At 41.6% G+C, this 144179-nt stretch overlaps 1 protein-coding gene across 9 annotated transcripts; it reads right to left on the bottom strand.

Annotated features, from left to right (window-relative positions):
• Positions 1-11185: 11185 nt before the first annotated feature.
• FN1 (fibronectin 1) lies at positions 11186-97428 on the bottom strand. 9 transcript variants are annotated; one of them, XM_004601433.2, is made up of 46 exons: positions 96987-97428; positions 95993-96121; positions 93971-94108; positions 92644-92775; positions 91337-91474; positions 87324-87482; positions 84381-84572; positions 83459-83638; positions 82535-82711; positions 81428-81580; positions 80230-80358; positions 78088-78231; positions 71555-71676; positions 67386-67572; positions 67060-67236; positions 65901-66029; positions 65722-65811; positions 62676-62870; positions 61537-61809; positions 60401-60667; positions 55290-55384; positions 51853-52021; positions 50826-50912; positions 47531-47722; positions 45721-45993; positions 44443-44625; positions 41102-41191; positions 38847-39116; positions 36666-36782; positions 35671-35835; positions 34973-35128; positions 34237-34350; positions 33131-33400; positions 31492-31679; positions 30745-30832; positions 29713-29889; positions 28222-28311; positions 27850-28029; positions 26037-26126; positions 22036-22493; positions 20925-21063; positions 18133-18297; positions 15785-15910; positions 15190-15296; positions 12238-12351; positions 11186-11933 (listed from the first exon to the last, which is right to left on the bottom strand). In XM_004601433.2, exons 1-46 carry the CDS (start codon positions 97150-97152, stop codon positions 11865-11867), a joined length of 7449 nt encoding a protein of 2482 aa, XP_004601490.2. In that variant the 5' UTR covers positions 97153-97428; the 3' UTR covers positions 11186-11864. The 9 variants fall into 9 exon arrangements, with proteins under 9 accessions (XP_004601490.2, XP_054976926.1, XP_054976927.1 ...); XM_055120951.1 differs by having other exon boundaries at positions 22036-22418; positions 96987-97267; XM_055120952.1 differs by lacking the exon at positions 18133-18297 and having other exon boundaries at positions 96987-97270.
• Between the last annotated feature and the right edge of the window lie 46751 nt (positions 97429-144179).

The raw sequence follows: 144179 nt of genomic DNA on the forward strand, positions 1-144179 counted from the left end.
GCCCCGGTGGCCTCCCAACTATTGCATGGCTCAGTGAAGCTCCCTGACACCCCACATGGGGACCTAGAGACGCCCTATGTGTGCTTGTGTGCATGGTCCTGATTCTCTTATGCCTGAGGCCTTTTACCTTTACTGGCTGGGAGGAGGTGGGTTTATCACACGGGAAGTGAGTAGGAAATGAGTAGGAGCCCACCTCCTCCATAAATTAATAATGATTCTTTTTAGTATTCATATATTGACATCTAGTCTTCTGTAGAGTAGCCTCCCACACTGAATTTAGGCTGATTTGTGGATACAGTAAGAGAGAGTAGAAAAAGATCAACTTCCCATTTCTGGGTTATCACATAGTTTTTTTGAGTCGCTTACTCGAGTTAGCCCAGGACACATTGGAAGAATACATCCCTGCAGGCCAAGGCTGTCTTGCCAGTAAGACCTGCCACCTTGCCATTTCTCCTGTACTTTGGGTACCTGGTATTAGACCTGAGCCAAAAATCCCCCCAGACGGCTTTTGTGGGAATTCTTGATTCACAGAAACATACAATTTTGTTATCTAGCAATAAGTAGTCAATACGGGTTTTGTTAAGAGCAAATTTTATTTGCTTTATTTAATTTGACTGTAGTTAGCAATAATGATAAAATTATTGAAACTAGCATTGCTGTTATTAACACAGTACTGCCTAACTGCTTACGGGGAGTTTGAAACCAGGTGCTGCAAAATAATTAGGCATAAATATAGTTACTCATTTTTTTTAACTTATTTTATTGATCACCATGTGGAAAGGTAAAAAGTTCTCAGGCTTATGTCTCAGTTACACAATGCTCAAACACCCGTCCTTTCACCAGTGCCCATATTCCACCACCAAAAAAAAAATCCAGTATACCTCCCAACCCCCCAACCCCCCCACCCCTACCTGCATAACTGATAAGTTTCACTCATTTTTCTTTACCTTCATTACATTCCATATTTCAACACAAAACTCACTATTGTTGGAGTTTCAACACAGAACTCACTATTCTTCTTGGAGTTTATCCCCCCAAATTATGCCCCTATTGACAAGGAAACATTTGATAATTAGTTTTCCACTGATGAGAATGAAGAGATATAAAGTTGCGGCTTTATACTGCGGCCGCGCGGTTTAGGATTTCTGTATTTTAGTAATTAAGTCCAGGGAGATTTAAGTTGGAAATGGCATCACTTCCCTTCCTGGGGCAGCATGGGGCAAAAGCTTAGTTCACGGACTGGAGACATGGCTGCAAGCACTTGCTGGGACCAGAAGTAATGTAGCTGACTCTGGATCTTGGTCGTTCAGCAGCAAAGCGGCCGTGCAAAAACATGGCCACCTGGGTCGAATCTCGGAGGAGCGCGAGCTGGTATCGGCCCCGGCCGGAGACTGCCCAAGGGTCCCGCTGTTTCAAGTTCAAAACACATTTTTTTTCCCCCATGCCACCAAGTTCATACCTTTTTAAAAGTCCCATAATATGGCGGACGCCACGCCGCTTCTTCCCAGAGGGAAGAAAAACCAAGGAAGAAGGATATTTCCCCCATCAGCTGGCGTTGGGGCAGAAGCTTAGTTCACAGTCTGGAGACATGGCTGCAAGCACTTGCTAGGACCAGAAGTAATGTAGCTGGCTCTGGATCTTGGTCGTTCAGCAGCAAAGCGGCCGTGCAAAAGCATAGCCATCCGGGTCAAATCTCGGTGGAGCACCAGTTACTCATTCTTTTTAAATCCAAATTTATCTTTTAATCATTGTTAAAATGACAGCAGTGCCCTACCTGTGATAGCACAGCAGGTAGGGCATTTGCCTTGCATGTCAGCTGACCCGGGTTCGATTCCTCTGCCCCTCTCGGAGAGCCCAGCAAGCTACCGAGTGTATCTTGCCTGCATGGCAGAGCCTGGCAAGCTACCTGTGGCACATTTGATATGCCAAAAATAGTAACAAGTCTCACAATGGAGACGTTACTGGTGCCCGCTCCAGCAAATTGATGAGCAACGGGATGACAGTGACAGTGACAATGTTCTACAAAATTTGCACAAAGTAAGAGGTAAGAGGTGACATTCTATTTACTGTTTATACCCAGGCTCTAGATTCAGGGATCACACCTGTCCTGGTGGCCGCAGGGAACTCTGGGATGCTGTGGTTTAAACCCAGGTCAGCCGTGCGTGAGGCAAGCACCTCACCCTTCGTGCTGTGGCTCAGGCCCTTGTTTTCCAGATGACTGTTTACTCTGGACTTCTGTGGGAGAGAACTGAAGCTGTCATTCTGGGTCCACAACAGATTGATGCATCTGTGTCGTTTTTCATCATGTAATGAGAATGGGACATCATCATCTCAGACAAAGCCAGAATCTACACAGTGACTTGACTTCACGTGCCTCAACTTCCCCAGCGCATCACGTCTCCAGCTCTCCTGGGCTTGGGGAATGCCTGGGCCCCGAAAGAAGAGAGTCACTTCTCATTGATGTGAACACGACTCAGTCCACCAAGGGGCTCCCCCAGTGTTCACCACCACCTGTTACCTCCAGATTCCCCCTGCATCTCTCCCCACTCTTGGGGCACCGGAGCCGTATCTAGGGTTGCAGAGACATGTGGCTTTGAAGTACAGCTTGTCCACTTCTTTGAATTTTTTGGTGGTGGTGGTCGCAGGGGTGTGGTGGGCGGGGGAGATGGTTGGGGGTGCATACCCAGCTGTGCTTGGGGTCACTCCCAGCAGGGCTCAGGTTCATTGAGGGTCCCAGATTGCAACTCTGGGTTGGCTGCCTGCCAGGCCAACACCCTCCCTGCTGTACTAACTCTCCAGCCCCCTGGAATACTCACAAATTTTGTTTCTGCCCAAACACTGCTAGGCACACTTGCACTTAAAATTTGTGGTGCTTAAAGAGATAGTATAGACGTTAAGACACATGCCTTTGAATCAGCAGAGCCTGGCTCACCAAGGTGGTCCCCGAAACCCGCCAGCACTGTTTAATATGGCCCCTAGGTACCCCCTGGAATGAGGGACCCTCTCTGGCACTGCAGGGTCCGGAGCACACCATCTCCTCAGAAGGCACGGCAGACCTGAACTCCACGTGGGAGATTCTGGGAAATCGTAAATGCTGTCCGTGGGCATGTGTCTATACATTTTTCCAGAGATGTATTTTCACTTCTCCAGTATATGCCCCAGAGTAGAAAAGCTGGTTATGTGTGGTTATCGCAGTTGACTTGAAGAACCCTCCGGCTTCACCAGGGCAGCTGTCTTTTCAGCAGCGTTTGTGTGAGGGATCTAGTGTCCCCTTCACACCAGCACAGTTTTGAGCCCATTACTTGACCGAGCATCTCCAGATGAGTTCTGAATAATCCACGTCTGCAGAGCTGAACAGCTAGTCCAGGTCATGATGGAGGCAGCGTCCCTGGGATGCTAAGGCAAATGCTAGCAGGCTCCTGACCAAACCTTTTCTGCGGAGTTTGACCTTGGGGCCCGCTGCTGTACTGGTCCGTCTGTAGAGTCGTGGGAAGCAAGTCGCACTCACTCCTGCAGGATGGGGTGCCCCTGCCAGTACCCTGTACTCCTTATCCTGTGCCCCAAAGACAACGTGAATCTCAAGGTTTGAGGCTGAGAAGGGCCAAGAACCATCTTAGAAACTGTTCGGTTCCTCGGCTGGTTAAAACCTAATACCATCCCTAAAAATGCTTCTAGTACTTTACATCCTTCCAAAGGATATTTTGTTTCTGTTTTGGGGCTTTGGGGCTATACCCACTGGCAGTGCTAGGCTCCGTGCTCAGGGGACTATGTGATGCTAGAGATCAAAATTGGGTCGAGGTCTGCAGTTTGCAAGACAAGAGTCTGGACATATTGTCTCGCCATGGCATATACTTTATTTTTATTATTATCATTATTATTATTATTATTATTATTATTATTATTCACGATCACAAAATCCTGTTAATTGTCAATTTCTCGAGCGGGCTCAGTAAGCTCTCCATTCGTCCTTTCCCTGAGATCTTAGAAGTCTCTCTCAACTCAGCCCTCCCAAAGATGTTGCACTGGAGGCTCTTTCAGGGTCAGGGGAATGAGATCCAGCTTGTTACTGGATTTAGCATATGGATACACCATGGGAAGCTTGCAAGGCTGTCCCATGTGGGCAGGAAACTCTCAGAAGCTTGCCAGTTTTTCCCAGAGGGAGAAATAGGCTATAAGATATCGCTCTGGGAGCTCGTTTTTAAGTCTCTGGATGTTGGCCGTTGATGGGATTACACACACCTGGGTTCCTTTGCCGGTACCTTCATGCATGAGGCATGTCCGAACGTGTGGAGAGGGGCCTCGAGCATGGCTGTAACTAGGTTCTGGTGGTCTTCAGCTGCTGGGAGCTCTGCTTGGGGTGGGGAGGGAAGCTGGAGCCCATCCCCTCTGAGGGGCCCCGGGGAAGACAGCCAGGCGTGTGCGGCTGTGTTAATTATTATTGTTATTATTATTGTTATTTATTGAATCACCATGAGAAAAGTTGTGAAGCTTGCAGGTTTAAGTCTCAGCCATACAATGATCAAACACCCATGCCTTCACCAGTGCACATGTTCCACCACCAAGAACCCCAGTATACCCCCCATCCCATCCGTCCTCTCCCCACCTCCCCCGCCTGTGTGGCTGATGATTTTCACTTTACTCTCTCTTTACTTTGATTACATTCAATATTTCAACAGAAAACTCACTATTATTGTTTGGAATTTTCCCCCAACAATGAGACCTGCCACAAAGGCATCATTTGATAATTTGTTTTCCATTGCTGAGAATGAAGAGCATATGAGGTTTTGGATTTCTGGTATTTTAGTAATTAAGTCCAGAGAAATTTCTGCCAGAAGTCGCGTCACTGTAAGCTTGCACCTCTGTTTAGTGGGCTCCAAAAGATGTCGGTTGTAAAAAACTAATGCTCGCCGAGGGGCGAGTGCACTCTCGGGCTCTCCGGGCGGCTCTGTCTCACCGCCCGCGTTCGGTGCCCTGGAACCACAGTGTGTGGACTGGATCGGGACGGCCGGTGGTTAAGGAAAGGCGAAGGAAGAACGAGGACCAAGCTAGTTGCTGATTAGTTACCGTTTATTCAATCTTCCATCTTTCTCATCTCCCGCACTCCCAGCTCCCCTCTGGCCTCTCTCTGGATCAACTGCTGCTTCTTTCTGGCTTCTCTCATCTCTCCTCCTACTTGTCTCTCCCACCTTGCCCTCTAGGCTACACCCAGCCAGGTAGCAAAATCAACATAAGAAAGCCCTTCCTGAGGGCAGGGCATTCCAAAGCCCTTCCGGACTCTTAAGGTTTTTTTCTTTTCCTTAGTCCAGACACTTATTAACATCTTAATACTAGTTATTTTTGGATGGACATAGCAAGAGATACATTGAGGTTTGCAAGGCAGCTCTCCTGGCAACATCTTGCCACAGGCTCAGACCACAGCACTCAGGCCAGATTAATCATTCCTCACCCTACCAGGGTCTGAATCTAGTTATCACGGTTTGAATCGTGACAACATTTGTCCATAATCAAGCTCTTAGCTTATAGTTAAGCATTAGGCACTTTGGCCAGGCCCATCTTGATGCCAGGGTAGCACACAACTCACCGCTTGCCCTGGGTCCTTCTCGTCCCACGTCGGGGATCCTGCTTTGGGGATGCTAGGAAGTAAGGGCAGCTGAGGCTTAGGTCAAGAGAACAGATGCCCTGGAGGAAAATATCATGTAGAGTCAAATGACTCCCAGGTTACAAAAGCATAACATTTGTTAAGTCTTCCTGTGTCCATACAAAAAGGACTTGCTCTGAATAAACTATGCAAAGGACTCAAGGAGAAGAGAAAAACATTATTTACAAGTCAACAGAACACTAAGAAAGAAGCTACAAATAAACAAAGAGGAATGGGAGCACTGTGACGGGAGTAACCCAATAAATCTAAACTACCTGAAGCTATGTTATCCTACAGTAGGTCACTATGCCGCTGCCACAGAAAGGAAAGGCTAAGAGAGAAAAACCTTCCCCCTCCCAGAGCGTCATGGGGCCGTAGCTTAGTTCACAGTCTAGAGGCATTTCTCCAAGAAGCCACTGGGTTCCAAAAGTAGTGGGCCTGGGGCCGGAGCGATAGCACAGCGGGTAGGGCGTTTGCCTTGCACGCGGCCGACACGGGTTCGATCCCCAGCATCCCATATGGTCCCCCAAGCACCGCCAGGAGTGATTCCTGAGTGAAAAGCCAGGAGTAACCCCTGTGCATCGCTGGGTGTGACCCAAAAAGCAAAAAAAAAAAAAAAAAAGTAGTGGGCCTCCGGGATCATGGGCATTCACGAACGGAGGAGCCGTTCGTGTGGGGCCACTTGGGGTCTCGTCTGGGCCTATTACTATTTTTTTATAATTTTTATTTTAATGAATTATTGTGAGATACAGTTACAGACTTACGAATTTGTGATTACGTTTTAATGAATGTTCGAGTACCCATCCCTTCACCAGTGTCCATTCTCCACCACTAATGTTCCCAGTGTCCCTCCAGCCACCCTCACCCCCTCTCACCCCCTGCCTCTGTGGTAGACACATTCCCTCTTTCTCTCTTGGGTGTTATGGTTTGCAAGATAGACACCAAGCAGCCATCATATTTGGTCCATAGTCTGCTTTCAGCATCTACCATCCTGAGCGATCCCTCCATCCACCATTTACTTAGTGGTCTCTTCTCCATCCCACCTGCCATTTATTTCCCTAGCACATGAGATTGGCTTCCATCTACTTTAAAAGAAATCCAGGGACATGCGAAACATGCTTTAATCTCTCACACCTGACTCTCATAAGGAGTACTTAAAGCAGTAGCAGGCTTTTGGGATTCAGCTGAAACATCCTTTCTTTTGCTCTTTTGTTCCAGTATTTCTTCTGTTCCCATGTGGCATTTCCAGGTTTGGGTTTGCTAATTTGCTTATGAAGATAGTGAGACCATGTGGCCGTGGTAGTAACTGTCATTTCAAATGTGGGTGGTGCGCTCTCTTTAAAAACTAATTTCTTGGGGCCAGAGCGATAGCACAGTGGGTAGGGCATTTGCCTTGCACACGTCCGGCCCGGGTTCGATTCCCAGCATCCCATATGGTCCCCTGAGCACCGCCAGGAGTAATTCCTGAATGCATGAGCCAGGAGTAACCCCTGTGCATCGCCGGGTGTGACCCAAAAAGCAAAATAATAATAATAATAATAATAATAATAATAATTTATTAAGAGGCTGAAGCAGAGATAGGGCATTAATACCTTGCACACATCTGACCCAGGTTCTATTCCCAGAACCCCATATGGTCCTCTTCTTACCAGGCCTTCCAAGGAGGGATTTTTGAATGCAGAGCCAGGAGCAAGCTCTGGGCACTGCCTGGTGTGCCCCCCCCCAATCAGAAAAATTTCCCCTGACAGTACAAGGTCATCTTTGCTCTTTAACTGATAATCTTTATGTTTAACTTACAGTGTTCTTAGACATGAGAAGTCCCAAGTCCCATGATCTTTATTTTTTTCTTCTTAATGGTTGAAATTAATCTCCTGAAAATTGGATTTTTTTAATTGTTGCCTGCCATTTTCCCTACCACAGTAATGGGGACTTACTGAATGGGGAGCAATTTCAGCACTTAAGTGTGCTGATGTGATGTTTTTTAATCACTTTAATGAGTTTCATACAACTAGAAATGAAATAGAATTTTCCATGGAAATATAATTAAATAGAAAAGCCATTTTCTATACTTGTAATTTTCACCTGGCCATTTCTTTATTCACCCCCATTGAAAGTGTTGTGCCTTTATATGGGCTTAGAGTGAAATTATTATGCTGACTCATTTGCATAATTCATTTAGATCATTAGAGTTGTGAACAAAAATATAGAGCAGCAAATTCTAAATCAAGTGCAACAATGCAAAGCAAGTCTTTACATCTATAATTTTGAAGAGGACGGTCTGGGATCTAGTTAAAAGGACTATTGTACTTGCCTCGCATTCTAGAGACCCAGGTTTGATCCATAACACTGTGTGAACCCCTGAGTATTACTGGGTGTGACCTCCCCTCCCTCAAAAAAAGAAAAAGCAAAACCATAAAGAAAACACCATTTTTTTCTTTTAAAATTAGATGTATTTACTAGCTTTGTTTCTTCTTTCTTTCTTTTTTTTTTTGCTTTTTGGGTCACACCCAGCGATGCTCAGGGGTTACTCCTGGCTCTGCACTCAGGAATTACTCCTGGTGGTGCTCAGGGGACCATATGGGATGCCGGGGATCGAACCCTGGTCGGCCACGTGCAAGGCAAACACCCTACCCACTGTGCTATCGCCCCGGGCCCCTAGCTTTGTTTTTTTCTTGAAATGGCTATTTATTTGCTAACTCTAGATTGGCCTTTTAATTATGCCCTTTAATCTTATTGTTTAAGGCCATTCTCAGGAGGTGGCCTAACAGGCATCATTGAAAACTACAAAGGCTCTCTGGAAATCCTCAGTTCCCCTGTTTGAGAAAGTTGAAAAGAAGTTTTGCCATTCTTGCATTGTGATGCTCAAACATAAAAGGCCATTAAACTTTGTTTAATTTTTTTCTCATCATTTTAGCATAATTTACTGACTCATGGTTGAAATAGTTTAATTTGTAAATTTAACATTGCTGTTGAGAGTTGCAGACATTCTGGAGAAGGTCTTTCTTTTTCTTACATGTGGAGCTTGTGGTTTTTATTTTTCAGTGTTTATGTTGTCAAAAGAGTTGAATATCCCTTTAATTAATACAGTCTAGCTTGGTTTACTTCAACTCACTTTGGGGTGAAAACAGTCTTCGGCATATAATTAGTAGTTTGAAGTGGCTTAAAGCACATTTTCTACTCAAGCTGCTCTTTCTTTATGTTTCTAAATATAACTGTTGTTGCGCTGGGGGAGGGAGGGGACCTGGGGAAGATGCTTAGATGCTTGTCAGTTTGTTCAGTTAGGGCTGGAGCAATAGCACAGCGGGTAGGGCATTTGCCTTGCAAATCGACCGGAGTTCGATTCCTCTGTCCCTCTTGGAGAGCCCCGGCAAGCTACCGAGAGTATCCCACCCACATGGCAGAGCCTGGCAAGCTACCTGTGGCGTATTCGATATGCCAACAATAGTAACAATAAGTCTCACAATGGAGACATTAGTGGTGCCCACTGGAGCAAATCGATGAACAGGGTGACAGTGCTACAGTGCTACAGTGAAGGATAGAATTGGACAATTCATGGTAAATTCATGACAGTAATGTTCACATATTGAGATACAATGCATGCCTGGAACTTGTACAGCGTTACAATGCACTGCTACTTGAGTGAAAAATAATAGCAACAACAACAAAAAGATCTTTTAGATTGAGCTAAGATGCACATCTTCCTCAGCAAATTCCCTGGGCCTCCTTTTTTCCCCCTTGTTTTTATGTAGGGTTCACCTCTGGTTCAGGGGCTACTCCTGTGTTGGTTGCTCAGGGGAATTGTTCAGGGGGTTGGGTGGTAATGGGTATTGAACCCAGGGTTCCAGCATGCAAAAATATGTGTGCCAGTGCTGTGAGCCATCTCCCCACCCTATTTGGACCTCCACATCCAAAGATGGAGGAGCTGACAGCATTTTGGGCCTGTGCCTCCTGTGACTTCCTGTGCAGAGTGTATGCATCAGTACCGGGTCACTTTCTCTCTCCAGGGAGCACTGATGGCCTGTGTCTCCCAGATGGACATTCACTATCACCAAGACGTACTTGGCATGATTTTTTTTTCTTTTCCACACAAATCTTTTCTCTCAGTATCCACTGGCTGGATAAAGCTGGTGAAGGGATGGGTTATCGAACTTTGTATGGGGGAAATATGAGCACAAAAATGTATAAATCTGTAACTGTACCCTCACGTTGACTCACTAATTAAAAATAGACTATCAAAAAATTTTAAAAAAATAAAAAAATTAAATCTCGGAAAAAAGCAACATGATGCAAAGATGCCACCAGAACCCAAACACCATCCAGTTAAAAATTTAATTCTAGCTCTAATACTCTATTTAAAATTTTAGAATTCCTGGAGCCACGAGACATCTCATACTTTATGCCACTGATACACCAAGAGCAGAGCAGCACACCACATTTGATGGCATGTAAAGTAGATGCAACAAATCTTAATAATAAATAAATAAATATACACATATATGTTACAGGTTGAGCACACAAAGCTCAACTTATAACAACATGTTAGTGATCTGTTATATAGGGACTTAATGGTTCTAAGGTGAGATACGATTTTAACACACACTTTCCTCTAAGGAAAATTTTTTTGTATCATTTTTAGTGGATTATTCATAACAAGTGATACAAAATAAATTATTTAGCATATGCTTTGGGGGCAGACTTGGATGGTATTTGGAAAATTCAAAATAATTGTGGTGGAAAGGTGTAATGGTGGTTGGACTAAGGTTGAAATATTGAGTGTATTCAATTATTGTGAACAAACATTAAAATTAAATTTAAAATTAAAAAAAATTTTAAAAAAAGCTGAAAGATCTGTGGTATGAAACCATAGACCAGGGTCCATGTTTGAGTTCTCCAGGGGAACTGCATCGGAGCCAGAAGACCCGCACAATTAAGACTGCAAAACCTCCCCACATGATGCTAAGTTTCCGGCATTCAGTTTTATAAACTGTGGCTCAGTTCCCGTGTGACTTTTGTTTTGTCGTTAACCAGTGAACCAGGAGGAAAGCTTGAGGATGTTAAAGGCATCTGGTTTCTCTGTAACAAAGCTCTGTTATATTGCCCTAGTAGTTTTAACATCTTTGTCATTTTTCTTTTCTTTTTCGTTCGGGTACTCTCCTTGAATAAATGTTTATTAAATGAAGGAAGGAAAGGAGATGGGAGGGTGAGAGGTATCATAATGGTTACAGGAGCATAAGTAAAGATGGTTTCCGCCTTCTGAAGGTAACAGGTTAAATATGTATTTGAGTCGCCTTAAATCTGTTTTCTGAGAAATGATAAAGCTTCCTCTATTACAGGAGAGATGAAATTGCAAGAATAAATCTGTGTTTTTGTAGGGACAGACTTAGAAATTCTTCTATTTAAATCACCACAAATCAGAGCTGTGCTCATCAGCAGTTTACAAATGTTTGCCGCGTGGAAAAGAAAAGAACTTTCATGAGGATTATTACTTTTCCCCAGGTGTCTTTATATATATATATATATATAAAAGAAGTCATGATATCCAAGAAGTAGAATGTAAATCTTTTATTAAACAGTTGTTTTTCCACAGTAGTAAAGCTTTGGCACGTACAGTATAAAAAATAATCACCAACCATAATTATACCAAATTCCTCTACCCACTGCACACCGAGTGTCTTCCATACATTTTTTTCCATATAAAAATACTGGGAAAATTGATAAATAACAGGTCTGAGAAAGATATTTCTAGGCAATTAATAGAATCATTTGGAAAAAGTGAGTACTGTGGATTTTTTTTTTTTTTTTTTAAATATCACAGTGACAAAGACAAGCTGTTCCTACAAGAGTGCGGGCCAGAAAGTCAAGAGGAAGCAGAAGTGTCTGAAGAACTTTCCCACTTAGCTTGGTAATACCCTTCCCATTCATTTCGAATCACCATGGCGTTTAAGCTTTCCTGTCGCTCCTGATTTCCTAAGTTTGAATCCTTTCACTGCAAGTACTGAACAGTACGGGACCCTTCAGAGCCAACCAGAACGTGGACTGCCTGCCCCCTCAAACACTCCTGGGGTGATACTTGGAGAAGCTGTGATTTGAGTTGAAGCTGGAGAAGTTCCTCCAGAGCATAGGGCCTAAGAAAGAAACAAACATCTAAGCTGGGGTCCGCTAATGTCACTCCAGTTTGGACGGGTCTTGCCCAGAGAGCCTTGCTTGCTTCTCTGGGTTAGAAATCCTACTCTAGAGGGTCGTAGTCAGCCTGCACATCTAAAGGCATGAAGCACTCGATCGGGCAGTTGACATTCTGTGAAAAAAACAAGAGAAATAAATTAGTGGGAATGCTTGTGGAGTCAAGTACAGTGCAGGGTGGGGGAGGGGAGGGGCGGGAGGGGAATCTGTGATAATAACTTGTGGACAGGAGAACATCTGGAAACAACCTAGCTATACAGTAGAAAGCTAAGAGGTGCCCAAGTGCTGAGTCTATGAACACCTACATTCTGCTGCAGGATATATATATATGATTCCTAAGACTTAAAATTGGGGCTCATGCAGAAGAAAGAGACACCATGCTACGTGCCTATTTGTGTCGGGACCACGAATGCACTTACAACGTTGGTGCTCTGCTCGTATCTCTGCAAGTACCGATTTGAGGAGTAGCCGGGGGAGCCTTCGGTGCCAGAGTCAATTGCCCCGGGTCTGCGGCAGTTGTCACAGCGCCAGCCCTGAGAGCAGAAGCAAGAAGTCAAGTGGGGTTGACCCTCCTTGCTGTTACAGAGGAATCACAGCCCTGCGTGACTGGCAGGATTTAAGCAATCATCCGGGGAACCCGAGGATGGTCTAGTGCCCTCAGAACCCGGAGAATACGTTTCGGTTTCTTACGCATATCTTAAAGCTGCTTGTCTCCACTTTTCCTGAAATACGGTCTTTTCCCTTCCTTTAGTTTTTTTTTTTTTTTTTTTTGCTTTTTGGGTCACACCCAGCGATGCTCAGGGGTTACTCCTGGCTTTGCATTCAGGAATTACTCCTGGCAGTGCTTGGGGGACCATATGGGATGCCGGGGATCGAACCCGGGTCGGCCGCGTGCAAGGCAAACGCCCTACCCGCTGTGCTATCGCTCCAGCCCCCCTTTAGTTTTTAAATCTTGCTTAGACCATTTTATTCTCTGTTTTACCAAGAATCCAGTAATAATTACATTATGAAGGATAAAAAGTCCATTCTTAACCAGAGATCACAGCTTTTTTTTTTTTTCTTTTTTGGCATTTTGGGTCATACCTGGCGATGCTCAGGGGTTACTCCTGGCTCTGCACTCAGGAATTATTCCTGGCCCTGCTCTGGGGACCATCTGGGATGCTAGGGATTGAACCCAGGTCAGCCATGTGCAAGGCAAATGCCCTACCTGCTGTACTATGGCTCCGGTTCCGATTATGGCTTTCTTAACCTTCCTTTCCTAATGAACATCTCCTTCACCTACTCAGATTTCTCCATTCTGGTTGCAACTTCCCTGAAAAGCTTTCGACTCCAAATAATACAGCATTTGCCTCTAATGCTAGAGCTTGTAAAAGAGGCTTGAACCCCCTTGGACAACCACCCTCATTTTCACTGTATCACTGTCATCCCGTTGTTGCATCTATTTGCTTGAGCGGGCACCAGTAACATCTTCATTCATCCCAGCCCTGAGATTTTAGCAGCCTCTCCTTACTCATCTTTCCCAACAATTGGAGGCTCTTCTAGGGTCAGGGGAATGAGACCTGTTATTGTTACTGTACTTGGCATACCGAATACGCCACAGGGCCACAGGGAGCTTGCCAGGCTCTTCTATGACTTCAAATAAATACATAAATGAAATTGCAGAATACTATATAACTGACTTACGAAGTTCACATGGGGGTCTGGTGCTGCCAGCAGATCCACCAGTATCCGTGGGGCAAGCACATCAGCAGCCTGATGGTGCCTCCAGGCTTCCTGATACCCCCAAACTGCTACTGTACCTCTGGCCAGACCCCAACAACTCGGGACCAAGTTTCGCAAGAAATTAAATGGCCAAAAGCTAGGTATATGGGAGCCACACCCACAAACTACCTCCAGCTCAGCTATGTAAGCTTATTTATTGACCTCATTTTACACAGGACGAAATAAGATGGGGAATGACTTGCTCAAGAGCAGGAGATTCATGTAAGGAACTGTGGTGGCCAAACTTCCTACCCACTGCTGGGTGACCTTAGGCCACTGCACCTCGACACTCCCTGCCTAAGTCCCATAGTCTGGCCTGTAGAACAGAAATGGGAACAGAAATGGGAACAAGCTGATGGACCATGCATCCTTTGTGTCAGACAGGGGACAGGGCCCTTGCCATGCAGAAGGACACCACACTAATTTCCACACACTATGGGGTGGACACAGCCCTACCCTGGAGACCTTACATATATGAGTTATAAGAGCTTTAGGGAATCAGGCATAAAAGATTTGTTCCATTGAGCTGGGAGCACAGATTGGAAAGAGTTGAGGTGTACTGACATATAACAGACCTCTAAGGGTCTCCCCCATTTGTTTTCCCTCTCTTTTCTTCCCATCTCATTGCTTGTCTTGACATACCAGACTAGGGTTGTCTCCCTGGAGCCTGTCTGGGCCACCTGGGCCTCCTCTTTCTAGAGAATAACTCTAGTGCTCCTTCTGTTGCTTCTTTCTCCTCTTCTCCTCTAACCAAATTTGAACCATTACGACACCCCTAGCAGCTTCTCTCTTGCATAAACCTTTCTTGCTGAATCCAGCTACCCAGGAACTGTGATTTATCAGACCCAGTCAGAAATGGCCAGAATTCGCCCGAGTTTCAGTGCCTGCTACTGTCATGTTTCTAATGAGATCATCAAGTGGCAAGACCATTTCTCAGTTCCTCTCTCTGATATCTTTGAGCACGGGGTAGACCTAGAGCAGGAGACTGTGGTTTGAGAAAGGGTTCCTAAGAGACAGCATCCTCTGAGAGCTCGGTTACTGTGAGACTTCTTTAGCAAGCATGCAACAGGGGCACCTGCCCATAGCTTCCCTCAGGATGCAGCTCAAGGCCAGTGCTACCCAGCCTTCGACACGTTAGTTGTCAAGGGATAAAAGGCCTGAGAGGGGCTGGAGCAATAGCGCAGCGGGTAGGGTGTTTGTCTTGCACGCAGCTGACCCAGGTTCGATTCCCAGCATTCCATGTGGTTCCCTGAGCACCGCCAGGAGTAATTCCTGAGTGCAGAGCCAGGAGTAACCCCTGTGCATCACCAGGTATAACCCAAAAAGCAAAACACAAAACAAAGAAAAGGCCTGAGAATAGTAGGGGAGAGAGGGGCAGGTGTGGACAAGAAGGTGAATTGAGAATGAGAATTCAGGAGCCTTATGTCAGCAGCAGGAAAAAAGGTATTTTCAGTTTCACCTTTTCACAGTTTCATCTACGTGCTGCCACATAACACACACACACACACACACACACACACACACACACACACGATGCTTAATTTGGATTATCAGCAAGAGTCTCTCCTTTATGGCATCTAAGCTGCAAGGAGCCTGACATCAGGTCTTACCCTTTTGCCTCCGAAGCACGTGCAGGAGCAAATGGCACCGAGATATTCCTTCTGCCACTGTTCTTTTACATGGTATATCTTCCCATCGTCATAACAGGTTGTCTCATCTGCAGAGAGGAACAAGCCAGAAGCACATATGAGACTGGAAACAAGAATACCCCTAGAAAGCATGTGGGCCTGCTTTTTCTCCTCTCGTTGGATCATCACAGCCCCAGACCCACATATTGCTGAAAGGGGATCCTCCGTTAAGTGAGCTATTGCTAGGTAGGGCAGTACTCCCCAAACTGAAATCCAGTGAACTGGACGTGATTCAATGGGAGGATGGAGACTCTAGTCTAAAAGTTCCGTCGAGGACCAGTAAACCTAAATTCTTGCAATCGTCACGACCGATCACGGTGAAAATACTCTGATCCATGCAGAGATACTCTGCAATAACATTAAATCACGGTGTGTATTTGAAGCTGGCTTTCTGCTCTCCCTAGTCGAAAGATGAACAAACCCAGTTGTTTCCTCCTTAAGGGGAACGTCGGTTTCTGGCCATTTCTGCCTGTGTGATGAGTGGCTAACCAATCCCTAAAAATCCATGGCTACGTACCAGGATCACACTTGATTTCGCCTTTTCCATTTCCAAGACAGGTGCAGCTCATCTTCTGGCCATTTTCTCCAGTGCGATCCCATTTTTCTCCGATTCTGTAGTTTACACCATTGTCATAGCACCATTCTGGAAGTGGGGGCAGCGTCACAGGCAAAATGTTATCGGTGTGATCAAACTCCGGACAGGGAGTGCCCGAGGTAAGAACTAAGACAAGCCACGGGATTTTAGAAACCACATAACTGGAAGGACTGGCAAGGAAGGTGAACACTCACGATCCCTTCGACAACGCCTATCTTCAGTTGGGTTTGGAAGTCATCTTGACCGAACACTTGCTAGGCTATTTTAAGATTTGATGTATACCATGAACATACTGATGCAAGAATAGCTAATAACCTTTGTTTGAATTCTCACTAGTAAGGCTTGAACTTGTCAGAAATTGCAACAGGATTTGAATAGTCTTTCAGGAATAGATAATAGATAAATGAAACATCACTTCAGGCAGTGCAAGGGACCTAGACATGAGCTAGTGCAATCAACAGCACAATAGAAACAAATATATATATGTATGTGTGTGTGTATATATATATATATATATTTCAGATGGTTCAGCATGGTAAAACAAAATGAGTAAAACCATCATCCTGTACATCCAAAGAAAAATATATAAATTACTGGCTCTCAAAAGACTGGTTTAGAAAGATATATCATCAACAATTCTCTGATTGTAGGCATAAGAATGACTTCTAATGGCTGAGTTGCATTCAAACTGAATACACACACCAGCTTATCTATCCTACTTCTCCCACTCTACCAAGAACTCTGCCATTCCTTATATTTTAAGAAAAATTAGCACTGCACTGTAGCACTGTCATCGATTTGCTCGAGTGGGCACCAGTAACAGCTCATTGTGAGACTTGTTGTTACTGTTTTTGGCATATTGAATATGCCACGGGTAGCTTGCCAGGCTCTGCTGTGCGGGTGGGATATTCTTGGTAGCTTGCTGGGTTCTCTGAGAGTGACAGAGGAATCAAAACCGGGTCGGCCTTGGGCAAGGCGAATGCCCCATCCACTGTGCTATCACTCCAGTCCTAAGAAAAATGATTAGGCATTAAAATTATGATGTCTAAGCAAAGGCTATGTAAACTGAGCCAAAGAGTCATATAAATCAATTTTATATGATTTATATAAAAATGTATAGCTATGTTCCCACAGTTGTATAAGTACTTACATAGGTAATACTTATACAGTTTTAGAAGGGGTTCAGTTTAAGAAATCAAGAATCACTTAGTTGGTGTCAAATGTTAAGATTCCAACTCTTGAAAAGCATCTAATGCTTTGTTGTCTGTCTTTCCATTTTTCAATGGTCAAGCAAGTTACATACACTGAGATATGTAAAATTGTTTTTACGTTCTGTTGAATCAAACCACTTAGTGTGATATAAGTACAATACCTTGTACTTTAAAACAAAAAAATCAACTACATTTTTGGTTCCCCAAAAAAGGTTTTTGCAAGTCTAGAGAAGGTGTGTTTATAAGGCATAATGGTTAACACCTATGAAGATGAGCCACTTGTCAATAATAGCTACTTTTCCTAAAAACAAAGCCCAAACCAAAGTTTTGTGAGTATTAATACTAAATCACAAATCATAATAAGTAAATTTGAAGAGTATATTAGAAAATAATCCAAAAAATTAAAATCTGTTTAGAATTTAAAGATCAATCTTTTTCAGAGTTGATTTTTAATGATCTACAATTGGATTCTCCATACCCTCTATAATATAAGGTTCTAGCCATCACATGAGAATTTGGAATTTAAAGATCAATCTTTTTCAACTGGAACTGATTTTTAATGATCTACAAATGGATTCTTCATACTCTCTGTATTATAAGGTTCTAGCCATTGAGACTATTGTGATGTGTGTGGATTATGAGATTTGCTTATGTGGGGTCTGTTTAGAATGACACTGAGCATGCATGTATATTTTCTGAGGCTACTCAATACTAAATGACGTGTTTTCTCACTTCTGATCTTCACTGTGCCTGACTCTCAAGAATTAATTTATTTACCAGGAAAAATTAATTAATTCATTTATCAGGAAAAAAAATGAAGGTCTATCACCCTCAAGGACTTAATCTTAATAAACAGTTATATAGACACACAACCTTTGAAATGAAGCCATGTTGAATAAGTAAAATTTCCCATCATTTTTCTATATGATGCAAAATATTACTTTGAATTAAGGGGTCTCCTTCATTTGCTCCATGTTTGGAAGGAACTCTGCTCGCCAAACATGCTTTGCTGAAGTGAATGCATGGAACTGGAAGAGATGGAGGAAGCAAGCTACTCACTAGATGAGTCACATCTGAAATGACCACTGCCAAAACCTAAGCATTGGCACGAGAGTTTAAAGCCAGATTCAGACATTCGTTCCCACTCCTCTCCAACGGCATAGTGGGAAACGCTGTAGGGGTCAAAGCATGAATCATCCGTCGGTTGATAGACGCTTTGCTCTACTATATGAGAAAAAACAAAAGGGAGGAAAGCAAGAAGAAGACATCTTATTGGACTGTAAGAAAAATGCAAAATTCTCATATATAATGACAGCTGAAAACTAAATTAAAATCCCAGTTGCATCAGGAATCGTTCATATGCTTTATCAAATGCACTAGCTACTCCAACAGTGCTCAGAGGGACCAGGGGACATTTCCTACAGTCTTCTTAAAAGGAGAACATATTTCAGGTTTACCCTAAGTACGGAAAGGAAAAGACCATAGCCATCACTTCTAGTAAATCTAGCTTATAAAACATGGAATGGATCTTGAGATAATTGAAACTAGGAAATCAGTAAGAAAATTCAGTGACATGCCAAGGCCAGAAGTGCTGGGGTGACTTTAAGCTATCTAACAGTTCTCTGCCTTATTCTCCTCATCTGTGAAATGGGGATATAAAACATCCCCATTTAGGGAACTTTTGAAGATTTTAGCATATCAGGCATTTAAAACATTGGTTTACTGTCCATACATAATTAAGAAATAGATATTAAACATCGTCCTTTCCCTTTATTGTTTTTTGCTCCATACCCACAGGATATTGAGGGACTTTAAGAGTTGGTCCTGGTGGTGGTCCAGGAACCATATGGGGAGGGGTTTGAACCTGGGCCTCCAACACGCAAAGTATGCCCTCAATCCATTGAACCATCTCTCTGGCCACCCCCATCTTTTTTTTTTCTTTTTGGGTCACACCCAGCAATGCTCAGGGGTTACTCCTGGCTTTGCACTCAGGAATTACTCCTGGCGGTGCTTGGGGGACCATATGGGATGCCGGGGATGGAACCCGGGTCGGCCGAGTGCAAGGCAAACGCCCTACCCGCTGTGCTATCGCTCCAGCCCACCCCCATCTTTTAATACAAGATTCATAGAATTTTCTATGTAACACTGTACTGTCACCTTTACTTTCATTATTGGATTTATACAATGCAAAGTTCCTAGATTTTGGTGTGATCATAATAATAACAGAACTTCCTTATTTTATCAATAAAATCAACTGTTTCAAGGAAAAGGGAATGATGGGAGATGTTAAATTAAGAATGATTAATAGACTTTCTTTGTGTTCCCTAAGATTTAGGTCTTTCTATTTTTGGAAAGCATATTTTAAAATTATTTAAGTGAACAAAGCATATTTCAAGTTATTCTATAAAAATTAAAGAAAGTAACTATTATGACTTTAAATCCCATTGTATGGGTTTCTTTTTAGAGTCCAACCATCAAAAGCTTCTTTAAAGCAATACATATGGGGAGGATCTCTATTTTAAAGGTATCACTTTGAAAAGAAATAACATTTGAGAAAAACTAGGAAATCTGAAATGTGTCAAGTCAGGAGAACGAGGCGAGAATGCAAAATACAGCTCCTGGGAATAAGGAGTTGGAAAGAAAAATGAAAGGACTAGACACTGCAACTAAGGGTTTCGATGCTCTAAAAATAGGCAAAAGTTAAAAATTCTACCTGACTGAGTTATAAAGATGGAATCTTTGGGAGGGGCATGGAATTATGTGAGAAAGCACAAAAATACCTTAGTGCTCATGACAATTTCTTTCATACACTGATCCACTAGTAAAACCACAAAAGGCAAAAGATGTGCATTATAGCACAGCTGTAATACGACAAGCACATAATGATCTCAACTCCTTAATGCACAGATGCTTATGCATGGAAAACAGCACAGCCATCTACTGAGTGGGGAAGGAGGCCGAGATTAAGTAAGTGACCTCAGGAAAAGAGGCAATCACGTGCTGGAGACACAGTTTAGCACTCTGTGCTGATCTGGACTATGGAACCCTTTGGTTGGATGATTCAAGACGCAGAGTCCTGATTATTTCCTCACTCGTGTTCTTTGGTGACTCTTTAGCAGTCTACAGGTTGAAAAGCCAGGTAATTCCTGGTTTCAAAAGGACTTTTTAGTTGTTACAAAGAAGGTTAATGGCTACTTAAGGCTTCTACTGAGATTTTTGAATCTATGTAATCAGAAAAAAAGAAGACATTGAAATGACATTGAAATAAGAGCTCTTTGGACAGAAATGGACTATTCTGGTAGCATTTTATACCATGAACCAAACCCAGCTGTCTTAATTTCTGCTGGCCCAGGAGTTCCGCTGTAGGTAATGCATCTCGGTCCTGCAGACTCACCCCACAGCAGTGTGGTGAGAGGCAGAGGGCTGAGAATGGAGTGGACGGAAGAAAGAGTCGTGCTTTCCACCCACGCGCGCTCATCAGCAGGGACTCGGTTTTAAAGCTGCTCCCAGTCTATTATGGTATCTCTGAGACTTGGATTGGTAAGGTTCTTTGTTTGTTAGATATTTTTGTTTGCTTATTTGTTTTTGTTTTTTAAATGCTGCAGATCAAATTTAGGACCTCACCTATGCAAGCCAAGTATTCTACTACCGAGTTCTCTCCTCAGCCCCTAATGAATGCACTTCACAAAGATACCGGGGTAGTAGGAGAGAAAGATCACTGCATTTTGAGCAGGTAATTTACTTTCGGGCATTGTTTCCCAAAGATAACAGACAATAGCAACCAATCACTGGAGAAGGTTCTCATGCGATCCCCCCAGGAGCCTGTGCAGAATGACCCCGAATTCACATACCATTGTTGCCCACGGTAATAACCTCTTCATGAACCCTGAACCTCCTCCTGCCTTGCAGGGCCTCCACGAGGATGTTGTAGGTGGCCCCTCTGGTAAGGCCCGTCAGGGTGGCACTAGTAGAAGTTCCAGGAATTCGGAACTGCAATTATCGGTGCATTCAAAATGGGGGAGAAAGCATTATAATGAGGCATCAACATATCATTTCTATCTTTTTGTGAATAACCCACTCTATGTAAAGAAAGCAAAGGGAGAGAAATACAGAGGGAGGATTTATGGGTCCCCATCAACCAAGAAGAGAAATAGAACAAGGGTGGAGAGCCATCATTTAATCCACCAGATTTCCCTACCAAAACCTACTTAGGTATTCCCTGGTGTCCAGACACCCACCCTTCTACCTATATTCACAGTACCCCCCGGGACACACTGGCCATGCCTGCTTATCATAAAACAAGGACATTATGTTCTATCGGGCACACACTTATCCTGCACAAGGTGGCATCTTACCCCAACACGGGGTTCTGAAAACACTGCAGCAAAATCTCAAGTTCATTTAACTGCAAAACACTCAAACTCATCTCCACTCATAAATCTTCTGCAGTGTAATCCATTTAAAAAATTCTGCCACTTTCTAAAAATAAGTGCGACAATAAAAATTGATACCAGCAGGACAAATTAGAGAAAAGGAGTTTCAGTTAGAGAATCAATCACATACAAGAGCTGCTATGCACAGCTTCCTCGAAGTTCTTTCTCCAAAGACATATCATAGATAATGGTATTCTTCAAGGACAGACTCTAAAGTATCCACAAGTATTTCAGCCTTTCTCAGACAAATGTGATGTGGGCAGAATATTTCATTCTCTTTTTCAGGACAGACTCTTTGTGTTTCTAAGACATCTCAAGTGTCTGAATAGAAATGGTCTCATTCTCTCTTCTAAATCAAAGCTAGTGTCTCACTCTGGTACCTCCCCCATACTGAGATGAACCTGCCACCTGCCACCTTTCTTCGAGGTTCTAATGGCAAAACTGCTTCACGCCTATGCTCTGGTCATTTCAGTTACCTAACTTGTTCCTTTTTCAAGCTGTCCTATGAGAAGTGAAGAAAATAATTTACCTGGAGGGTATCTTCCTCAATACCAACAGGACGGCATGAAATAAGATATTCGGAGGTACCCGGGAATGGGGTCCAGGTGAGGGTTGTCTGAGAGAGAGCTTCCTGTTCCAGAGAGGCATTCTGATCGTTTCCAACAAGATCAGGATGGATGCGCTGCTGGGTGTAGTAGCCTCCATCTCTCCCAGGTACACGTTCTACATTGGGTGTATGGGCTCTTGGGCCAGGCTTCTCAGGGGTGGCCATTGTGGGTGTCGGTCTTCGCCTAGACCCATGCTCCTCTAACAGAGTTTGCTGTTCAATGTAGTTGGGTTGGTCGGAAGTGCCAGGAAGCTGAAAACCATCTTCATTGTAACCAGGCCTATTGTTCACAGGAGCTTTTTGAACTGTGGAAGGAACATCCAAAATCTCTGGTCCGTGATGATTGGGGTGTGGAAGGGTTACCAGTTGGGGAAGCTCATCTAGCCGAGAGAGGTCAGAGCCAAAAAAGCAAAGCGCGCGTTAAGCTCCCAGAAAGAACAGCAATGATCAACATCAATTCAAGCAATATGGACTGTTGTATCAATGGGATCAACATCTTCAGTGCTGAGCTCAAAAAACACTTTTTTCCCCCCAGGAAGAAATCTTCATGATTTCTCTGAAAGATTTCTTCATAAATTAGAACGAAAAAAAGTGTTGGTATGAATCCATCATACACACAAAGCTTGAAACCGCTGAGCCCCACAGAAGCCACCTCTGCACCAAATAATGAAAGCGAGATTTGCAAATATTCAGCTTTTTTTCTTTTTAATTTGAGAATCACGGTTTTGTTTTTTTTTTTTTTTTTTGGTTTTTGGGTCACACCTGGCGATGCACAGGGGTTACTCCTGGCTCTTCACTCAGGAATTACCCCTGGCGGTGCTCAGGGGACCATATGGGATGCTGGGATTCGAACCCGGGTCGGCCGCGTGCAAGGCAAATGCCCTACCCGCTGTGCTATCGCTCCAGCCCCGAGAATCACGTTTTAGGTCTAGAAAGCAGACTACCGAAGACGGCATCTGCAGTAAAATTCCGGAAGTTCCACTCCATACTGGTTCAAAAATTGAAATGGTAAGCATGCACTTAAAAGTACATCAGTTGCAGAGAAAGCATTTGACAAGATCCAACATCCTTTCATGATGAAAACCCTCGCCAAAATGGGGTTTGGAGGAACTTTCCTCAAGATAGTCGAAGCCATCTATCACAAGCCTACGGCAAGCATTATCCTCAACGGGGAAAAACTAAGGGCCTTTCCTCTGAGATCAGGCACAAGACAAGGATGCCCACTCTCACCACTCCTCTTCAATATAGTACTGGAAGTACTTGCGATAGCTATTAGACAAGAAAAAGAGATTAAGGGCATCCAGATAGGAAGGGAAGAAATCAAACTCTCACTATTTGCAGACGACATGATACTATATCTAGAGAAGCCTAAAACCTCTACTAAGAAACTCTTAGAAACAATAGACTTATACAGTAAAGTTGCAGGCTACAAAATCAATACCCAAAAATCCATGGCCTTCATATATGCAAACAATGAGGCAGAGGAAAGGGACATGAAAAAAGCAATCCCATTCACAATCGTGCCCCAGAAAATCAGGTACCTCGGAATCAGCTTAACCAAGGAAGTAAAAGACGTTTACAAAGAAAACTACATAACGCTACTCCATGAAATCAAAGAGGACATGAGGAAATGGAAACATATACCCTGCTCGTGGATAGGGAGAATCAATGTTGTCAAAATGGCAATACTCCCTAAAGCATTATACAGATTCAATGCGATCCCTATAAATATACCCATGACATTCTTCAAAGAAATGGATCAAGCAATCCTAAAATTCATATGGAATAACAAACGTCCAAGGATAGCTAAAACAATTCTTGGGAAAAAGATGATGGGAGGCATCACCATCCCCAACCTCAAACTTTACTACAAAGCAGTAACAATTAAAACAGCATGGTACTGGAACAAAGGCAGAGCCGTAGACCAATGGAACAGGGTGGAATATCCCTACACACAACCCCAAATGTATGACCATCTAATCTTTGATAAGGGAGCAAGAGAAGTGAAGTGGAGCAAGGAAAGCCTCTTTAACAAATGGTGCTGGCACAACTGGACAACCACATGCAAAAAAATGGGTTTAGACCTTGACCTGACACCATGCACAAAAGTCAGATCAAAATGGATTAAAGACCTCAACATTAGACCACAAACCATAAGGTACATTGAAGACAAGGTCGGCGAAACCCTCCACGATATTGAAGATAAAGGTATCTTCAAAGGTGACACGGAACTAAGCAATCTAGTAAAAACAGAGATCAACAAATGGGACTACATTAAACTAAAAAGCTTCTGCACCGCAAGAGATACAGTGACCAGAATACAAAGACTATCCACAGAATGGGAAAGGATATTTACACAATACCCATCAGATAAGGGGTTGATATCAATGGTATATAAAGCACTGGTTGAGCTCTACAAGAAGAAAACATCCAACCCCATCAAAAAATGGGGCAAAGAAATGAACAGAAACTTTACCAAGGAAGAAATACGAATGGCCAAAAGGCACATGAAAAAGTGCTCTACATCACTAATCATCAGAGAGATGCAGATCAAAACAACCATGAGATACCACCTCACACCACAGAGACTAGCACACATCCAAAAGAACAAAAGCAACCGCTGTTGGAGAGGATGTGGGGAGAAAGGGACCCTTCTTCACTGCTGGTGGGAATGCCGACTGGTTCAGCCCTTCTGGAAAACAATTTGGACGACTCTCAAAAAATTAGATATTGAATTCCCATTTGACCCAGCAATACCACTGCTGGGAATATATCCCAGAGAGGCAAAAAAGTACAATCGAAACAACATCTGCACATGTATGTTCATCGCAGCACTGTTTACAATAGCCAGAATCTGGAAAAAACCCGAATGCCCCAGAACGGATGACTGGTTGAGGAAACTTTGGTACATCTATACAATGGAATACTATGCAGCTGTTAGAAAAAAGGAGGTCAAGAATTTTGTAGTTAAGTGGATGGGCATGAAAAGTTTCATGCTGAGTGAAATGAGTCAGAAAGAGAGAGACAGACATAGAAAGATTGCACTCATCTATGGTATATAGAATAACAGAGTGGGAGACTAACACCCAAGAACTGTAGAAATAAGTACCAGGAGGTTGACTCCATGGCTTCGAGGCTGGCCTCACGTTCCGGGGAAAGGTCAACTCAGAGAAGCGATCACCAACTACATTGTAGTCGAAGGCCATGTGGGGGAAGGGAGTTGCGGGCTGAATGAGGGCTAGAGACTGAGCACAGCGGCCACTCAACACCTTTATTGCAAACCACAACAGCTAATTAGAGAGAGAAAACAGAAAGGAATGCCTTGCCACAGTGGCAGGGTGGGGTGGGGGAGGGTGGGAGGGACACTGGGTTTACGGGTGGTGGAGAATGGGCACTGGTGAAGGGATGGGTTCCCAAACTTTGTATGAGGGAAGTATAAGCACAAAAGTGTATAAATCTGTAACTGTACCCTCACGGTGATTCTCTAATTAAAAATAAATAAATTAATAAATAAATAAATAAATAAATAAATAAAAATAAAAAAAAAAATAAAAAATAAAAAAATAAAAGTACATCAGTGTTGGCATAAACACAGTACTTTCATCAGTGAAACTGATGTTGAACAAAAAAGGCAGATATGACTTAGTTCCAGAAACCAAGGTTTCTTAAAACATTCTTTAACGTTAATGATGGTAAGTTGGTTCTTATGTTTAAAGATCTGTCCCTCTGTTTTGTAAAGGTGCTTTAGGGACTAGATATTGATTGGCTAAGAAAAAAGTAGAGCTGAAGACTACACATGTTAGGTTATCCTGTGATCAAAGAGTCCAAAATTTATGCTCTGCTGTTAGAAATAAAAGGTTTCATGAAAAATGGATCAAAACATGGAGAAACTCTGTGTCTCTGGGACCCAAAGACATTCTTACCTGTCCTCTTCCTCCCAATCAGAGGCTCACTCTTCTGGTTGTTCCTGAGGGCTATCACCTGAATTATGTACTCTGTTCCTGGTTCCAGACCTGGAGAGAGCACAGAGCATCACCACGTTAGAGCTGAGGGCTCAGCTAGTCAAATGGAGCTGATCTCAGCAGATACTAACAGGAAGCAAGCATCGTCTCTCTGCTGGCCACTGAAAAGGAAGGTCTTGAGAGGTGAAAGTGACTTCACTATTCTTCCACAAATACCCACATAGGAAACAGATGATGGCCATTTAGCAAAAGAAGAATCACACTACCAAATTTTACATTTTTGGAAGCACCAATAGGCTAACATCCTAAGTATTCTTTGGGTTTTATTTGGAGGGGTGTGGCTCCCTAGTGGACACAAGGGGCAACTCTTGGTCAAGCTGATTGAATGTTTGAATGGCAGGGTGTGAAGACGCATGCAGTGTTGTGAGGGTCACCCCAAAAGGCAGGCACCCTAACCCCTGTACTATCTCGCTAGCCTCCATGAGCATTCAGCATTGTACACAGCCAGATATACATCCAGAGATTTAAAACCATGCTCCTGGAATAGAGCGATGCAGAGAGTCTCTTGTCCCAAGCACCTGGCTATCTTCCCTGAGGCCCCTCAGGAGGGGGTGAGCTACAGCTTCCCTCCCCACCCTGAGCAGAGCTCTCATGGCTGAAGACCTCTGGAGCCTAGCCACAGCCATGCTCAAGGCCCCTCTCCACACATTTGGATGAGCCTCACGCATGAAGGTACTGGCAGAGGAACCCAGGTGTGTGGGACCTGGGGCTGAGACCTCCAAGCCTGCTCGGATCGGGACTGGGCCTCTTCCACCCAGATTTCCCATTTTCCAGTAGCTAGGTGGCCACAGCCAGGGACTGCCCCCGGTGCCCTGTAATCCCACCAACGGCCAATATCCAGAGACTTAAAACCAAGCTCCTGGAAGCACGCAGCCGCTTTGCAGCCACGTGACATCTTATAGCCTAGTTCTCCCTCTGAGAGAACCTGGCAAGCTACCGAGAGTTTCCTGCCCACATGGGAGAGCCTCGTAAATTCCCCATGGTGCATTAATATGCCAAAAACAGTGACAATGTTGGGTCTCATTCCCCTGACCCTGAAAGAGCTTCCAATGTGGTGTCCTTTGGAAGGAGAAGTAAAGAGAGGCTTCTGAAATCTCAGAGCTAGGACGAATGGAGACGTTACTGAGACTGCTTGAGAAATTCGACGATCAAAGGGATGATGATGATGATGATGATGATATATAGGTATATATATACATGCCCGCATGGCAGAGCCTGGCAAGCTACCCATGACATACTAAATATGCCAACAACAGTAGCACAAATGGGTCTCATTACCCTAACCCTTCAGGAATCTCCAGTTGAGTTAGGAACGAGAGGGCTTGTACTAAGCAGATGGTGCACAAGTCAACAGGTGGGAAGGTGCCCCACAAGCAGCTGGCCACCAAGGCAGCCCGCAAGAGCACACCAGCTAAATATACATATACATATACCATTTTCAAGGACAGTATCTCTGACCAACGGCAAATGAAAAAAAGATTCTAGTTTGGCCATTGTAACAGCAATAAAACTATTATACTATCACCCACCATGCTTTTGAGAATATAGAGTGCTATAGCTCAACCTAGCTCCTATCCTAAGAATGCTTTCAGAGAAAGCTTTTTTTTATTCTCATGGTGTGAGATCAAAGATAGAAAGATAGTAAAGGGTCTACTAAGCACTTTGCGTCTCCTCAGGAGTTCTGGGGAGGAGGGCAGCTTAGAAGCAGTGATACCAGTAATAGTCGCCTCTGTAACTCCAGGCCGGGGCCGAGGGAACACTTCTCTGGGGGTCGAGCCAGGCTTCTCGTACTTGATGATGTAGCCAGTGATCCTGGCCTCCGGTGGCTGCCAAGACAGCAGCAGGGAGTTGGGTGTGGTGGTCAGGAAACGCAAATTGGATGGGGCATCAATGGCTAAAAAGGAAACAGAGTTAAGTCTAAGAAAATGATGCCCACTGGCTGTGCCTAAACCTTAGATTGTAGAGGATCTGCAAAAGATGCAGTATGATGCAGAACAGCAAAGCACTGGGGTCCTCAATGTTCTCAGATGCCCACATGACGATGACATACAAGTCGGTGGCATCTCTCAGAACAGAGTGTAGTTACCAGTGGAGGCGTCAAAGACCACAGGGGAGCTCCGGGAGTTCTCATTCACGGTGTACAGGTAGATCTTGTAGTCGGTGCCAGGCTGCAAACCTAGCAAGGAAGAAGAGATGATTGTCATTTGCTTTTGAGTAAATTGGCACAATGTCCATGCTCATCTGCAGTGATGGGGCTTCTTCTACAACTCCGCGTTTATGTAGGCCAAGAAGTAGTTCAGAGCTGAACAATAAGTCAGAGCATTCTACTGGCTGCTAATGCAAAAGAAAAATCACTGACACATACCAGTCAGTGGCAAAAATAAAATTGAAAATATGAAATGGTCTGTGAGATGCTACCCAAGTAAGAGGCTGATGCCATGTCCAGAATATGTTTTCCTTAGCTTTCCATATACTTAGCATGAGTATAGGTTCACTGGCTGGGAAGTGGAATAAGAATGTTACATCTCAAAAGGACCTGAGTTGGTCTAGGCATTGAGGATTCTCTGACTCTACCTTTGATATTTATGCAGGAATGGCTTTGACTTTTGCAAACTTAATTGTGCTTTACTATGTCAGAATCCTCAACATCAGCTAATTTCTATTGCTTTTAAACAGAGAGAGAGAGAGAGAGAGAGAGAGAGGGAGGGAGAGAGAGAGAGAGGGGAACGACTCTATGTCTGCCATAGAGGTGGAGAGGTGGGGTGGGGTGGGGTGGGGAACTGGGGACATTGGTAGTGGGAAATGTACACTGGTGAAGGGACAGGTGTTGGAACACTATATGACTGAAACCCAATCATGAAAAATCTTGTAACTGTGTATTTCACGGTTTCAATTTAAAAATTGAAATTTCAAAGAATAAACAAAACAGAACCAGAAAAAAAATGTATAGTGTTATTCCCCCCCCCACACACACACACAAGAAAGGGCCCATCGCAAGATCAAACTTGATGAATGGAACAAGTTTTGGGTCATTTCCTTTGCAGACATAAGAAATCAGACATTCACAGACACAAATTTTGGAGCGTGGTGTGAAGTTCTTGCTTTGTTTTATTCTGGGGACAAACCTGGCTCAGAGCTTGGGGATCATCCCCGGAGGTACTCATGGGTCTATTCAGTGTCCAGTATCAGGGACTGACCCCAGGCATCCTGCATGCAAAGCATGTGCTCCAGCCCATTAAGCTATCTCTTCAGCCTGAAAATAAACTTCTATGAACTATAGCTAGCTGAGAGATAGTCCAATGGTGTGCCACACATGCTTTGGACTCTTGGGTTGGATCCTTAGCATGTCACAACCCTCTGAGCACCATTAGGAGTGTACTGTGCACTCTGCTGGGAGTAGCCAATAAGCACTGCTGACTCTGACTTTAAAGCCGCAAGATAAAAAAAAATCAGAGAGTGAAGCGATCACAAGACAGTGAAAGTAAATGGAACTATACAATGTGGTAAAAGAACTAAAGAGTGAATTTCCACTGCAAGTAACGTTTGTCAAATGTGATTAGGGTAAAAGTTTCCTGACCTGTGATGGTGTAACTTCTGACATCCGGATTGATGGTTCTCTGAATTGGAGCCTGGCCGTTTGTTGGGACAACTTCCACATGGAAGCCAGTGATGGTCTCAGTCTTGGTTCTCCAGCTAATGGTGATGGTGGTCTCGGTGGCGTCGGTCACACGGGCCCTTCTGGGAGGGCTGACATCTGCACGGGATCACAGCAGGAGGTTAGTGACAGCCGGCTCACTCGTAAGTTTGGATACTCTAACAATATGACTTTATGTTACGCCAACTGCATTTATTTCTGCACATGACTAGTAATGTTTGCTACGGTGGCCAGAGAGAAAGGTTTATAGTAGCAGGAAGTAGAAAAAAATGCTCACCTCTAGACTTTTCCTTTTGGAGATCTGAAAAGCTTTACAGCTACTACCAGTGGTTCTCAAATCTGACTTATTAGTGTCTACAAATGCCTCAATAATAAATTAATTAATTTAAAATACAAGGACAGAGGTTAAAACACAGCCAATCAGCAATAATACAAATATAATGCTAGCACTGTGTTACTTTTGAGTGGATCAGAACTCCTCTCAAAAAACGCAATGTTGTTTTATAGAAGGTGCTATTTTAAGTGATGGAAGTTATGTAAGTTCTGAAAAAAAAACCAAAACTATTAGTTGTTAACAGGAAAGAAGGCTAGAGTCAGGCCCAATTGTGTCCAGTACTTATTGCACTGTTAACATACACTGTTAGCATAGAACCACGTCCTTCCCAAACTTAACTCTAGAAAACAGATACTAGTAAGCAGAGCACAAACTACTTGCTGATGTTAGTACATAACATTATCACATTATGATGTGATTCTATTTTAAGTGCTTGTACACCATTTTCTGGAGGAAGATAAAAGGTGGTCGTGGTCCAATTTCAACAATTGAGCAAGTCAATCCATTTCTAAATGGGGAACTATTCTCTTGTTAACTTGGTGATCTAGAAAATCACTAACTGTCCCTTTAGCATGGTTTCTCTGTAGTTTGTGTTAATACTCAAACATTAGAATACTTACTCTCTAGAGTAGTGACAACTCCCTGAACTGGCCTGCTTGTCAAAGTGTCCTTAAGAGCATAAACACTCACTTCATATTTGGTCCCCACCTAGAAAACAAGGATGCTTTAGCATGTAATCTTCTGGAGCCCGGGAATTGAGCTTTAGAAACACATAGTGGTTATGAAAGAGAGAGGGGTGGGAGAGGGGGAGAGGGAGACAGACAGACAGACTTGTAAAACCCTGGACTAATCTCATCCTTACACAGCAGTTGGTTAACATTTAAATCAAGCGGATTTTTAAAAAATGATCTTGGGATTAAGTCCAGGTAAGCCTACGACGTCACATCAGCTGGTACCCAGCTGTTTTCTGCATTCACCTCTCATATTTAAATGAAGGCTGGGGCATGGTGGGCTATTACAAACAAGAATAGATCCTGGCAAGAGCTTACGTAACTCAAGTGGATTCAAGCATTCAGCCCTGGAGCACAGAAATTGTTGTACCCAACACACATCACAACTTATTTAAATAAACAGAATACATTCAAAGAGCTATGCAGAATCCAAAGCGTTTTATAAAATTCTGTCCCAGAGAGTCTAGCAAAGCTTAGGTCAACATAAAGGAATTCTGCTAGATCTTAAATCCCAGTAGAAGTCATTGATGGCAGAGCAAAGAACCCAGTTGGGCTTATCATGCATTCCATTCCCACCACATTGGGAAACTGCTTGGGATACAACCTTTAATCCAGTGAAAGAAGATCACTTCTTACCATGAGTCCGGGTATGATCACTGAGGAGCTCTGAGGAGCAAGGTTGATTTCTTTCATTGGTCCAGTCTTCTCCTTGGGGGTCACTAGCACGCGATATCCAGTAAGTTTAATGTCAGGCGGGCTCCACTGGGCAGTCAGGCTGGTGGGTGTAACCTGAGAGAACCTCAGGTTGGTTGGTGCAGGAATAGCTGTTGGGATGGTCATTGATTAGAAGTTATCTTGTCAGAGTGGGGGAATGGGCGACACGGTGAATTCCAAGGACTAGAATAGATTGGTTTTGTTTGGTTAGGTGGGTTCCTGGCTGTGCAAAGATACAGTACAAGAAAGCACAGCCAGGGATGCAACATGAAGGAATTTTTTTCTGGCAGTGGGGAGGGGGAAGGGGTTGTGATGGGGTGGGCGATCTGGCTTCACCAAAGGCTTAGAATCATTGGAAATACTTGGGCCAATGGCCAGAACTCTGAGACTTCAGGTTCTGGAAAGCAGGGTTTTGTTGGTGGTGGTGGTGGTTTATTTTTCCTTTAAAAACCCTCGCTTTGGCTTATTGGCCATTCGGATTGATTTTCCATTTGTGTAAAGAGATGAGTCACAGCCCTCCACCTGTATAAATTAACTCGGTACGGAAAACCGTTTCACAGAGGCTGCCATCCCCTCAAAGTCGAGTTATGTTTCACATTCTCTTTATTCGGACCCCATGGCAGATATCACTGCTAAATTTGAAGAATTCTCTGTGGTGCAGCAGAAGAAGAAAATTGGCTCACAACAGAAGCAGGACAGAGAAGCAAAGAGCAATAATACAGATTGTCACCTCCGGGGGTTACGCGGTCACGAGGACACATCTTTAGCATTCCACTCCACTTCACACACGAAGCACAAGAGGCTAGAGCCTTGTGGAAAGCATTTGTCCTGTCAACTGTTTCCTGTGTGTCTGATTTGCAGCCCTTTAAGCAAATTACACACCCAGCACTTGATACACATCTAGAGAAAAGAGCTCTAACCCACATGTTTTCAGAATCATGCTGTTAAAAAAGGACCCAGTTTGGGCTCTCTTTTCTTTTCTTTTTTTTTTTTTTTTTGAGAGTAAGCTCCAGGATGCTAAACTCCTTTCTTTTCTACACAGGAAGCAGGACCACACAAAATTATAGCTTAAAAAATAATTCCTGATTTGGGGGCTGGAGTGATAGCACAGCGGGTAGGGCGTTTGCCTTGCACGCAGCCGACCCAGGTTCGATTCCCAGCATCCCATATGGTCCCCCGAGCACCGCCAGGAGTAATTCCTGAGTGCAGAGCCAGGGGTAACCCCTGAGCATTGCTGGGTGTGACCCAAAAAGCCAAAAAAAAAAAAAAAGGAAAGAATCCCTGATTTCAGTATTATCTCCCAATATCTCCCTTCCTGGTCTGTTGATAAGCCAAGCTATTTCAAAATCTTTGATTAGACTTTATCCGAACATCGCCTAAGCCCTAGAGGTCCTTAACTTTTTCTTCTTAAAGAGGGAGCTTGTTCAGAGAAATTCTGTTTTCCTTTTCCTGTTTTGAACCCCTGGCAACAGGAATCGACAGTCAGATAAAGGAGATCTCATTCAGTAGGGTACAATGCTGCTGCTCGCTGGGGTGCCTGGTGGTTCAATCAACGATATACCTGTGGACTGGGTTCCAATCAGGGGCTGGCTCTCCATATCATCGTGCAAGGCAACCACACTGATTGTGTACTCAGAACCCGGTCTGAGGCCTCGCAGCTCTGCAGTGTCTTCTTCACCATCAGGTGCAGGGCTTAGCTCATGGATTCCATCCTCAGGGCTCGAGTAGGTCACCCTGTACCTGGAAACTTGCCCCTGTGGGCTTTCCCAAGCAATTTTGATGGAATCGACATCCACATCAGTGAATGTCAGTCCTTTGGGGCGATCAATTTCTGTTAGGCAAATTAATGGTAAGAGGTTACGCGAAAAGCAAGTTGTGAAATAAGCAATTTTTATAAGATGCAAAGCAGTCTGCAGATACCATTTTCTTTGGGAAATTAAATCCCAATGAACTCACTATTACATGGAGAATCACTGAGACCCTTGTTTCCATTTCTCGGAGGGTTTTGCAAGTATTTATTGTCGCTTTATTTATTGGAACATAGGTGTGCGGAAGAGGTGGAGAACCCCCGCAAAATGTCCTCACAAGGAGGATTTATTTATGTTCATTTTTTTTTTATGTTCATTTATGTTCATTCTACCAAGATTTGCTTTTGCAATGTGAAGTTAGTCTCATAGACCTGCATTTTCTATACCTTGGAAGTGGTAAAGTTGATCTTCAATGTTAGTTCACAAACTACTATAATCTTTAACTCCTATTTTTTTGCCTTTCTCTTAGATATATAGCCCAGACATAGTCTTCCAAATGCTCCAAACACAGTAGCTTCATAAGACACACTTGATCAACTTTACCATCCTGTCATAGAAAAGAAGGTCCGAGCCAAATATTTTGTAGATTTGCTATAGGCAAATAAGATTTTGCTGAGGTCATTTGAGCAAGAGATATTCTAAGCACAGCAATTAACTACATTACTCTGCAACTTCTTACCCTAAGTATTCACTGTTGGGGACCAAGAAGGAAAATAAATGTACACAGGGCTCAGCTCAAGATGCATATAAACAAAGTTGATTTTCATTATGTATAATGGTAAAAGGCATACAGAGGGCAACCAGATACTTAAGAATATAACTTCACTTTGAAATTAGAAAAGAGGCATTTGTTACTTACTAGTTATTGCGGTCTCAACCAGGGGCTGGCTCTCTCCATTTTCACTGTGTGCGTACACATTAATCACATATTCGACGGCAGGCTGCAAGCCATCAATAGTAATTTCTGTTTCATCTGTAAAAGGCATGAAAAGCAAATGTAGCATTTATGTCAGCCAAGCAACCGTGAGAGCTTTGTAACAAATGGTGACGGGAGTTCTTATTTGAAAAATTTTCACAAAAATATGGAGGAGTCGGACAAGGGCTTTTCCTTGGACAAATAAGTTCATTACTCAAACAAACTACTATGCTGAAGTAAAGTCACAAAAAAGAATAGTCTAAAATTGAATATGATGCTTCTTACAATGGATGAGACTGCTCTGAAAAAAATATGAAAAGTTACGTCACAACACTATCTTAGGATCTTAAGCTACAACTATTCAATATAAAAACAAATGCAAAAGAATTTTAAGTGTTTGTGTGGGGCTACATGATAAACAAAAGCACTAAAATGGATCCCATAATTTATTATGTCTACACCACCAAAGAGAACCATGCATATAAAAATCAGAAAGACCTTTATCCTAAACATTCTACTGTGCAGGGGAAGCTAATACTAACCTTGACCCTAAACTCACAAATTAACCTAACATCTGACATAAAATGTATGGTCTTCACAGCAAGGTGGGCACTTCTGTGAAAAAGCATATCGCTTAGTCCTACCGTATTTATCCCAATGTATGTGCAGGATATCTTACCTGGACCTGTGTTTACAGTTTTTGTAGGTCCTGAGCCATTTTTGGGCACAACGGTCACTCTGTATTTTGTCCCAGGGGAACTTGAAGGTAACCATTTGATAGTAATTCTGGAGTCCTGAACATCAACCACTTGCATCTTAGATGGTTTGTCAATTTCTACAAATAAAAAAATAAGGAGAACCCAATAAAGCCCTAGTCCAGGAGGTCCACATTGGATACCTCCTTGTCTTCAATTCTGATTCCTATTAAATGATCTCTCAGGGCTAGTCACCTCTCTAAAAGTTTCTTTTGCAGAACTTCAGGACAGTTTTGAGGAGGGAGGCCCACACCTAGAGAGAATGAGCTATTTTTTAAGAAGGCTGCTCTATGAACAAGTGAGATTCCAAGTGTATTCTGTCGTCTTCCGTTATCAGCTCATTCAGTCATTCAGATAACAAAAACTTACTGAGTATCCTTTAAGTCGATTTCTATCATAGTCAAATGAAATGCAATTAACCAAACAGGGGGGAAAAAAATCCCTGTCCTCAGAGTTGTATCCTTGTGTATTTGGTTAAATACCCAGTTAGCGGCAGTGCCAGTAAAATCACTTCACTCTATTTGAAAAAGAACATCAATTCCACAATGAGCAAAATACCTTGGGAAGGCATTGTGAATTCTGAGGAAATACACCTATGTCACCCCACAGTGGAACTTGGTACCTGTTCTGTAATGTATATTAACTGGCTTGCTGCTGGCGGGGCTGTCACCGCGGCCAGTGACAGCGTAAACAGTGATGGTATAGTCCACTCCAGGTTTAAGGTCGCTGATGGTCGCTGTATTCTTGGTCCCAGGCACAGTGAACTCCTGAACAGGGTTACTTCCATCTGTTTGAAAACAGATTAATCCAGTGTGAAGGACTGAGAGAAATCTAAACGAATGAATGCATTGCGAGTAGCATCAAAGTGACATTCAACAGAACAATTAAAGGGGCCTGAGCAGACACGTGTAGTGTATTTATTTACACATGGAGTAAACCTTGATTAGTGTGTAAAAACCCAAGAGAAATTTACCACTGATACTATTTTAACACTTCAGTTTTAAAACATCAGCGTCAGACAAAATTAGAAAGGAGAAGAAGGTAAATCCTAAACCAAGGTTTACATACTCTCCCTTTCACACAATTTTTTCTTTTTTTTTTTTTTTTTGCTTTTTGGGTCACACCCGTCGATGCACAGCGGTCACTCCTGGCTCATACACTCAGGAATTACTCCTGGCGGTGCTCAGGGGACCATATGGGATGCTGGGATTCAAACCCCGGTCGGCCGCATGCAAGGCAAATGCCCTACCTGTGGTGCTATTGCTCCAGCCCCCCTTTCACACAAATTTTAATGGCATATACTCACGGTAAAAATGATGATGAAAATACCAAAAAGTAAAAAGAAGAAAATAAGAACATATCACTTCTCTTTCACCACTGATAATATATTTGTGAATTAAAGACCTTTTCTCCCTTACAGCTCTAGAATTCCTTATCTATTATACAAATAACTAATCCTTGTTTTGCCATTAATTATAGCATCCATATTTTCTGGATGTCCTTGGAAAAGTTCCACTAAGTGGCCTTCTCACTGTCTATAATTCTGGGTTTACACTAAGGCTACCCTCGAAGGAATCTACCCGAACCAGAGCGGAAATGAGTGTTTTGGGGGCACACCTTTTTCTCCATAAGTGATCCTGTAGTATCTCACAGTGACAGGCGGTGCATCCCAACTGATCAGCAGGCTGGTGGGGGTGGCGGCAATAACTTCCAGGTCACTTGGAACATCAGAAACTAAATATGACAAGGGGAAAAGTGGTCACATTTGTAACTTTCAACTGACCCTCAGGTTCACACATGACTCATTTTTCATCACATAACAATGGAAATAACTACAAGTGATCAGCAGTAATTGCAATTAGAAACAATTTAAAGAAAGGGGTGAAGGAGACAATGTTTAGGTACTTATTAATTTAGGTTTTTGGACTATTGTCTCTCTGGCAGGAAATAATTTAATGGGGATAAACTGATTCAACGATATTGAAGGACTTTTTCTCTTTAACATTTAATTAAAAAAAATTGAGAGCTACAGAAAACTCATATAATAACACACTTGAACACTCATGTTCTCTTCTCTGAAGTACTTGCTAACTAACTGCCTTGGTCACCCTGACCCCTGTCTGTTGTTTTTCTGTGTCTTTGAATTTGTTCATCTGAGATCCAAGTATTGATAGTAAGACATAGCTTGCCTCTAAATATTTTAGCATCTGTTTCCTCAGAAGAATGTCATTACATTCAAATCATGGTGTCTTGCTTTGTTCTGTTAGTTTTTGATTGTTGTTGGTTTTTTAGTTTTGGTTCCACACCCGGAAGTGCTCAGGGCTTACTCCTGGATTTGCACTCAGGGATCCCTCCTGGCAGATTGTATGGGATGCCGGAGATTGAACCCAGGTTGGCAAGAGGCAAAGCAACTCCCTGCCCACTACACTATCTTTTCATCTCCCAAATAACTGTATTATAATTAAACTTTAAAATAGTACTTTTAAAAAAATATTTTGAACCTCAAAAGAGATCAACATATTGCAGAGATGATTCTGGACCCTGCGCTAGGCTCTGTCATCCAGGGCACCCACCCAAAGTCACTGTTCAGTTAAAACTGTAACTCCAGCTATATCACCCCATCCAAAACTTTTGAATTCCTGGAGTGTGCAGCTACAAATGAGGCCGTGCAACATCCCTGCATCACTGATAAATCAGGAGTAGTACACCACATTGGATGGGATTAAAGTAGAAGGTGCAAGGCTTAAGAAAATATAAACACACAGAGCTTAACCTGTAAGAACATGTTAGTAATCTCTCCCAAGAGGGCTTAATGGCTCCATGGTGAGATACAATATTCACACACTTTCTTCTAAGGAAATAGAAAATCGGGAAGAATGGTGGTGGGAAGGTACAATGGTGGTGAGATAGGTGTTGGAATTTCAGTGTCATAAACCAAGAACCATTTTATAAAAATAAATTTAAAAAATTCAACAGCATTTAGCGATTAAAAATACATAAATACCTAGATCAGATGAAAACCTTCTTGGAGTACAGAGATCATCTTTTTTTAATATGCTCCCATTTTGGTTTTGTTTCTGGACTATACCTATTGTGCTTAAGGCCTATCCCTGGCTCTTTCCCCAGGGATCACACCTAGCAGTACTTGGGGGGGTGTATGTCGCACCAGGGATCAAATCAGAGTCTGCTGCATACAAGACAAACCTTTATCTCTGTCCTATTTCTCTGACCCCCATATACTCTTAAAAAATCTCATCCTTCAACCATTATTTCTTCAGTGTAATTTGAGAATTTTTTAAATTCCAATAGCTCCTCCCTCCCTCCTAAGCACTGCAAACATTTTTTACTGAGGTCTAATTTACTTGTGGTATTATAACTCTGTATTAGTTTCCAGCACATGACATCATAATTTGCTATTTGCATATAATGCAAAATGACTGCTACACTCAGTATAGTGCAATTAATCTGGACACATACACAGCTATGAAAATATTTTTTCCTTGTCACAAGGTTATTAAAGTTTATTCTTTTAGCAACTTACAAATATGTAACACAGTCTTATTAACTATATAATCACCATTTTATAGCTTATACTCCCTTGACTTATGAATTTTTGGATTTGGAAGATTGAAATTATCTGATTTTTAATATTCTAACAGGGAGTATTTTTCTCTATTCCTTCCCTGTATCTCCATAATATGAGCTACTTCTTAGGCGACAAAAGCACAACAACTTCATAGAGTATCACCCACATAGGAACTTCCCCTGAGTTTTTTGCAGACCAGAAAAACAAGTTACCTGTTGATTGTTGACCAACCAAGGGGGAGCTTTGCTCACTGCCATAAAGAGCAATGATGCTGACTATGTATTCTGTGCCTGGATTGAGGTTGGTGAGGGTGATGGAATTGCGAGAGGGGGGCACTCGGTCTTCTCGGGGTTTTCCAGTGCCGTGCTCAGGATGATGACGAATTATGAAGCCAGTGATGGGGGCTCGAGGAGCAATCCAGTGGACAGTGAAGGAGTTGGCAGTGATATCAGAAAAGTCAATGCCGCTTGCAGAATCGAGACCTGGTTTTTCCACCCAGGGGAGGAAGAGATGGGGGGCGGGGGGAAGACAACACAGGTTTAGGCAGTGAGGAAGCATGTAAGGGAACTCCACATCTATTTAGCAGTTCCGTTCTTCTGAACACAATGCCTTGCTGTAAGCCTTAGGCTGGGAGGCACTATTCTGCATCACATAAACTTCAAAATTGTAAACTGAAACGAGTTGGAAATGGCCAACTCAAATGTACTTTTTCTTTCCTTTCTTTTGTTTTGATAAGTAATTCAAATGACCTGCGTATAAGTAGAGTGGGTGTTAAGATATTCTAGGAACTGATGTCTTCAAATGCTTTGGTGTTGAAGTATTAAATGTTTCTCTCCTGACAAGTACATCTCTCAAAGTAAGAGGAGATCTGCTCACTCCTGACTTAAGTATTTGGTTCCCAGAGCCACTTTCTACATTCCAGAGGAAATGGGTATAGCAACAGGAAGACAATGATACCAAACAAAAATCTTTCTCAAGCTAAAATAAGAGCTATTCTGGGCAAATTACAATGCTGGCAATCCCCTGAGAATTGAGACTTTACTGTAGCGGAGAAGAATTAGCGAGAATTTAGAGTGAACCTCAAATTCCTATCATTTTAATCTCTCTGGGATTCCCAGCATATTTTGGTTTTGATTATAACACCAATGTGTTCCAATTTAATAATATACTCAAAACCAAACTGGGATGGTACAACTTCCTTTGGGAAGCAAGCAGACAGACTATGATAAACAAATTGAGCAAAATTGCACTTTTTAAAAAGGAAAATTAATAGAAGCATTCATCTGTAAGAAAGGACATGAGAGTAAAGAATTCAATTCAGCTTCCCTTTTTATAGAAAATCAATATCTCATTAAGAGAAAAAAATAAATTTATGGGCTTAGTAAAGGAGGGAAAATACTGTGGCAATACTAACATGCTGGCTTAGTCATTAGAGAGAGCACCACCCAATGGGAATGCTTATTACCATCTCCAGCCAAAAGAGATTATGAGACATTCTCTTGGAGAGATTTATTTGGGGGCTACACCCAGTGGTGGTTGAAGGCTCCTCCTGACTTGGTGCTCAAAGGTCATTCCCTGTGGTGCTTGAGGGACAGCTGGTGTCAGGAATCAAACCCAGGCTCCCCACATGCAAAAAGAGGAGCACTAGCTTTTTAGTTATGACTTAGGACAATTGTTTTTAACATCTAGACCTGTACTTCTGAACCTTTTTCTGACTACAGCCCCCATCCAATCTTCTGTGTGTGTGTGTGTGTGTGTGTGTGTGTGTGTGTGTGGCCTCCAACCTGCTGTTTGCCCTCAAATCTCATGCTGCAATGTCCTCCTTCCTTCTTATGTAATTCTTACCTGTAACCCCCTTGAAATATCCTGAAGGCCCAGGTTGAGATGGCTCCCAGTTGAGAAATGCAGACACACACAACAACTTGGACTAATTTTAGAATTAATTCAGAAGGGCACTGTGATTGTTAAGGTTTCTTTTTCCTTTTTTCTATTTTTCTTTTTCTTTTTTTGGTTTTGGATCACAGCCAGATGATGCTCAGGGGTTACTACTAGCTCTGCACTTAGAAATGACTCCTGATAGTTCTCCGAAGACCATAGAGGATGCCCGTGATTGAACCTCAGTCGGCATGTGCAAGTTAAAACACCTAACCCCACTGTACTATCTCTTCAGACCTGCCTTTTATTTTGAAGTCAGTGCTCAAAACATAATGGCAATGACCAGAACACCATCACCACCCCCATCCCCACACAAGATGTAGATGTACTCTCCAAAGCACTGTCTTGATTACTTAAATGTTGGTTGGTGCAGGAGAGAAACAAGAACTATAGACATTTCAAAAACCTCATACACAGTAAGAGCCTGTTTGACCCAAAGATAAATCTAAAACTTGAGTTTACAAACAATGAATGAATAAAGAGAACTGGTAAGCAAACACTACTTGGCCGGTAGAGTGTCAACGTGACTCACCTGTTTTCTGTTTTCCTTTGAGGGGTGTGCTCTCATGGTTTTCATAAACACTGAAGACGCTGACTAAATATTCTGTGCCAGGCAGGAGATCTGAAGAGGCAAGTTTCGATTTATTTTAAAATTTATTTGGAAAAGTTCACAACATGTGCGAGCTTATTTTCCACTTGTAGAATATCTAAAACCTATAGCCCACTCAGTGCTTGCTACCTGGAGATGCACCGTAAGTAGCTGACAAGGAAGGATCAGCTTTGCGCTGTGTAGCTCCCCAAGTGCTGTTCTCAGGTTAGTCTCTGTGGATGAGTCTCAGCTACTGCGGTGCAGAAATAGTTCTAGCAGCCACAGAGAGAAGACCCTTGGATGGCACATTAGGCTGTGGCAACACGGATTATCATTTGCTCCTAACAATGACTCTACCAGGTCATCTACAATTTTTATTTTTGTGAAGTAGCTTTGTTGCCACACAATGAATGGCAAATGTTTCAAGTGTGCCTCATGATGGGCTTGACCTCTTCATGCATCCATGAAACTATTAATGCTCAAGACAATGAACATACACATCACCTCCCAAACCTTGGTTTACAGCGGTCCCCGTTTTGCAAATGAGAAAGGAAAACAATAGAAATGGTCTTCTTTAATATACTGAACCAAGGTCCTATAGAAATGAACCAAGGCCAGGACCTCTAAACTTAACAGTAATTTTTACCAGAAAAGCATCATATTCTTTTTAGAGGTGCTCAGGAGTTATTCCTGGCTCCGTGGTCAGCGATAACTCTTGGTAGTGTTCAGGGAACCATATGTGGTGCTGGAATCGAACTGGGGTGAGATTTATATAAGGCAAGCATCTGACCTCCAGAGCCATCTCCTCAGACTTAAAAGTAACATATTCTACAGGGCAAATGATCAATTATACACATTAAAGTAAGGATAGAATATTTCAAAAATTGAATATACATTTCCAGGTAACATCTTCCATTTGGAGAGTCACCAAGAGTACCAAGGGAGTTGTATAACCTTGAATTATTACCCACTAGACACGAACCACCCCCTCGCTCACTACCTCCCTTTCAGCAATCCTGCAGGGATTTGGAAAAGCAATAAATTTGGATACTTGGGCCCCATGTTTCTCTCATACTTGGGCCCCGAGAGCTCTACCAAACCACTGGAGACTTCAGGTGTTGCATCTATGAACCAAAATAGCAGTGATTTCTCAGGGGGGAAATGGATACCTAACACTGGAAGTGGAATCTGGAACAGGATTTTAGGACACATGATGAACATGTGCATGTCTCTTCTCCTGAAGCAGGAACTTGTGTGTTGGGAGATGCTGTCAAGAGTGACCCCAGTGTGCTCCCGAAAATCTGTAATATTTCCGCTATCTGCAGACATTAGGGTGCTCTCACCTCAGCTACGAATCAAGAAACCAAGACTATGATCAGACCCAGATGTTTTTTGATTCTCTAAGATTTGTTTGAAAGAGAGGATGTTTTCAGGCCATTCTTTGGTGATAAACCCAAATATGAGCTAATTTTCCCCCAAGTGGAAACTGTGCTTGCTGGTTTTTTTTTTCTCTATTTGCTGTGACAGTGAAAATGATGAGAGACACCATTTGCCAGAAACTCCGTGCAGGTTGCAGTTTGCATTTGTTTTCTTTAAGAAAGGCTGCTTATTCCAAAGAGTAGAAATTAGAAAGATAAGATTTCATAAACCTCTGTTGATTTTAAAGTAAGTTGTTTTCTAAGTCCTCAAGTTTCAGAGAAATCTTATGATAACAGATTCTTTCTGAAATACAAATTAAACTTCCAGCATTTTTTTCAAAGCAGCACCCTGATCTCAGTCACCATTTCTAAGTTTTCGAATGCTATATAGATTAGCTGGTGACAGTTTTTAAAAATGAGACAAGAAAAGACAGGGTGACACTATTTTCCATTGATTTTTTTTCTCTCTAAACATTTAGATTTAGTTATGTAATTTCTCTTGACAGTCATTATTTTCTTGTGATTACTTGGGAGCTGAATTTGTTTGAAGTTTGCAGACTTTGCTGCTGATATTCTTCCACTAAGAAAAAATATCTCTCTAGATATCTAGAACATTAAAATAACAATAGACACGGTAGGATAACATTGGTTTGTCCTTTCAGCCTTGCTGCAGGGAAATTAGGCTTATCAAGTTACACCTACCACAGTACTTCTGAGTCACTCCCATTCCTCTGTAAACTCTTCTCTGTGCTCTCCTCCCCAACCAGTTAATCACCTTTTCCCTAATCAGATTCTATTAACTTATAAGATCAGATCCTTCTAGGACATTGAACTTGTATTGTAAATTAGATATTGCTTTCCTCCGTCTTTTGCATAGTTTATTTTAAAGCAATGTCCTTTTTGTATGGACACAGGAAGACAGTTAATATTATGCTTTTGTAACTTGGGAGTTAATTGACTCTGAATAATATTCACTCCTAGACATCTGCTTTCTAGACTTAAGCCTTCAGTTGCCCTTAGTTCCTAGCAACCCAAAAGCAGGGGCCGAACGAGGGACTGAATGGATCCAGGGCAAGCTGTGAGCTACCCTGTCATGGAAAAACTCTGTCATGACCCAAAAGAGGTAACTGGAGTTAGAAAGACTAACCTGACCTGAGGACTACAGTCCAGAATATATAGTAAGATGTCCTTAAGAAGAACCAAACTTTAAGTTTGATATATCTCTTACTGTGCTCATACAGAGTAACATTGCTAGAAATATTAGAAGTAGATTTACTACAATTATTTAAGTGGATTACTAGCTGAGGAAAGAAGAAAGTGGCACACCCTCGCTGGGATCCCACCCTTGAGCAGATCTCCTAGTAATCTGGAGTAATCTCCTTAGATGAGATTTTGTCCTTGGGTTAATCTCCTGGAGGAGAGGCCTTACCTCTCTTTGTTGATTTGTTAATATTCAACCCACCTTTGTATCACCACCCTGTGTGATTGCTATATAAACTATGACTGTAAGAGTGGAGGGGGCTCGAGAGAGAGAAGCAGAAGGGGAATAGAGAATGGAATAAACTACAATTGATACCAACCAGCCTGGTCCTCATTCCTTCCTTTGCCTACCTCTGGCCATCGGCCTCCCTGGGGTGGGGGAAGCGGCCCGAAACCACTGAATACATGCAGCAAGAGAGATAGAGCACCACCACCTTTGGTAAGTATACAGACACTATGTAATTTTACAAAGCTGCATGTTATAGCCAGTATGTGGTTTGCAGTTCTGTTATAGCTGAATTGAACATAGATGCTCCTCCACAAGGATGCAGGGTTCTTTCCTTATGCCCTAGCTCAGTACCTTCTTGAACAGATACATTGGCTTACTTGTTAAGACCACGGCGTTGTCGTAAGGAGAAATAGTCAACTCTGCCTCATCGTCCTCATTTTTCACAGGGGAGTAGCGCACGAGGAAGCTCGTCAAATCAATGGATGAAGGTGGGGCCCATGTGACACGCATAGTGTCAGGACGAACATTGGTGAATCTCAAGTCAGTGGGAGGGGGGATAGCTGGTGTCAGAGGAGAAGAAAGACTATGTTAATGCAACGTTAAGATTGAAAAAAATGTCAACAACTCAGTCATTCATGCATAAGGGAAACAAGAGTCATAATCATGCAGATAGTCTAATCTAGACCATAGTGAACTACTGTTAAAGTCACGACATACAGTTTTGTTAGATCCCCTTAGCCTGTATGCCATCAATATATTTCATAGAATAATTTTAATCTAGTTTCAAATACACTAATTTTAAATGCACTATACCCCCTCACACCCGGCCCCCCAAGGATTATTTCATCCCGGGCTGAAAAGGCTTAAATTGCCACACAGCAAAGAGAAACATAGCAGAACTCTCCAAAGAAACACATGCACACAGACAAAAAGACAAGAGGGTCCTACATCTCTCCTTGATGTGAGATAACTAGAGTTACTTGCATAGCTACACTTCCATTCCGTGAATTCTACTTACAAGTGAAAAAGGTTCATGCAAATGGGTTCTCGGCATGTTTCTTACCATGCAGGGCAGAGAACCTTTATAATGTTGCATGCTCATCCCCAGACCATGGTTAAAGATGGATTTCCTTATAGGGCTATGGCAACAAAACCTAAAAGGTTCCAAAGTTTTGTTTTTTTCCTTCAAAACAACTTCCTTCCAACTGTAAACTTAAAGGGGATTTTGGATGACTATAGAGAAGGAACATCATAATGTCTATCAAAGAGTAGAAGGAAGAGGTTGATGTATATTCCTACTTATTAATGAACATCACATTAAACAATCTGGTATTCATGTTAGATAGTTTGAAAATACACCTACAACTTTGATTGCTCTTTGCCGTGGTGCATTGCAGAGATGAGATATCTGCATTTCTGCAACCTTATTCTAAACTGTGGTGTAAGTGAAAATGTATTTAAATCCACTCATGGATTTAAATACATTTAAATGTAACACACCCTCGATTCATGAACCCCTTACCCCCAAATCCACAATCTTTTAATATGGGGCAACTTGCTGGACCTTGCTTGGAACCATCCATTTTTAACCACAGTAACTGCTGGCAGCATGCAACACTATCCATGTCTCAAACACAGAAGTTTTCAAAATTCACCCGTTTGTTGTGTCAATGTAGTAGGGGCACTCTCTCCGCCATTAATGAGAGTGATAACGCTGATGTCATAGTCAATGCCCGGCTCCAGCCCTGTCACTGTGTAGTATCCTACTGAGGAGTCCACAAAATCTTCAAAAATAGGGATCCCTTCTCCTGCTGCAACTACTGTGATGCGGTACCCAATAATGGTGGAAGAGTTTAGCGGGGTCCACCTCAGGCCGATGCTTGAATCGGTTATATCAACAAAGCTTAAGTCAGTGAGTTGGGGCACCTCTATTGAGTTACAAAGCAGAGGAAGGGGAGGGCAAAAAAGAAAACAGAGGCAACAAAAAGAGTGAAAAATAAAGCAGTGTACATCAGGTTACTTAGAAGTAAAATTGATGGAATGTTAAAGCAATGATGGTAATATGCAATCTGTTCCAAATGCTCTGAAAAGACTTTGTAAGTATCAGATATTATCTGCTTTGTTGGGAGAGTAAAACAAGTTACAGTATTCTTGTAGTGACTTTTCTTTATTTGCATTTTAAAAATGTCTCTAAATTGTCACAGGCTTCGAAAATTTACAGGTCTGTTTAAGATATCAAAACCATTTCTAGAACCTAGATATCTGTGGTATGTGTGTGTGTGTGTATGTGTGTGTGCGCATGCACATGTGTGTGTGGTGTGTATGTATAGATATACATATATATGCATATACATAATTTTTTCAGTCGAAAAATAAAGTGTGAATGAAAAAGATTTAAAAATCAGTATATGAGTTTTATTTTCTTCCTTGTAAAAAAATAACTCATGACATTACGGCTACACCACCACCACAATGTGAATGCGTATTGTTAATGTGCCATGTGAGAACACATTCAGGCCAAGGGCAAGCCTAAAACCAAGGCCACTGACAAATATTTCCTTCAGTCCACCAAGTTATTTGCCTTACATCAGTCAAAGCATTTTTCTAGAGTGCAAAGGAGAAGAACACACCTCCCCAATGACTCATTCTGCAATGTAATCTTGGAAAAACAACAAACTTATCTCTGTATCAGTCTTTATCATGTTATGTTTGGACCACAGGAAGAAATATTCCAAAGGCATGGCCTGAGCTTCCATGGTTTCTCTTGTTTGTTTGATTTTGGACCATACCCAGCGGTGCTTAGGGCTTAGTCCCAGCTCTGCACTTAGGGATTAAATCTGGCAGTGCTCTGGCAAGCACATGGGATGCCAGGGATCAAATTAAGGTTGATCATGTGTAAGATATGTGCCCTATTCACTGTATTATCACTCTGTTCTGGGTTTTGTTTTGTTTTCTGTTTTTTTTTTTTTTTAATTTCAAACTGCAATATCAAGAACTGGACATGCCAACCAAGTGCTATTTGAGTGCTCACATAAGGAGGCAAAGGCTGTCTCACGGACTGCGTTTAAAAATTGGCTCGGGCCATAAAATCAGATGCAAGTGTCCCAATGGGATGCATTTACCATATTACTTTGAGCCTGTCAGTATTGAATACAGACACTTGACACTGTTTTAGTAATATTTCCACGTGAGCAGACAGCACAGAGTTAATGCCATGGTTGCCACTCCGTTACAAACCCTTCGCAACAAACAGCATCCCAGTGAAGCACAGACAATAAAGCAGTGTTAACAGCAAGCATTTGTCCGAACAGTTGCTTTGACTTCACGATTTGGGACAGTGTCGTCAGGAGGACAGAATTAAACCCCAAACATATCTGGAGACCTCATTCACCTGAGGATTAAGATGCTAATCCCCACTCTCATTGAAACTGCCACTCTAAGCATAACAGCTTATTTCTCCATTACCTGGGACGATGATATCAGATATAGGGACACTTTCCATGTTATGCTTGACAGTGTAAACACTGACATTGTACTCCAAGCCAGGACTCAGGTTTTCAAAAGTGCAGTAACTCTGATCTGCATCTACCATTTCTTCCAAAGAATATCCCTCCTGGTCATTTGTAGGAATGGTGGTAATTCTATAACCAGTAATCCCTGGGGAAAAAATCAGAAGAAGTTACTGCATGGAACATTGGCGACTCAGCATCAAGTTGGACTCCAGTGACGGACTCAAGAAGGGGAATTTTATTGATTACAGAGGACTCTCATCAGACAGTGCTTGTAACAACCCTATGGGATGAGTATTTATATTCTTACTTCAAAGAAAGTATTGGGAAAGGAAAGTTGCTGCTAAAGTCTCTTCTGTTTAGAAATTTCATGCTGCTACTACCCCTTTGCCCTCCTAGTCCTTAATCAACCATCTGCAGGCAAGTCAAAGTATTTTCCATTTTTTCCTGCTAAGGCACTTTCTCCAAAGCTGTTCTCCTAACTTCAAATAAATGCACCTCTGAGATTTACAGAAAGAGAAGAAGGGTGACAAAAAATGAAAAACAAGGGAATCTATCCTTATTCTAGAGAAAGAATACTAACTGCTACAGACTTCAGAAATCCTAGAATTCTGGGCAATGAGGAGATTGTGGGATAAAAGAGCAATGTGCAAATAAAAATGGTGATTGCTAGAGATCCACAGGGACAGACTAAAAATCAGACAAATTCAGTGACTTACTTACTGTAGCACTGTAGCCCTGTTGTCCCGTTGTTCATCGATTTGCTCGAGCGGGCACCAGTAACGTCTCCATTGTGAGATTTGTTGTTACTGTTTTTGGCATATCGAATATGCTATGAGGAGCTTGCCAAGCTCTGCCATTTCGGGGGGATACTCTCGGTAGCTTGCCAGGCTTTCCGAGAAGGACGGAGGAATCGAACCCGGGTTGGCTGCGTGCAAGGCAAACGCCCTACATGCTGTGCTATCTCTCTAGTGTGATTTACTTACACTTAAGTATATTTAAGCGCCATGTATCAAAAGGCAAGGAAATCATGCTACACTTTGCCATTAGCAACAAGGTAAACACTATAGTGATAATGAAAATCCAATTGTGTTGGAAGCAAAGTTTTATGTCTTTGCATTGACCATTCAAATAGATCAGCTAAGTCATCCTTTAATAACCTCACTGCCTGCAAACATGAAATTTGCCAACTTACAGTGTCATTCAGAGTATTCTGATCTGAACTAGTATAGCTAGATGACGGTACCCCAGATAATGAAAATATCACTAAAATACTCTACTTCAGAGGAGGTTTTAAAAAAAAGAAATATTTGGAGATACTTTGCTATGTATGATAGCACACATTGATCTGAGTTAGAGACAACTGCCTTAGTTGTATGCCCAAGCAAAGTAAGAGCACTTAAGAAAATTATATAAAATAATAAATTGTAGTGAAAATTATAGAAAGAATCTGGCTAAGGATGCATTTGTTTTAATCAGGATTTTTATTGTGGGTGGTTTTTTTTTTTTTTTTTTTGCTTTTTGGGTTACACCTGGATATGCACAGGGGTTATTCCTGGCTCTGCACTCAGGAATCACTCCTAGTGGTGCTCAGGGGACCATATGGGATGCTGGGAATCGAACCCCGGTCGACCGCGTGCAAGGAAAATGCCCTACCGGCTGTGCTATCGCTCCAGCCCCAATTGTGGGTGTTTTTTTGTGAACTTTTTTAGTACCTTTTTTTGGGAGAGGGGTTGGGACATACCCTGTGGGGCTCAGGGGTTACTCCTGGCTCTGCACTTAGGAGTTACTCTCAGGGTGCCCAGGAGACCATATGAGATGTGGAGATTGAACCTATTTCTCTGTGTGAAAACAAATGCCTTAGCTGCTGTACTACTGCTCTGGCCCCATGTTGTTCTTTTTAGCTTAAAGTTTCCTCAATAATGCGAAAAATGAGAAATCTCAATGCTCAGTAGTAATGTCTCCAAGATACCCAATGCTCAATAATACGATTACATTTTTAGTCACCATTTCTCTTTTAATTGGAAAAAAATAAAAACAAAAACAAAAACAAAACACACTTTCACATAGATTTGGAAAAACTCAGAACTATCTAAAGTTTTTCATGTCATTCCCATGGTTTATCATGGTCCTGGAATATTGCTATTGATATCTTTATGCATGTTAGGGTTTTATAAATCACTTTCAATCTGTGTGAACCAGAGCCTTAGGCAGAGTTTCATGTAAGCCTTAAAAGCAGCCAGGAAATTCCTTTCCTGTGGATTTTTCAGCATTTCCCATCAGAGAACAAACCAAACATGCTGGTCAGCTCCAGAAACACAATGTTGAGTGGCAGGGGGCTGTACCAGCTCTGTGGCTGTAAGCATGGCAGCTTTTTTTTGTTCTTCAGTTTTCCTATCCTTAATCATCTTTCTTACTAGTCCTTGGCTTGTGGGGCTATGCCCAGTGGTGCTCTGGAGGTCATGTGTCAGGAGTGTGTGCTCAGCTTGGAGCTTTCTCTCTAGCTCATCTCAGACTTTTATTAATTGATTAATTGACTGATTGATTGGTTGATTGATTGCTTTTGGGGTCACACCTAGCAATGCACAGGGATCACTCCTGGCTCTGCACTCAGGAATTACTCTTGGCGGTGCCCAGGGGACCATATGGGATGCTGGGAATCGAACCTGGATCGGCCGCGTGCAAGGCAAACCCTGTACCCGCTGTGCTATCACTCTAGCCACGATCGCAGTCTTTTAAAGGAGATTGTTGGCCCTTTTCATCACATGAAGCTTGTGGACTGCTCAGAACAAAACAATTTTGAAACTTCATTGAATAATAAACAGAACATATCTAACGCCCACAAGGAAAATTAGGTAGGGCAGTTTCAGTGCAACTGAGTTAACAGCACACTCCAGAATTCTTTTCCTCCATCCACAGGATTCTCCATGGCTAGTAAAGGATCTCCCCTTCCCCACCCCCTGCCTGCTACACACACACACACACACACACACACACACACACACACACACACACACACACACACACACACACATCCTAGAGCCTGGCAATTCTCTTTCCCATGATTTCAATAAACATGCATTAACCCCCTCTGCATGTCTTTTTAACATGTGCGCCTCTCTAGTTTGAACAGAGATCTGATACGTATCATTTTGGCCCGCTCTTTCTCTGAGAATATCTAAAACCTTTGCTGCAGGAAGGTATGGTGCCCACTGCCTTCTGGTACGCCCCAGGAGACCTTTTAGGCTTACCTGGGGTGGTGCTCCTCTCCCAGGAGACTACAAGCAGGCCAGTGTCAGGGTTTGACTCCAGGTGTAAGTTTGCGGGTGGAGACAATGCTATGCAAAAAATAAAACAGAAGCAATAATAAATTAAGGTGAAAGCTAGGAAAGCACTTCATGTATGGACTGTTCCTCTCATCACTCTCCCCCTTTCATTCTTTTGAATTTTGGGAAAGTCCATCCTAAGAAGTGCTGGGGGGGGGAGGGTCTTGGGTTTCTTCCAGTACTACTTGGCCACGTAAGTTCAAAGCTTGAGTCCAATGATAGATACAGTGCTGGGGGCCTCCAGGGTCACATGGTATTGGGGGATCATGATGGTGCCAGTAATAGATCTCAGGGTTTTGTGCAAGATAAGCATGTGCCCCTGACTTGGGGGCTATTTCTTCAACCTCTCTACCTTAGTCATTTTAAATGAATTGAGGGTGGGGTGGGTTTGAAGGACAACACCCAGCAGTGCTCAAGGGCTGCTTCCAGCTCAGTGTTTGTGGGGGAGTCACTCCTCACGGTGCTCAGAGGTCCATGCAGTGCTGGGGATTGAATCTGGGCCTCCTACACACAAATCATGCGCTCTAGCCCGTCAGAGCTATCTCTCCAGCCCCGTTTCTTATTCATCTTAGAGGTATCAGTAAAAACGGAGACGCTGTACCACAAAATCGAAGTGAACAGCAAGTTCCTATGAGTTTCCTTAAAGATTTTATAATATTACAGAAATCCTTTCTGCTTGACACTTCTGATGCCATCGAACACAAGGCCTGAGTTGGGCTTCCTTATGGCACATTTGGACACTGGGTTATTAGGAGGGCTAGATTTTTCCACTGTGCCATCATTCTAAGTACAAACTGACATGGACACCAGCTATTTTCAGTAATGTTCATCAGAAACCTTCTTTTAAGTTAGTTAACATTGATTTAAGCAAGTTAATGTTCACATGTTCACTCAAAAGTAGCTTTCATACACTACAGGAAGCAGGGGAAAAAAGACTGAGAAGTTCTCTTACGAGTCACTACTTTATTGACAATGGGTTTGTCTTTCTCTTTTCCATCTTTAGTAGGTGTGACGATGTAAGTGTATTCCACGCCTGGAGTCAGACCAGATATGATGATTTTGCCAGATTCGGAAGTAATTTCTTCTATCAATTCTCCTCCCTCGCTTGGCCGTACACCCAGCTAGAAGAAGGGCAAAAAAGGAAAAAAAAGCAAACACCTCATGACATATCTATTCAAACTCAGTTACTGCTGAGAGGCTGTGGTTCTGCTTTAGAGCATGCAAATGGGGGAACAATGCAGTGAATATCCAGTAAGAAATTTGGAGCCTGTAGCTCAAATGTCTCTTCCAAAACTGCATGAATGGGATCTTGCATTGGAAGTGTCAGAGAAATGAAATTTTATAGTTTTTGCTGGACTAAGTAATAATCTCACAGTAGCACTGCACTGTAGCACTGTTGTCCCGTTGTTCATCGAATTGCTCGAGCGGGCACCAGAAATGTCTCCATTGTGAGACTTGCTGTTACTGTTCTTGGCATATCAAATACGCCATGAGGAGCTTGCCAGGCTCTGCCGTGAGTGGGGGGGGGGGATACTCTCGGTAGCTTGCTGGGCTCTCCGAGAGGGACGGAGGAATCAAACTCAGGTCGGCTGGGTGCAAGGCAAATGCCCTACCTGCTGTGCTATCGCTCCAGACCTAAATACATAGGGACATGGAAGTCCTTCCTAATTTTTTTTTTTTTTTGGTTTTTTGGGTCACACCCAGCGATGCACAGGGGTTACTCCTGGCTCTTCACTCAGGAATTACCCCTGGCGGTGCTCAGGGGACCATATGGGATGCTGGGATTAGAACCCGGGTAGGCCGGGTGCAAGGCAAATGCCCTACCTGCTGTGCTATCGCTCCAGACCTAAATACATAGGGACATGGAAGTCCTTCCTAATTTTTTTTTTTTTTTGGTTTTTTGGGTCACACCCAGCGATGCACAGGGGTTACTCCTGGCTCTTCACTCAGGAATTACCCCTGGCGGTGCTCAGGGGACCATATGGGATGCTGGGATTAGAACCCGGGTAGGCCGGGTGCAAGGCAAACGCCCTACCCGCTGTGCTATCGCTCCAGCCCCCCTAATTTATTTTTTGCTGAGAGAAATCCCCTAGATTTCTCTTTAATGAATTATTAACATTCAGTGCACTTTTCAGTCAGTGGATACCAGCTGAACATACTGTACTGCAAAAACATAGAGTTATGTTTCTAGATTCAGTTGCAGGACCATATATTACAAAAGTGGAATTAAAATGGATGTACTCATACTTTAAATTCCTTTAAGATTTTATTTCAAAAGCAGATTATATTGTGTCATCAAATACTGTTCAACTCCAACACCCATCCCTCCACCAGTGTACCTTTCCCAGTTGGAACACTGCATGACTGAGATCCAATCATGACCAGCTTTGTAAGGGTACATCTCACAATGATTCAATAAAAAGGTTAAAGAGAAAAAATAACAGCATTCAACTTAAGAGGCATCCTTTGTATGTTATAAGGCTTCTGAAAGTCAAAATACTATTAAAGAACATGTAAAAGGTACATGGGCAATCTTCAGAAAAAACTCCACTCAATTTAAGTGGCAGAATCATCCATACGGCTATCTGCACACATCAAAAAAGAAGCAAGCTTTGTTTTGGGTATTATTTTAGTAAATAATCAGGAAAATTTAGTCCTGATTTCTAATCATACTACATATTTCTCTCTTTACACTCCAAATGTCAAAGAAAAGAATTCTTTTTAAGCATATTCATTGGTATTCAGCATTGTCCTACTATTATTGCTTAAAAGAACATGAATTCAAGTAACTGCTGGGAAGAACTTAATCTTAACTTCTGTTAAGAGAGTCATCCACAGGGCTTGAAAGGAATTGAGATGCAACTGATTGGATGAAAATGTGATTTTTTTGTCCCCAGGCGACTCTGAGTTTAATCAGTCTCTATAAATTGGCTTTCATGAACCTGTTGACACCTATTTAGAACAACATATCAAATGGTGTTTCCCTATATACTTTCAAATGGAGTTCCTTGGGGAGAAAGGATAAAATAAGATAACAACTAGCAATTCCTTTTAGGTGTTGTCGTGTTTACAAATCATTCTCAATCGAATTGTCTTTCCAGGACTGGAGAAGAAGTACCGGGTAGTACAGAAATATTACTACACTCTGGCAAAGTGGTCAGGGAGGTACGAACAGAAACAGGAATCAAAAGTCAGATCCTTTGTTGTAGGATAACATGGGGTTTGTCCTTTTAGCCTTGCCACAGGGAACTTAGTTTACCTTAAAGCAATGTCCTTTCTGTATGGACACAGGAAGACAGTTAATAATATGCTTTGTAACTTGGGAGCTCATTGACTCCAATAATATTTACCCCCGGGCATCTGCTTTCTCCATTCAGTTGCCCTTAGTTCCTAGTACCCCAAAAGCAGGGTCCCGATGAGGGACAGAATGAATCCAGGGCAAGCTGTGAACTACCCTGGCATCGAAGTGGTCCAGGTCAAAGCTCCACAATACTCAATTATAAGTTGAGAGCATGGTCATAGACAAATGCTGTCATGATCCAAAAGTAACGACGAGACTAGGACCCCACTGGCATTAGGAAGACTAACCTGGCCTGAGGACTGTAGTCTGGAATATATAGTGAATGTCCTCAGAAGAACCAAACTTTAAGTCTGATCTATCTCTTACTGTGCTCATACAGAATGACATTGCTAGAAATATTAGAAGTATATTTACTATAACTATTTAAGTGGATTACTAGCTGAGGAAGGAAGAAAGGGACACACCCCAACACACCCTTGTTTGGGCCCCACCCTTGAGTGGATATCATTAGATGAGATTTTCTTAGATGGGATTTTGTTAATCTCCTCGAGAAATGGTCTTACCCTTCTTTGTTGATTTGTTAATGTTCAACCCACCTTTCTGTGACCACCCTATGCAATTTGATATATAAACTAAGACTGTGGGGGAAAACAGGGGAGACAGAAGAAGACAGAGAGACAGAGAAGAAGACACACACGAGGACACGGGAGAAGAACAGAGAAGACACAGAAGCAGAGACAGAGGGAGATTGGAAGAAACCAGAGGAGAGACTACAGAGACAGACACAGAGAGACAGACAGAAGAGAGCACAGCGTCACACACAGAAGCAGAGCCGAAGGAAGAGCCGTCCCGATCCGGTCCTTACACCTCGGCTCAAGAACATGAGTGGTGCGTGCGAGAGAGAACTGCACCGAGTGCCCTTGGAAAACAGAACACAACATGACACATCATATCGTCTCCCCCTCCTGCGTGCGCCCGCCTTTGTAATTTTTTACATTTTGTTCCTGAAAATTCTGTTCCCACCACGTTCAGAGACATGAAGGCATCAAAGGGTTATATGACAGGAGACAAAGACCACTGTGACTTACCTTAAAACCAATCCTTGGAGCAGGCGTCCAGGTGATCATGATGGAGGTTTCATTTACCTCGGTGTCATAAGGAGGAGTGGAGCCCAGAGGCTGCGCTGTGAAATAAAATCAATACACGTGTTCACTCCTTAGAATGCCAGCCCACAGTCTAGAAGCTAGATAAGTTTTCAGACTAAGAAATGCAAATGAGCCAACCAGTTCAGGATCTGGAATATTCTTACATGGGGTGAGAATTTGGAGCAGGTCAATCCTTCGCAATGTTTAAGGTGCTACCTGAACTCTTAGAACATTGACTAAAATGCGGGTTCTGATTCTGTAAGTCCAACATGGGGTTCAGGGAGTTTGCAATTGTGAAATGCTGACGCTGCCAGTTCATGAATCATGCTTGAGGATTCAATAGGAACTGGGTGACCCGAGAGGACCCTTTTCAACTCCTTGGACCCAAGATGATTTGGGTCTTTTCATCTTGTTTGGCCACTGAGTTTGATGTCTCAAACAATAAATGTCTCCAATGTCAGTATGAAATATAAAGTTGGTCACCACAACGGATTATTATTCTGCTTCTTAAATTACTATTTAGAGAACAATGGTACAGTGATCTAAAAATAATTTTATACTGAATTATCCCAAATGATAGCCAAATAGTTGTGGTTGCAATGAAATGCGATGTATCAAAGTTACAACAAAATATGCTACTATAAGCAAGCACACTTGTAAATTCTGAAGCATACCCTCCAACCCCCCAAATATGTGATGATTCATTCCGGACAATAACACTGTGAAAACCTAGTATTCTACCACTAGAATGAGAAATAATAACAAAAGTCCATGCACTTTTTTTGAGGGGGGGGCACACCCAGCAATGCTCAGGGGTCATTCCTGGTGGTGCTTGGGGGACCATATGGGATGCCAGGGATCGAACCCGGGTCGGCTGTGTGCAAAGCAAACACCCTCCCCGCGGTACTATTGCTCCAACCCAGTCCATGCACTTTTTCTTTGCCGTACAAGCAGTCAGTTTAATTTGTGGTCCCACAAATAGTTCCCTCGAGTCCCACCAGGAGTGACATCTGAGCACAGAGCCAGGAGTAAAGTCTGAGAAACAGCGGCTGTAGCCCAAAAACCAAGGAAAGAAAGAGGGCAAAAGAAGAGAAAGAGAATTTATGTATAAAGTTAAGACAAACATTTTCAACAGTTCTGAAAATACTACTAAAAATAAGATTTCTAAAATGTAATTGAATGGAAAAGCTGAATCTTGCAATAAAGGGGGATAAACATTTCACTGGCTGGCTGCTCTGTAAGAGGTAGACGGAGAGCCAACATATTTGAGTGAGGTGAATTAGCTTCAAGGCTCTCTAGTGTGTTCGGTGACTCGGATGTTTGGGGCCTTCCCTAACATTCCTTCCTGTTTACATCTCAACTAAATTCGGTACCCCCTTGGGGAGAAAAACACTATAAAATGCTAAATTATGAATGACATAGTGTCATCCTCTAGACTTCAACACAAGAGGCTGAGAAGCCCTGAGACTCCAATTCTCCATTCAGCTCCAGTCAAATATCTTGCTTTGTCATATGGGAATTGTAATTACTTCTTATTTGACTTCCAGTCTAGATCTTAAAGTGCAATTTAAAAAATATACTAAAATACTGTCTGCGGGGATGGGGTGGGGTGGGGAATATGCACATGTGAGCTACTCTGAAGTGAGAATGCTAATAACTGCCTTGAAATACCAGTGATTTTGTGAACTGGGTTCCACGGAGGCCATGATTTTGATGGCATTACTTTGAGAGAACCTAGAATGGGTGGCCTGCGATGACTTCCCAGTGTCTCGGAAATCATCCACTACTTGGCCACTGCTGACACTGCCAAATGCACGGACAGTCCTGTGCGACCAGGTGGCTGGACCCAAGAAAGAATTCAGAGTACAGAGCCCTTCTTTCCCCGAACATCTCGGAAAGCCACCATTTCGTCACTAGTTATGACCTTCCCTGCTGTCTTGGGTTTTCAGACCCCGTGTTTTCCCTTGCTTGAACTAGCCAGCTCGATTTTTCCCCAGTTTAAGGCGATGCTCTCTGCCTGGGAAGATCATTAGAGGAAAACCTCCAAACCGCAAACCCACAGACTGATGTCAACAAAGGATGTAACTGTGAGTCTGAACCACAGATTCTGGCCAGTCTTACCCGGCGAAGAATAGCCTGGCTGCTAAAGGAATAAAAATGGGCCATATTTATAAAGGAAAATGCTGAGTGTTTCCCCAGAAACCCCTCTTCTCACATTGGCTTTCATGAATTTAGCACAAGTTATAAAACCCTGAAATGATTATTCCCAGAGTCCAAGGTTACTCCCAGGATTCAGCTTGGTTAAGAGAATAAGAAGCCATAGAAACTTAGGGCTTACTGCTCAGAAATAAGCAAGCCCCACTGATATTTATGGGCTTAGGAGATGTTTACAGAACTTGGTTTAGGTCGGTGCATTAAATCTAAAGTTTGTTGAGCTGTTTCTATTACTTTATTTTATATTGTGGGGTTGGACCACTTCAGGCTGTGTTCTGGCCTTACTAATCGTGACCCTGTGCTCAGGGATCACTCCTAATGGTGCTCAGAGCACCATATATGGTGCCAGAGATCAAACCCTGGTCAGCTTCATGCAAGGTAAGCACCTTACCTGCTGTACTATTTCTCCAGCCCCTGTTTTCATGATTACATTTATTTCCCCGGCCACTTCTCTATTCAACAAATATACTTCCAAAAGTAAGCTTTGTGCAAGAGACTATGTTCATTTTTACTAATAAAAATTAGTTTGACTTGCAGCACTTGAATCCAAATATAATTATATATTGTATAAATTTATTGTATGGAGCATAAAATAATGTGTAAAATATATTTAAAAATACTTCAAGTAGTAGTATGTTGACCTACTACACTCCACAAATTAAAAACGTTTTTTTTTTCTTTTATAAATACTCTGTCCAGGTAAAGGAACTCCACAGAATGTGCTTTATGTTAAGGAGTCAAAAAAGCATCAAAAAAGAACCACAGCTACTATGATTCTACATGAAGATGTAGAATTACATATGGTTAGTGAAAGACTACTGAGATCTCAATTCAAATGCAGTAAAGGGCATCTATCTATGAGAAAAAGATACTTATAAAGAAGATGTTTATAAGAAATACAAAGACATAAATTTCCTATTGAGAGATTTTAGGACCTTAGTAAGATTTACATATAAAATAGAAGATGGTTTTCAATAGGGACCACCTTGGCAGAGCTGGCTGGGAGTGGGGGTTTGGGGTCTCACCCAGAGATGCTTGCCAGATGCTATGGGCCTGAGGGTTCAGTGCTCAGGTATGAGCCTTCCCAGCCAGTGCTCGACAAATACCAGGTCCACCCTCCGAAGTGCCTGGGGCATACAGGGGCCCAGGAGATGCCAGAGATAAGAGTTTTACACAGCTAGATAACTGCTCCACTTCTGTTGAACTCTCTGTAAGCTCACAAATCACAAGCAGACATTACTTGCTTATAACTAACAGTTACTTTGGAAAAATACTTCCCAATCTCAATGTCGTATGTCAGATATACAAACGAAAATAATTTTTGGTGAATTATGAATTTGTGCAGAGAAAAGTTTTATAGGCCATTTCTTTGGGAAGTAAAGTCTGTAGCCAGACGGTAAGATTTGTTGAAAGCTTTCTAGAAAATTGCAAGTGACTTTTTAGTTGCACTCTATGTTGAAAAGTGCTATATTAGGTATTACAGTAATTCAAAGTGTTGACTTAAAAATAACAAATAAAGGAGGCTTTGGAAGAAATAGCAAATAATGTTTGGCTAGGAGAGAGGGATTTCATAATTCTTGGTAATATGCTTGAGAATCAGTTTGTGAATATAAGCTGTTAGAGTGATGCACACAGGTAAGAGATTTAAGGCCATTTTCTGTAAAATAGTTAGCAAAAGGACAGTCATGACCAAAAATTATTCTCACAATTTTTCCTTCTGTGGAATTTCAAGAGTAATTCTAAGAAACATAAAAAAAAATAGAAAAGCTATTTTGTTCTGCAGAAGTACTTCAATCCACTGCAGTCAACACTTGGAAAGAAATGATTTGCTTGGCTTCACCTCTGGCTTTTATTCCACCAGTAGATTTTTTATTCTACACGTGGAGCTAACACTTGATACCTAAAGTATTAATATGTAGACATAAGTGCTGATTTTATTCTTGCTTTAACTAGTATTTGGTAAACTCCTTTAATATGAGAGAATCCAATTTTCAAATAACTGGGAGCTTTAGACCGTGTTACTCAAAGTCCTGGATGGAATATACATGCAGTTTCTTTTGTCAAAAGTCTTACTTCAGGGGCTGGAGCAATAGCACAGAGGATAGGGCGTATGCCTTGCAAGTGGCTGACCTGAGTTCGATTTCCAGCACCCCATATGGTCCCTTGAGCACCGCCAGGGGTAATTCCTGAGTGCAGAGCCAGGAGTAACCCCTGTGCATCGCCGGGTATGACCCAAAAAGCAAAAAAAGAAAAAAAAAGTCTTGCTTCAAAAAAAATTTCCAGCGGCACTCAACATACCAACAGTGTGTCTTGTGACGGATATACTGGAACGGCTCCTTATTGGCCAGCTCCAAGTATTTCAGGTACCAGTAGCTGGTCTGTAGACCACAGTGCTGAAATACATTCTGTTAGTGTGTTCAGGGACCACTCCATGTTGTGCCACAGGGTCTTACTCCTGGCTCTGTGCTTAGAGATCACTTCCAGGGGTGTTGGGAGGACCATATGTGGTGCCAGGGATCAAGTCTAGATTGGATACATGCAAAATAAAGCCCCCTCCCCCGCCCTCTATATTATCTTTCTGCTCTCTGAGATAGAGTCTTTTCAATTACAAAGTCTTAAATGTAATCTTTGTAGGAAGGCTCTTTTAAAAAAAAAAAAAAATTGGCAGTTTGGGGTCATAGCGGGGGAAGCTATGGAACTCTAGGTAATGTTGGGGCTCAAACCAGCTATGTGCAAGGCAAACACCTGACCTATGGCCTGGAACTTTTTAAAGTTAAGAACAGAGAGGCAGATAAGAACCTATGACCTCACTAGGAAAAGACTTCACAATGCAGGCTTACAAGTAGTGAAGACGCCGGTGACTTTGGGACTCTGCTTGTTTTCTTTTATAGCTATGAGGCTGACGGTGTATTCGGTTCCCGGCTGAAGATCCTTGAGCACGTAACTCCTGGCAGAGGGCTGTATGTCATACTTCTTGGGCTCGCCTCCGCGGGTCAAGTCTGTGGTCATCTGGTACCCAGTAATCTGAGCTTTCGGGGGTGTCCAGCTCACTGTGACCGTGGAGTCATCTTCACTGGTGAACTCGAGGTCCTTGGGAGCATCCAGTTCTGGAAAGAAACACACACACACACACACACACACACACACACACACACCATCACCAATAAATATATATATATTTTTTTGCTTTGGGTTACTCCTGGCTCTGTACTCAGAAATTACTCCTAGCAGTTTCGGGGGAACCATATGGGATGCTGGGAATCAAACCTGGGTTGGCCACATGCAAGGCAAACTCCCTACCCACTGTGCTATCCCTCCAGCCCCTCATATTCAATTTTAGACTAGCCTTTTATGTGACTTTACTTTAACATAGTAGTTTGTCTGAGTAATGAACTTATTTGTCCAAGGAAAAACCCTTGTCTGATTTCTCCATAGTTTTGTGAAAATGCCCTATGCACTGTGCTATCACTCCAGCCCCACTTAATAAATAAAACTTGATGGTTACCCAAAAGGATAATAGTAAGACTTTCCTCAGTAGGCCCAAATGGAGATGGTATGAAAATTACACTTACAAAGACCTGAGCAGAGGCCTGGACCCTTTCTCAATCCCAAATATCTGAGCAGTTACAAGAGGGAAAGAATCCCATCGTAAGAGGCACAAAGAGCCTACATTGGAAGGTCGGTGGGGATATGTTTTGCGACACACAAACCCACCCTGGTTCTCAATCCTCATCTGCAGAAACGAAGAAAACTTGTTCCCCCCTTCCCGAGCACCCCCCCCCCCCCCCAGTTCTGCTCTCTGCGTGCCCTTCCTCTGGGCTCTCTGGTGCCATCTGGTGCTTCCTGTCCCTGGCACATTCCCCGAGGGGCAGAACCATCCCTTGGTCCGAACTGTAAACCTAACAGAAAAGAACTGGCTGTGCACGGCTTCCGGGAGCAGGACAGGGTGGGTCAAGCAGAGGGCGAGAGGACATACCGGTTGTCCTTTCGGCCACCAGCGGCTCGCTATCCTCCTTCTGGTAGACAGCAAAGACTCGGAACTGATAGGTGGTGCCTGGGGAGAGCCCAGTGATCTCAGCAAAAGTGTTTCTGTTGACAGGCAGGCTCTGTCCCTGCTCGCCCGGCATGTGGACGGGAATCACCTCCACGCGATAACCGGTCACCACACTCTGCGGGGCCACCCACATGATGACGACCTTCACATCTGTCACTTCCAGGAACTGCAGATCCTGGGGTGGCTGAAGTTTATCTAACAGACAAAAGTCAAGCCAGAGGTCACTCACAACCCATGCGGGAGATTTAGTTATATACTTATTTATTTATTTATTTATTTATTTATTTATTATTTATATCTTTTTTGCTTTTGGGGTCACACCTGGAGATGCTCAGGGGTTACTCCTGGCTCATGCACTCAGGAATTACTTCTGGCGGTGCTCAGGGGACCATATGGGATTCTGGGAATCGAATCTGGGTCGGCCGCATGCAAGGCAAATGCCCTGCCCACTGTGCTATCACTCCAGCCCTGGAAGATTTATTTTTATGGGGGGCGGGGGCACAGCACTGAGCTCAGGGGTCACTCGTGGTGATACTCAGGTGACTATGTGGTGCTGGGGACAGAACCCGGACCTCCCGCATCTAAAGCATGAATGATCTCACTTTGAACGACTTTTTTTTTTTTTTAAGTCAATTTTCAGGACACATTAGAAGGCAATCCTCAAGCTTGGCAAAAGCCTCTCTAAGAAAACAGTGCTCAGTTTGGTCTCTCACACGGAGAATACAATTCTTGGCTTTTGTTCTCAGGGTCCAGCCATACAGCTTCCACGATGGTAGCTAAAGTGTGCGCATCTAAAACTGCTATGTAAGTGAATTTCTCCACACAGCAAGCTCTAACTTCAAGTGAACACATCAAAGAACAAGTCCAGGGATAAAATAAGGTACAAGATCATTCAAAAATGGGCAGCTCACCTCCTGTAGAGACAATTACCTTATTTCATTGGGCACTCACTGTCCTCCCCTTTCCCATGAAGCTCAGGAATAGAAAGGGAGATCAGGACATTCCCTGTTGAGTCCTTGTGAGATAGGACCATGTGGGGGGAGGGGGGAGTTTCTCATTACTTGTGCGTGGGACGCCCGTGGTTTCCTGCTGGATGATGATAGGAGCACTCTCTTGGTTCTCTTCCACCGCATAGATGGTGATGTTATACTTCATCCCGGGCTCCAGATCGCTGAGTGTGACTGAGGTGGCACTGTCAGGAAGGTTGAGTTCCGTGCTACTGCCTTCAATTGAGGAAGAATAGATGACTCTGTATCCTGCAGATGGGGAGACACAAAAACAAACACAGATGTGTTATGAAATGCATGTTTACAAAGTCCTAACTCTCCCTTCACCAGGAGCCAGGAGTGTTTTGTTTAAGGACTTACAAACTAGTGATTTTTTTCTACTCTTCCAGTGGGACCACTTTTAGTAAGCCTTATCAAAGCAAAGTACTAAGCAAAAGTATTCAGCACTAAGTACTAAGCAAAACAGTACAGAGAAGCTTATTTAAATCCTCAAGTTCATCCTTATACACAACCCCAAATGTATGAACATATAATCTTTGATAAGGGAGCAAGGAATGCCTCTTTAACAAATGGACAACCACATGCAAAAAAAAATAGGCTTAGACATCGACCTAACACCATGCACAAAAGTCAGATCAAAATGGATTAAAGACCTGAACATCAGACCAGAACACATAAGGTACATGGAAGACAAGGTCTTCAAAACCATCCACATGTTGAAGCTAAAGGTACCTTTAAAGATGACATACCACTGACCAACCAAGTGGAAGCAGAGATAAACAAATGGGACTATATTAAACTAAGAAGCTTCTGCACCTCAAAAGATATAGTGACCAAAATATAAAGACAATCTACAGAATGGGAAAGGATATTCACCAAATATCCATCTGAGAAGGGGTTAATATAAGAAACTGGATTAACTCTACAAGAAGAAAACATCCAACCCATCAGAAAATGGGACGATAAAATGAACAGAAACTTTCTCAAGGAAGAAATACAAATGGCCAAAAGGCACATGAAAAAATGCTCTTCATCACTAATCATCAGGGAGATGCAGATCAAAACAATTATGAGATACCACTTCACACCACAGAGACTGGCACACATCCAAAAGAACAAAAGCATCCGGTATTGGCATGGATGTGGGGAGAAAGGGACCCTTCTACACTGTTGGTGGGAATGCTGACTGGTTCAGTTCTTTTGGAAAACAGTATGGATGCTTCTCAAAAAATTAGAAATTGAGCTCCCATTTGACCCCACAGTATCACTTCTGGAATATATTCCAGAGAGGCAAAAACGTATAGTTGAAATGACATCTGCACTCATATGTTCATTGCAGCACTGTTTACAGTAGCCAGAATCTGGAAAAAAAACCAGAGTGTCCGAGAACAGATGACTGGTTAAAGAAACTTTGATACATCTACACAATGGAATACTATGCAGCTGTTAGAGAAGATGAAGTCATGAACTTTGCATATAAGTCGATCAACATGGAAAGTATCACAGTAAGTGAAATAAGTCAGAAAGAGAGAGACAGACATAGAAAGATTGCACTCATCTGTGGAATATAAAGTAACAGAATGGGAGACTAACAACCAAGAAGAGTAGAGATAAAAAATAGGAGGTTTGCTCTATGGCTTGGTAGCTGGCCTCACATGTTGGGGGAAAAGGCAGCTCAGAGAGAGTAGGGAACACCATGTAAAGGGTGTTTGGAGGACCTGCTCGGGATGAGAGATGCGTGCTGAAAGTAGACTATAGATCGAACACGATGGCCACTCAGTACCTCTATTGCAAACCACAACACCCAAAAGGAGAGAGAGAACAAAAGGGAATGCCCTGCCACAGAGGCAGGGTGGTGTGTGTGGAGGGGGAGGGAGGTGGAGGGAGGGATACTGGGTTCATAGGTGGTGGAGAATGGGTACTGGTGGAGGGATGGGTACTAAGCACTGAATGACTGAAACACAAGCATGAAAGTTTGTAAGTCTGTAACTCTACTCATGGTGATTCACTAATAATTTTTTTTTTTAATCCTCAAGTTCATTCCTGGAGACTTAAGGTCTTTAGTCAATGCCTAATAGATAAGTCATGCAGAGAAGATGCTCGAGCTGATCCAGTACCTTCTCTTTAGCTCAGAATGATACAGGCAATTAATGGGCCTTCCTGAGCCCAGATCTGCTGGCACCGCCATGTTCTTTTGGAACCTCAGACATCAGAATGAGCTCAGAAGGTAACACGGCTGCCTCTTAAAGAAGACGCCTGACAAATGAAAACCAGCCCTTGGACAATGCAATAGAACTGAGGTTACCAAAGATGCAAGAGGGCAGAGGGCGAAGAGACAGGACTGGCAGACGGGGACCCCTAGAAATGATGGGAACAATGATGGGTGGTTTGGGCGCATTGGTGCTGCTGGAAGCGCTAACTTTGTACAGCTAAAGCATAAACATGAGCACATCACTCTAAACTGTAGCGCTGTAGCACTGTTGTTCCATTGTTCATTGATTTGCTCGAGTGGGCACCAGTAACGTCTCCACCGTGAGACTTGTCACTGTTTTTGGCATATCGAATATGCCACGGGTAGCTTGCCAGGCTTTGCTGTGCGGGCAGGATACTCTCGGTAGCTTGCCGGGCTCTCCAAGAGAGATGGAGGAATCGAACCCAGGTGGGCCACATGCAAGGCAAATGCCTTACCCGCTATAAAGTAAAATTTTATCCAGACAAAATTAAAAATCCAGAGAGTGAGGCTCTCAGAATATGTTTGCCTTTCATGCTACAGGAATGGCTGGTGCCTTAGACAACTATCTGGCTTTCGAGGGTGTGTGTGTGTGTATTTGTGTGGGATGTGTATGTGTGTGTGTGTGTGTGTGTGTGTGTGTGTGTGTGTGTGTATGTAATAATAAAATGAGTTTGGGGGGAAATGAGCCATAAGAAAGTAAGGCTGTAAATAATCACATATTAATTTCACGCACACAAATCTCTCTACCCTAGTAATTCTAATAACTTCGGGGTGATTTGCATGCTGGTTCACAGATGAGAATCTGCTCCCTCCTGACCTATGCCATCGTGAGCAAGCAGGGAGCTGGGATGCGGAAGCCCGGCTGACCTGTGATGGGTGCCTGTGGTCTGCTCCAGCTAATAACAATTGAGGTGTCATCCACTTTGTCCACGGCAGGGTTCGGTGGGGCATCCGGTGCTAAGGAAGGAAGGAAGGTGAGGAGAAAAGTCAGAACACGCTGTTGGACAAGTCAAAGCTTCTTCTCACGTCATGTTGGACACAGGTACCTGTTGTCTGTGATGTGGACAGGATCAAGTTCTGACCTCCCTCTTCTGAGAGCTCATAGACATTGACAATGTACTTTCGGCCAGGAAGCAGGTTCGGGATGTTCACAGAGGAAGCTGTGCTTGGCAGATCTAGAAAGGAAAAGGAAGGCTTACCAACCAGAGCAAACTACTCCTTTCAGTGCCTCCCAACCCTGTGAAGGATAGTTCACAAACTATCCATTCACTGGGGAGAAAGGGATCGTACTACCGGACAATCAGCATGACCAAGAGTTGTCAAGACACGCTGAAATCATATTTCTTCTTTTCCATCCCTCCCTTGCAACAGTTTCTTCTCTCAAGATGTATAAGTTTTGTAATGCATCCTCACACATTCAAGCACAGTCTTCTGAAGTTCAAAGTGAGTGCCATGGTTATGGGCAGAGGGTGATGGCAAGACGGGAGAAGGGGAAAAGGGTTCCTTGCTCTGCGTGCTATGTTCACTTTATAAAAATGCATGGAGCTTTTTTATGATCTGCATTAAAAAGGATCTGCACACTTTTCAGTAGTATTTATTCTACAAAAAAGATTTTGGGGGGGCGTCCCTCAGGTTCTGAGGGTCATGGGGTGTCTGGCACTACAGAGGGGACCCCAGGGCTACTGTGTTCTAGGGCTTATCACTGGAGACTGACCTCTGCGCCTCATGCATTTAAGGCATGCTCTCCAGCCCCGGAAACAATCTCTCCTGCCCTCCACAAGTTTTCAAAGGCTTAGAAACATGAGAATTGAAAAAGTCTAACTGAGGGTAACATGTACTCACAAAGGTAGTACTTCGTGAAGCCATTTTCCTATTGGAAATTACCTACGTAAGTAAAAATTCTGTAAAGCTGTGTGCAAGTAAACACACACGCACACACACCACACACACACACACACACACACACCACACACACACACACACACACACACACACACACACACACACACACCCCTTTTACAGCAGGGACCAGGAGGAACCTAGCAGAGTCCGAGAAAGTTCTGTCATAGTCATGCCCCTTGTTCATCAGAGGATGTTCTGTTCCATCTAAAGTATGTACCCCGTCCAAAGCTTCTCAGGGGCTTCCCAGCCAAGTGGGGATGACCCCAGCCACCCCAAACCTACATGACAAGACCCTGCACTCACCCAGGTAGTGGGGCTTGCCGCCCTCCTCGCTCAGCTCATATTCCACTCGGAATCCTGACACCGTGTCCGAAGCCGACACCCAGGAGACCACAAAGCTGTTGGCTGTGATTTCCGTCACCGACTCGGAAGTGTCCACCACGGAAGGGACAGGCGCGTTCTCGCCTGACACCGTGTTTTCTGGAGTCACAGACAGGAGAGAAAGACCTTCAGCCCTGGACAGGCTGTGGAGAAACTCACCAAGAAAAGTGGGGTGATGGAGAAATGTGAGGCGAGAAGCCCCCCCACTGCCACCTGCCCCCTCTTGCCACGCAAACCCAGGCACGTACGGTTGGTGTTCGAGCTGCTGCTGGTGCCCAAGGTGGTGAAGTCAAAGCGTGTCACCTCTTTCTGCCCATAATTCTGGATGCTGACGAGCTGACCCTCATAGATGACTCCTGGCTTCAGGCCTTTGATGGTGTACGAGTTTATGTGGCCCGGGACGGTGGCTTCCTTCCAACGACCACGACCATTTTTCTAGATGCACGAATTATACACATACATGGTTAGCAACATATTGATTCAGAAAAGCTGTGGTGTCCTCTCTCCAGAAGGAGGGACTGATGCACCTCTAGTCTGGAGCAAAAACCCAGGTAGGGGAATGAAAGCGGGACCTGACGCAGGCGTCCATGGAAACATGGAAGACTGTCTCTAAGCATCAGGAATTGTTGGCTGGGCACCGACCTATGTCGTGTTTTACTAACCAGACCCCTTTCATTGTCAGCTCTCCACATTCTCCCTGTTGACTGCACTATTGTCTTCATTTTACCAGTGGAGAAACAGAAAGATGAGACGCCCTGGGTCCCCCAGGGACAGGCGCTGGGTTCTTCCTTATGCCAGATCAATATTGATTATAGGGAACATAATATGATGAAGCCCCCAGTTTAGGTCTCCCATTTTTCAGACATTTATCCAACAAACAGAAAGAGATTACTCTCTGGAGAGGAAAAGAAAAAAATCTCTATTTTTCATTCGATGAGGTGGAGTTCAAGTGTCTTGCCAAGAAAAACACAGTCACAAGTATTATATTGCTTCTGCCTCAGTTATTGACTCCTTGAGTTCAACTAACTGGTCTGGGGCTATGATTCATTCTTGGATATAAACTCCCCATCAGAAGCAATTAACTTATTTTAGACAAGACTGAAGAAGAATGACTTTGGCTTATTTGATTTTTGTTTCCAGTTTACATTTTCACGTCCCGTTCAACTTCATTAACATAACATGGATCACAAAACTCATTGCAATGAAACATGTGCAAAAGGGGGCAAAAAGCCCTTACTTCCAAATGACAATGCTCTAACCTAATGTAAGTCAAAGTGCATTTTTAATGCCCGATTTTTTTTAATTACCCAATCAACAGGTTCTTAATAATTAAAAATAATGTCAATAATTTGGAAGTGAAAGTGACTCTAATGCTATTTATTTAATTTCATTTTAGTTTTGGTTTGGGGCCACACTAAGTGGTGTTCAGGGACTATTTTAAGCTTCCTGTTCAGAAGTTGCTCCTAGCTGTGTTCAGGGAAATGTATAGGTGATTGGAGAATCAAAACTGGGGTTCTATATGCAAAGTGCCTACACCAGTTCTTGAACTATATCTCTCAGCTCCCCTAGAACTCGTTACATGTAAATTTTAACTCAAATCCACTGTAAAAGCTGAAATTAGTCATCATAATCAGGGCAGATACAATCATAAAACATTTTTTTCTGGTTACTGTTAAAAGGAAGCATTCATAAACATTTTTAAAAAGATCTCAGATTAAGTCTCCTACGATAAAATCTGCCATATATTTTGAGAGTGGATGACAGAGTCGTTTGTGTAAACATTACAGGTTTCAGGTTGTAAATGCTGCCATGCCAGGAGCATGGGAAAAGAGACTGAAGTCAGAGGTGTCAGAAAACTAAGGGCTTTAAACTAGTTAAAAATCTCAGAAAAAAAAAAATTGGTCTCTGCCATTCACTCTTTGAAAACTACTTTAAATCTGTCTTCTTGTAAATGTTCCTTATTTCAGTGGTCTCATAGAATATCTCAGAGGTGAGTTGAAAGTGAGTAAATCTGGTAATGGGACAATAAAATGATAAAAAAAAAAGATTCTGCAGGAAAATAGACCTGCACTCCAGTAACTGTCACACCAGACACAAAGGTTTGCCCAGGGCCACTCGGTGTACTTCCATTCTTCCAAAGCAGATGAAAGGAGAACAACGACGCTTCACCAGCTTTGATATTTTTTATTAAAAGCCCACTACAGAAATTGATCAGAATTTTGGTTCTGAAACTGCTAGGAACTAAGCTATAATGATTAATGGACATTTTTCTCCAATGCTTAAAATATCATTTTGAAAATGATGAACTTTGGGGCAGAGTGGGCATTTGTGAAAAGATAAGAAAAGTTAAGCTTTAATTGACCAATCTTCTTGATTCTAAACATTTATTAGAAAATCTAATTTTTTTCTAAGAAAAAAAATTAAAGTCTACCATCACTTCTCATCTATACTTCCCTCTCATCATTTCTTCCTTCCTTTCTTTCTTCCTTCCTTCCTTCCTTCCTTCCTTCCTTCCTTCCTTCCTTCCTTCCTTCCTTCCTTCCTTCCTTTCTTTCTTTCTTTCTTTCTTTCTTTCTTTCTTTCTTTCTTTCTTTCTTTCTTTCTTTCTTTCTTTCTTTCTGTGTGTGGGTTGTGGAAGATATTCCCAGCCAGCCAGGGGTCACCAGTACTATATCTGCCATTGTGTAGAAGGCCACACAGGGCCAGGGGTTGAATTGGATTCTATACCTGCCAGGCACATACTACCTTTGAGCAAGCTTTATGCTATCTATCTCGCACTCCTTTCTATCTACATAGCTTCAGAGAATCAAAAGTAAGGTCTTAAGAAAATATCATTTAAAAAAAAAACCCAAAGGGAAATATGAAGCTATTTTGTTTTACAAATCAAAGAAATGATACCAATACTTTTTCCTTTCTGAGATTGTAAAATATAAAAACTTTAGATTTTCTTTCCCTATGGGGTGGAATAGTTTGCAGCATTATTGTTCCATCCCTGTCTATGCCACAGAGGCCTTTTTTTTTTTTTTTTTTTTTTTTTTGCTTTTTGGGTCACACCCGGCGATGCACAGGGTTTACTCTTGGCTCATGCACTCAGGAATCACTCCTGGTGGTGCTCGGGGGACCATATGGGATGTTGGGAATTGAACCCAGGTCAGTTGTGTGCAAGGCAAACGCCCTACCTGCTGTGCTATCACTCCAGCCCCCTACAGAGGCCTTTCTAACAAGAAGAACTGAATTATACTCAGTAACTGCCCCTGCCCTCACCCCAAAGCTATATATAATTAACATATAGCTACTATATAGCTAATATATAGTACTATATATAGTTATTTACTATAGTTAATATAGTTTATGAACTAAATAGATATAAATGCTTTTTTATAGTTTAGAAAAATAGTTTATTATTAAAGCACTTAAATCGAGCAAAGCATTTGTTCCCATGCTTTTGTTTGGAAGTTGTTTACCATTTCCTACCCATTAAAGTGAGATATCACGTGGGATTCAAGATAGGGTCGATATAAATGCTTAATGACTACTTTTTTTTTTTTATAGATGACTATTTTGAGCTTCTATTTTTATTTTTATTTTTTTTTGCTTTTTGGGTCACACCCAGCGATGCTCAGGGGTTACTCCTGGCTCATGCACTCAGGAATCACTCCTGGTGGTGCTCGGGGGACCATATGGGATGTTGGGAATTGAACCCAGGTCAGTTGTGTGCAAGGCAAACGCCCTACCTGCTGTGCTATCACTCCAGCCCCCTACAGAGGCCTTTCTAACAAGAAGAACTGAATTATACTCAGTAACTGCCCCTGCCCTCACCCCAAAGCTATATATAGTTAACATATAGCTACTATATAGCTAATATATAGTACTATATATAGTTATTTACTATAGTTAATATAGTTTATGAACTAAATAGATATAAATGCTTTTTTATAGTTTAGAAAAATAGTTTATTATTAAAGCACTTAAATCGAGCAAAGCATTTGTTCCCATGCTTTTGTTTGGAAGTTGTTTACCATTTCCTACCCATTAAAGTGAGATATCACGTGGGATTCAAGATAGGGTCGATATAAATGCTTAATGACTACTTTTTTTTTTTTTATAGATGACTATTTTGAGCTTCTATTTTTATTTTTATTTTTTTTTGCTTTTTGGGTCACACCCAGCGATGCTCAGGGGTTACTCCTGGCTCTGCACTCAGGAATTACTCCTGGCGGTGCTTGGGGGACAATATGGGATGCCGGGGATCGAACCCGGGTCGGCCGCGTGCAAGGCAAACGCCCTACCCGCTATGCTATCGCTCCGGCCCCAATGACTACTTTATCAGATGTGTTCGCCTGAAAGCTGAAAACACATACAAAATCTGGTCATTTTAGAAGATTCTCGATAGAAGGTATCTGGATGGGGTACTCACAGGCTTCCATCGAAGAACGTACTGGGTAATAAGAGATGATTCTGGTGGATTCCACTGGATGGGGTGAGTGTTGGGTTGAGTTGGGGTTCCAACGATAGTTATTTGGACAGGACCTGATGTACCTGAAAATGAAAAATTTAATTATCTTGGCTGTTTACTCACCAATATTTAAGCAGTGGATAAGCATCATTAAAGACTTGTAAAAAAATGTTAGCACAATAAAATTTATATGGCATTATTCTTTTAAATGCTGACATTGGCAGTATATACAGCAAATTCTTGGTAAATTATTATTGGTCAGATGAAAAAGGCAAACAGAATTTGTGTGCATCAGATAAAACAAATTGTTCAATGTCTCTTAGTTTGTTTTTTCTCTGTTTCCAAAGAATAGTGAGCAAAGAGTAAAACTCTCTCAACAACACAAATAATGCAATACAGATTATAGACTTCATTCACCTATCATTTAAGTTTCTCTGAAGCAAATTCTATTTTGCGGAGAATTTTATCAAGAGTGAATCTACATCTAAGAAGAAGACAATGTTCCAAAGGCCATATGACATGATGTAAAACAAACACATTTCTAAACGGGGTAGAATCTCAGACAAACAGACCAAGGTAATAATTAAAGACTCCGCTTTATTTCCTATCAGTTTGTGAAACAGTTTTAATTTTATCCACGAAGTATTTTTCAGTATCACCTTTTACTAACTCATTTATTGAGATAAAGCATTTTTATTTCCTATGAATTTGGTGTTTTTGTTGTTGTTGCTTAAAAAAAAATCACAACACTAGGAAGTATTAATTAAATAAGTATTTTCCATTTTCCAAAAACTTCTTCAAAAGCAATTATCAACAGCATGACATTTTGGATTATATAGTAAATCCAGTATTTTACCATTTTGGTGAATATGAGTGTTACTCCCCCCAAATTAAGGTATTTTTGAAAATACATTAATTTAGACACTTTTTCCCTTTTTATAGGGGTTTTGGGATAAATTCACTTGTACTTAGGGGCGATTGCCAGCACTGTGTTTGCTCCTGGAACAGCCTGGAGCTCATGCAGTAATCAAGATGGAACTGGTGGACATTATGCAAGGCAAGTGCCTTAATCCCTGTACTATGTCTGGGGACCAGAGTTGCAGGTCTTAATGGAAGGAGAAACCACTCTAAATAGGAATTCCACATAGAATAACATATGAAATAGGAAATTTATGCTTCAAGTGTAGGATATTTTAGTAGTTTTTTTCCTAAGCCTTGTCTTTTTCATGACATCAATCAACAATCAATTTTCCAGGAATAAAACTAAACCTTTCCAAAACTATCTTGCTGACACTGTTAAAAAAGGCAAATTATTGAAAACTTAATAATTCTCTTCACCAGATTACTACCAGGTTTTAAATTTTCTGAAAGTTCTTAGGAAAAATACAACTGTAAAACCTTATAATTTTCTTGGCTATTACTCTGCAAATAAGCTTTTCTTTTTACCCAATGAATATTAACTTTCATATCTGTGTAAACAAAGTTCTAGAATAATATGCTGACTCCTGCCTTAAGAACAATTAGATGGTAGAAGGCCAATATGTCAATAAAAGACTAATTCAATATTCTTTGAAGGTTAATTTCATTTTATATATACATATATATTTCAACTCCATAAACCCAAAATTCATGGGTTTAAAATTATTTCCAATTCTCTCTTTAATTGCAGTCTATATTTCATAGACCATGGTGAAACATTTGTTTTAGTCAACTGCCAAAAGTCAATTTCATGTTCCTTTTTGAATCCCCACTTCTCTTCAAGAAAACCCTCATAAGGGGCTGGAGCAATAGCACAGCGGGTAGGGCATTTGCCTTGTATGCGGCCGACCTGGGTTCAATTCCCAGCATCCCATATGGTCCCCTGAGCACTGCCAGGAGTGATTCCTGAGTGCATAAGCCAGGAGTAACTAACTCCTGTGCATTGCCAGGTGTGACCAAAAAGAAAAAAAAAGAAAAGAAAAAGAAAACCCTCACAAATGTGAACAGTATTTAAGATAAACATTAAAACAAAGTTTTAGAGACATGATTGTTCTCATGGATATCAGCAAAAAAAGAACAAACTTGTTTTATTAATATCAATACTTGAAGAAACCCGGCTATAATTTTCTTGGAAAAATAGATATGTGCTTCCTTTTATTTAGTTTGTGATCATAATTTGGAAGGGAAAAGGTTTATGATTTACAAAATGTACCACCATAAAGATTATCTGTTATGTAAGCTATGATCTTCGGGTCATAATACTATGCCAATAAAGTTTTATTGATTGTACCAGATATCTACTCAGTAGGGTGTTGGGAATGGAGAAAACTGGGTATGTTTTATAGGAAATGCCCATACCTTCGTTTAAACTGTACTCTGAACTTAAAACCTGGTCTAGTAAGATTTTTATTTTATTGTTTCAAAAACAGCTTATGCTAGGGGCCAAAGAGATTAGATAAAGAGTTTGGAGTGCATGATCTTCATACAGATGGCCCAGAACTCAATCCTACATTTCATCCCTTGAGCATCTCCCTAAATAGAGACATAGGAGTCACCCCTCAGCCGTGCAGGAAGTGGCCCAGAAACAAAAACAAAACCGAACCAAAAAAAATAACGTAAGAGAATTAAATGTATACTAAGTTTTAGAAAGACAAGAAAATAATTTTTACTTAAGCCTTAAGCTTACTCATGCTTCTTTGACTACAAGGAGATTAAATAAAGGGTGGTGTGGGGAAATGGCAATTTAGTAATTTTCACCCCACTGGTGGAGCCAACTGACAAGTTACTTCTTTCTAAACCATGCGACACTGGTTTAGTGACTCTATGTTTTCAAATTACACTTTTTCCCAGACTGACTTTAGAGTCTATCTCAAAACAGAGGGTGACATCGAAGAGCCAGAAGAATGTCTTGAGTCTCACACATTTGGGTCCATACTGTCTGTGATTTGTAAGATCAATGAAGCTCCTATTATCCCTTACATTATTCTATGTATAAGTTGAAAATAAAACTTGTAGATTCCAAAGGAGTTCAGACTAATTAGACTTAAATTTTTCATAACCCTTTAAGTGCATTTCAGTTGCAAAACTAACTTTGGGGTCGGGGCTCTTGAGTAATGCTCTGGAGACTCAGGGGTGCCTTGCAGTACTCTGCCAGCCTACTGGGTCAGATCAAAACTAAGTCCTGGTGATATGGTGGTGCTAGGACTCAGTGATCCATGGGGCCACCAGGACCATATCTGGCAGTACTCAGAGAACCAGTGCCCAAGTGAAATTTGCGGTTTGGAGCACAAAATACATGTGGTCAGTCCTTTGAGCTCTCTCCCAGACCCCTTGGAAGCTTGCCACAAGAGTGTGTACGGGGTGAAGGCCACAGGAAAAGGGATATACCCAGTAACCTTTCATTATTTGTGTTGCAGACCATAAGGCCCAAAAGGAAAGAGAGGGGGGCAGAAAGAGAGGGAGAGGAAGGGGGAGAGAGAGAAAGAGAGAGAAGAGAGACAGAGTGAGAGAGAGAGCAAGAGAGAGAGAGAGAGAGAGAGAGAGAGAGAGAGAGGGAGGAAGGGAGGGAGAAGAATTGTCTGCCATAGTAGCAGGCAGTAGGACAAGGGACAGGAGAGAAACCGGGACCATTGGGAATGGGAATGGGACACTGTGGGAGTGTACAAAAGGAAGAGTGCATTATGGGTGTTGGAACATTATATGACTGATATCCAGTCATGAACAACTTTGTTAATGTGTATGCCAGTGTGATTCAATTAAAAAATAAATCACTGTATCACTGTATCACTGTCATACTCCCATTGTCATCGATTTACTCGAGTGGGAGCCAGTAATGTCTCCATTTTTCCCAGCTCTGAGATTTTAGCAGCATCTCCTTACTCGTCTTTCCCAATGACGAGTTTCTTTCAGGGTGGAAAAAGATTAAAATAAAATAAAACTTTTACATTATCCCGACTACTTACTCTTCTTTGTATGACCTTTACTGCCTCTCATATGCAAAATTGAGCAGGCTAACAATAAAATAGATAAGATGTGACACAAAGCCTATTCTTTAAAAATCAGTTTAAAATAAGCCTCAAATGAAAAATCTTCCACAACTCTGACCCTGGAGAAGTTAAACATTTATGGGTTTGCCACTCTGTCCTTGTTTCTCTATTTAGCTTGCAGAGATTTGTGCTTTTCTAGTTGCTCATTGACAAACCAAAGGCCCTTATCTTCTGTTAGTTTGAACAACTCTACCAGGTCCTTGGTAGAAGGGACAAACAAGGCAGGGCTTTGAGACAATCTCTTGGTAATCTGCTGTCCCTTTGCTCTTCCCACACCAGTAAAGCCCGACATGCGAGGTTTGAACCACTGAGCAAAGCAGGCAGAGAGATAAGCACCAGATCGCACACAGAGGGCAAATGCCAGCACCTTCTCTGCAGTTCTCCTGTCTGCTCAATGGCCTTTTTAAAAGAGGAGGAACAAGGTCATCACATCAAATCCCAACATATACAAGATCCCTACCCTTTATATCTTAAATTCTGACATGTCCCTTAGTTCACAAGATAGAAAACAGTTCCCATGAAACCACTGAGGACAAGTCATTTTGAATCAGTGCCGACACCAATAGCCATGAACATAGGAACTAGAAAACATTGCTCTCTTCTGTTTGTTTGTTTTGTCTTGGGGTCGGAGCACACTCAGCTGTGCCAAGGGTTTACTCCTGGCTCTGTGCTTGGGGATCATTCCTGGCAGGCTCAGGGGATCAAACGGGGTGCCGGGGATCAAACCTGGGTGAGTCATGTGCAAGACAAACAACCCTACTCCCTCTCTCCTCTACCCCTACGAGAGTATTTCTGCAGAAGTTGCGTTAAGAAAAACACTGACCTATTTTATAAATTTATGATGAATTTGCAATTAGATTTTAAATATTAAGTATTTTTTTTAAAGTAATGCCTTATACCCAAGACCACCACAGAAACCAGCTTGAGACACAGGACAATCCGTGCTCTGTGATTCCTCCCGGAAAAGAGGCTGCTGTTACTCTAAGGGTTGGGAGAGAGAGAAGAAATACACTTTTTTCCATGCCTGGTCTTTAGGACCATGCACAGGCACTGCAGTGCCGAGGGCCGCTAGGGCTAGAGCCAGTGGCACGTACAGAACCATGAGTGGTTTAGATAGAACATGGAACCTTGCGCAGTCAAGGTCTGGTTCCAACTCCTTATAATACTTTCCAACCCCTTGGTTTCATACACCATCCCCCCTGCCCCAAACACACATGAATAGATAGGCAGGTATTGGGGTTATGGCTCCCAAGCAGTGCTCAAGAGACCTTGGAAGTCCTCTTGGCAATTGTCAGTCCATTCTCAGTCAACCAGACTGGTGGAGCAATGATGTGAGAGACCAAGGATGTGGCACTGTTGGGTCCTGTAGCATCAGAGACTACTCAGTCCACCCTGGCAGTGCCAAGGTGGCTCCAGGGTTGCACCCAACCATGCTCGGGAAACCACGAAGTGTGACGGAGAGGACTGGGCTTGGCTTCATGCAAAGCATGCACCTTAATCCCGCCAGCTACCTCTCCTGTGTGCAAGACCATGATTTAAACCCCAAATTAACAGGAAGCTAGGAGATGTTGCATCTTGGGAGTTGCTCAAATCCGTCCTGCCCAGCAAGCTGAGTTCTACAGCTCAACACATTTCATTATAATCTCTGGGTGAAAGTTGTTTTTTTGTTTTGTTTTGTTTTTTGGGTCACAGCTGGCAATGCACAGGGGTTACTTCTGGCTCTGCACTCAGGAACCACTCCTGGCGGTGCTCAGGGGACCATATGGGATGCTGGGAATCAAACCCGGGTCGGCCGCGTGCAAGGCACACGCCCTACCCGCTGTGCTATAGGTCCAGCACCCTCTGGATGAAAGTTTTAAGAAAGATTTTTTTCCTCAGCCGAATCAATAATGCCTACAGCTAGGCATTACATCCTGTGACCCAGCAATACCCGTTTTTGAACTCTGTGAGCAAAGAATTAGCCAAATGACTACAACACTTGACCCGGGAAACTTTGTTTCAGTCTCCAATTGATCAAACACATGAACATTTTGACATAAAGAGGGCCGGGATGAAAAGCTAAACAGTATATACCCTCCACTGTCATTTCCTAACATTTCTTTATGTGATCTCTCTGCTAAGAACCAAACATGAAACTCCAATTACTCGCTGTCAGCGGGGTCCGTTTCACAATTTCTCTTTGCATGTTTGGGTAGGACATGAAATGAACCAGCATTTGAAGTGAATTCAACAGGGTTAAGGAACAAAGCTGCCCAGTGGTACATTTTCATAGCCTTCCCGTTGATGGGGGAGAAAGGAAAATGATTCTAGTCCAAAATTCCAGTTGATTATTTGAGTGTCATGGAAAAGAAAGCATGAGAATGGAAGGAGAAAGCCGACACTGGCCCTGAAGTAGTAACAGACTGATGTCAGTGTGTTATGAGGAGGCAGTGTGTCTAGATTCTTAACTTACAGGAAAAAGCTGCTTACCTGCGTAGGACTGCAAAGGCTGGCAGTGCCACTCTCCAATGCCACGTCCATAGCAGTAGCACTGGTATCGTGTTCCGTGCACGATTTTCTCCCAGGTCTCTCCAACTTGATAAAATGTTCGGGTATCTGAATCCTGGCATTGGTCTGAAATATCCACAAGTCAACGGTAAGTAGGCTTTAAATACCTTAAAAGTTACAAATCTAATTTCAGTTGGCTAGAGCTTACAATTCTTAGTTGCCGCAGAATTTGCAACTTCTCACACATACAGGTAATTAAAAAACACACACGCACACAGCTTGCTCACACCTTTTACTTTATAAGAAATTTAATAGTAAGAGCAACTATTGAGAGGAAACATCTCACTTTCTGGAGAATTAATATCTTGCAAGCTAAAAATATACAAAGATTTAGGTTTCAGCTGATCTCGCTGTTCAAAAGTGTGAACTTGAAAAAAGTAGGTATCTTATCCCATCCTAATGCAACTGATTTATCCCCAGTCAAATGGCAAGGACCAAAGACTGGCAGTTACACATCTTCCGAGTCTGTGGAACTTCATTTGACATGGAAATCAATGAATGGTCGAATTTTAACCAGGAGTATTTGCTAAGCAGCTTCTAAAGAAACCTCAAAGGCTTCTATCCTGGCTTTGGCAATCTCTGGTCAAACAAACTCATCAGCCGGTTTGTTTTCTCAGTGAGTTAGAGCTCGCTGTCAGAAAAAGGAATGCTAATGGGATTCAGTTAAAGGATTCACTCTGTTTGACTTCTTCCTTATGGAAACCGTGAAAACTGAAACAGCAAAAGCTCTTTCTATTACCCACCAAGCAGAAATGCTTTGTTAACAGTTTTGGAGATGGCATCGGGACTGACCAACTTTGGCCCGACCACCTGGAGCAAAGAGATGGAGAAGCTGGGTAGCAACTAGCTTCCACGGAGAGGGTAAAGGCTAAGTGCTAATAGAGACCCGGGCATACTGCTTGACTCCTGAGAAAGAAGAGAGAATGACCTGACTTCTGAACTTCCAGAGGCCATTTAAGCTCCATCTAAAGCTGCAACAATACAGACCATCCGGAGTGCAGATGGAAAAGCTTACTACAAGCTACAAAGACATCACCATATTGTTTAATATCTGGACAATGCTTTGGTGTTGTACTTCCAAAAGTTTGAGAACACCAAAGACACTGTGACCCAGGACAAATTGAAACCTGTCATCTGAAAATGCTACAATGAAAATGGGGCCCCACAAATGCAGAGTTGAATTTAATATCAGAACCAGAAAACCCATCAGGTTAGGGATGGATGAAAATGTTGAAAATATTCCCCATAACTTTTCCTAAGTATAAGAAGGACAGAAACCTTAATCCAAATGTGTAATGTGGAGTGACATCGAAAGTGAGCCTCAAGAGATCAGCCTCTCAGTAAATTTATTGATCACCCTGGTGACTATCAGATTAGCCCACCCATCCTAAAAATGTACTTGTTGTGACCATAGAGAGGAAAAAATAAAGAAAAGAAAAAAAAGAATACTAATGGTTTATCTTAATGCTGGAAACACAGCTTTTTCAGGCTCATCCTTCACTATTTGCTCAGATCCATTATAAAGGGCAGCTAAAAAAATAAAGCATTTTGGAGGAAGGTATTTACTGGCACAATCATTTGCCCATGCTTTTGCTCGGTCAGCAAAGAAAGGTTCTCTTTCCTAACATGCTCCACCTTTATGATTCAGAAGCACAGAGTGAATTCTAGTCCGTTAAAATAAATCTGCGTCTAATATCAAATTCAGCAAAAATAAATAATGACCAATGTCAAGGTTCCAGCCTGATCCATGATTAGAGAAAAGATTCTCCAAAGCTCTCTACAAGCCACTGATCCAAGGCTGAAGTCAACCTATGGAATATCACAGAGTACTCCATCTTTGAAACACTGGGCTGAAAGGATAACACAGTGGATAGGACATCTGCCTTGCAGGTGGCCGACCCAGGTTTGATTCCCAGCATCCCATATGGTCCCCTGAGCACTATCAGGGGTAATTCCTGAATGGCAGAGCCAGGAGTAACCCCTCTGCATCACCAAGCATGACCCAAAAAGCCAAATGACGATAAATAAATAAATAAATAAATATAAAAAATGAAGTCTGCTTACCGATAGGGTCACACTTCCACCTGCCCCGACCCTGACCAAAGCAGGTACAATTCAGCATGTGTCCCTCTTCGTGACGCTTAGTGAATGTTTCATTTACATTATAGGTGATGTCGTCGACGATGCACTGATCTGTTCGGACAAGAGGAGGGAAGGATTATTTTAAGTTTCAGGGAGGAGACAAAGCCAGGGTTTTACACAGCATAGAGGTCCTTCCACTTCATTGTCAACGCCTTCTGCTGAAATAATTTTCTACTGACACAGAATAAAATACTGTTTCAAATCTGAGTCAATCACACCATTTCTTTTAACCAAAAATAATAATCTCCTAAATGCAAGGTAATGTCAGAGGTCAAAGTATATTTAACTAGAGGTGGTGAGAGCCATGTTTTGAACAAATCCATACTAAACTTTCAGAAAAGTTCTTGCTCACTTATGACCAAGAGAAAGAAAACTCAACCTCCTTCTAGAGCATCATAAGGGGATGGTGTCTTTGGGATGGCGAGGTGGAGAGATATTTAGACTTGGGAAACTGAAAAAATGTTTAGGTCAATGATGTTCTTGATTTTCTGAGAAATGCTAAGGAAATTTCTTCCCCCTTTTGGGTCTAAGTTCTTTCATGTGTCAAATGAAGAGCTGGTTTATAAGGCTGTCTAGAATCCCTTTCGGCTCTGCCTCCTTATTCATCATTATTATTATTGTTCCTGAAGTTACTCATTGGATACCACAAATGGAGAACCAATTCAAGCCAAACCCAACCAGCTGCACAGATTACTTTTCAGCTCAGAGTTTACAAAAATCTTATATTTTAAATCAACAAAACCTAAGAACTTAAATAGTTTTAATAAATAAATCAATGCCTTTTTATTATACATTTGGGTTCAAAGGGGAAAAAAATGAACCAAAAAATTGGTTCATGCTATCAACTTATACCTGAATCTGTAGGAGTATCATAATATAGCAAAGTCTCATTCTTTGGTTTTATTTTTTAATTTTTTTGGTTTTCTGTTTGTTGGTTTGGTTTGGAGGCCACGTCTGATGCTAAGGGATTACTCTTGGCTCTGCTCAGAAATCACTCCTGGGGTGCTAAAGGGACCATACTGGAGTGTCAGGAATCGAACCCTGAATAAAATTTTTTTAAAAGTCTGCCTATTCATACCAATTCATTACTTCTAACGCTTTCATTAATAAGTAAACATACCTCGAAGCTGGGAGTAGGCAACGCAGGTCCATTCCCCACGACCATTCCCAATGCACGAGCACCGCATCATGTGACCCATCTCATGCTGTTTGTCCCACTGGTCTCCAATGCGATACATCACCCCTTCGCTGGTGGTACAGACTTCCTCGTGAGCTGTTGGGAAACAGGATGAGAAAAGTCCACTGGAGAAATAATGGCAAGGTCTAAAAGGGGAGTCTATCAGTTCCGTTTGGTTGCTCCAAGAAGTCCCACTTGTAAATGTGTTTATCTTTAAAAGATCTCAGTGTTGTCGCTATGTGGAAGGAAGAGTTCAAGCCCCGGAGGGAAAACAGTCCAAAGGTAAGGTATGGGGAAATAATGCAAAGAAAGGTGAAGGACAAAAACCCACGCAAAGAGTCTGTAAAACATTTGACCGCTGCCCCATGACTTTGTCTAGTTCTAGTTGATTCTAGATCAAAGGGGAACTCCGAGGAATGTGCAAACTAGACTGTTTTCTTTCTAAACTCAACATTCTCTTGGTGTGAAATGCAAGAAAGTGGAGTAGTTTTTTTCTTGTTTCCAATCACATTTGACAATGCAAAGTGCACAAATTCTTGGTCTTGCAATCAAAAAATTAAATATGGGATACTTAAAGTTTGAAAGCAAAGAAATGTAATTGGTTTCTTTCTCTCCATTCATATAAATCAGAGTCTCTCCAATTCAGATTCCTTTGCTTCTCAGAAAACAAAGTTTGAATCATTTTGGTATTTCTTCTATGATAAAGCATACGGGGCTAAATTAAAACCATGTACGGATATAAACATTGTAACATGGAAATAAGTGTGTGTTCTTAACAAAAGACAAATCTGTGCAAAATGTATATTTTAAAATGTGTTTTTTTAAAAGTATGTCTTTCTAGTTGCCATTAAATTATATCAATGATACTTGGAATTATGTAGATATTTGACTCCTATGATTCTTATGTGTACAAATACATGCACAAATGTACATCAAGTAACATTTTCAGTTATTTCAAAATTGAGTGTGAATAAGTGAGTCTGAAGGAGTAAGCTGGATGCTATTTTTGTCTGACTTGACACATGGTTGTCCACTATGGCTCTGGCTTACCAGCCATGGGGCAGAATCCAAACTTCTGGTCCGCATCATAGTTCATTGTGGTTCCACACCACTTCATGTTGTCTCTCCTGCCCTCAGAAGTGCAATCAGTGTAGTTGTGATTGTTGTATAAGAAGGGGAAGTGGCACAAGGCACCATTGGAATTTCCACCTCGAGTCTGAACCAAAACTGCCAAAAGACAAAGAAGAACAAGACACTTATCACTGAGTTTTTCAATGTTCAGAGAGAAACTGCTATGAAGGAAGCAGTTTTCGGACCTACTTTACTGGGAATAAAACATGTCTTGAACATAGAGTTCTGTGATTCCTTATTGTCCTAGATCTTCAAAATGCAACCAGATTCACTTTGCACTCTCATTTTCCATCCAAGAACAGAAATTAAAAACTCAATTTGAATAAAACAGTTTTAACCAGAAGACAAACAAAAGTACTCAGGCATGTATCCTGAGTATTCCTAAGTTCTATTGGACCACTGACTGATTTTTAACATTCGAGTGTCTTGATAAAAGTCAAAATTCCCTGTGTGTCATAAATAAGTGAGTTGGAGATTCTTTCTTCTGTGTCATTTTCCAACGGTACTGGAGAACGTGGGAGGCCAATATGATAATTCTATGTCTTCTGGGTCCAAACTAAACAAAAGTAGTAATTCTTGTGTCACTGTCACTGTCATCCCATTGCTCATTGATTTGCTTGAGTGGGCACCAGTAAAGTCTCTATTGTGAGACTTGTTGTTACTGTTTTTGACATAGCAAATACACCACTGGTAGCCTGCCAGGCTCTGCTGTGTGGGCGAGATACTCTCGGTAGCTTGCCGAGTTAGCTCTAAAAAAATATCAATAGGCAGAACACTGGCAAATTAAAACAGGGCATGAGAAAAAGGTTTTTCTTACTGCTCTTTCCTGTGTGGGATACTCACCAGTTTGGTCTGTACAGAAAGAGTATTTCTGGTCGGCTTCATAATTGGAAGTGGTGCTGCACCAGGGATGTCCATCTTGTCGCCCTTCCGTGGTGCAGGAGTAAAAAGTCCGGCCGTTGTAGGTGAATGGCAAGACACATGGATCCCCATTTGAATTTCCTCCGTAAGTTTGGGATGCAGCTGTAAGCATAAGCAAACAGTCTCAGTAAAAAGAGCTGCATTCATATTCCACCGGAAGCTGACTACGTGTAGCTTAAGTGAGAATCAGGGTATACCCTCCCGGCTAGATGATTAGCTAGAAGAGCACCTAGTTCATCTCAGTCTAAAGGCATCCCTCAAAAGGCCATGTCTCTTGTGGATAGAGCAACACCTGAGTTGTGCTGCTGACATCCTTGGCATCCTTTGGCCAATGCACCTCAGAATGTCCAACTATAAAGCTCTATTAAAGCAGGCTAATGAAGGATGCTGCTCTGAAGATTCTGGAAGAATCCTGTTTGGAGCCAGAAGAGTAAGAACAAGGCTTGGAGAAAAGTAGATGTACCGATTATTACAGCCATTGTTGCAACCACTCTCAGAGTTCAGAAGAGATGCATTAGGTTATTAGAAGTTTACATCACAGAGCTCCAGAAATTTGAGGTTGAAAGTATAAATTAAGGATGATTAGCTAGTCAGAAAGCAACCTTTTAAAGCTACATTTTAGATACATCAAGATAATGTAGAGCAGTTTAACCTCCACTCTAGGAAAGAAAATACAAGATTAAAAAGATAGGAAGAAAACATATCAAATGCTAACCCCAGGTATTATCAGTAATTGTTTTGTGATCTTAAATTTTACTTTTGGTAAATGAATGTATAACCTTCCAAAACCTATTTATAAAAAGTTATTAGTAACACTTTTTTTTAAAAAAAAGATAGTTCAGACCTGTCTCCTGGCAGCTGACTCCATTGCCCAAGCAAGTGCAAAGCATCTGGGTGTTTCCTTGTGTCTTCAGCCACTGCATGCCCATTGAGTAAGTCACACCACTGTCAGAGACACAGTGCCCGAATGGAACTGCTTGAGGGGGAGGAATCGGCTGGTACCTAGTTTGATGGACGTTTTCTGTTTGAGAATTTGCTAAAAGCATGAGAGAGAAAGCAGAGTCACAAACACAGGATAAAAAAAAAAAGACAAGAAAAACTCCTAACTACTTTCTGGAGTTGGGATCTCACAGGTTTCATACAAGTCACTCTGCAATCCATGTTGTTATCAACCCAGAAGAGGAAAAGAAGTGCTTCTTTGCTTCTACATTCTTACTTTTATCCTACGGACTATTCCATGAGTCCTGAAGACTTCCAGGTCATGATCTTCCAGGTCATCTAGAGCTACTGGATTGCATGTCTAAATCATAGACATGATTCTTTCCCTCAACACAGCAGATACCTTCCACAGTAACTCATTCAGGCCATAGTTCATGACTTCATAAACCATCTTTGAATCTTCTTTCCAGCTCACCTCTATTTCCTCTCTTTCTCCATGTCTTGTTTTGTTAACTTACTCATCATTCATCATTCTCTCAAGGACCCTGTGCTATTCTTATGCTTTTCTCTTGATCTAGAATGGTGTTTCTCCTTCTTCTCTTAGCAACTTCCATACACTCAAGACATCTCTGCTCCTGATATTGTTTAGAAAACTCCCTGCCGCTCTGCAGCTGATTGCTATTACTCTATCTCACTAAGGTGACAAGGTTGAGAAGAGTGCCAATGATTTCAGTGTTGCACGGAGTTATTTAGGAATTCTAGTATATCTTTCTTTCTCTTCTTTTTTTTCTGGTTCTCAAACTGAAAGAGGACCTTCATCCAAACCCAAAGACCAAAACTCCTTCACCTCTATGCTCATGAAATGTCTAGTCCACCCAGCTTTACCTGCCCTCCAGATGCCTCACAAACCTGATTAATCTCAGTCCTACTGTTAGAGTTCAACATTTTGTTTTCATTCACTCTTGCTCATTCTTTCCTTTTCTACCTTTATATACCACACAGGAGTAAGATCATTTGGCATTTGTCCTTTTCCCTCAGACTTAGTATAACAGGATCCCCTTTGATTATATCCAAGTAGCAGCAGTAATAGTCAGGATTCACCTTTTTTTTTTTTTTTTTTTTGCTGGGTAGTATTCCTTTGTGTATATATATGCACCATACAACAATTTCTTTAGCCACTTATCTAAAACTTGGCATTTGTGTTGGCTGGAGGTCTTAGCTATTGTGAAAAGCATGCTGCTAAACTCTGGCTATCTATGTTAACAAACTTTGAGTTCATTAACAACTACCCACAGGGCAGTCAAATTGAATTTTCCAGAAGTCTGCCCATCCTTCCAGATTTCAGTGTTGCACGGAGTTATTTAGGAATTCTAGTATATCTTTCTTTCTCTTCTTTTTTTTTTTTCTTTTAGATTCAACCACTCTCAGCACAGCTTTCCTTTTAAAGTAAGAAAATAGAATAAAACCTACTGATTCCCTGCCTCAGAATTTGGAAATCTTGGAAGTCAAGCCCACAGACTTAGGACTGATGTGGTAGATGACTGAGTATTTCTCTCAGTGCTTCTGAACACTGGAACTGACACTTACTTTACAGCAAGTCCTAAGGTTATACATATTGGGGAGACATGGCATCTTTATTTGGACACTTCATCTGTGAGAGTCAATGTCTAAAAACAAAAGTCTGTAGAAATAGAATCTACTTCTTTTTTCAACCTGTGCCTTTAAGGTTTTTTGAGCAACAGAAGCTCTTGAGTCTAATATCAGTAATATCAATAGCAATAAAATAAAATATGTTGCAGACTATCCCACTTAACCTCAATGTCTTTTTATACTAAGGGTGTTTTAAAAGTAGCTTGAGATTTGTAATTGTATCTGTTTGGAGTTAGCAGCAATCTAATAATGATTTAAAAAAAGCTTGAACGTATTAGCAAATTTAATTTTGTTCACCTTCATAAGTGTTCAGAATCAGATGAAGACTCATCAAAAGGAGAACACTCCAAGCAAATAATTAATATTTTCCCTAAATGAGACTGACTGTTAAGAGGCTAAGCAATACTGTAGTGAAAACTTGATCAAAACATATTAAAAATAACAGAAGCACACACCTTTGATTGCTGCATTTCTTTCTCTAACTCTTATAAAACAAATTAGCTACAATGCAAAGAGCTTTCTTCTTATACAAGAAATTAAAGCTTCCCTAATGTATCATTCATTTCCACCTTGAAACCCCACCATTTCTCAAGTTGTGAATGAAGAAAGTGGTTGTTGCATTATTTTATGGAATGCAACCTGGTGTGTTAGAACATGGAAACACACATAAAGAATGGTTTCCACTACCAAGAAAAACTGAGTTGAATGTTGAACCAAAGAAGTATGTTTCATTTTAAAAAGAAACAAACATACTTTGTCCTCTTTGCCCAACAGGAAGCGAGATATAAAACTGATCACAATTTGCTGGCCTTTCCAATTAAATAATGTTTCAGATATTCAAAATGCAAATGCATGTATTTGCATCTGTATTATTTACATGTACATATGTGTAAATTAAGCAAAACATTGACACACCCACGTTTACCAATTGTTTCGGGTTTTACAACCTGAAGCCTTTTTAAAACATCGGTTTAAACTCTTGGATCAAAACGATTTTCTTCCTCAGATCCATTATCACTTAAATTTAAAAGTTGATATTAAGTACCATGTCAACCCTTAACCATTTGTCAATGAGCTCAGTTAATGAGCTGAAATATTGTAAATCATCCCTAAGTGACACATTAAGCGAAAGATGGATTTGCAGGAGCATCTTTGAAAAGCTTTTTGCTTTACACAGTGGGCTGTGGTCAGGGCTCACCTATTGCTATGGTCTGCATAGAGGAGTGCCTTTCACATTTCCACTCCCCTCTGCCGTTGCCCGTACAGATACACTGCAGCAGGTTCCCTCGCTCGTCCTTCTTGGTCCAAGTATCTCCAATTCGATAGGAAGTCCTACTGTCCTGGTCATTGCAACGATCTATGGCAGAAAACAAATGGGGAAGTTGGCAAATCAGACCAGATTTCACAAATGCTCAATTGAAACCTAGAAAAGGAATTCAGTCATTTAAAACGTGGGCCGCTCCTTGCTGGTGCCATGTTTCTATTCAGTGGTACATTCAGGATGTTCTGTTTGTACCATTTGGAATCTAGGTCCACTCTTCTACCTAAACTTTCATCATTTTTTTCATTCATTTTTTTTTAAATCATTTTGATTCTGTGCTTCTGACCCAACTCATTTTTTTTTTGCTTTCTGTTCTTCCTCCTCATTCTTGGGTAGACTTTCCCTAATCTCCTATCTAATCTCCTTTCTGTAGGAGATTTTCTTCAGAAAACTAGGAACGAAGGAGGAATGTAGGCTCAGAAAAATCTCCCTTGATTTCTCCTAAATTGCAACTTTCAATTGTTACATTGAAAAAAAAAAATTCAGGGCATAGGAACTACCAATTTTTTTGTCTAAAATTTTTCTTTCGTTAAAGTAATACCAACCTATTGCCACTGGAGTGGACAGCAATGAAAAAGTTGGTGTTGGAACATTGAAAGCCTGAAACTCAATCATGAATAGTTTCATAACTCTATAATTCATGGTGATTCAATTAAAAAATGTAAAAATAAATAAATGAAATAAAATATTTTTGTCTCCCTGAAACACACCACTTCCATGAGTATTAATGTTTCCATGGAAAAATAGGATTGCCAGTATAAAACAATAATTTTAAACTAAATTACCACTTATGTGCCCAATCAACTATCTGGCAAATTAGACTGTTGTGCTTATAATCTATTTTTCCTATATGTTATCATGTGACAATACAAGATTAGGATTATTTGAAAAGCCTATACTGACAGAAAAATACTTGATGTATATTAATTTACACAAACATACCTACACTTATCTACCATTCAAAAAGAGGTCTGAATAAAGTATCATTGCTGGCTTTTTTGCCAGGTCTTCAGCTCAAAGAATTATCTTCCTTGAATCTCCATAGAACTGTATTCAGTACTTACCTTGAAGTCCTTAATGTTGCATTTTTTAGATGATGAATATCTCTAAATCTTCTCCATCAGCTTTATTGACTAAATGCTCTATGAAGACTAGGCTAATGCTCAATTTATGGTAGTATCCCTACACCAACTTTGTAAGTTGTTTTAAAAATTCTCACGGAATAAACTTTTCTTTGAGATATTTTCCTCAATTTAAGACTAAACGAATTTTATTTTTTATTTTTGGAGGTTTTTGGGTCACGTGCTCAGGGATTACTCCTGGCTCTGTGCTTGGGGACCACTCTCGGAGGGCTTGGGAGACCATATGGGGTACCTGGGGTTGGGTTGGGGTCAGGCACCTGCAGGGCAATCACCTTACCTGCTGTGCTGTCCTCTCGCTCTAACCCCCTCAAAGAATTTTAAACAATAGACAAGACTTTGATGAAGAGGCCCAATTTTTCTTAGAGTAAAATACATGGCCACCATAATCTTGGAAGTTTGATGACTATAATAACACTTTAAATTAAAAAAAATTCTAATGAGCTTAAAAATTTCTGGTAAAGATTTGATCAGAGTTCTCACAACTTTTCATGAGACATGTATTTTTTTTTAGCAAAGCATTCAAATTGCATGAACACTGACATCATGACGTATTTTTAAACTGCATAAATTAAATAGGTTAAAAATACTGAGATATACCCCGAAAAAAAAATGGGGAAAATAAATGAACAGAAACTTCTGCAAAGAAGAAATACAAATGATCAAAAGACACAAGAAAAAATGCTCTACAATACTAATCATCAGGGAGATGCAAATCAAAACACAATGAGATACCACTCATGCCACAGAGACTGGCACACATCAAAAAGAATAAGAACAACCAGCGCTGGCACGGATGTGGGGAGAAAGGAACTCTCATTAGTTCTGGTGGGAATGTTGACTGGTTCAGCCTTTTTTGAAAACAATATGGGCACTCTTCAAAAATATAGATACTGAGCTTAGCTTCCATACAACCCAGCAATAGCACTCTTGGGAATATACCCGGGGGACCCAAAAACTACAATGCAGAAAAAGGCATCTGCACTTCTATGTTCATTGAAGCATTTTTCACAGTAGTCAGAATCTAGAAATAACCTGAGTACCCGAGAACAAACCACCGAATAAAGAAACTATGGTACATCTACACAATGGAATACTATGCTGCCAAAACTCAAACTCACAGCCACCAGGAAAAATGAAGTCATGAAATTTGCTTATAAGTGGATGAACAGGGAGAGTCTCATGCTAAGAGAAATGAGCCAGAGGGAGAGGGATAGACATAGAATGATTGCACTCATTGGTGTAATGCAAGGCAAACGCTCTACCTGCACTCATTGGTAGGATTAAAAAAAAAAAAATTGTATGAGACTATTACTCAAGGGCAGTAGAAATGAGGGCCAGGAGAACCTGTCCATGGTTGGAAACTTGCCACAAGTTGGGGTGGGGGAAGGAGGGCAGTTAAGGACAGAGAAGGAGCCACTATGGCAAAACAACAATAATGGTTGGAAATCACTCTGGACAAGAACTGAGTATGAAAGGAGGTAAAGGGAAAAATATGATAACCTTTCACTACCTATATTGCAAACCTTAATACCCAAAAGGGGGTAAGAGGAGTGGAGGGAAGGAAACGGGGGACACTGGTCATGGGAAATGTACACTGGTGAAGGGACAAGTGTTGGAACATTGTATGACCAAAACCCAATCACAAACAACTTTGTAACTGTATATCTTTAGGTGATTCATTAAATAACTTAGATTTGATTTTAGTTTATGACACCAATAGATAATGGCTGTTGTGCTTCAACAAACTCTGTAATTGTTACTAATTTGAAATTTAAGAAGGAGCTTTATATCCCTAAGGCAACAAATAAGATTTCAAGACAAACTTAAAAGAAAAAGCAAAGATGGCAAAGACCTGTTTCTTAACAGCACTCATAAGCCTTTTGAGAAGCTCCAAAGTAGACAAGTAATTTTTTTTTAGATCAACTCCGCTTGCATCTATTTTAATTTTTTTTTTTTTTGCTTTTTGGGTCATACCCGGCGATGCACAGGGGTTACTCCTGGCTCTGCACTCAGGAATTACCCCTGGCCGTGCTCAGGGGACCATATGGGATGCTGGGATTTGAACCCGGGTCAGGCGCGTGCAAGGCAAACGCCCTACCCGCTGTGCTATCTCTCCAGCCCCATCTATCTATTTTAATTTTAAACATAAAATCTAGATGTTTACAGTTTTGCTCCATTCTGTCACTAGTACCAACAAGCCCAAAGATACATATGCATGCTAGTTTAATGACGGCTTTGCTCTTAAAACTTGGGAAATGGCTCAGTGACATTGAAACATTTGCTACTCATTCTGAGTTGTAGTACATTTGGCATGAAAATAAACATCCAGGTGTTTTTCTCAGTTGCTAATGGCAATAGCCCTAATGAAGAGAGTTTCTTTATTTTTTTTGGTCACACCCGGCGATGCACAGGGGTTGCTCCTGGCTCATGCACTCAGGAATGACTCCTGGCGATGCTCGGGGGACCATATGGGATGCTGGGAATCAAATCCGGGTTGGCCGCATGCAAGGCAAAGGCTCTACCTGCTGTGCTATCACTCCAGCTCCAGATTTATTTATTTTTTTTAAGTTAGTCCTTTTCGAAGAAGAAGTTGGTGCTGGAATTTTATTTTTCTTGCTATTGAAATGTTACCGGAGCACAATGATAGACTGGGTTCATTCTGTGTTTACATTTCCCTCTAGGAACCCAGAGAGTCCTAGACAGAAACCCCACCTAGCCTTATTTGGAACACAGAGATCTACAACATACTTCTCGAGCTGCAGGTGATTCTCCCGCTGCCTTCTCCCAGACAAGTGCAGTCCACCATCATCCAGCCTTGGTAGGGCTTTTCCCAGGTCTCCCCCACGGCATAGGAAGTCCCAGCAGCATGATCAAAACACTTCTCAGCTGTAAGGCAATTTGGAGGCAAAAGAACACAACAGAAAAGGAGTTATTTTGAATTGTTGCAATCTCCCTATAATTTTGAGTACATTGTGTAAGCAGAAATCCAGCCACATTTTTTTTAAGTGGCACTTTGTTCAAAACCGAGGCACACCCTGTAACTAAGTGCACAGAAAGTAACTAAAGCAAAAGGAAGCTCAAACCCCGTTGGCAGGCAGCAATTCTGATCTCCTAATAAGTACATGGGTTGCATATTTTCACTGGGGCCGCTTTTTTTTAATACTATTATTCTGAATGAGAATTATAGATGTATCAAATTTGTGGGGGACTATGCAAAATTCTGATTTTAGTGATGATAAACTATGAATGCCTAAACAAAATGATAAGAAAACCATTTAAAATCTTGAATTTCTGGAAAAAAAAGACAAACTAAGACTATAGCTTCTAAGTAAATGGAGTAAAATGAATTGCCAGAAACTTATAGATTTGTACCTATAGAATTCAGCTGAGGATTCAGACAAAAAGAAATGAACACTTTTACAATTCTAAATGAAAAAAATAACCAACATATGACAAAGGACACACCATTTTATGTCTTAGCAGCTAACGCATTCTAAACAAGAAATGGGTCAAAGTAACTTTTTGTTTTCTTTTATATTGACAAAGGAGAAATCTGAGATCTGATATCAGACAAGTAGTAACTTTTTTTCTAAGTATTTTAACTTCATCTTATGCTTTGGAAACTAAGAGAAGATTGCTATGCATGGTTATTACTTTCTGACCTGCCTGTTTTAAGATCGTGAATTAGGTAACATTTCCTTCATTGACATAATATTTCCATTTCATTATCTCTTGTTATGTGTTCTTTGTTTTTTTGGGGGCCACACCCACCCCACCAGTGCTTGAGGCTTACTATTGGCTCTGTGCTCTAGGATCACTCATGGTGAGCTTGGCGGGGGGGGGGGGGTGTCACGTGATGCCAGGAATCAAACCCTGGTTAGCCATGTGCAAGGCAAGCATCCTACCCACTGTACTATTGCTCCTGCCCCATGACATTGTCTTTTATTGGAAATAGGTCTCTTTTATTGGAAATAAGTCACATAGGTGACTTCTGGTTGGACTCCGCATTATGACCCCACACCCCACGTCCCCGTTCATCCCAAAGTGACACCCACCTATAGGCTTGCAAGTCCATTCTCCTTTCCCATTCCCGAGACACACACATTCTAACATGTAACCACCAGTCTCATGGGGTCTCCTCCAGGTGTCACCTATTTTGTAGGACTGACTCCCTTCGTGGCAGCGGTCTGTTGAAAATAACAGGAAAATATTAGACAAGGTCTATTTTTTTTAAAAGTCTCATATTTCACCATGGTAGGCACATACGTTAGACCACAAGAAGACGTAATACAGCTTTTATACATTAGAGACAGGGAACAAACACAAGTCCAATTACATTGGATCATTCAATTGAATATTTGGTTGAAGGCACTGAGAAAACTGGATGGCAAAGAAAAAGGTCAGATGTCATGATTCCCCAGAGAGATCACAGGAAGTTGGGTCCTGAAGCAAAAGTGGGAGACTGACAAGAATGACTTCAGCCCATACAGAACGGGGTGAGCCTGGTACTAACTGAGCAAAGGACATGTCAGGAAAAGTAGTTCAACTCAGGAGTGTGGAGAATTCGCATCTCATCTTAGGATAGAAATGCCATTGGGAGAAGAGCAAATATATGTATAGCTATAGCTATAAGGTATGGAGACCCGGGTATTTTGTATAGGAGGTTAAATGTTATAGCACATTAGAAAGATGGAACTGACCACTAAATTATAAACACTGCTGATACTTCACTCCTAAACATTTACCAATAGACTTGGATAAACCCTAAGTAAGACTAGGGGATGCTGACTTGGCCATTGTCTCAAGTGCTTGATATTCTAAACAGCACACTGCAAAAGGCTTACAGTTAAAGTGTGAATTTAAAAGATCATTTCTGTGCTATTAGAATCTATAGTCCCCGGTGAATCATCCTAGCAAGATTGCCTTAGATGAACTACAATTGATGAATCAGTCTAGTATCTTGGAAACACTCTTGAACTAGTCATTCTAGATTATCCATGGGAACAGAGAGATCTGCTTCTGGGACTGGATTACTGGTCATAAAGAAACAAAACTATTTCTGTGTGATGCAATATGTTTGCCAGCAAAAGAACAATCCACACGAATCTACTCTTTCTGACCATATCCCCAATCAATGTAGATAACACCATCGACAGAACTCAAGGAGACCTAGGGAATGAAAGCAAAGTGAGCAACTCTTCTAGGCAGAGAGTAGAAATCAAGAAATCCACTTGGATACACTATGTACACAGACACACACACACACACACACACACACACACACACACACACAGTGAAGACCATCCCATCATGGGTAAGAGAACACGACAGTGACAACAACAGAGACATTTACATTCGTAATATCTGAGCCTCATTTCTTACTTGCGATGGTACAACTTATTCTGCCTCGCCCAGCCCCGATGCAGGTACAGTCCCAGATCATGTTGTCTTTAGGGCGCTCGTAAGTGTCACCCACCCGGTAAGTGGTTCCGGTGTACTTGTCAAAGCAAGTCTCTTCAGCTGAGGGAAGGAGAAAAGTCCATGGTAAGTCTCACATATGCAAAAGCTTTTTTTGATCAATGGATGCCATCCAAAGGAAAGTACTTTTCTGTTCTTTGAATAGCATGGCACAATTAGGGGCTTAGAAAGTAGAGAGAGCTAGGTTTGTGATGACGTTGTAAGAAGGCCACAACTTACGACCTTGAATTGACAAATTTGTTCATTTCTATAAATGAAATTCTATGGAAAAGAATCCGCAGACCTTTGGGAATAAAAGTCATAGAGAATCACTGTATCACTGTCATTCCATTGTTCGCTGATTTACTCGAGTGGACACCAGTAACATCTCTACTCCTCCCAGTCCTGAAATTTTAGCAGCTTCACTTTACTCATCTTTCCCAACATTTGGAGGCTCTTTCAGGGTCAGGGGAATGAGACCTATTGTTACTGTTTTTGGTATATCGAATATGACATAGGTAGCTTGCCAGGCTCTGCCTGTGTGGGCGGGATACTCTCGGTAGCTTGCTGGGCTCTCCGAGAGGTATGTGTGTGTATATATATACATATATATGTGTATAAATATTACTCTATGATTTGTTGCCTACTGTCTGAACTCCATCAAATATGTTGTGGTAATTATGGAAAATGGGTAGGAAGTGTCTTATAATGTGTCACAGTCAGAAAAGTGACCTGGAGCGTGGCAGCAGTTGGGTATTGGAGGTCAGCTTCTGGGGCTGGGACCCTTGGGGCAGGGAAGGTTCTCACCTGTCCCTCTCTGGGGCACCCCGAGTGAAAACAGCCTGGCGCAGAGTTCCATCATAGAGAATACCATCTTAAAACTTTCTAGATTCCCACTTTGTCTCTGACTTCAGAAGACTAACCAGGTCCCACAGGAAAAGGAAACAGAAGGAACCCCCACCTCCCACCAGGGACTGGCCTGTTAATCCTGTCACTGTCACTGTCATTGATTTGCTCGAGTAGGCACCAGTAATGTCTCCATCGTGAGACTTGTTGTTACTGTTTTTGGCATATTGAATACACCATGGGTAGCTTGCCAGACTCTGCCGTGCAGGCAAGATACTCTCGGTAACTTGCCGGGCTCTCCAAGAGGGGTGGAAGAATTGAACCCAGGCCAGCTGCGTGCAAGGCAAATGCCCTACCCGCTGTGCTACCGCTCCAGCCCTGTTAATCCTAGTCTTTCCATTTTAGTTCTTGAGTGCCGCTCTGGAGGACAAGCTGTAATTTACAGGAAACCTATCAATGGTCCGGAAGGCCTGAGAGCTTTGAAGTGGTTAGTGGTTTTGTATGGAATTTCAGCTGACAAATCACTTCATGATTTAGTGTTCAAAGCATTTTGGCCCGTAATCGGAATGTCAGATCTGAGATAACTTTCTAATAAATTAAAGTTGTAGATGTTATCTTTTTTTTCCCTTTGGGGGGAAAAACCACAAAAGAACTGTTCATTTCTCCTCAAAAACTTTTGGAGAGTGATACAAAAAAAAAAATAACTAGTTTTGGATGCCTTGTTCAGTTGTCAAGATAAATGTATGTGAGAAACAAATAAGCTATAGTGAAATAGTCTTTGATTGTTGTTTTTTTGTTATTTTCATGTTTGGGGGCCACACCCGGCTGTGATCAGGGCTTAGTCCTGGCTCTGAGCTCAGGGATCACTCCTGGCTTGGCAGAGAGGACCAGAGGGGGTGCCAGGGACCAAATCCAGGTCAGTCATGTACAAGACAAACGCCTTACCAGTGTCCTCTTTCACTGGAGCCAGTAATGAAATATTAAAGGGAAAACAAACGGTCATTCTGGTAGGAAAATGGTGAGTGCAGTTTTCCTACGAACACTAAGTTTAATGAACAAGCCTCCCTTTTCCTTCTCTTAAGGATGCTCCGATTCACATACCTTCGGGTTTACTCTCGCAGTTAAAGCCGCGGCTCCCCCCGTAACAGGTACACACCAAGGCATTGCCCAGGTAAGTGCGCTCCCATTGCTGGTTTATCTGGTAATGCTTCCCATTATCGAAACAACCAACTGCAAATAAGGGAAAAGTTATTACAATGGCACGTCCCCCCTTTTCCAAACCCAGAAAACCGAACACAAAAATATGTTAACCGCTAGAACCCTGAAGAATTAGAAGCAATATTCCACGAACATACAGAAGAAAAACTAGCTATCTACAAAGTTAACCACAGTCTTTGCACCTAGTTTCACGCCCCCCTCTTTGAAATTAAATGTATAGTGATGTCATTTCCATCTGGCCAGAGTTCTACATCAAAGAGGAAAAAGGCACATTTTGATTATCAGATAACTGGAATTACATTTGTGAAACATGCAAAAAAAAAAAACACAACTTCAGTACTTTTGGGGGTCAGAAGCCAAGAAGGGCCAACATTAAGCAGTTTCCTTTAGCTTTTAGGAAAGAGAGGGCGTGTCGGTGAAACCCTGAGCGAGGAATTCCAATCTTAATTCTTAGAGAATTATCTCGAAGGAGCCCAAAGCAAACTGAACCCGCTACATCGCTTTCAAGATAGATCGGTACCACACCGCTGTTCGATTACCCTCTGCCCACATCCCCTCTGAAAATATTTAACCAGTTCTTTAGCAAGAGAGTTGGCGTCAGCGCCACACTCTTTCCAAATGGGAAAAACTGAAGGCAAAGGCTTCCCCTCCGGCATGGCTAGTTTGGATTCACGCAGAGAGGGACCGAGCTGGCCACGGAGGTATATGAGCTGGGACCCTGCACGCCAGCCCCGAACCTTTTGTGTCCACCACCTAAGGCGCGCGGTCCCCGCACACACGCGTGCGCGCAAAACTTCAGCCCTAACTTTGGGTGACTTTGACCGTCGGGTTCCCGGGAGCGCCCGGGGCAGCCCACCCAACCCCCGTCGGGACTTACGCTTGTTTTGGCCCACGGGCAGGGGGTACTGATGCTGAACCATTTGCTGAGTCTGCCTCTTGGTCTTCAGGGCTCCGGTGTGGGGCACCGCGGTGCCCAGGCACAAGCAAACCATCAGCAGCGCCAGCAGCAGCAGCAGCTGCCCGGGGCCCGGACCCCCGAGCATCTTCGAGCCGGCGCGGGGAGGGAGCGACGCCCTCAGCGGGAGGCAAGTGGCCACCAAGTTCGGTGCCTCCCCCGAGCGCTCGGCGGCCGCGGTCCCTTCCAGCAGCGCCTGCTGAGGTGTGGGACGCCTCCCCGGGCAGGGAGGGGACAGGAGATGGGGAAGGGGACGAGGAGAGGGACAGGAGAGGACGAGAGCGGTGGAGGCTGCTGGTGCCCGCTCCCCGGCTGGCTCCTGGGGGGCGGGGGGGTCCGGTCCTCTCCTGCACGGCGCAGCCGGCGCGGGCGGCCGAGGGCGCGCGGCCCGGGCTTATATGGGACGGTCCCCCGCCCCCTAGACGGCTAGGGGCGCCCGGGAGGAGGGACCGGCCCGGTTCCCCGCACCCTCCGCCGCCGCCGTGGCCTCCGACCGCGCGCTGATTGGCCGGGCCGTGGGGTGACGTCAGGGGGGCTGGGGGGGGGGGGGTTCTCCGCGAACAAAAGAGATGCTGAGCGCCCGGCCCGGCCGGCTGGGGTGGAGAACTTTTTTTTTTTTTTTTGGCTTCCTTTGCGGTCGTCAAACTTTTGGGGGCTGAGCTGAGAGGAATGGGAAGCGGCGGGCTGGGAGGAAAGGGAGGGGCTGGGTTGTGAGCAGTGGGGGATGGCACGTCCTCCTTACCCCCTCCGGATGGAGCCAGGGGTGGGAGGAATAAGGACATTGCGTCACCTCTGGGGGTACAAAAAAAAAAAAACCAAAAAACACAACCCAAAACCTCCGCTCACTGAGTATATTTGGGGAGAGGGAAACCTTGAAGTCGCCACCACCTTGCAGCTGGGACTAGAGGCCGTGCGCTCCTGGGCGCAGCGGGCGCGCCTTGCGCTCCCGCGCTGCGTGGTCTGTCGTGCCACTGACGCGGGACTCAACTTTTCTGCCCCTCCACTGACTTGTCCCGTGTCAAACGCCTCCCGAGACTGTGTTCGCTGGCGACTTGGGGGAAAGCAATCTTTTTAACGAACTTCTGCTAAGTACCCGGCGACTGTGTGGGGATCTAGGCGGACGGAGGCGAGCAGGGGGCTGGAGAGGGGCGTCAGAGGGGGGTGGCGAAGGGCAGTGCAAAGAGGTTACTTTGGAAAGCATAACGTTTGCAGTCAAACATTGTGAAACATGCGGCAGAGTTTTCCTTTCCCAGGGCTGGAGCGACTGTTCGCACTGCCAGTGAACTCTAGCGGAGCGAGCGGAGTAGGGAGAGTTGGAGCGCCCGGGTGCAGTTCTTGGCACGGCTGCCCGTGTGCTTGGTGCCCGCGACACGCAAAGCAGAGGCCTCTGAGATAGGAACATCTGCACGTCTAGCCTTCCTGCAGACTCTCCCTGGCTTTCCTGGGGTATTTTTTTTTTCCTGTAGACAGTAGCTTCATCACACAATTCCCGCTCTCTCTGGACCGCCGCCAGATTTCATAGATTTATTATTTCTTTTTTTTTCCACCTCCAACTACATGGAAAGTTTAAGAGTTCCTCGTTTTTCCTTCTATAATTGTAGAGGGTCTGGAGGAAACTCCGAGAAGTCCCTAGCAGTCAGCAATGCATCTCATCAATGACTTTTCAGACACATTTACACCAGACCATCTTAGAAGGGTTGAGGGGAGGGCGGGGATGACGGGGCATTCTACAACATTCTTCTGGAACATTTGAGAGCCCAAAACCTAAAGCTTAGTCTGCTAGTTAGGAGTAGTGCGAACCTCAGGTCTGCTTGGAGAACCATAAAAGCTACCAGCAAAACTTGTTTATTTCTGCAAATATTTGTGTTAACCGAAAATTCCACCTTGAGTAACTACTATAGGACAAAGCAAACCCTATGATCTATAAAATACCCATAAAAAGCAGAAAGAAAAACCCCTACGAATATTTGTTTTAATGCAAGGGGGAAAAAATGTAAGCCACAGCAGCTATGTTCCCTACTTACAGTGTAAATAACTTCTTGAAGGATCTTTGTGACCAGGATCTCAAGTTGAAAGAGTTCTGTGGACTTCCTCAATGTTTGAGTCCCCTGTAGCTTTGATTTTTTTTTTTCAAAATTTCTCAGCATCACTTATCAAAACAGTTTTTTTCTTTTCAAGTATCAAAGGGCATATTGTCAAACCCTTAGTAAATTTTTGGAAAGCCAGGTGCTCCATCCAGATGGAAGAATACCTGGAAATTTGTATGTAGGCAAGGTAAACCTGAAGTTAAAGCTTTCTTAAAATACACACACAGATTCTAGAGGGTAGGAAATAAGTTCTTAGAAGATGATCTTGTCAACCCCAAACGGGACCTTTTTTTTTTATATCTTTACTAGACTCAAAATACATTCAGATGATAGGTACATGATAGCTGGGGAGAAAAAAAAGCAACAATCCTATACATGGGAGAAGCAATTTGTGTATTTCACTCCCTTTGAAAAATATGATTTAAGGAAATGGTATATTTCTAATGCCTTATTGCAAATATACGGTGCCTGACTGAATCTTATGGAAATGCTTATTTTACCCTCTCGCTTACATTTTGAGGAGGATATGCATTTAGCCTCTTAACAAGACTTGCTGTAAAAATCCTTTCAGTAGCCCTTGTAACTGCCAAGGTCTATTATCTATAACTAGAGAGATAGTTACAGTTTGAAGATTACACCGGACTGTGCTAATTCAGCTGAGAGGACCTGGCTTTCCAGAACCCTTGTAAGACTCCTGAAGATAATTTTCACATGGTGAGTGATCCAGTATACAATATTCTTCTACTAGTGGGGTCAGAAACCCAGAATAAAAGACTCACCAAGACTGTGCTAAACAGATCTCTCTCTCTCTCTCTCTCTCTCTCTCTCTCTCTCTCTCTCTCTCTCTCTCTCTCTTCCCCCACCTCTCCCCACTGAGTCAGTTTGACCAGCAGTGGACTCTCTTTTAATAAACTTTGCTATGACTAAACTGTTGTGATTTCCTGGTAAATTTTTTTACCACCCCAAGACTGGGGCCCAGCTGACTCTCTGAGCGGCAACATTTCTCCTTTCAAGATCTAAGCTTGAACTTTTTTTTCCCTCCTCTTCTTATCTCTGGAGACAGGAGTGTGAGAGGAGAAACAAAAGTGGATTCTTCCATGGTGCCTGGGCTTGGGAGTGGAAACAGAGATTTACTATAAATGGCAAAACCTTAGTAGTGGGAGGTGGAAGTCTTTTAGAACTAGAAATCTAGATTGTGATGGAAGCTACATAACTTGGTAAAATTAACTGGACATTGTTGAGGAGTTCCCGTAGTAATAACTCCAACAGTTTAAAACATTTAATTTAAAAGTAGTGTTGTTTTTACCCATTTATACCTATCTTTTGATTTCATTTTAAGGACTCACCCCCAATAATGTAACTACAGTGTATACAAGTCATCCTTATTTTTTAATTTTTATAAGGGGAATTTTGCCTTTAATATAATAAGTTTTTTCTTTATATCAGTAATGCCATATGAAATCTAGTACTTGTGTGATGGCTTGTATGTGGCAGAGACTAGACAAATCTTTATTTAGGGCTGTGTCTTATTTATTTTTTGGCTATGACTAGGACAATTTAGATTTTCAATAACTAAAATGAGCGTGTGTGTGTGTGTGTGTGTGTGTATGTGTGTGTGTATGTCTGTGTGTGTCCATTGTTTCTTGTTTGTTTTTTTCCATTGGTGAAGGTTAATGAAGAGCACAAGTGATTATGCAAGTCTGAATTGAATTAACTTCCTTGGAATGAAAATTTTGATGACCACATAAAAAGAGTTCTTATCAGATGCAATTATTTAGAAAGGATTGAAATTAAAACTATACGGGATACATTTTAACAAGCATTATTTTCCACGTGAAAGGGGGCTTCCATTAACACAAGTGTACACATTTCAAATAAGATGCCTTCTGGACAAATCTCTTGAAGATAGGGTAAAAAATCTTAATCTCTGATAAGAAATTTCTTCTTGACCTCAGGGGTGATGAAGGAGGGCTTATTTTTTTCCTGAAACTCCTGGCTTTTATCTGCTTCTTAATCTCTTTGAACCATCTGTGGGGAGCTCCGCCTTTGACTAGGTGACCTTTAGAACTTTCAACCTTATTTTATTTATTTCAGGGCCTTCTCTGGGTAGGTTGACTGGAGACAAATTGCAGTAGTTTTGTCTGGATTAAATTTGGGTGGGGCACGAAGCCCTTTCCATCTTCTTCCCTGGAAAATGGACACACTTGCAAACGCTGCTCGTTAAGCACAGATGTGAGAAAACACTCTAGCTAGTGGGAGGCCTCTTGGACGAAAGATTTGAGCCTTTTGTCTAGAATTGACAGGGTGCCTGCCGCCAGGGAGAAAATCCTTGATCAGGGCTTTGAAAGATGCCTTGAAAGCACGCCAGTTTTTCCTTAATAAGCATTTTGTTTATATTTTCCATTGCTTTATTATATAATCAGCTTTCTTAAAAGCCGTAATCTGTACCCTGTGTTTCCTACCAGGAATACCTTCACTCATTAGAGGGAGGTAGTTCCAAGAGGCTTGGCAAATGTCTCCATTCATCTTGCAAATGGAACTAACTCCTGGTAAGCTGGAACATTTAACCACCACTGAGCTTTGAAACATTTCCATGTTCCAAGATAGGTAGTTGTTTCTTGGCAAGGCCTATTTTATTTGTTGTTCCTTTTTTTTCCCCCAGTTTTGTTTGATTTTGTGCGGGTGGCTTTAAATTTTTGTTTTGAAAGGCTGACAAACTTTTTAAAAATATTTTAAAGATTCTTCGTATATTTATTGTTTCCTATACTTTTTTTTTTGCCCTACATTTATATACTGAAGCATTTCAAAGGTCTCTTACTGTGACATTAGTCTCTGAATTTTAAAAATAGCCACAAACATTCTCTCTCTCTTCCTCCCTCCCTCCTCTCTCTCCCTCCCTCCTTCCTTCCTTCCTTCCTTCCTTTCTTCCTTCCTTCCTTCCTTCCTTCCTTCCTTCCTTCCTTCCTTCCTTCCTTCCTTCCTTCCTTCCTTCCTTCCTTCCTTCCTTCCTTCCTTCCATTCTTCCCTCTTTCTTTCTTTCTTTCTTTCTTTCTTTCTTTCTTTCTTTCTTTCTTTCTTTCTTTCTTTCTTTCTTTCTTTCTTTCTTTCTTTCTTTCTTTCTTTCTTTCTTTCTTTCTTTCTTTCTTTCTTTCTTTTCTTTCTTCACACCCAGCAATGCACGGGGGTTACTCCTGGCTCTGCACTCAGGAATCAATCCTGGTAGTGCTCAGGGGACCATATGGGATTCTGGGAATCGAATGCGGCCACGTGCAAGGCAAACACCCTACCCGTTGTACACAAACATTATCTCTTGAATGAACTTCCTTGCTATCAATAGACTACTGTGATCAAAGTGGCCAACAGGCCACTTTGATCGATTTTTTTCCATTGACTTATTATAAATAAATTTAAGCTAATAAATCCATTGATTTATTATACTTAGTCAAGGGCATAGTCAACTAAACTATAAAATGAAAGTGTAGGGATCTGAGTGAGCGTGTGGTGGGTAAGGAGTTGGCCTTGCACATGGCCAACCCAGGTTGAATACCCACCACACATATGGTCCTTGGAGCCCAGTCAGAAGTGATCCCTAAACATAGAGCCAGGGTAAGACCTGAGCACTGCTGGGTGTGAACCCCCCCCCCCCACCAAACAAAACTGTAGCGCTGTAGCTGTAGCACTGTCATCCATTTGCTCGAACGGGCATCAATTTGCTCGAGCAGGCACCAGTAACGTCTCCATTGTGAGACTTGTTACTGTTTTTGGCATATCGAATGCGCCACGGGAGCTTGCCAGGCTCTGCCGTGCGGGCGGGATACTCTCGGTAGCTTGCTAGGCTCTTCAAGAGGGATGGAGGAATTGAACCCAGGTTGACTGTGTGCAAGGCAAATGCCCTACCCGCTGTGCTGTCGCTCCACCCTAAAACTAGAACCAAAAGAAATTATTTCCAGGTGTATATATTCCCTATAGGATTTCAGCATAGAATATAAATAATATGAATCTCCTTATAATACTGTTGAGCATATTCCTATATCTTAACACAAATTCATAACATTTACACAATAATTGCTCTTTATAAGATCTTTAATAGATCTCAGTCAGACTGTCTTTCTACAGATATTTATGGTCTAACATTGTAAAATCCTTGACTACATGTATTATTAATTTAAATTTGTGAAACATTAAAATTTCTCAGTGATTTAAATAATCTAGTCAGTGCTGTTGCATATTAAGTTTTAATAATAACACCATTTCCCCTAAAAATATGTAATTTCACATACTGCTTGCATTACTGAAGTTGTTATTATCAGGGTCAATATGTGATTGTGAAGCAGGTGACTAAAGAGGGACACCCACAGCCCTGTTGCCTACATTTATCACGAGCCATTTTAGAGTTACATTGAATTTGTTTTCTCATTAACTAGGAAAAGTTTACTGAGACAGATCACTGCTTCAAATAAAAGACTTAAAGTATGGTGTTAAACATGAAAAAATAAGGTCAGGCTAATGGGTATGCAAGCTGTGCAAGATACCAGTACCTGAACAGAAACATATTTAAAGAACTGATCTAGAAATTCTTTTCTAATAGTAATCTGAGTCCTGCCATTCAATGGAAAATTCAGCAAAACTTATAGGGTCTCCTTGGAAATGGGCATTCTCTTTTGTAATATTGTTTCAACTTATTTAATTTAATAAAATATTTTTAAAAATTTAAAGTTTTTTTTTAATTCTTAATTTTGTTTTATTTTGTGCTGGTGGCTTTAAAGTTTTGTTTTGAAAGGCTGACAAGCTTTTAAAAATTTTTAAAGATTAATTTTTCACTTTTTGGGAAAAGGAGGCACACCCATTGATGCTCTGGGGCCATACCTGGCAGTACTTGGGGATCCAGATGGGGTGCCAGGATTTTAATAAATGAAACCATTTTATTAAATTCTTACTCTGGGTCAGATCAGGTGCTAACATCTTTGTGTACTATTGTCACTGTCACTGTCATCCCATTGCTCATCGATTTGTTCGAGCAGGCACCAGTAATGTCTCTCATTGAGAGACTTATTGTTACTGTTTTTGGCAAATCCAATACGCATAGGTAGCTTGCCAGGCTCTGCCGTGCAGGCTCCATACTCTCAGTAGCTTGCCAGGCTCTCCGAGAGGGGCAGAGGAATCGAACACAGATCAGCTGCATGAAAGGCAAATGCCCAACCATTGTGCTATCGCTCCAGCCCTATGTACTATTATTATCATCATCATCATCATCATCATCATCATCATCATCATCATCATCATTATTATCAAGCACATCTTTTCGACTCCACCGTTCTTCCTGCACTAACATATGCCTCAGAGACCTGGGCCCTACGCAAACAGGATGAGAATGCTATTCGGGTATCCCAAAGAGGAATTGAAAGAGCTATGCTAGGAGTATCACGTCTCACTCAAGTGAGAGAAGGAATCCAGAGTTCCGACCTCCATCAAGAATCAGGGATGCTGTCTCGTTTGCCAAGGCATCGAAAATTAGATGGGCCGAACACGTAATGTGATTCAGAGATGACCGCTGGACTAGAGCTGTTACCTACTGGATTCCACCGGACGTTAAAAGACCACGTGGCTGCCCACCAATGAGATGGTCAAACTTCTTCGTCAAAACCCTGAATGAACAATTTGAGGCTCTTCCTGTTCCTGGAGCAATCAGATATCATTGGGTTACACTCGCACGTGACTGGGACAAATAGAGACATTACTGGCACCCGCTCAAGCAAATCGAAGATCAGTGGGATGACAAATGATACAAGTGATTATCAGCTGGAGCAGTAGCACAGCGGGTAGGGCATTTGCCTTGCACATGGCCAACCTAAGTTTGGTTCCTCCATCCCAGGTTTGATTCTTCTGTCCCTCTCGGAAAGCCAAGCAACCTACCAAGAGTATCCGGCCCACATGGCAAAGCCTGCCAAGCTATGTGTGGTGTATTCCATATGTCAAAAACAGTAACAACAAGTCTCACAATGGAGATGTTACTGGTGCCCGCTTGAGCAAATCGATAAGCAATGGAATGACAGTGATACAGTGATGATGATGATGATGATGATGATGATGATGATGGTGATGATTGTCATTCAGCCATCAAGGACTCTTGAGATATAAATAAGGATACCAGCTTAGAAAACTATCTAGGTTGATATTTTGGGAATCACCAGACTTTAAAAAATGGTGGTAGCATTTAATACTCCCTCTGAAATGAAAACATGGGAAAACAATATGTGAATGACTTCTTCACCTTGCAACTAATTTATTCAAAAGTTGTTACACAGACACTGGGCAGCTTATATGCCATGGGCTTTCATTTGTGTTGGCCATGGGCATCCTCTTGCAAGTCCATGTCCTACAAAGATGGTGCTTTGAGGTTTAGAATCCGAAGAGCTAGTTGTTCCCTCCACAGTCTCCTAGATACATACATTCTCTGGGCAATATTGTCCCCCTGCAAGCCTGCAGGACAATCTCTGGTTTGTTGTGTGCCCTGCATTCAGCCCAGGGCACTGTGGGGGAAGGGCTTGGTATTTTCAAGCAAAGAAAGGGAGATGACAAATGTTCCCACTTCACTTTGAGTGACTGTTTATTCAGCCACTTAGACTACTAAGTGCTCTGTCTATGTTATTTTCGTTTACCCTTGTGGCAGCTGCCAGAAAAAAAGAAATATTCATAGCTCCATTTTACTTTTGGAGATTCTAAAAGTTTCAAGCTTCTGCAGAGAGGGGCAAAGCTGAAACTGAAAACCAGGTCTCCCTGCTACAAATTCATGTCACTCACCAAGACAAACCATGCTTCCCCTCAAAGAGATTTTTGCTCCATATAACTGGAGAAATTGAGAAAAATTCTCTAACGGTTCCCTCTATTGTTCCTCTAGTTGTTTATGTTCTCCCCTTGGTTGTCTTGTTTTATGGGAGGATGGGGGTAACACGGTGGGTAGGGGAGTGACCCCTTGGAGTGGAGGGCAGACACTGTTGCTTCCCTTCATACATTCTCAGGGCAATATTGTCCCCATGAAGGTGGAAATTGATTCTTAGGGGGTGGCAATTAGGAATAAGGAGTAAAAAATAAAAATAAAAAAATCCTCAATCTCCCTGTGATAAAAATCTTACTTCTCAGGTGTTAATTTAACTCATTCAGTAGCACTAGTTAGATTTAAATTCTTGAGAGTGAGAGAATGACTAAAAAGAAATGGGCAAAGAGAGCCTTGTAAAATGACAAACTGCTGGACTGCCCTCAAAGGCGCTAGTTTTCTCTTCATTCCTCTTGGTGGCTCTGCCATGAATGTTAAAACTTCATTTATTGATTTATTTATGTACTGTGTCTCTATCATCTGGATGTGCCCATACCTTCTTTAAATTATTTAATTTTATGAAGTTATTCACAGTAATTCATTGCATTTAATATTCAAACACCAATCTCACCACCATTGCACCTTCCCACCACCATAAGAGGAAAGTGTGTGAAGATTGTTGTATTTCACCCTGGAGCTATTCAGCCCTTGTATAAGAGATTATACACCTGTTCGTTAAACCCAAACAAACGAGTGATACTCTTGGTACATCAGTGGGGTAGAGTATGAGAGGTCGCTTCAGGAACTAGAAACTTTAGAATGTGATTATAGAGCAGATTTACTCATGCATAAGGCCTCTCTTCCAGGAGCTTTATTTCTGAGTCTCTGGATCATGGCCGTTGATAAGATTATATGGCACCAGGGGCATTTTGTGTGTGTGACTGCCAAGCTACTGGTAAACTAGGGAGATGGGAGGAGGAGACCCATTTCCACTCCAAGTGAGCCTGGAGATTTCAGTCACATGTCCCGCATACCTGGGTGTTTTTGCAGAGTCACTTGTGGGTGAGGCTTATCCAAACCCGTGGAGAGCGGCTGTGAGCATGGTGGTGATTGGGTTCTGTTGGGGCTCTGTCGGGGTAGAGAGGAAAAGTCAACCCTCACCCCCTCTGAGTTTGCCCAGTGAAGATAGCTGGGCTTGTCAGGGTGTTCTATATCACTCTCTTCCAGGAGCTTTATTTGCATATCTCTTTATAATAATGTATCACCAGTATCTTTCTATAGAAATTCATTGAATTCTGTTTTTAACAAGTACCCTGGAGTGATAGCACAGCAGGTAGGGCCTTTGCCTTGCACGTGGCCAACCTGGGTTCGATTCCTCCATCCCTCGAAGAGAGCCTAGCTACCAAGAGTATCCCGCCCCCACAGCAGAGCCTGGCAAGCTCCCCATAGTGTATTCAATATGCCTAAAACAGTACCAACAAGTCTCACAATGGAGATGTTACTGGTGAATGCTCAAGCAAATTGATGAACAACGGGGATGACAGTGCTACAGTGCTGAAGTGCTACCCTGGTAGTCTAGACTCTAAGTATCTGTTAACACAAACAGTTTGCCAATTTGCTTAAGCTCTGGGTTAAGTTGTAATAAGACAGTAAATTCTTTTCCTAAGGTGGCAACTCACGGTTCTTAATGATTTCTCCTTGTATTTGCCGGTCCTCACCACTCTTGTTCATTATCTCCCTCGCTCCTTCCCTCTCTTTCTCTCTCCCTCCCCCCTCTCTCTCAGATGTCATGTGTGGTTTAGGAACTATTGTTTTTAAAAGTGTTGACATCTCAGCCATCGAGCAAAAGGTGTTCCTAGGAACCAGCTTTGGGTGTCAGGAGTCTCTCTGGCAGCCAAGCAGAGATGAAAAAGCCATTTGGCCCAACTGCAGCTCCTCTGTACTTCAGAGTGGCCAACTGAAGATTTGTTTTTCCAAAACTTCCTTAGTATCGAGTGAGAAAAAGAACTACTAAAAAGGTTAAAGGCACTTGCCGACACGTGGCTGACCTGGGTTTGATCCCAGCAAGGCATTTCTGTGCAGAGAGAGCCAAGAGTTAGCCTGGAGCACTGTCAAGTATGGCCTTCCCCTCATCAATAAAATAAAATAAAATAAAATAAAATAAATAAATTCTTGGTTAAACAGGATGTGAAATCATCTATACAAGATCACACTCTTCAGCTTTGTTTTATTTCTGCGTTCTCATTAAGGAGGCACAGCTGAAATATCCTCATTTCCTTGTAGTGTGGGGACCAACTGAAGTTTACAATTCTGACTCAATACCTGCCATGTTGGGGGCTGGTGCGATAGCACAGCAGGCAGGGCGTTTGCCTTACACGTGGGCAGGTTCGATCCCCAGCATCCCATATAGTCCCCCGAGCACCGCCAGGAGTAATTCCTGAGTGCAGAGCCAGGAGTAACCCCTGTGCATCATTGGTGTGACCCCAAAAGCCAATAAATAAATAAATAAATAAATAAATAAATCTGCCAGTTTCCACCTTCTGTCCCTCATTCCATTTATTAAATATCTCACTACCCAGGATATACACTAACAAACTGTGCAACTGAATCAAGACCACACTTCTCCTTTAGATACTGGCAACTATATCATATATAATGTCATCACTTTTCCCACAGTTTAGTTACATGAATTTTTACATAAACACACACAAATAAATAAAATTCTTTGTGATATCTTGAGAGTATGCTCTTATTGTTTTTTTTTTCTTCAAAATACCCATCTTTTGAAAACTAGAGGATCCATTTAGTTTGGAGTTAATTTTGAAATAAAATTTCTGATTAGGTATGTGTGGTCTATAATTTCTTCACAGCTTCATTTAAAGATAATTGATAATTTTAGCCCTATCTTTTTTTTTATTGCTTTTTGGGTCACACCTGGGGATGCACAGGGGTTACTCCTGGCTCTGTACTCAGTAATCACTACTGGCGATGCTCAGGGGACCATATGGGATGCTGGGAATCAAACCCAGGCCGGCCACGTGCAAGGCAAACGCCCTACCCGCTGTGCTATTGCTCCAGCCCCATCTATCATTTTTTTTAACAGTGAAAAAAATCACTACAGAAAACATATGCTATGACCATGGCTCCTGTAGGTGTTGAATTAAATGGTTATTAAGTTAATTGGTAAGTGATTATGGGATCTATTATCACTTAATATAATTAGTATGTAAATAGGGTGCTATAAATTAGGTTCTGTGTGAAGCTGGTTATCTCCATGTGCGAGTGAGAAAACTCATAGGAGGAGGATGCTTATTAGTGGCAATAATAACTATTATAGACCACTTTTGATTTTCTGACCCAATCATATTTTTCTTCTCATCTTGACTGTACTTAGATTCTTTTGCTCAAGGATTGGCATATTATTATAGCTCCTAAAAAGAAATTTACTATGATACTTCCCTTTCCAATAGCACTAAATGTTTAGATTGTAGACACTCAATTTGTTCTTACTTGTAGCACTGTAGCACTGTTGTCCTGTTGTTTACCAATTTGCAGTCACCAGTAACGTCTCCATTGTGAGACTTGTTACTGTTTTTTGGCATGTTGAATATGCCACGGGGAGCTTGCCAGGCTCTGCCATGCAGGCGTTCTTACTTGTAAGAGCTAAAAAATCCTACCAATTTTTATTTCTACTGTTGGAAGCTCTTTAAGGATCCCATGGAAACTGCCAGCTGTCCACAGATCTATTCTGCTGTTCCATAGTCAAGCCCATTAGACATAATTAGACTACATTTTTGAAGCTCTGAGCTCTACATGCTTCTTTGCAATTTAGTACCAAAGTGAGGAAAGTTTTGTCCTGTGGAATATGAGAAGCAACCAACACTTTCCTTCTTCCAATCTAGGATTGAGCTCTCTGGGCATGCCTCCTCCCCACCCTTTTATTCTCCCACCAATGACAAGGCAGACATGGCAGCAGTCAGCCTTTACCATGCAGATGAGAAATATGTCATGGAAAAAGTTGGACGTCTGCATCCTTATAAAAAGATCACATAGTTTACTGACTGGGACCATTCCCATCAAGGCTATTGCATGGAAAACAAATGTATTTCTTAATTCATTTAACCTCTGTATTATTGACCTTCCTTGTTACAACAGCCCAATTTTTGCCTGAACCTGACACATAGGGCCTGTCTCTACCCTCCTTAGATACCCAATTGTTGATTTACCCAATTTACTATGATTACATGGGTTCTTTTTTTGTCTTAGCATGCTGTTTGCAATTCTATTTGTTTTCTCTCTTTTCTTGCATCTTCCTCTAGACATGCAGAATTTGAGTTCTTATGCTAAACTTTTAGTTTGCCATTGACTCATAAATAAAAACTCCAGATTATCCACCAAATATTTTTGAACACTCTTCACTGTATCACTGTATTACTGTCATCCTGTTGTTTATCATTTTACCCAAGCGGGCACCAGTAACATCTCTATTCCTCCCAACCCTGAGATTTTAGCAGCCTCTCTTTACTTGTCTTTCCCAATGATTGGAGGATCTTTCAGGGTCAGGGGAATGAGATCTATTGTTACTGTTTTTGGCATATCGAATACGTCACAGGTAGCTTGCCAGGCTCTGCCCGTGAGGGCGGGATACTCTTGGTAGCTTGCTGTGCTCTCTGAGAGGTATACACACACTGCACTGTAGCACTGTCACCCTGTTGTTCATCTATTTGCTCCAGCGGGCACCAGTAACATCTTCGTTGTGAGATTTGTTACTGTTTTTGGCATATCGAATATGCCACGGGTAGCTTGCCAGGCTCTCCGTGTGGGCGGGATACTCTTGGTAGCTTGCCAGGCACTCTGAGAGGAACAGAGGAATCAAACCTGGGGAGGATGCATGCAAGATTTTAGGTATTAAAACAAACTTTATTCTTCACAAAACAAGTAGCTAAGCAAAACGATTCTGAGTAAGACATATATACTTCTTCCAAGCTTTTGTACATACAGGGTCCAAGAATCTGATTCTCATTGAATAAAGAAAATTTATATCGTAGCTCAGTCTTTTTCTCCCATCATAAGTATACTATATACATCTACTATATACTACACACAAACACACACACACACACACACACACATACACACCATGATCAACTCAAATCTCAATTTGGGATAGATTAAAGCCATATGGGAATCTTGGAAGTCCTAAAATGTGTTTTATATTATAGGGGTCAAACCCAGTGGGGCTAGGGAGAGGGATGGAGCCACTCCCATGCTCACCAGAGTTACCAGGACTCCAGTACCCAGTAGTGTTGGCAGGGGCCATGAGGCATGCAAAACCAGGGATCAAATTCAAGACCTTCCACATGCTAGGAAAATGCTTTACCACTTGAACTATCTCCCCACTTTTTGAGTAGTATATATTACTCTCTATGATTTGTTGCCTACTGTCTGAACTCCATCAAATATGGTTCAGAAAATGGGAAAATACACAGAATAAATCTGTCAACATCAACATAAATATGCCTGACATTAAGAAATACAAAACTATCAGATTTCCTCAAGATATAAATGTATAATAAAGGTAAGGTATCAAAATCAGAGGACCTGAGGTTCCGCTTTTTTTGTTTTGTTTTTTTTTTGGGGGGGGGCACACCCGGCAGATGCTCAGGGGTTACTCCTGGCTCTACACTCAGGAATTCTCCTGGTGGTGCTTGGGAACACTCCTTAGAAGGTTCATAATTGATTATTTTGTATTTATCCGCTCTACCCCCATTCACATATTGAAGTTCTTTTAACTCCCAAATAACTTCACAATGTGAGTTCATTTGGATCATCTTTATAGAGGTAATTGAGTTAAAATGAGTTCACTAGGGTGGGCCTTAATTTAGTATGATTGGTATCCTTATAATGGCGGGGGAGAGATTTAAGGCAGACATGCGCACAGGGAGAATGCAATCGAAAAAATGAAGCTAGAGATCAGAGTGATGCATCTACCATCAAATAAATGCTCAAGATGGTCGATAGGCCCCAGAAACTAGAGGGCAGGCTGAGAGCAGAGCCTTCCCTCCCAATTTCTCCAAGAGTGAATTCTGCTGACACCTTTCATTTGGACTTCAGTCGTCTGCAACTGGGAGGCAAATATATTCATTGTTTTTGTGACCCATTTCTTTTATTTTTTTGACTGCAACCCAAGGCCCAAGCATATCAACATAAACACTGAGTGTATTAACACTAAGAAAAATAAAGTGCAGAGTTCAGATCAATTTATAAAACCGTGTAAGCACGGCATGGCCAAATGCAGGATGCAATTCCAAAGGAAAAGCACATTTCTTTGGGATCAAATAATAGCAAAATGGGGTGCATAGATTTAAAGAGAACCTGAAGGAGAGACAAATTCAGGAATTTTCTTGAGGGAGTAAAAAGAAGTATAAGGTAAATGTTTTTTTTTTTTTAAGAGAGTCAATTAACATTAATAAGCTTGCACTATTCCTGGCTCTCTATAATTGGTTACTTATTGTATTCTCTTAGGAAAAAAAATCCAAAATCATCAGTTCTCATGAGCCAGGTTGCTTCTAAACAAATATTTACTTGATGGTTCCTTAAAACAATTGCATTTGGTCCAGTCCAAAGGTCTTTGGCTCAGTTTTAAAAAAAAAATCTCTGACCCAGTTCAAACAAGTAGGTAATGTAGGTAATACAATTTCTTTGGAACAACTCTCTGGCTTCCTTTAAAAAATAGCTTCCCAGATGTCTATTTTTCCATGTCCCAATGTTTTTCTAAGCATTCTCCTAATCAATGAAAGGCTGAGGTGGTTGATTGTCCCATCATATTCTGAACTTATGTAAAGCTGAAGTACTATAGGAGATGACATATACTATTTCTGTGACTTAGTTTTTACTGACTGTTCCTATGTAAGCATGCAGTACACATGTTGTTAGACATGGTGGGGTTTTTTTTTTTTTGGTTCGTTTTGTTTCTTTTTTTTTTTCTTTTTGGGTTACACCCAGAGATACTCAGGGGTTACTTCTGGTTTTGCACTCACTTCTGGCAGTCCTTGGGGGACCATATGGAATGCTGGGGGATTGAACCCGGGTCAGCCGCGTGCAAGGCAAACGCCCTACCCGCTGTGCTATCGCTCCAACCCCTGGTGTTTTGTTTTTGTTGTCTCACAAATCTCTCTAATCAAAATAGATACTTTTCTTTGCCAGCTGAGAACTGCAGAGGGAAAGGGCAAATTCCACTTCTCCCCAATATCAGCAATATTTTGGAAGTAGGAAAACAAAGAAATGATAGCGGAGCTTAATAAGCCCGAAAGCAGCTAGTCAATTTACATTTCAATGATCTTGAAAGTCCCAATAACCAGAGGCACTGGATAACCTTTGAAAGGGGACGAGAATAGAGGGGTTTAGAAACATTTGAAAGTTTCCATATACGGAGCAAAAGGGGCACTTTTTAATCGCTTCTCTGCTTTACCTGGCCAGGGACCCACCCAGCCCTTCCCTACTGGCAGGAAATAGGCCTTTTACTCTCAGGATAGACAGAGCTAGAAGACTCCCAACAAAGCGGCATGAAGGGTGGTGAAGATGAAACACAATGCTGAAAACAGAAGAATGAAGTGAAAGTGTATGTATTTGGTCTCTGTGGCAGATTAGAGACTTTTCTCACTGGGTTTCGTGTTTTGGGAAGGAATAGGCTGTCAGTGCAATGAGTGATCCGTATCAACCCAATCACCTACGATGAGGCCAGTCAGTCACGAAGCCCCCAGACATGCAGAGTTCCAATCTTGGATTGGATTCTAAAAATAAATGAACCAGCAACAATCACTACATATTGGAGGAAAACCTCTCACTCCAAGAAAGATCAAGGCAGGTATATAGATGAATCACTGTATGACTGTATCACTGGATTGACTCCAGTAGGCACCAGTAACGTCTCTATTACATTCAGCCCTGAGATTTTTTTTTTTGGATCACACCCAGCAATGCACAGGGGTTACTCCTGGCTCAGGCACTCAGGAATCACCCCTGGCGGTGCTCAGGGGACCATATGGGATGCTGGGATTTGAACCTGGGTTGACCGCGTGCAAGGCAAATGCCTTACCCGCTGTGCTATATCACTCCAGCCCAGCCCTGAGATTTTAGCAGACTCCTTTACTCGTCTTTCCCAGTGATTGGAGGCTCTTTCAGGATCAGGGGAATAAGACCTATTGTTACTGTACAGAAGAAAAAAATAGCAGAAGAGAAAAATATATTAGAAAATATATAAATAAATGAATATATATAAAATATAGAAGAAAAAATGATAAATAACAGACAATTAAAAAAAGAAAAAATGACCCCCATCAATGACTATAGAGGAAAAAATATAAATTAGTAAAACAATAACAAGTGATAATAATAATAATATCATCATCATCATTATCATCATCATCATCATCCTGTAGATCGTCGAATTTCTTGAGCTTCTCAGTAACTTCTCCATTTGTCCTAACTCTGAGATTTTAGAAGCCTCTCTTTACTCATCCTTTATTATATCTGTGTATAATATTATATATATGTATATAACATACATACATATTTTACTAAAAATTTTGACAAGATTGTGAAGATAAGGAATAAGAAATCATTTGCAGGAAATGGGTATGATGGTGGTGGAAATAAAACATGGAAAGGAATGGGTTAAATGTTGTTTATTGTAAACTTTAGTACCATTTATCTTGCTGTAAAGATCAATGTACAAAATAGCAAAATAATTAGCAATGACCATGTCGCACTGTCATCCTGTTGCTCATCGATTTGCTCGAGCAGGCAGCATTAACGTCTCCATTGTGAGACTTGTTGTTACTGTTTTTGGCATATCGAATACGCCGCGGGTAGCTTGCCATGCTCTGCCGTGCAGGCAGGATACTCTCTGTAGCTTGCTGGGAACCCAGGTTGGCCACGTGCAAGGTAAACCCCTACCTGCTGTGCTATCGCTCCAGTCCAGCAAAGACTATAAAGATAATTATTCTATTAGTGGAGCTAGATTTTTGTAGGGTCCCCCCACCTCCCATATTTCAAGTTGTAAGGATACATGAGAGGACAAGAGACCATGGAAGGATTCAACCACCCAGACCCCACAAGCAGACTCAGGTCAGCAAGAATTACTCCACCTCTCTGAAAAGAACAGTAAAGGGCTTGTTCCTAGACTTCATCACTAGGGAACATTTGTACAAGGAGGGTATATGGACCCCAGATCAGAAACCAGAGAGATTAATAACTGTTTCCAGAATATGTGGACCATTGCTAATGTTTATTTATTTATAAAATATTTAAATTGGGGGCCAGAGAGACAGTACAGCAGTTAAGGCACTTGTCTTGCATGCTGCTGACCTGGTTCAATCCCTGGCACTGCCTAAGTTTCCCTGAACATGATCTCCCAGAGTGATTTCTGAGCAAAGAGCCAGGAATAAGCCTGGACCACTGCCAGGTGTGGCCCCCAAAATAAAAAATTCAAATGTATATCAGAGCTATATTGCATCAACCAAATTAAAAAAACATTAAAATCCCAAACACACATGCCTTTTGGTGCAGCAGTTCTAAATTATTATTGAATTTAAAGATAGTTTCACTCAGAGCTGCAAAACTAGGGGATAACTCTAGCCTAATTTTTTCTTTCTTTCATTTGTTTATTTATTTATTGTGTTTTGGCCACACCTGGTGCTGCTCATAGCTTATTCCAGGTTCTCGGCTTGGGTGTCACTCAGGGGATCATATGCAATACAGGATATTGAACTGAGGTCAATTCCTTGCCAGGCAAGAATCTTAACTCTTTTATAGTCAGGAAGGACCCTGGGCATTGGGTGTGTCTGGGACATTGTACTGCGTCTTCTGCAAGCAAGTCAGTACAGGATAATGTGGAAAGTAGAATGAGTGAGACTTGTTGGAGAAATTTTACACTAAAATAATAATCTGATTGTTTAAACTGTTTTTCTACCCCCCAGTTAAAGTATAAGCCCTAAGGGCAGACATCATCCTTAGATTTCTTATCCTTTTTGAATAAATGAAGCCCGGAATTGAGCATGGGATAAATAGTCAACCAGCACTTGTTAGATTAGGAGATGAAGCTTCTATAAGGCAGAAGTGACCATTTCTGGGGTAAGACTATTATCATGCCCACATGCAAGATTTTGTTCTATACCTGGTGGTAGCACCTCAGTCTGTCTGGTTTTGTGATGCTGTACTCTTTTTTCCCCTTCTATTTTCTCAAATGACACATGTGCTTTTATAATTAATTTTGATGCTTTCTTATCCATGGCTTTCAATATTAGCTTTTTGCCGAAGCAGCTGAATTCGAAGAAAACTCTCCTGTCAAAATTGCCGATGTGAGACAAGAGCCTCTGGTTTAAATGGCCTCAGAGTTCATAAAACAGTGTGTGTGAAAATGCCACACTGTTTAGGGTTCAAGACAAAAATGAGGATGCTGTGAACAACGTGTTTAGTTTTGGTGAATTGGTCACACATCGACTAAAATTACAAGATGATGTTCATATTGACAATGAAAGGAAACCTAAAGGACTGATTGTATATAATTTTATAATTATGATTGCATCTATTTTCATGTTTAGCTAGGAGAAATATGATTAAGACTCTTCAGCAGTGCAGTCTAATATAAGCCTTCTTGTTATTCCAAGAGGAAAACACATCTGTCTTGGAAATTAACCTAATATTTTATAACATCTCATTGTATAATTATTGTCAAATGCTCAATATATGCTCTCTGGTAGAGGAAGTTCTGAGGAAAATTGGGTTGTTTCTCAAGTTTATTCTGGATTGTCCTCAATACTGTAGTAAATGTAGTTACTTTTCTAACTTAATTACTCTATTTTGTGAACACTGGTGAAATGATACCTAGTTTTATCAGTAGGATATTGCAAAAAAATGTGCAAGAGTGTGGGTCTACATTGTGGCATTTATGTCTTTTAGTTTCATGATTCCATCTAATAGCATTTGTATATATATGACACACTGGTCCCGGCTTTGTCAGTGCATACGTGACCTGAATTATGCTTATATAGTCTCTCTGTACCTCAGTTTCTATATTTATAAAATGAGTTGTCAGACTGTTTCCTATTCTTTGAGCTAAAAATTTGACAGGTTATAAAGCTGTAGTCAATTATAGCTTTGCCTTTCTTTTAAAAAGACCTGAGTACAAAATAATGTGACTTATAGCATTCATGCACATGTCGTTCATAAATCCAGAATATATGAATATGCATCTTCGCAGATAATTGATTTAATATACCCAATTACCTTGAGTATATAAGTAATTTCCTAAATTATTTAAGTTAAAGCTTTCTTTTGTTTCCTAAGGAAACTCTGAAGAGCCAAAGATTTACCTCTAGCAAGAATAAAAATATTCTTTTTTTTTCTGTTTATGTAATCAAAAGATATTTGCTACTCTGTCATGATTTCTTACTTTTGGGGCTCCTGGAAGAGGAAAGAGCATGCAGACTGGGCTTCTGGAAAATCATCAAGAATTGGGGCAAAATATTTATTTTCTAAATCCACAATGATATTTATTGCTAGCTCTAGTTTCTAGAAATAAGACTTTGTGATTTCTTTGTAAATCTTAGAAAATGCCAAGCTAGGGAATGTGAAACAATTTAATATAACTTTTAGAGTAGATTTGTCTGTAACAAAACCACTCGGTTCTCACATTTACAGATGCTTTTTGCTTTTGCAAAGAAATGTATGCATGTGTTTAACATTTCTCTCAATATTAACTCTGTTAATATTACCATTGCCTACTTTGACATTTTAGTTTTAACATTTCTAGTGGAAGGAATTTTTAAAAAGACTAGACTTCAGAAAAGCTCTAACTCATTTTCACAATCTGGGTTCATGTATTTTAGAAGAAACTTTGCAAAATGACTTTGAATGGATTTGAAGAGTGAAATGGCTCTGAGACAGTGTTTCAGATAATGCCATTTGGGAATGAAAATCCTCCTGGTGGGAATTGTTTCTATGGGAATATATATATATATTGATGTACCATTTAGAATGCCGTTGGATAAAATGAATATGTTAGTAGAATTTTCACAGTGACTAGATAAAGGCCTATAATTAAATATAATAACTAGCAAGAGAAGAGCAAAATAGGTACAATTGTAAGTACAGTTTGGATTTCATGACAATAGATAGAAATTACAGGGAGACATATTTAATTTCAGCATAAGATGAACTTCCTAATAGTTAAGAGCTATCCAAGACTGAAATAGACTGCCACAGTCAAACAGAGGCAGCGAAATCACTTGGTAAAAGGTACTTGAAGGGGGCTCACTCATGTTCGCATTGTACTCCCAAGTTCTTCAGTTCTAATACTTAGCAAGTGCTACTGAAATACATAAGGAAGCAAAGTTTTTAAGATTATTTTTCTATTAGAAGATAGTTCTGCCCAATATATCTCTGTCTGGAACAGCTAAAATAGCCAGAACAACTAAAAGAGGCTAGGGAAAGTGGAGCCTTTGAAATATTTCTTAAAAATAGGAGCTGGGGAAATAAGACAACAGGTAAGACTTTTGTCTTGTAGGTGGCTGACTAGGGTTAGATGCCCAGAACCCAATATGATCCCTAAGCACAGAGTCAGTGATAATCCTGGAGCACTTTTGGGTGTGGCCTCCAGACCCAAAATATATAAAAATATATAAACTACTAAATTGAAGTATTAAGAGCCATCTCTTATTTTTTTTCTTTTTTTGGTTTTGCTCATTGACCGTCTTTGCCATTTCACACTTTATTCCTAATGCTTCTGGCATTCAACATTTAGTTTTCTGTACCTATGAGTTTTATCTTTTCTCAGTTTCAGATAGAAGAGAGACCATATGGTATTTGTCTTTCTCTGTCTGATTTATTTCACTTGTCACAATGCCGCAAGATTCACTCATGTTGTAGTAAATAACAAAATCTTTTTTTATATTGTATATATTCCATTGTTTATGTACATATATAAATTGATGTATATTTCAATTTCTTTGTCTGCTCATCTATTCATACTAATAAAGGTTGGTCTATAAATAATACTATAATGAACATGGTGCAGATATACTTTCAATATGGAAATTCAATATGGAAATACTTCCATTATACTTTAGATGTGGGATTACTCAATCATGTGGCAAGTCAGCTTTTTCAGTTTTCAGAAGGAAATACCATACTTCTTTTCATAGTGAAGTCACTAATCTGCATTAATTAATCTCCATTAATAATGTGCCAGCATTTCTTTTTTTCACATTGTCTACTTGATATTTCTTGTCATTTTGATAATTGCCATTTTCAGAGGTGTGAGGAAATATCTTTATTAAAAAGATCTTTGCAAATACAAAATGTCATTGTATGGTAACTTTGCTAATGCTGACACACTTTCTTCAGACTAGCTCTTAACCTAATCTGTATATGATGAAAAGTCATTGTTAAAATTTCTTATAAATTCGAAAATGTATAAAAGGAAACATCACCATCATCATCCCGCTGATTGTTGATTTTCTCAAGTGGTCTCAGTAACGTCTCCATTCATCCTAGCCCTGAGATTTTTGAAGCCCCTCTCTCCTCGTCCTTCCCAACGGTGACACATTGGAGTCTCTTTCAGGGTCAGGGGAATGAAACCCATCATTGTTACTGGTTTTGGCATATGAATATGCCACGGGGAGCTTGCCAAGCTCTCCCATGGGGGCAGGAAACTCTCGGTAGCTTGCCAGGTTCTCCGAGAGGGAGAACTCTTGCCCCCTCGCCTGGCTGTCTTTCCCAAGGTCCCTCAGAGAGGGTGGGTTGAGTTTCCCTCCCTGCCCTAAGCAGAGCCCTGGCAGCCGAAGACCTCCAGAACCCAGCCATAGCCATGCCCGAGGCCACTCTCCACAAGCTCCGACGAGCCTCATACATGAAGGAACTGGCAGAGGAACCCAGGTGTGTGGGACCCAGGGCTGAGATCTCCAAGCCTGCTCAGATCGGGACTGGGCCTCTTCTGCCCAGATCCCCCATTTTCCAGTAGCTAGGCGGTCACACCCACAAACTGCCCCTGGTGCCATGTAATCCAATCAACACCCAACATCCAAAGACTATAAAACCAACCTCCCGGAAGAGAGCAACGCAGAGTCTCTTGCCCCCGAGCCTGGCTGTTTTTAAATTATGGTAATAATTGCCAGCTAATCTGCACAGTCTGTTCCAATCAGTTGAACTCTGTATTTCAAAATAGACTCAACTCCCTGTGTCCAGAGCTTACTTGACTTATCATGCCTTTGTGACAGCACTCCCACAGTGTACCTTTTGGGCCTTCTTCTTAGAGAGCAGAAACCAGTCCTTTACAGACGTTCTCTCCCTTCCTTAGTAATAGTTCATTTAATGAGCCATTTGTTAGTAGCCCTATCTTTGGGTTTACGCCGATGCATGGCACAGACGATCTATTCAATGTATGGAGTTTTCATATGGATTTAAAATGAAGCTTCTGTATCACTGTGTCACTGTCATCACTGTCATCCCATTGCTCATCGATTTGCTAGAGCGGGCAGCAGCAACATCTCCATTGTGAGACTTGTTACTGTTTTTGGCATATTGAATACTCCATGGGTAGCTTGCCAGGCTCTGCCATGTGGGAGAGATACTCTCGGTAGCTTGCCAGGCTCTCCGAGAGGGGCAGAGGAATCAAACCCAGGTTGGCTGCGTGCAAGGCAAACACCCTACCTGTGGTGCTATAAACATAATGTGGCAAATGCCCACAAAATGTAATACTATTTGGCAGTAAAAGCATTGATAGATGCAACAAATGAGTGCATGGCTTTATATAAAATATGACTGGCAAGAAAAGTATTGATACATGAAACAACAGGGGTGTATGATTATCTATGTAGCATTTCCAGAAAACATAAACCTACAGAATCTCAAGAGTAGGACAGCATGTGCCTAGAGTTGGGATTGGGCAGGTAAGAGAACTGAAGTGATGGTCAAGAGCACAGTGTTGCCTTCTGGGGTAAGGAAAATGTTCTGAAATTGCTATCATGGAGGCATGCTTATGTGAGATACTAAAGTCAATAACCTGCACATTTGATACCCATGAATTTTATGTCCTAGGAACTTTATCTCAATCAAGCTGTTAAAAGGGAATAAAGAACTAAATACTAAAACTCTTAAACCATCAGGCTGTCTCACCAAACTGGTTCATGTCCAGAAGCTATAATTTTCTTTATTCTTCTAACAATCAACTGAGAATGGAAATGATTTCTTTGTATTTTTTTTCTAACAAATTTTTTTTTTTTTTGCTTTTTGGGTCACACCCGGCAATGCACAGGGGTCATTCCTGGCTCATGCACTCAGGAATTACCCCTGGCAGTGCTCAGGGGACCATATGGGATGCTGGGATTCGAACCCAGGTCAGCCGCGTGCAAGGCAAACGCCCTACCCGCTGTGCTATCACTCCAGCCCCTCTAACAAATTTCTGTACCAAACGGTTCAGCAGCTCTCAGTCTGAATCCCTCAAAAGGCAGAGGCACATGCCCACCTCTCTAAACCAGCATTTCCAGAGCAGATTCTCAAGAGCTGGGTATCCAGTAAGTGAATGAACATTTCTTGCATCTGAGAGCTTAAGGTAGCAACAAGTACACCTGGGAAGGAAAACGAAGTTGCAAACAAGTGACCAAAGCACAAAAGTTCCTTTTTTATATTTCCTAGTATTCTGAAAACATGTTTGCCATAAAAACCTGTAAGGAGTCTCATTGGAATTTTTAACTTCATGTCAATCAAGAGACACTTGTTTGCAAACATCTCAATGACGCTGAGGATGGTGATTCTGGTTCTCACAGAGTTGAAGGGAAAAGAATGTGGAGCAAAAGAAGATTATGAAAGATGCAAGCCATACGAGCTACAAATTGCTCAGTGTTTTGTTCCAGTCACTTTATGAAGGAAAACGTTTTAATTAAATTTTAGTAAAATGGTACTAAAGTCACTTTTGAAAAAAAAATCTTTTGAAAGTTTCTTTCAAATGCTTAAAATTACCATAGCATTGAAACGAAGGATTTGAGGAAAGTCTTGAGAGCCCCATCAGCACTGATATATCAGTGCTGCACTTAGCAGCCCTGAACTAATTTCAATAGACATTGTCACATGGCGTGACTGAAAAGTAAACCCTGTTGGTGAATGTTTGGTCACCTAAAAAAGTGGATTCTGAAAATGGAATATGTGTATGCCCACATCTGCTTACATTTCAGAAACCCGGAGAACTCACTCTTAGACTTTCCCTGGTTTTGGGGGCCCTATTTGCACCTCAGAGTGTTTTTTCTTTTCTGTTCCTCGTTTTACTGTTGTTACTGTTTTTGGCATATTGTTACTGTTTTTGGCCACGGGTAGCTTGCCAGGCTCTGCCATGTGGGCGGATACTCTCAGTGGCTTATCAGGCTCTCTGAGAGGGATGGAGGAATTGAACCTGGGTCAGCCAAAAACAGCAACAACAAGTCTCACAATGGAGATGTTACTGGTGCCCGCTCGAGCAAGTCGATGAACAAAGGGATGACAGTGCTACAATGCAGTGCGTTCCTCATTTTACACCGGGAGTATCACCTTCTTTCCAGCACTTATCAGGTCTTACTGCGTCTGAAGTTGGATAAACATAAGCTCTTCTGCATTCTCATTTCATACACTATCTGGGAGAAATGTTTTACCATCATGATTTGAGGATTGATCATCATCTCCACCACCCCCTGCTCCCCCTCCACACACCTACCTGAGAAATTAGATACGACTCTAAGTCTAAGCTTCTGGACCATTAGATGTGTCAGCCCTTTGACCAGCAGGCAGGTGGACACTGCTGGGGAGCCAGAGAGTATGTAGTGCGCAAGTACCAGTCTGTGTGGATAGCAATGTGGAAAACGTAGTGAGGTCCAAACATGGTGTGAGGATTATGAAGGACAAATACATGGGGACTCATCTGGCCTACTCATGTCAATGTCAAAAGAGAATTGTGACCAGACAAACTCATTAAAATACAAGTCCAGTCAACTACATGGCTCCAACATTCTCCATAGTCCAACACACTCTAGAAGCATGTTTGGTAGGTGGAGGCAGAGGCACAAAGAATCTAAGGGACATTCTTGCCTCCTTGGTTCATATCCAGAGGTCATGTTCTTCTTCCTAAAGCATTACTCTCTTGTTGCACTAGCAAGGTGCTTTCTCTATCCGAGGACATGTGTCATGATGGCACCTTATTGAATTCCTTGTAATACGTTGAATAGGTATTTCATTTTACAGCTGTAGAACCAGAGTTAAGAATTTGGGTGCCCCACTTCCAAAAGAACAAAAGCAACCGCTGTTGGAGAGGATGTGGGGAAAATGGGACCCTTCTACACTGCTGGTGGGAATGCCGACTGGTTCAGCCCTTTTGAAAACAATATGGACGATTATCAAAAAATTAGAAATTGAGCTTCCATTTGATCCAAGAATACCACTTCTGGGAATATATCCCCGAGAAACAAGAAAGTATAGTCGAAATGACATCTGCACTTATATGTTAATTGTGGCACTGTTTACAATAGCCAGAATCTGGAAAAAACCTGAGTGCCCGAGAACAGATGACTGGTTAAAGAAACTTTGGTACATCTGTACAATGGAATACTATGCAGCTGTTAGAAAAGATGAAGTCATGAACTTTGCATATAAGTGGATCAACATGGAAAGTATCATGTTAAATGAAATAAGTCAGAAAGAGAGGGACAGATATAGAAAGATTGCACTCATCTGTGGAATATAAAATAACAGAATAGGAAACTAACACTCAAGAATAGTAGTATATAATACAAGGAGGTTGGCTCCATGGCTTGGAATCTGGCCTCACATGTTGGGGGAAAGGCAGCCCGAATAGAGAAGGGAACACCAAGTAAAATGTGGTTGGAGATCCCGTGCGGGAAGGGGAATGTGTGCTGAAAGTAGACTAGAGACTGAACATGATGGCCACTCAATACCCCTACTGCAAACCACAACACTCAAAAGGAGAGAGAGAGAGAGAGAGAGAGAGAGAGAGAGAGAGAGAGAGAGAGAGAGAGAGAGAGAGAGAAAGAGAGAGAGAGAGAGAGAGAAAGAGAGAGAGAGAACAAAATGGAATACCCTGCCACAGAGGCAGGGTGGGATGGGGAAGGGACGGGATTGGAGGGTTGGAGGGATACTGGGTTCATTGGTGGTAGAGAATAGACACTGGTGGAGGGATGGTGGAGGGAAACACAAGCACAAAGATGGGTAAATTTGTAACTGTACCCTCACGTTGATTTACTAATTAAAAAATAAATTAATTAAAAATTAAAAAAATAAAAAGGAATTCCTTTCATCATATAAATAATAAAACAATAAAAATAAATAAATAATAGTGATTAAAATGTAAAAAAAAGAATTTGGGTGCCCACACTTCTCTAATATTATCTAAATTATTGTGTGTATTGTTGTGTTTCTAAGTTGTTTTCTCATAGGAAAGGGGAAGGTTGCCAAATGTAAACATATTTCTTTCTTAACCTCAGAAAATAACATATTCCTTTAGAGTCATCGCTGAAGATATTTGCTTGAATCAATTGCTCAAACCACTTCTGAATAACATGATTCTGAGTGAGAAGATCCCCTTTATGACAGATCAACTGACCATAGCAGAAATATCTGCTCATCTAGTGGCCAAACCCCTCCTTATGATGATAGGACCTCGAAGCATGAAGCAAGGTTGAAAGTAATTTTCTCATTCCCTTGCAAACACAGTGTTTTTAAGATTCAGTGGCTTGGGTATGTCACCTCAAAAGAAATGCTGCAGGAATGTAGGGAGACAAGAAAGAGTTTCTTAGTCACAGGGGGCGGAGTCAGTTTGAAGAAGTTAATTTAACAGTTTTTCTATCCTGAAACTTCTCTCAAAAGGAAACATGTTAATAAAAATTTTTCCCCCCTGTCATTGTCACTGTCATCCCGTTGTTCATCGATTTTCTCGAGCGGGCACCAGTCTAAAGTCTCCACTGTGAGAGTTGTTGTTACTGTTTTCGGCATATCAAATACACCACGGGTAGCTTGCCAGGCTCTGCTGTGCAGGTGGGATACTCTCAGTGGCTTGCTGGGCTCTCCGAGACGGAGGGAGGAATTGAAACTGGGCCGGCCGAGTGCAAGTAACACCCCACCCACTGTGCTATCTCTCAAGCCAAATAAAGAATAGAATATAATGATTTTGAATTAGGTCCTGAGGGTTTGCTAAGTATCTTGAGTTTTAGATCTGGACCCCATATATAAATTAACCATGACTCCTGGAAATCTAGATAAATTATTTCCTTCTTTGATAATAATTGTCAAGATACATTAATAATTCTATTTTTTAAAAAATTTTATTTTATCGAATCACCGTGAAAAAAATACAAAGCTTTCAGGTTTAAGTCTCAGTTATATAATGATTAAACCCCCATCCCTTCACCAGTGCACATGTTCCACCACCAAGAACCCCAATATACCCCCCTCCTACTCACCCCCTATCTAAGTAGCTAATGATCTTCACTTTATTCTCTCTATACTTTGAATACATTCAATATTTCAATAGAGAACTCACTATTAAGAATTTAGTCATGAAGTGGGGGGGGAATACATGAATAATTCTTTTTTTAAAAAAATTAATGAATCACTGTGAGATACAGTTACAGATTTACAAACCTTCCTGATTATGTTTTAGTCATACAGTGATCGAGTACCCATCCCTCCACCAGTGTCCATTCTCCACTCCAATGTTCCCAGTTATCCCCCATCCTCACCTCATGACTAAATTCTTAATTTTGTCTTAGACTTGGATTTCACAGGAAACACATGTTCTGAGTTGTGAGAAATGCCACACCCTCGATGACAACTAGGAGGAGCTGTTTGGTCTTCAATGTATTTGAAAAGCTCCATGAGATCAAAACACTGCACCTATTTACACTCATTTCATCTTTTTGTGTCCTTTGGTCCACATATGTGAAGGGTCAAGAAAAAATACATGTTTTTTAAAGTTCTTTAAAGAAGGAAGGATTGCTGGATTCTTTATGGCAATGAAAATTCCTCTGCCCAAAGCCCTCTGGACTTAGTCACTAAAATACGAAAATACAGAAATCTAGAAACTTGCGGCCGCTATTGTGGCCACACGACCTCATATCTCTTCATTCATTCTCAGCAATGGAAAACAAATTATCAAATGCTTCCTTTCCAGCAGGTCCGACTCTGGGGGAAGGAAACTCCAAACAATAATAGTGAGTTTTTTTGTTTGTATGTAATCAAAGTAAAGAGAAAGTAAAGTGAAATTCATCAGCTACACAGGTGAGGTGGGGTTGGGGGCTGGGGGGCGGGCGGGTTGGGGGGGAAGTTTACTGTGGTTCTTGGTGGTGAAATATATGCACTGTGAAGGGATGGGTGTTCGAGCATTATGTAACTGAGACTTAAGCCTGAAAGCTTTGTAACTTTCCACATGGTGATTCAATAAAAAATAAATAAATAAATAAAAATAAAATATAATAAAATTAAATAAACAAAAAATTAAAAAAATAAAAGAGGTAGGAATAATTAAAAAAGAAAAGATAAAATCATAAATTTTGCATATAAGTGGATTAACATGGAAAGCATCATGCTAACTGAAATAAGTCATAAAGAGAAAGACAGACATAGAAAGATTGCGCTCATCTGTGGAATATAAAATAATAGAGTAGGAGACTAACACCCAAGAATTGTAGGAATAAGTACCAGGAGGTTGGCTCCATGGCTTGGAAGCTGGCCTCACATGCTGGGGGAAAAGGAAGTTCAGATAGAGAAGGGAATATCAAGTAAACTGTGATGGAGAACCTGCTCGGGAGGGGAGATGCGTGCTGAAAGTAGACTATAGATTGAACACAATGGCCAATCAATACCCCTATTACAGACCACAACACCCAAAAGGAGATAGAGAACAAAAGGGAATTCCCTGCCACAGAGGCAGGGGGGAGGGGGAAGGGATTGGGGAATGGGAGAGATACTGGGTTCACTGGTGGTGGAGAATGGACACTGGTGGAGGGATGGGTGCTCGAACATTGTATGAGGGAAACACAAGTACAAAAATGTGTAAATCTGTTACTATACCCTCATGGTGGTTTACTAATTAAAAATAAATAAATAAATAAAAATAAAAAATAAAATAAAATACATTGCATTACCAAAAAAAAAAAAAAAGAAAGAAAATTCCTCTGCCCTATTCTGTTCTCAAACGTTTTCTATGAATTATTTTGTCGGGTTTTCAGTTCAATCATCAGCTTCAGAATTTGGGGCTCTCCATGGAAACTTCTTACACTTCTCAAATATTCATTTATTTGAAAGATAAGAAGTACAAGTCTCAATCTATGGTTTAGACTCTACATCTTTTCATCCTAGTAGGTAAGCCAAAACAAAGCTTCTTGTGTCACTCTACATAACTGAAGCATTAACTCCTTGAATTTCAAGGGCCATGTACCTTGGAAACATTCCAAAGTTCATTTATTTAGAAAATATCATGTAAAGGGGTCCTCCCTCACTTGGGGAGCCACACCTAGCAATAGCTACAGCTTACTTTTGGCTCTGTCCTCAAGGATCACTCCTGACTATGCTCAGAGACTCGTATGTAGTACTGGGGATGAAACTAGGGTCACCCTATGCAAGGTAAGTGCCTTACCTCCTGTACTATCTCTCATGCCTCAAGTGTAGAAGGGTATTTTATGTGGGAATAAGGTTATTGTTTCTGATCCCAAACACTTCAGGACCACTCTTAAGAATAGAAACAGACGATCATATGGCTCATAACTGGACACAGCGGCGGATAGAAACAGTATCGTTAGGACCTGAGAGAGTACAGGGTGAAAACTCTTGCTGTGCATTTGACCTACTTGATTTCCTGTACTGTATGGTTCCCTGAGCACTGTCACTGAACAATCCTGAGCACAGGACCACAAGTTACCCCATGAGCACAGCTAGGTATGGCTCAAATCCTCCTCATGCCCCCCAATGAAGAAACATACAGTCAGGAGTACTTTTTCTGGTGGTTACTGGTAAAGTGTTCCATGTATATACTTTTTGTATGTGCACACATGTTGTAGTAAGAAACACAATCATCTTTTTAATGTTGTATGTATTTTGTTTTTTATGCATGTATATATATGTATATTTATGCATATTATAATTTCTTTGTCTACTCATCTATTAGGAATCGAAAGAGCTTTGCTTGGAGTATCATGTTTTACTCAAGTGAGAGAAGGAATCCAGAGTTTTGACCTCAGTTGACAATCGAGGATCAGGGATGCTGACTCGTTTGCCAAGGCATCGGAAATCAGATAATTACTTAATGCGATTTGGAGCCGAACGCTGGACTAGAACCGTTACCGACTGGATTCCATGGGATGTCAAAAGACCGTGTGGCCGCCCACCTACAAGATGGCCAGACTTATACGTTAAGACCCTGAATGGATGGTTTGAGTCTCTCCGTGTTCCTGGAGGGAGCAGACGCCATTCGACTACACTAGCACGTGACAGGGACGAATGGAGACATTACTGGCGCCCGCTTAAGCAAATCAATGAGCAATGGGATGACAAGTGATACAAGTGATACTTATCTGTTAATGATCAGTAACGTTGTTCTATAAATAATACTAAAATGAACATGGTGCAGATATATTTTCAATACAGAGATTCTATTCCCTTTATTTATTTATTTATTTATTTATTTATTTATTGCTTTTTGGGTCACACCCTGCGATGCACAGGGGTTACTCCTGGCTCATGCACTCAGGAATTACTCCTGGCAGTCCACGGGGCGGTGGGGGGGCATATGGGATGCTGGGAATCGAACCTGGGTCAGCCGAGTGCAAGGCAAACGCCCTCCCCGCTGTGCTATCACTCCAGCCCTTCTACTCCCTTTATATTGAGCTCATAGGTCAGTAGTCAAAAGTCTGAGTAGACTTGACTGGATTCTAGGATTAGTGTATCACAAAGCCAAAATCAAGGTAAGACTGGGTTATCACCTGTGGATTCTGGAGAAGAATCTGCTTTTAAATTCAGTATGAATTTTATGAATATTCTGTCACTGTCACTGTCATCCCATGCTCATCGCTTTACTCAAGTGGGCACCCATAATGTTTCCATTGTGAGACTTGTTGTTACTGTTTTTGGCATATTGAATGTGCCATGGGTAGCTTGCTAGGCTCTACCATGCGGGCAGGATATTCTTGGTAGCTTGCCGGGTTCTCTGAGAGGGACGGGGAAATTAAACCTGGGTCTGCTGTGTGCAAGGTAAATGCCCTACCCACTGTGCTATTGCTCCAGCCCATGAATATTATGGAGTCATCTCCCTTCTCGGAGAGCCCGGCAAGCTACAGAGAGTATCCCGTGAGCACGGCACAACCTGGCAAGCTACCCATGGCGTATTCGATATGCCCAAAATAGTAACATAACAATAACAGGTTTCATACCCCTGACTCTGAAAGAGCCTCCAATCATTGGGAAAGATGAGTAGGGAGAAGCTGCTAAAATCTCAGGGCTGGGAGGAATAGAGATGTTACTGGTGCCTGCTCGATAAACAATGGGATGACAGTGATACAGTGATACAGTGATGAGATGTTCAAGTGAAGATGGGGTGTACTGTCAAAATTGAAAACTCTTGAGAGATGTTTATAATGCATTAAATATACTTAGAGCTTTTTTTTTCTTTTTGGGGTCACACCCGGAGATGCTCAGGGGTTACTCCTGACTCTGCACTCAGAAATCACTCCTGTGATCCCAGGGGAACATATGGGATGCTGGGAATCAAACCTGGGTCAGCTGAGTGCAAGGCAAATGTCCTACCCATCGTGCATCACTCCAGCCCCTTCTTAGAGTTATTTTAATACATTTCAAATTTAATCTTAGTTCCATTACAAATTATTGAAGATTTACTAATTTATTATTAAAATATTTGGAAAATATTGTGATACATTGAGTGTCATTTCAGAATCTGATATCAAATTACTGCACTGTACATCTTGAACACAATATGAAATATCAATTATATACCACCATTAAAGCTAGTAATAAATCTGTGTGCTGTAACAACCACATCCCATATTTTTATCTCATATTTTTAAGAGTTAAAAGATTATTATTGACATATTTATTAATCTGAAGGAATTACAAAGATTGAAATTACAAGTTTGAAAACAGTTTATTTTTATTGCTGCTAATACATATATTGATGTTCAACATGTACTGATTTCTAGTCTAATGTATTGGTTAAATTCAGTAATAAAATTATCCCATATTCCTTTGGGTTCTTCAGACACTGGAAAAATAAACAATTAGCAGAGTAATCAGGGAAATATTAAGAATACACATATTAGTATTGATATCATGTATAACACCTGATGTGAGTGAGACCCAGAAGAGCTGAGTATCCTCAACCACATAGTTTCAAATATTAGCTTAAAAGCCTTAACTAATATAGTCATTAGAGAGTGAGAAAGTTAGTTAGAAAGGTTACCAAGCATGATAAAACAGAGGTATTCAGCCTTTTTGGTGTGGCTGCCGTTTGGACATGATAGAAGAGCCCAAAAGAGCGCCCTTGGACTCCAGCAGCCCACTGAAATACTTCCAGAATGTGAACTAAGACCTTACGCCGGGCTGCGACAGTGGGAGCCGGGTATTACTCTATCTTTATTAACCTCTCTCTCTCTCAACCCCTTCCTCCTGAGCACAGCACAGCTTCCACCGCTTTTTGAGCATAAAATGGAGACGCCGAGCCAGCTCTCTCTAGGTTTTTCCATCTTATGAGCACCATAAAAGGGTAAAAGTTTGCAGTGATGTAATTTCTGGCTGTACTTTCCCTGGACTTTATACAGAAACCCAAAACCGCGCGGCCGCTGCCGCGGCCATGAGACCTAATGTCATCTAATCAGCAGCAATATGAAATGGTTCCTTTTTAATGGGTCGGACTTTGGGGGGAAATCCTAACAAGAATAGTAAGTCTTTTGTTGAAATATTGAAGGCAATCAAAGTGGTAGCCATCTCTCTAGACTGAATTAAGCCATATCCCCACGCCTGCTGAGGAGAAGAAATATCCTTCTTTCTCGGGAAGAAACACGGCATGGCGTTAACCGCAGTATGATGTCCATTAAGCAGACACGGACCTGGTGGCGTGGGAATGGGTATAAGGGAAAAAATTATTATGTACATGGAACAGCGGGACGCTGGTGGAATCTCGAGCCGGGGCCGATACCAGTGCACTACTTTTGGTTCCAGAAACTGCTTGCAGGCATTCTACTAGACTATCAACTAAGCCATAGCCCCATCTTTTTCAGTTTTTTTTCCCTTTGTCAGGCAGCGTGGCGATTCCTAAACAGGCATGAACTCGGTGGCGTGGGACGAGGGGGGAAAAAAAAGAAAAGTTATGTAACAAACAGCGGGACTTAATATCTCTACATTCTCAGCAATGGAGAACTATCAAATGCTTCCTTGGCAGCAGGACTGTCTTTTTCTTTCTGGGGGGAAACCCCAGCAACAATAGTGAGTTATGTGTTGAAACATGGAATGTAATCAAGATAAAGCGTAAATGAAGTGAAACATATCACTTACAAGGGCGGGGACTGGGGGAGTGAGAGGGGGCAGGAGGTATACTGGGGGGGTTGGTGATGGAATATGGGCACTGGTGAAGGGAAGGGTATTTGAGTATTGTATAACTGACATAATCCTGAGAACTATGTAACCTTCCACATGGTGATTCAATAAAATAAAAAAAACCAGAGGTATTCAATTTAAGTTCCACCTTAGGTATTGAAAAGTTAAAAAGATTAAGTATTATAGGGAGACATCCTTAGGGGGAGATTCAACGTAATAGTCTCCTTCAAGGGTAACCTCCATCCTTCTTTTGAAGCCTCTTCTCTGAAATTCACCTTTTGTCCAATATTTGGGAATGATAGATTTTTAATACCATACATAAGCCTCACTGTTGCCAGGAACTGAGATATCAGAGGAAAATACATAGGACATTTTAATAAGAACCTCATATCTCGGTGCAATGACAGTCATTTATTATTTGCCTTGTATGGGCTAGATGTTATGATATTGATGAGTGACACAGGCTAGAAGTGTTCTGAGAGGTTGTGTGGTGATATGACTAAAGGAGTGGGTTTAAGAATCAAATAGTCTGAGTCTTGAGTGATGCTCAATGACCTCGCAATGTTGGACAACATTTTTATTTTTAGCTCCCCTTCTTCAAAACAAACACCATCTTCAGTGAGTTTCCTGATTGAATGGATTACGCAAAATAATCTATGAAAAGGATTTAATATAATGCTTTATACATAGTAAATTCTCAGTGACTAATTCTGATTATAATTATTGGAGGAAAAGAAGATAGACAAGGAAGGCAATCCCTATAGGAAGAGTTATCAATAAAGCATTTAAAAGAAGATTTAAAAGGCAAAAGATTTATACGATCTGAAGAGAAACCAGAGAAAACATCCAACCCCATCAGAAAATGGGGCTAAGAAATGAACAGAAACTTTCCCAAGGAAGAGATATGAATGGCCAAAAGGCACATGAAAAAATGCTCTGCATCACTAATCAGGGAGATGCAGATCAAAACAACCATGAGATACCACCTCACACCACAGAGAATGGCACACATCCAAAAGAACAAAAGCAACCGCTGATGGAGAGGATGTGGGGAGAAAAAGACCCTTCTACACTGCTGGTGGGAATGCCAACTGGTTCAGCCCTTTTGAAAACAATATGGATGCTTTTCAAAAAATTAGAAATTGAGCTCCCATTTGACCCAGCAATACCACTTCTGGGAATATATCCTGGAGAAGCAAAAAAGTATAGTCAAAATGACATCTGCATTTATATGTTCATTGCAGCACTATTCACAATAGCCAGAATCTGGAAAAAACCTGAGTGCCCGAGAACAGATGACTGGTTAAAGAAACTTTGGTACATCTATACAATGGAATACTATGCAGCTGTTAGAAAAGATGAAGTCATGAACTTTGCATATAAGTGGATCAACATGGAAAGTATCATGGTAAGTGAAATGAGTCAGAAAGAAAGAGACAGACATAGAAAGATTGCACTCATCTGTGGAATATAAAATAACAGAGTAGGAGACCAACATTCAAGAATAGTAGAAATAAGTACCAGGGGGTTGGCTCCATGGCTTGGAATCTGGCCCCACATTCTGGGGAAAAGGCAGCTTAGATAGAGAAGGGAACACCAAGTAAAATGTGATTAGAGATCAGCTCAGGAAGGGGAATGCATGCTGAAAGTAGACTAGAAACTGAACACGATAGTCACTCAATACCCCTATTGCAAACCACAGCACCCAAGAGGAGAGAGAGAACAAAATGGAATACCCTGCCACAGAGTTGGGGTGGGGGTGGGGAAACGGGATTGGGGGGTGGGAGGGATACTGGGTTCTTTGGTAGTGGAGAATGGACACTGGTAGAGGGATGGGTTCTCGAACATTGTATGAGGGAAACACAAGCACGAAAATGTATAAATCTGTAACTGTACCCTCATGGTGATCCATTAATTAAAAAATTTAAAAAATAAATTTAAAAAAGAAGATTTAAAAGAGATTGAGCTAAATGAAATTTAATCAACAAAAAGGAGAAATATAATAATAAAATTACATAATGAATTAATTTAACTGAGAACAACAGAATTATTGCCCAAAGTTATGGAGTTGAAGTTCATCAGGTTTTTAGTAGGGTAGGACTTTTGGGCTCAGGTACTGGTCCCCTTCTAGGTTGAACATGGCCTAACTCTTCTGTATTCTCACAATAGGGGTGGGGTGAAGCTAGGGCTTTCTTTCAGGGCTCACTTAAAAGACTATTAATTTGATTCATGAGGATTCCTACTTAATCCCCCATAATTCCACTTCTTGATACCATCATATCAGCATAGAATTTCAACATATGAATTTTCGGGAACACAAAAATTTGAGAGCTATAGGGCTGGAGTGATAGCACAGCAGGTAGGGTGCTTGCCTTGCATGCAGCCGACCCCAGTTTGATTCTTCCATCCCTCTTAGAAAACCCGGCAAGCTACCGAGAGTATCCTGCCTGCATGGCAGAGCCTGGCAAGCTACCCGTGGTGTATTTAATATGCCAAAAACAGTAACAACAAGCCTCACAATGGAGAGGTTACTGGTGCCCACTCGAGCAAATCGATGAACAACGAGATGACAGTGTGACAGCGCAGTGCTACAAAAATTTGGTCACGGCAAGAAGCAAAAGAAGAAGGTTGTAGTAAATTAATAGTGTCTCATATTGTATTTACTCACACTGGTTCTGATATCTGAGGCTAAGGCAGGGTCTAGGGAAAAACTGTATTTTGTGTATGTTTTGGGGGGGGCATACTTGGTCGTGCTCAGGGTTTATTCCTGGCTTTGCACTCAGAGATCACTGCTGATGGGCTTGGGAAACCACATAGGGTGCCAGAGATTGAACCCAGGTCAGATGCTTGCAAGGCAAGTGCCCTGCCTGCTCGAGCTCTTTCTCTCTGTCTCTCTATCTCTCCCATTTGTGTGTATTTTTTAAATTATCATTTGATTAGTCCAAGTATTTTGCTCATTTCCCCCCCACTATAATCCAAGCTAAAATGAACAATGACCAGAATTCTGAGTCGACCTTCAATAAATCGTACAAAGTCTTGTACTTATTTCCATGTAGTTATCCCACTTTACTTACATATTTTCCACCCAAGAACCAGACTAAGACAAAGTTGGTCTTAGTTGGCCAGTGCAATTATCAATAAACTAATAGCCAATCAGTCAACATTCACCTCTTTTTCTTTTTTCTTAACACTGTTCCTATGAGATTATGAGATAATGTCATTTGATTTTCTTTTAAAGAGTTCATTCATGGGGCTAGAGTGATAATATAGTGGGTTTGATCCCTGGCATCCCACATGGTCCCCCAGGTCTGGATTCCAACAGTGATTGGGAACCATATCACTGGTCCCAACAATGATTCTGGAGTGAAGGATCAGGATTAAGTCCTGAGCACTACCAGCTGTGGCCCTAAACCAAAGCAAAGCAAGGCAAAACAAAAGAGTCCACTCATTTTTCATTTTTCAGTTTATTATGATCAAGGGGACTGAAGCGATAGCACAGCAGGTAGGGTGTTTTCCTTGCACACAGCCAGCCCTGGTTCAAGTCCTCCGTTCCTCTAGGAGAGCCCGGCAAGCTACCGAGAGTATCCCACCTGCACAGCAGAGCCTGGCAAGCTACCCGTGGTGTATTCGATATGCCAAAAACAGTGACAAGTCTCACAATGGAGACGTTACTGGTGGCCACTCGAGCAAATCAATGAATAACAGGATGACAGTGCTACAGTGCTACAGTGCATGATCAAGGATGGCTGACTACACTATCATCTCAAACACTGCTAATACAGACAATCTACTGAGCCTGAGACTAATATCACCGTTGATGGACAAATTTTAGTGCCACCTCTAGAATCATGGTAGAAAGACTCTACATCTTGACCCAGACTCAAAATGTACAAACATTCTGGTTGTCGGTGCTTAGCCTGGTAAGAAAAGGTAGCAATTGTCATAGGAAGATAAAGACACTTCCCTAATGTCATTTGATTCAGCTCCTAGGAATATTATGCAATGGGTAATTTAGAATACGGAATTTGCTCTAGTGATGATAAAACTGCAATTAAAACACATGTGACTTAAAATTGGGGAAAAAGAACATTTACCAAAAAAACAAGACATCTAATTTTTGTTAAATTCAGTGGAAGCTAGGAGTTTTAGTTCCTCAATAAATTTCAGTTGACATTTAATAATGGAAATTCATGCAGCAAAATTGTTTCCTCTAAGTCATTTCTAATAAGAGGAACAGTGCTCAGCTCTCTGTGTAGAGCCAAACTCAGTTTAGTCATTCGTATTTTTTATGCTTATAATCTCATCTCTTTAGTTAAACCCTTACAAGCCACTTCTATGCTGTATTCTGTCTTAACCTCTTTTCCTAAGGCATGCTCACACCATACAATCATCTAGTGTATTGCTAAGTAGACTTTCGAGATTCGAGATTATTTGAAACAGCTTTTTCCTCTGGGATGATGTGTTTCAAGCTATATATTTTAAAATGGGGGGGAAGCTAACTTTTATCAGAAATCTTCAAACAACTTGATATGTATCAGCCCCTGCTCAGATTATGGAGAGTTGAGCACTCTATTTATAGACTTTATTCCTAAGCCGATCTCTTTTCTTTAGAAGTGAGTGGTCAACCAAGCTCAATAATTACAGAGTGGAAGAGATGTTGGAAGATTTTCAACTGTATCATTTTACAGAAGAGGGAGCTCAGAGTTGGAAAATGAAGTCCAACAAGTGAAGCGAAGAGCAGAAAATGCTTCAGAAAGAAGTAAAAACATTTGAACAAAGTTTGAACAAAGGCACTGAATAGAGAGTTTATGAAGAATTTATGCATTCAAACTCTTGAGAGGTAGATTGTAAACTTGAAAGGTGAACCATTTTGTCTAATTTATAAAAGATTTTTCTTTTTGCTTCCCAAACAGTGCTCAGGAGGCCCAGGAGTCCTTTTCGGCAATCCTCAATCAACTAGGACATTGGTTCAAAGGAAAAGCCTGAGGATACACTGCTGCTTGGGCCCTGTGATGCCAGGGATCCCTGCTGCCCAACTGGGGTGCTCTGTAGCCTCAAGATCACACCTACACGCTTGAGGCACTATGCAGTGAAGGTGCCTGCCTTGAACTAGACCTAGTATGATGCGCCTTAACTCTGTACTAATTCCCAGGTCACTCATAGAAGATTCTGAATGTCAATATAATTTTTTTTTAACTTTAGAAAATACTGGGAGCTCGGTTTTATTGCCACACAGTGCGGCCGCACGACATCTAATAACCTAGTTCTTCCTCTTAGAGAACCTGACAAGCTACCGAGAGTCTATTGCCCACTTGGGAGAGCCTGGCAAGATCCCCGTGGCATATTAATATCCAAAATACAGTAACAGATATATACATACCTCTCGGAGAGCCCGGCAAGCTACCGAGAGTATCCCTCCCACATGGTCAAAGCCTGGAAAGCTACCTATGGCGTATTTGATATGCCTAAAACAGTAACAATAGGTCTCATTCCCCTGACCCTGTAAGAGCCTCCAATCGTTGGGAAAGACGAGTAAGGAGAGGCTGCTAAAATCTCAGGACTGAGTGTAATAGAGATGTTACTGGTGCTCGCTTGAGTAAATCGACGAACAACGGGATGACAGTGATACAGTGATACAGTTAGAAAACACCAAAGTTGAAAAAATCCTGATATTAAACTCCAAATAGCAATCTCCTATCTTCCATGGCAATCCAATTCAGATCAAGAGTATTTCTCATCTTCCATACTCTGTCTTCTTTCTGGATCCCAAAATTATTTTGAAAGAAATTTCCATCATGATAACAATTCATATATAAATATTTTAGTAGGTATCTTCAGTTGTTTTTTTTAAAAAATCATAGATCAGAAAAAGCCTTTGAATATTTTAAGCTGGTAGGTATAATAGTAGAACTGAGCTCTTTAGGAAGAGAATTCTGGTATGTGAGCAGGTATCAGGCTTCCAGGCATTTAATAGAACCCATTGTAAGTTCCCTACATGCTACATTAAAATTGATATCTATTTTTACAAACTTAAAATATGCCATCTGGGTTCCTCTGATAGTATTTAGAGTAGAAAAAAATCTGTTCATGCTTAATCCATGGAGCTATTTCCCTGCTGGAGATTTTGTCATCTTGATGTTCATTTTCACTCTCTGTAGTTCTTCTGCTCATTGAGGTATAAGGCAATAATAAAGTGTGAATTTTTCTATTTCTACTTAAATATTCATCTTTTATTTTGCTATATTGATCATAAGGACATTCTAAGTACTAACTTGATGTTTATGGACTGGGAAGCTTCCTTAACTCTAAAGAATTGCCTTTTGAGTTCCTCATCTCTCTAAGTAGCAAAATATATCACATACATTATTCAGGCTATATGAAAATAAAACAAATACATCTCAAGTGTCAAAGAGATCATATTTCTGTGTGCTCAGTCCTTTTTCATAGAGACACTGAGAATCCATGAAAGATGGAAATATTTTCTGAATGAGAAAACTTTCAACATGATGCACTACATAGGGCATTAGGAACAGAAACTAAAATAAACCCTGTCTAGCCTCAGGGTTTATCCTGAATATTTAGAGTTGGAAATACTCATTTCAGGGTACATTTTTCTTTAACCAGTCATCCCAAAGTGGAATGACAACACTGGAGAATAGATAAGAGGGTCAATCTTACCAGCAGAGTATGCTGTCCTTCATGCTGATGAAAGATTTATGGAGTATGGAAGAGGTTTTTAGATCCCAACTCCATACTCCAGTTCTTCTGCTTTTAATTTATGCTTTGAAGATTTACACAAAATGGAAAGACCAAATAACTCACTTTCCAGTTAAAGTGCTCACATTTTCCATCTGGCATATTGTTATGAATAGCATGTCTGCATTACATAATAGTAAATTTTTCAAACCGCTGCTCATCTGCCATCAATTTATAATCAGAGATGTCACATGGGATATTGAAAAGAAATAAGAATTACACATAGTTGCTATACTTGTCTTCTTGTATTTCTTAGTAAAGGCTTTCCCCCTTCTGTTCAGTTACCTCTATAAATTGTGAGAAGCTATTAGGAAGCAACAAAACAAAACAAAACTTCAGTGGTTAGTTAGTAATTTTATAAAATTCTTGTTTAATTCTCAGAGCAGTCTATGTTAAAGTCATCCCACATGTTTTAGGTTATGCTTTAAATTTTTATTTATTCTTTTTTTTTCAGACAAAACATTTCCCAGCACATTGAATTATTATTTTTTATTTCAGTTTACTGGGGAATAATTGACAAATAAAATTGCAAGTTTTAAAAAAGTGAACATCCTGGTGAATTGAATAATATGTATTCTGAGAGACTTTGTCCCACCTGTATATTTTTAGAAGTATTTTTAAATTAAAATAAAAATTGATGACAGGTAATCAAGACATTTTATAACCAAATATTTCCTAATGCTTAAAATTTCAGACACACTATCAGGATGTGATATGGATATGTGGTGACTGCTGTCATGGGCCCGATCATTAATCATGTTACCAAAAATATTTTCTGAAAAAAGTCTAGTGCCTTACAGAATTTTAGTGTTACAAAATCAGAAATGGACCAAAGTTTTTTTCCACCTTGTAATGATCACAGAAGAAAAGCAGAAAACCTGGGCTCTTGCTACTGTTTTCTTGTCAGTGAGAAGTTGCCAATTTTGATTTCTTTTCAAACAAGAATTATACTTAGAAAAAAACATTTTAAAGGAGCACATACATATAAGATAGGAATTGATTTTCCTTTTGAACTTAAATCTGGGAAACCAAGAGAACTAGCTCTTATTGTCACAAAAATTATTAAATATACATTTAAAAATATGTTCATGTGTTCTTGTGAATGACTATTTTGATGTAACCAAAGCAAGTCCACTTGGTATTGAGAGAGACAGTCAGATACAAATGAAAATAATTTTGAATGTCACAAATATTTCAGAAGATCGAGTCAAAAGTTCTGCTGGAGTGAATGATAAGATGTGTGAGAAACCAGAATGCCTCCTAGAAAAAAAAACAGAGTGAAAATTATTGATTTATATTTTTGTATTGGGAACATCATGGATGCTCATGGGTGCCCATGGCTTTGGGTACAAGGGAGACTGCATCTGTGGAGTTGAAAGGAATGGGCATGAATGGAGGAAGCAGCATGTCTGATATTTGTATTGCAGGGCACACAAGAGCAAATAGACCAGTCTGTGCCCTTGGCAGTCCCCAAGGATCTAGGATCTTGGTATATTTGCACTCAATTTTCAGAAGTGATTTTGGATATTGGCAAACCGATTGGGAAGTTCTTGCTTAGCATTTAAAAAGGGACGTGGTATGAAAGGATGTTGACTAATTAGAGGCTAGACTGGAGAAGGTTGGGTGGTGTGTGGGAGGTATAAAAGGGGAAATTATTGCCAGCAACACATTCCAGATCATGAGGTCACCAGACCTCTTGTTGTGGATATATGTCTGTCGTAAAGACATTACAGACACATGGAAGTGGTTTGACTATGAGGATGGTTTGTCTGGAAAGGGGAGAAAGAGATCCTGGATATTTTCAAGAAATACATACAAATGGCCAATTGGCACCAAAGAAGGAGAAAAAAAAAACCTTATTGTCACTCTTTATCCAGAAAATACAAATAAAAATGACAACATCACTGCACACTTGAAAGAATATCCTATAACTAAAGATCTGAAACAAGTGTTGGTGGAGATGTGGAGAAAAACGGAACGCTCGTGCACTATCAGGGGAGATGTAAACTGGTTTAGTTTCTGTGGAAAATGGATTCCTCAAAAAATAAAATAAATAAATAAAAGGAGCTTCCATATAATCCATCAATTCTACTGCTATTTCCAAGGAACACAGAAGACTAGAGAATAAAGAAGACATGGTTATATGAACAACAGGATATTACTCAATCCTTAGAAAAAATGAAATCTTGCCTCCACTACAAAATAGAAGGAACTGGAGAAAATCATATTAAACAAACTAAGTAAGAGAAAGAAGGACATATATACAGATGATATGACGCTTGTGGTATATAAAAAAAAAGCAAGGGGACACCAGCACACTGTCTGTTGAAAACAAATGCTCAGACTGACCACAGAACTGATATTAAGGGGGAAGGTAGGTTGAAAAGCTCTAGTGTGAAGGTACAGGTGATGGGACAGTGTTTGACTGAAACAATATCATGGACAACTTTTTTTTTTTTAATTTATTTATTTTTAATTAGAGAATCACCGTGAGGGTACAGTTACAGATTTATACACTTTTGTGCTTATACTTCCCTCATACAAAGTTCGGGAACCCATCCCTTCACCAGTGCCCATTCTCCACCACCCGTAAACCCAGTGTCCCTCCCACCCTCCCCAATCCCATCTCCCCCCCACCCCACCCTGCCACTGTGGCAAGGCATTCCCTTCTGTTTTCTCTCTCTAATTAGCTGTTGTGGTTTGCAATAAAGGTGTTGAGTGGCCGCTGTGCTCAGTCTCTAGCCCTCATTCAGCCCGCAACTCCCTTCCCCCACATGGCCTTCGACTACAATGTAGTTGGTGATCGCTTCTCTGAGTTGACCTTTCCCCGGAACGTGAGGCCAGCCTCGAAGCCATGGAGTCAACCTCCTGGTACTTATTTCTACAGTTCTTGGGTGTTAGTCTCCCACTCTGTTATTCTATATACCATAGATGAGTGCAATCTTTCTATGTCTGTCTCTCTCTTTCTGACTCATTTCACTCAGCATGAAACTTTTCATGCCCATCCACTTAACTACAAAATTCTTGACCTCCTTTTTTCTAACAGCTGCATAGTATTCCATTGTATAGATGTACCAAAGTTTCCTCAACCAGTCATCCGTTCTGGGGCATTCGGGTTTTTTCCAGATTCTGGCTATTGTAAACAGTGCTGCGATGAACATACATGTGCAGATGTTGTTTCGATTGTACTTTTTTGCCTCTCTGGGATATATTCCCAGCAGTGGTATTGCTGGGTCAAATGGGAATTCAATATCTAATTTTTTGAGAGTCGTCCAAATTGTTTTCCAGAAGGGCTGAACCAGTCGGCATTCCCACCAGCAGTGAAGAAGGGTCCCTTTCTCCCCACATCCTCTCCAACAGCGGTTGCTTTTGTTCTTTTGGATGTGTGCTAGTCTCTGTGGTGTGAGGTGGTATCTCATGGTTGTTTTGATCTGCATCTCTCTGATGATTAGTGATGCAGAGCACTTTTTCATGTGCCTTTTGGCCATTCGTATTTCTTCCTAGGTAAAGTTTCTGTTCATTTCTTCGCCCCATTTTTTGATGGGGTTGGATGTTTTCTTCTTGTAGAGTTCAACCAGTGCTTTATATACCATTGATATCAACCCCTTATCTGATGGGTATTGTGTAAATATCCTTTCCCATTCTGTGGATAGTCTTTGGATTCTGGTCACTGTATCTCTTGTGGTGCAGAAGCTTTTTAGTTTAATGTAGTCCCATTTGTTGATCTCTGTTTTTACTAGATTGCTTAGTTCCGTGTCACCTTTGAAGATACCTTTATCTTCAATATCGTGGAGGGTTTCGCCGACCTTGTCTTCAATGTACCTTATGGTTTGTGGTCTAATGTTGAGGTCTTTAATCCATTTTGATCTGACTTTTGTGCATGGTGTCAGGTCAAGGTCTAAACCCATTTTTTTGCATGTGGTTGTTATCATGGACAACTTTGTAACTGTTTATTTCACCATGATCTAATAAAAAAAATTGAAAAAAAAAGTTCATTGGATTTTGGTGATGCTAGAATGGCACTTAGATTACCATGATATGATAATCTTGTACCCTCAAAACAAAAATTTACCTATTGTGAAACCAATGGTACCTCAATAAAAATAATTCAAACATATATAAAATGAAAAAAAAAAAGGTCCTTAGAAATGTTACTGATCAGGATCTCAGAGAAAAATGGAACCAAACCTGGTTCTTCAGTGTCATGCTGATTCTGGAAAACACTGATATTCTCCCAATACAGTCACTTTTGGTGGGGAGGGTGGGGGGGAACCAGGCAGGAGGCTATAACTGTCTGCATTGGTTTCCATTGCTTACAATAAAAAAAATAAACTGCAATGGCTTGGCACACCAGTGCAGAAGTAGCTGTGAAGACTGCACTGATTCTGCATTTGGTTTAAATTCTTTAAAGAAATAGAGTGAAATGGCCAAGTAAAATGTATCTGATGCCCTGTTGGGGGTGTCTTAGACTGTCTGGCCTCTATTGACTTCAAATAGGTTACAAATTAAAAATTTAATAATATGATATATTTTATGAGTCTCTTGCCTGTGTGCCTGGCTGTCTTCCCCGGGCCTCTCAGAGGGGATGGGCTCCAGCTTCCCTCCCCGCCCCCAGCAGAGCTCCCGGCAGCCGAAGACCTCCAGAACTTAGCCACAGCCATGCTCAAGGCCCCTCTCCACACGTTTGGATGAGCCTCACGTGTGAAGGTACTGGCAGAGGAACCCAGGTGTGTGGGACCCGGGGCTGAGACCTCCAAGCCTGCTCGGATTGGGACTGGGCCCACTCCGCCAAGACTTCCCATTTCCCAGTAGCTAGGCGGTCACACCCAGGGACTGCCCCTGGCGCCACGTAATCCCACAAACGGCCAACATCCAGAGACTTAAAAGCAAGCTCCAAGAAGGATATTTTATAACCTTCTTCTCCTCTGGGAGAACCTGGCAAACTACCGGGAGTTTCCTGCCCACATGGAAAAGCCTGGCAAGCTCCCTGTGGCGTATTCAGATGCCAAAACCAGTAACAATGATGGGTCTCATTCCCCTGACCCTGAAAGAGCCTCCAATGCGGCATCGTTGGGAAAAACGAGGAAAGAGAGGCTTCTAAAATCTCAGGGCTAGGATGAACGGAGACATTACTGAGACCGCTCGAGAAATTCAAGGAGCAGTGGGATGATGATGATGATGATGATGATGAAGAAGATGATGATGATGATGAAATATTTTACGATATATGATCTGACCCATGACAGCAGTTACCACATATTCATATCATGTCCTGTTAGTGTGTCTGAACTTTTAGGCATTAGAAACATTGGTTATGAAAATTATATTTTGTTTAATTTAAAATTATGTTGCTTGGATATGGAAAGATCAAACATGGATTTATTTCTTTATTTGTTACTTTGGGCCCACACCGGGGAATGCCCGGGAATTACTCCTGGGTCTGCATTCAGAAATCATTCCTGGCAGTGCTTGGCGGGACCATATAGACACTGGGGATCAAATCTGTGTTGACTGCAGCAGGCATGGGTTGGATTCCCAGCATCCTAGATGGTCCCCCAGCAATGCCAGGACTAATTCCTGAGTGCAAAGCCAGAAGTAACCCCTGAAAATCTCCGTGTATGACCCAAAAGGCCCCCCCCCGAAAAAAAGTCATGAATAACAGCATTTAATATGTATTTTGCTTTAGGTAAGATTGTCATATTCTGTTGAGATTGAAGCAATCATCAAAGCCCTAGCCAAACAGGGCGTTCAAACTCAGTACATCAAGATCCTCTGCGAGCTGTATTACCAATTCACCACCAGGATCTCACCATTCTACAA

This window comes from Sorex araneus, chromosome X (genome assembly GCF_027595985.1).
Source record: "Sorex araneus isolate mSorAra2 chromosome X, mSorAra2.pri, whole genome shotgun sequence".
In the NCBI taxonomy this organism is placed as follows: domain Eukaryota; kingdom Metazoa; phylum Chordata; class Mammalia; order Eulipotyphla; family Soricidae; genus Sorex; species Sorex araneus.

Coding starts and splice junctions, on each gene's coding strand:
- FN1 (XM_004601433.2), bottom strand. CDS start 97,152: ATGCTCGGGGGTCCGGGCCCCGGGCAGCTGCTGCTGCTGCTGGCGCTG. Junction 80,359..81,427: donor TGCCTACTCCCAGCTTCGAG/GTATGTTTACTT, acceptor TTGTCCGAACAG/ATCAGTGCATCGTCGACGAC. Junction 52,022..55,289: donor CTCCAAGGATTGGTTTTAAG/GTAAGTCACAGT, acceptor CCCTTCTTCTAG/CTGGGTGTACGGCCAAGCGA.